Raw genomic sequence first — 144,179 nt, 5'->3', positions numbered from 1 at the left:
AACATGTTTACCACTGTGACTCAGCGTGTGGCCAGTAAAAATAAACACATAGCTCTCGACCAATCAGATCGCAGGATTCTCGCTACCCATTCTATAATTCCGACTGACGCACTCAGACCTGTGCGTCATTTGTATACTGACTGTCACTTGAGACTGAGTGTCAGTGTCACATATCGGAATCTAGTGACAGTGTTCTACTAGTACCAGTACTAGCTATACCAGTGTTGACCTGTATAGTTTTAGTGTTAGTGTTGTTGTTGTTGGTTTTTTTGTCTTTCGTCCCTCCCCCCCCCCCACTTGTACTACAGGAAAAAAAAAATACCCTTGACTCACCTTAAACAACTAGAGAAAAACCCTAACTCCTGCCTCAATTTTTGCGAGATGTTGTTTTTCATGAATTGACACCAACGCTATCAGTATGATGGACTATAGTATAACCTTGCGCATGGCAACATTTTCACGTGTTGTTAAATTCACGATCCAACTGTGAGTCATGAAATTAGTGAAAATTAAAACCGCAAAAATAACAGCTCATACAGGAGTATTTAATGGCATAAGGATTATTGTAAGGGGTGGGAGTTTCTACATATTCATGGAACATTCTTGCCAAAGTAGCATCAATGATGTACGTCTCTAATAGACTGGTCAATTTAAAAAAAAAAATGAATTGAATCAACATCTTTCAATGCTGATGTTATCACAAGTTATCTTTGAAAACAAATCTTTCCACAGGTTCCATACCCTTCAGTGCTGGAACGTTTGCAGCCTATGAGTTTCTGGACATGTTTTCTTCCAAACCCCGCTACATGCTGACTCCGCTGGAGAACTTTATCAATGGATGCCTTGCTGGTGCCATTGCACAGACACTGTCTTATCCATTTGACACAGTCAGGAAGAAGCTACAGGTAGAGATTCTCATCCATACAATGATATCATCAGCTGAGAACCAGAGGGGTGCTATAGCATTCTAAGATTTTAGCATTTAAATAAAAATTATGCAATCAATTTTCATGAAATAAAAAGTTTATGTAATCAAAAGTGGGTAGATTTATAAGCATTATTCAAAATACTGTAAAACGAGGAATTTTCGCGTGCATTTTAATTTCGCGAATTTCGCGAGTGCCAAGATTCGCGAAATTAAAATGCACGCGAAAGTTCTTGTCTACACTATATGCATTGAATGCCAGTGGCAGTTCGCGTAAAATTTCATGCCGCAAAAAAGGCCGTCGGCTCCAATTCGCGAAAAATTCATGCCGCGAATATATCATGTTTTACAGTATGAGGTAAAATAGCACCCTTGTGGTGATGATTTTAACATCTTACTAAACATTGAAAATAATTTGAAATTGACACCATGATGTAAAGGAGATTGAGCTCTACATCCAACCATTAAATCAGTACCCCCTTCTACCCCCCCCCCCCAAAAAAAAAAAAAAGAAAAGAAAAGAAAATAAATAAATAAATAAATGAAAAAATGTGATAACGCCCTTCTGGTTCTCAGCCAATGATATGTCAATTTCATTCTTCTATTTGAAAAATGAGAGTTGCTTGTTTTTATATGAGTTTGTGATATTTCAAAATGAGCTGTTTGAATTTAGTTTTGATGTGGGAGACAAAAGGAGCTTCTTACCAATACAATAGTATTCAACTTTCTTTCTTCAATGCCTTTGTAACAAAGCTTGCTTGTGAATTCCACTCTAAGGGTTTGATGTTACAAATGTTTTTTTCTTCCTTTTTTTCCCAGGCCCAGAGCAGAGTGATGAAGAATGGAGGTGGAGTGGATCTCAACTTCCACGGCATGGTGGGATGCTACAGAGCTATCAAGACAACATATGGCTGGCAGGGGTTCTGGCGAGGAAACACAGCAAATCTATGCAAGGTGGGAGGGGGACTGATTTTGCTACAACACGCATTTCCCATAGACACCTGCTCGAGTATACTCGGTACTCGTCCTCAACGGGTTAATATTATTTCTTTGTGAACACCATTACATAAAATGAAGGATGGAAAGAGGCAGAATGTGTAGAATTATGGATAAGTGTGGAAATAAAGTGACATTTCAAACAATGTGGTGAGAACATTCTCTTTATCCCCCCCCCCCCAAAAAAAAAAGAGGAAAAGATCATCATTATCTGTTACATAGGATAGTCAAAGTAGTTTGGCAATAGCACATATAGCCAATGTTAATTTCTAATTGTCAAAGCATCATCATTAAACCAAATGTAAGATGGTTGTAATAAATTCACAACTGATTTTACACGACTTCAGTGTCTCATGTTCACAACATATACCAAAATCACATCCCCCAACATCATTTTTGCTGCTTTTCTAATTTGCCATTATTTTGCGAACCCCGACACATGCACAATAATGTGTGCGTATTTTTTTTTGTTTTGTTTTCCATAAAAAGGATATGTCTAGTGATGTTGTGGTCTTGGAAGACCACTGCAAATGGTCCACTATCACATACAATTAGTTATCCATTTTAATACCAACTCAACTGGTATATGACCAACTTATGTAATATTAGGGATTATAAGAGGGTCCGTACTCAAATATGCAAATTTGAAATGAATTGATAAACATTTTGTGTATTGCTTTTTATCTATCCCCCCCCCCCCCCCTTCTCATGCTCTTTCTCTCTCTTTCTCCATCTTCCAGATAGCACCCTATGCTGGTTTCATGTTCATGACATTTGAGGCCTGCAAGAAGGTTTTCCTCTACGAGAATGGCTACACAATATCTCCCTACGATGCCACCCCCATCTGCGGAGTGGACCAGTCCATGAAGCCAGGGGAATTGAGGATGTGGAAAGACCGACACAGTTGATACCATTTTAGTGTTCTGGAGGTGTTCTCAGTGCCAATAGATGAGGGAATGTGCAGCAGAGAATAATGGTGATAGTTTATGCAGCTCAATATGCAGCTGTATTATGCAGATATTGCCTTTTTGGAGGTGCACTATAACACATGACATCCCTGCAGGAGTTATATCTTCCTAAATTTCCTGAAGAGATCATATCTGTGAGAAGCACTTCAAACTATCAGGGCAAGTATCTTTTTTTTTTGGGGGGGGGGGGGGAGGGGGCAGACAAAGTAATATTTGTCATATGGTCTACATAAATACACATAATACACATTGTCACAATACACATAATCTCCTTTTGCAGCCAGTCAAATTCTGGATTGTATTACCTGATGTGACATAATTGCAGGCAATATAACAATGTTGTTCCATGCTGTAGAAGTCGCTTAATTGTGTGTATGACCAAAAGCAGACCAATATTTATGTAGACCATCTTATCAGTTATATACACAGCTACTACCAAATATGTGAATCTTTTTCAGGTATTAATGCCTGTACTCCCCAGCAGATTTTAGAAGCATGGTGGTAATTTTGTGGGGAAAAAAAAAAGATTGATATTGTGCTTACATGACCTTTCAGTGCTTTTGTCAATGTACGTACTGCATATATGTGCACCTTGCTTTCCAAAAGCTACGTTACCGACAGGTGTATTGATATTTAGATACCTCAATACATATCTTAATGGGAACACTGAAGTGTTGGGTCTTTCTTTTGCCAGAAGAAAGTATTGTGCAAATGAAAGTTGGTCATGCTTCTGATATGGCCATTACATTTTCTCTCCAGTATATTGGATGTGCTGTATACACCACATACATCTTCACAGGGGTATTGTTTTTGTTTTTTTCTGTAATGATATACAGTGCACTCCCGTTACAACGAACACGGTCATAACGAAATTTCGTTATAACGAAGTAAATCTTCTGGTCTCAAAATTATCACCATTAAAGTCTATGGTACAAAATTCGCTTATAACGAACACGGTTATAGCGAAATTTCCATTATAACGAAGTCTTTTCCGAGCGCCACAGACAAAGAAAAACAAAAGAAATGTGCTCCGTTATAACGAAATGCGAATTGCTTTCGAAAATACGTAGCAGAACAAGCATTTATAGCGTCTCTGCATAGGTGAACGCTTCACACCACTGTGTGTTCGCTCCTTGTGTCACGCACAGTTTCTGAGGGGAACTTGCGTTTATTATTGTAATACAGTTATCCCACCACATTTCACATAGCTTTCCAGTGTATGATGAGTATTCAGCAAACAGAGTATGATATACATACGTTGTTTCCTTGTTTTCGTTATATATTGTATTTGTTCGGTTATAACGAAAGAAAACTGCCGGTCCCGAGTATTTCGTTATAACGGGAGTGCACTGTATACACACAAGCCTTGAAATTATCAAATGAAAAATAAGCCCTGTCATGCCCACAGTTCATGTGCACTTACCTGTGCATATTGGAGTGTATAGAATATTTATGCATATAAATGATTAATCACACAAAGAATTTTGTGTCGTTTGAGAGAACATTTTCTAGAAAGACAGCACAACAAACTGGGGGTTCTCTTGGTAATTGCTGTAACTGACACACATGTATAATTATCAGTGTTTTGTTTTGAATTACTGTCAGTCTGCAGAAAATTTTGTAACCATGTCAAATTCTTTGCAAATCCATGCAATCCAGTATGCATTCAGATCTACACTGCATACATAACTGTGTAAACCAACCTTGAGCATTCAGATATTCTTGAAATATGTTTATAATAATAAAGTAGCAGAATTAAATTGGTGCAGTATACTGGGATAGTAAATGAAATTAGATATGTTTTTAGGAGGGTGCAGGAATTCTGTTCGTTTTTACCATTGTCTTGACTGAATAAAATTGGTTTTATCCATTTGCTATGTGTCTTCCATGGATACTATGATAGGTACACATACACTGCAGAGTTGAGTAATTTATTCATTACATCATACAACCATACTCAACACGGATCAATCAGTCTTACTGTAGATTAAGCTCAAATTGAGTTGTGAATGTTTTGCAACTTGCTCTTCATCAAACTAGGTAAGAGTTGTTTATTGGTGCCCCGCCAGTTATTAGAATTCACTGCAGAGTTGATGCCTTAGAGGTGGTCAACAAGTGGCATAATATTGTACACTGTATACTTGAAGAGCTACAGTCATTTGGTATTATGAATGGAGATTCTACAACAAATTATCCACCAGATTGCATTGAAGAGTGTGTGACCAATAAAATTACAACCCTTACGTCAGCACTTGCACATTTACATTGTGGGTGTGTTTACTGGATCTGAGAGGGCTGTTCTGTCCAAAGTGCATGTACATGAATGTAGAAAAAGACCCATGATGAACACAGATCCAACTATTCATATAAAACCAATCTGTCAGTACTGTGGGCACTAACACACAAATACATAAAACAAGACAGAAAGAGCATATATCTCATTAAACCCTGTATTGACTGTAATCTAAAAATGTATTTCACATACTGTAGTAAAAACGCATTGCCATTTGGAATGACAAAGTTGAATTATACGTCTCTTGGGTGTGTGTGTGTGTGTGTGTGTGTGTGTGTGTGTGTGTGTGTGTGTGTGTGTGTGTGTGTGTGTGTGTGTGTGTGTGTGTGGTACAGATGCACAGCTCTGTTTGTAATGAAGTCCTTGGGACTTGCAGCTTTCTTTCATTATATCGAAATTTCATTATAGCCAAACAATAATTATACAGTACCAGTATATAAATAATAAAGGTATAGATGAGTGATAATCATAGGACTTTAATATTTACTTCCTTGCAACAAGAGTTTTGTTATACAATACATATTGCAACCGTGTTTATTATAATGGGAGTGCACTGTACATGTGAGTATGTGTACAAAATGTACTCTGTGAGCATGTGTGTGTGTGGCGTATGTGTAGGATGTGGTGTGTGGTCTGTGTGTGTGTGTGTGTGTGTGTGCGTGTGTGTGTGTGTTTTTCTATTCAGAGATTTGCAGTTGCCATGATATAAGCTACTACAGCAACATCTAACAAGCTCTTCTATCTCTGTTGCCTAGCTCTTATCATAGTAGCCACAGTTATCACTGCATGAACTTTTTCTGGATATTTACTGTAAAAGTGGAAATTTTCACAGTGTTAAAATTTTCACTCTTTTCATGCAAAAACAAACAAGCGTGAAAATAAGAGCACCCGAATATTTTTGCTTGCCATATGTTCAAGTAGTTTATATCTTGATTCTCCGCAATTAAAGACAAGCAGAACTCTTCTTACCCGGCCGGGTAGTCGCACGAAAATATCCATTCTTACAGTTATTCAAATGGGGTTAATTATGATAAGAAAGCAATCATTTTAGCAAATTCATACAAACATCAATGGGAAATAATTGACAACAGATGCAAATGCATAAAATGTGTGCTAATTTTATTACATGTATTGCCATAATTCCATGGAAATCACAAATAGTACTGTTAAAACTGTCATTTAAGAGCTGACATACATATATGCAATGTATAATTTTTTTTTTTTTCTTAGTAGTATTTTATTTAGAAAATGACCTCTGATATCTGAATGGAATAAGAAAGATTGGTAGGTTCACATATCTCAAATTGACACTTACAAAGAAACAGTTGTTTTGTTTTTGTTTTTTATGTATGCCTGTTAATGAAATTTGTATTTTTTATATTGTAAACTGACTGTTTTGAGTGCACCAGGTGGGTTGGGGAGGATGGCCTGAGGGCCTAAGTCATTTAGTTGGCTCTTTCCAGACCCGGGCTACCCAACCTGGTGCCCCCTTACCACTCCAATGTACAATTTTCTGATTTCGAAAAATGTATTTGTGATTGAAAGCCAAATAAAATAATAATAAAAATAATAATAATAAAAGTGATGCCTAAGTAGTAGTAGCCTACCCATACAGCATTATTTCAAACATGAAGAATGGCACACAACATAAAGTTCATTACACTCACCACAGCCAAATGCAAAACTAGCTTTGCTGTGTGATTCACACGGTTGATTTCAGTTTCATTTCAATGACCCGAGTGTAGAAGAATGTAATGAATAGTCTACATCACAGGAAAACCAAATTCTGGACCAATGATTTTAGCTTGTTATAAGTGGTACATGTACCTCATGAGCAAACTCATTATATCTGGTTTTCCCTGTACAGCAACTTAAATCAATCATTTATCAAATGTCTAACATTTAGCTAACACATTTAGCAGATAGCTAGGTAAGATTTTACATTTGCCCTTATTCCATCCATAAGCAATCAAACCAAATCAATCAATACTTCACTGTGCCAGGCATTGAAGTCTCTCGCATATTTTGAGACCAAATTTGCTATCTCCGGGTACACCGTTCCCGGGTCAAATTGACCCCCCCAGTAAAAACTTGGTCTCAAATAGCCCAGTTATAATAGGGTTAATGAAAACTGCAAGGCTCCATCAAAAAGTACCAGATTTTAGACTACAAAACCATGTGTACTGGTAGAAGTTTTTGATCTAGAGCAATACTTTGACACAGTTTCTATTCAATCGTTATCCTTATTTGTTTTAATGGGATGGAAGAAAAAACAAAGAGACACCAATCATGGATCTAGTGCTCACCCAACTATCACAAGTTCACCTTCCACACATTCTTGCAGACTCCAACTATCACAAGTTCACCTTCCACACATTCTTGCAGACTATGTTACATGGAGCCTCCAGGGAGGCATGGTGTCCATTTGTAAATTATATCACAATTGCCATAATACCTGCCAAGTGTGTAGGGAATTTGACCATGCACTAATTTTCAAAGAGCAGATGAAAGCCAGAAAATTTGATCCCAATTTGCCCCCCCGAACTTCCATGAACAAAATTTGAAAAAGACAGCCACCAATCCACTCACTCATAGCACTAACTTAGCTTATCACTTCTGGTTCAATAAGAAGATTTGCAAAGATTCTTGAATTTGGAGCTTCGTCTTTGACTCAGGTGAGTTGACAATCCTCAATTCAAAGCTTGAAGGTGCCCGTGGTATCCTACAATACAACATACAGCCAAAGTTAGTACACAAATTTTATGACTGCTACGTCAATCAAAACTCTTAGCATTGCCTCTATCAAAATGCAAAATATACAGCTTAAGCTTGAGCATGATTAATGCATATCATTTTAAAGATATGTACATCAAAATAGAATATGGAGCATGAATAGGCACCATTAAATAATTCTTCCCTCACAAAGTGCACTTTAATAAAGCCATTGCAATGTAGATGTATGTGTAGCAGCTTTGACTTGGAATCGTCCCTACACAAGTCCATTTGAGGTTCAACCTCAGAATTAAGAAACACATAATGTTGATACTTCTACCAGTATCATATCTAATGATTACACACTCCATATGTTGTATTCTGATTGCAACAATTAAGAAACAAAATATTTATTTGAGCTTAACGTTAATATTTTTGGTACTCGGGTTACACACTTCACTAACACAACACTAGGCACTATTTACAAATAGGTGTATGCAGTGCTCAAAACATACCTGGTAGTAAACTGATTGTCGATGTACATGTAGTAATGTTGCTCAGAAGGCCAACATCATCTGTATTATTGACTCCATGACTATTGTAAAACTAGGAATGTTTGCGTGCATTTTAATTTTGTGAATTTTGCAAGAGCCAAGATTTGCAAAATCAAAATGCACATGAAAGTTTTTGTCTACACTATACGCCCTGAATGTTAGAGGCAGCTCATAAAATTTCATGCTGCGAAAAAGGCCATCGGCTCCAATTCACAAAAATTTCATGCCTCGAAAATATTGTTTTACAGTATGTGCTAGGTTTTACAAAAAAACATTTCCCACTTTTGATCCCTAATAGCTAAAAAATTATATATCAGATATCACTGTCTGATATTAGTAATAGCTGAATAGTGTACAATTTAGTTGGAGGTGATCGACAATAAAAGCATGAAGTTTCAAAAAATCCATGATTAATTTTAAAGTTAAGTTCCAGATTTTGGTCAAATTTAAACCCTCTGTACAAAATTGAGCTTTACACAGGAGCCAATGATGTGTATGTCAATGTGTGCTTACAATGACCCTGAACAATGGACAAGAATACCATGAATACCACCTTTTCAGAGCTCTGCTGACTACATTTCTGGTCTCTTGCTCCAAGGCACTTGAATGCTTGATTAATAATTCATGACGAATTGCCCTGGGCACTGCTAGTCTGAATTAATGGTAAAGGGTAAACTGCATGCACATGAAAAAAGTATTAAAGCACATGTTTTTGTGTGCTTGCATACACTACATTTCAGGATGAATAAAGACTAGCTGTGATAGTGGAATTTCTTGTGAATATGTAATAGAGCATTCCAATCCTGGCCATTGTTCAGGACCATTGTCTGCATGTTAACCACACACAACCATACACACCAATTGACCCCTGTGCAAAGTTAAAGTTTTCTACAGAGGGTTGAAAATAGACCAAAATCTGAACCCTAATTCAAAAATAAATCTTGAATTTAATGAAACTGATTTATGCTGTCATTTTGAAATTACCTTCAACAAAATTGTACACTATTCAGCTATTGCTATTCAGCTATCCCAGGCCCCCCCCCCTCCAGATCTCAGCCGTCGACCGCGCGATCGCCATGCAAATTGGCACACACATTGCTTCAACATGACGTAGTCTAAAGTACCATGAAGTTAATTTCTAAACAAATTATCATTTATGCTAAATTATGCTAATTTATGCATAATGATGCATGAAATCAGACATTTTGGTATTATTATAAAATAAAGCTAAAAAAGGGCACATTTTTTGAGTAAATATTCTTTTTAGTGTCCTTAGCAAATGCAAGAGAAAAAAATTGTGCCATCAGAAAAAGTATTTTATTGTTTTTTGAATTTCTTATGTATTTGACAAATGTTCAAATAACATGTTAAAGTATAACATAATATATATGGTCTCAGGAAAGTCTTGCTAATTTCAGTTGGCCATGACAGGCTGGGAGTAGCGCCATCCATTTTGTAACTCTTGACTCAACTTCAGCACCAAGTCCTTATACTCGCTTTCATCTGCCACATTGTTGTCCTCCAGTGGGTCCACGCCTCTGATGTAAAGCTCCCTCGCTTTCACATCCGACCAATCAGCTTTGATCGTGGTGCCGTTGAATCCGACCCATTCTGTGTAGTGGTAGTCTTCAGTCAGCATGGAATAACCCATGACAGTGATGATCTCTAGGTTAGGCAGGTCTGTGTAGACGCTCGGGGTCGTCCCTGGCCGGGGATACTGGCTGAAGGTAGCATTCTTCCATCTGGAAAACTCTTGCTTGATCTCTTGTCTGCTGTGTGCCTTTACCAGGGGTGCAAAACTGTTCCCCTCTGCACAGAAGTCCACCTTGAATGGCTGTGGAGGGCAAACAGGTGGTACCTTCAGCCCAGCCAGCTCAGACAGACTTGGAAACAAGTCCACCAGTTCTACCAGCTCTTCAACTGCCACTCCAATATCACCCTTTAAGCGTCTCTTTGCACCAACTGGAAGTTTAGATGTTGGCTTTGATTTCTCCTTTATGTTCTTGGAAGCCTGTTGGAAAGGATCTCTGAGAGGAAATTTAGCCTTTAACTGTGGAAACTTTGTGTCGGTCATCCCAGGAACGTGCACTATTAGAGGCACTCTCGTTGCCACTTCAAAGTTGGAACACTTACTCCATTCTCCGTGCTCTCCTAGTTGGTACCCTGCAAAACAATTACATCACAAAATTCCAAGGACTTAAAAATGCACTGCAAACCTAAGAATCACTCTCTATCACAATGCAACATGCAATTTTTAATTCCACCTCATCTACCATTTATCAAATGAGCATTTCTGTTTACCCTGGATTTTAAATTTTGTTTTCTTTGACTTTTTGTTTCCTTGGAGTAAAATTTTTTTTTTTAATCCTTCATTTACTAAATTTTACAATCAGCAAATGTACAGATAATGTGATTCCCAGTTCTTGATTAAACTCTTGACATTTCAGTTTTACCTGAAGTTATAACATCAATATGACAAACTTGACGAAGTACATACCACTTTTGCCAACAGGTAGAAAGATCTGCATTAAGCTTCTCTAATAAAGCTATCGATTATGTTCTAGAATGTCATGAGAACAATCAGCATCCATATTTTCTTTTCATTCATCTGCTTGGAATTTCTTCCTGAGCTAGCTCTGTGCATATGATTCTGATCAAATCAAATAAAATTGAAAAAGGATAACCCAGAGAGGTAGCAGTCTACTGCTACACACTAGAAGTTTACAAACTACAGGCATAACTATTCAAGGATAAAAAAAAATTGTAGGGTATTAAATAGCTTTCTGTGGCTTTCCTATCTTTTTCTCTAACAAGGAAATTTTCAGTCACTAAACCTTACCATGGTCCCCTATAAATGAGATGATGGTGTTGTTGGCAAATCCAGCCTCTTCCAAACCTTGGAGGACTCGGCCCAACTCGTAGTCAACGAAGGTTGATGCAGAATAATAACTCTGTCTCATCAAAGCCTGGTGTGTAGCAAATATTTATGGCAGTGCAAAAGTGAGGCTCGTTTCCACATGTAGCACTGAAGATTTTGTATTTTTATATTGACATTGACACAGATTATCCAATGGAATTACAATCATGCACATACAGCCATAAATACAAAATCATTTTATTTCTGTGAGTGGAGTGAGACTTTTGAATCACAGAACATGATACAATATGTATGATGCCACAATAACAGAATGTTTTGAAGCATACACTTTGTCAAAATTGCATTAAATTCAGCGATCAATACCTATTCTTGCCACAAACTGAAGATCACATGTTTTAGAAGTTTGTGACTTTAAACTGTTACAATACACCACAAGGCTTGTGATTGGCAATTATTGATATTCCTTATTTTCTTTTCATTCCTTTTCATCTTGCGGTCTCCTCTGAATAATGTCTTCCGGCTGTTCTGGCTTAGACTACAGGTATGAGGACAATACAAGAATCATGTGGTAGGGAGAGTGACACAACATTTACTCCTGTGACGATAGCTCTGGTCTTATTTTCGACAAGGATTTAGGGTTAGTTTGGTGTGAGAATTGGAATTAGGGTTAGGGTTACATTTGTAGGTAGAATTTATGGTTGGCTTAGCGTGTAGATATTTCATGAGAGCAATTACATCGCAGGAGCAAATGTCATGGAACCGGTAGGGAGAAAGATTGAGGTTTTCATCTTAACTGGTATATACAGTCAAACCTGTCTTTAGTGGCCACCTGCTTCATGCAGTCACCTAAAATTCTCCCACAAGAAATACAGTGATTAAGTCCCTGCATATGGCGGCAACCTGTTTAACACAGCCAGCAGACACAAGATTTGTATCCCACAGTCACTATTTGATTGCATAATCAAACTGTTATAGCAACCAATGGAATAGTGGCCACCTGTCTCCAATAGCCACTTTTGCAGCTTCCCACAAGCAGCTGGTACAGATAGGTTGACTGCATTGACACAACAGCTTGCTGTTTTTACACAGCATTTTCCGTATCAGGGCAATTACCCCACGCTAAATACTGGTTAGTAATAAGGTTAGAGTAAAGATTAGGGTTAGGGTTAGGTTTAGGATCAGGATTTAGGATTAAGGTCAGGGTCAGGAGAAGAGTCCCAGGTAATTGCCCAGGGGGTAATTGCCATAGGCCCAAAAAAAGTGATCAGAGGCCAGTATTAGAGACGGCCCACTCACGTGGTAGTCATCTGGAATGAGACCGTAAGGAAAGCTGAGGTTCATGGCTTTGATATCATCTCTTAGTCTGGTTGTGAAGAAGTCTGCCCAAGCCACGCTGGGCAGTTTGGCCGGAATCTGCCTGTTTGGGGCGATCTCCACAGATTCCAGGGGGTACAGGTCACGGAACTCTTCGGGGTACTTCCAGTTCAGGTGTGGCTTCCTGAAGCCAACTGCCAGGAAGAAAGGCGAATCCCAGGTGGGTGATTCTGGTGAGGAATCTTTTCTGCAAAAGTCCACAAGATAAACAAATATATTTGAACACCGCTGTAACTACCATCATTTACACATGTGGCTCACAGTACAGTGCATCTTAATTTACTAAAGAGCAGATATATGACGAATTATTTTTCAGTCTTTTCCAACGATGCACAAAGCTCTTCAAATTTGTATATCTATCTCTTGTTGCACTCTTGTAAAAAGAAAAAAAGAAAAAAAAAGTTTACAATATGATTTGATGTTTGATTTATCTTAACAGCTCACAGTTTTTCTGGTTATGCAAACTGTCCGGGGTATTGCTGAGTGAATTATAAAAGTTTTTGGCTGTTAAAAAAAAAAAAGAAAAAAGAAAAAAAGAGAGAGACAAAGAGAAGGTTGAACCTCACCTGGCAGCAGACAAGTTAGCCAGGATCTCCAAGGCTCTCTCAGTGGTCTGAAGATCTGGGAGAGAGTGCTCGGGCATCTTGGACACGTTGACTGGACACACCACATTGTTGTGAAGTTTTCCATCTTCTGAGGGACACACCTGTTATTAGACAAATCAATGGGCAATGATGATCAGCCATGACACAAGATTATATAAGGTGTGTGAGCCTCTGTGTGTTGTGATAAACTGTATTCATATTTGGAGGTACAGTGTTGTAAAAGGGTGCAGGGACACAACTCAACAATGCTTTGCTTGTACTCTGTATGATAAAATGAAAAGAATGCCTTAGATTAAAGGACAAGTCCACCTTCATATACATAAGGATTGAGAGAATGCAGCAATATTAGTAGAATACTTCAGTGAAAGTTTGAGGAAAATTGGACAATCCGTTCAAAAGTTATAAATTTTTAAAGTATCTGTGCAGTCACTGCTGGAAGAGAAGACTACTACAGTGTATGATGTCACATGCGTACAACTATATAAGGAAAATAAAAGGAGAATTTCACAAAACTTTACTTTTTGAATAAAGTACACATTTCTTCGACTTGCTACTGACGTATGTTAAGGGTAATATTATTCCCCCTGCCTTCTGAAAGAGAGAAGTCGAGTGTTCTTTTGTTATGCGAGAAAAATGGAAATATGTTGAATTTTCTTTATTCTTTCTTTATATCTTTGTACTCACGTGACATCACAAGCTATAGTAGTCTTTTCATCCAGCTGTGACTGAGCAGAAACTTCAAAAATTCATAACTTTTGAACGGATTGTCCGATTTTCCTCAAACTCTCACTGATGTGTTCTACTAATATTACTGCATTCACTCAACCCACACGTCTATGAAGGTGAACTTGTCCTTTAAATGACTACAATGATACAGGCAATATAGATATGATAAAAAGGTATTCTTGACAAGGATTAAGACATGACTTAAGAACTTGCTGACAATGCATTAATATGGAACATGATGAGCATTATTCTATTTTGTTGAATTATATGATGTGGTATATATTTGGTACCCCTGCATACCAATGAAAAATGTGCCATTTTGTTAATTGATTTTTATTTTGTTCATCATTGTCTGCAGTATTACCCAACAATAGGTGAAAGTGATTTTTAGTGCTTTACACAAGAAGATTTTGTTGTGTTAGTAATCTTAACGCAACAACACAAGAATGCTACTACATCAAATATATCCTGTGAATTGATTTATTTTTCTTTCTCTTCCTGATTACAGTACCAAGCAGTAAAATGCTATGCAGTGCATGTATGTGCAACTCAGCAGCTGTGTCAGTTACTACCACTGCATGATGCATTATTATTGCACATACGAAAATAAGCCAAGGTGGTGGATTAAAATGGTCTCCAGCTGAATTACTGTCCAAAATCATGGTAATATGTTAGAAAAAAGTCTCCCACAAAATGTATTAAATACTTCAATTACATTGCACATGTCATAGCAGGGACAAATTGGACCGTTATCATTAAACTTTGGCTGCTATGGTAGCAATGTGTAACTTTGCGTCTTTAAAAAAGGTGACACTACACAAAAACGTTACTGCAGGCCTATTTATATGTTTATCACTCTGTCATTCTGAATTTGCTCATTACCTTGGCATAAATGTACTTCTCTGTAGAAGCATGGTAGGGAGGAATAGACCAGCTGTATGGGTAGTCATCTGTTTCATTAGAAGCTACACCTGAAACAATAACAGCAAACAAAAGGCTACCATTGGAATTCACTTTTGGTATTCTAATCACATACATGTCATACAGAATGATGTATTTCATCTACATTGAAACAATTGAATGAGTGGATGGATGGATGGATGGATGAATGAATGAATGAATGAACAAAGTATGATATGTCAATGTCTGGCAAGTACTCTTGCAAACTGACACATTCATCCAATTCAAATGTGCAATCATCCTTGTCATCTGGGTTATATTGATGTCAATTATAAAAAACTAATGGAAAATCATGTGTCGAATTATGTACCATTATCACAGGTTAGGTAAGCTTTTGTTTGGCACATGTTAATTAATCAAAAGAATAAATAGTGTTGAAGTAGAAGCTTTTTCCAAAATCTTATCACCAAACTTTTATTTGGTTTTCAAGGTTGAAATTCAAACTGTTAAGCAAAACTGATTTCACTACATGTATCATGGAGATTTGATTTATGTATCAGTGACGATCTGCTTTTGATTTGTATATAAAAGTGAAGAGTATGGAGTATGTGGACACTGAGATTTCATTTTATTTTTCAAAAAGACTTATATTTTCTTGTGTGTCAGTAATCATACCTGGATGAAAAACCTTGCCAACTGATGCAGTAAAGTAACCATTTTCCTTGAAGTGTTGAGGCAGAGTGGTGTAGTTTCCTGCGAAGGTTCTCCAGTAGAAGCCAAAGTCATAGAGTTTGGTTGTGTCTGGTCTGCGTCCTGTCAAGAATGAGATTCGGCTTGGGCCACAGACAGCTTGCTGAAAAACAAAAAGAAGATGGGAGAGTGGAGGGAGTATAAGATAGGGTGAAACATGTATAAATATGTGAATGTCTGTATTATACTATTCCCTGCAGGATTCCCTGCATGATTCTGATAACAGCATCTTTGTCATGCAAATAAACTGTCATATTAAGCAGTATTTTCTCTTTCCCATAATACATACAAAGACATCCCTAACAAAACAAAACAAAACAAAACAAAACAAAACAAAACAAAACAAAACACACCTGTACATAAAAGGAAGAATTTATCTGAAGACTTGTGAAGGATTGATTCCATTTACTATTATTTTTAGACGCTATTCAGTTGCTGAAATGGCTTGAAGCAAATTTTGATACAATAAAAAAGAAACTGAAAAATGGTAACATCTCATGTACCATACAAATTAATAAACAAGAAGTCCAATACAACTGATGTCACAGCTTGTGGGTAATCAAGAAAGCTCTTTTCTGTATCCTCATTGCTTGCCACAGTAACTGAATCATGGATGCAGATATGAATGCAGCTTTCTTAGTATAATCCTGGTGTTGCATGATGCAGCTGCATCTCCTTTTTATGATGCATGCCAGCTACATCTCCTTTGTATCTCATGTTTCAATATCATTGCATTCAATCATTTGTTACTCTTCTACAGGATCACATTTTGATAGAATATCATAATTACTTTACCTGCACAAAGGCATTGTTGAAGACTGCAGATTGGGAAGCCAGTTGGTCAAGGTTTGGGGATATAATCGGACCACCATAGCAATTCAGCGATGCTCGTAGATCATCAGCAACTATGAACAGCACATTTGGTTTTGATGCATCTCCTGTAAGATAGTGAATAAATCAGACCCTATTAATGAGAGAGAGGAAGAACTTTTGAATCCTTGCTCTACAGAAACTTTTCTCTACTTTGTCCTGTTTGGGTAAAACATCAGCACATTCAAAGTTTCTCAATTTTTTTTTTCCAGGGCTCTGCAAATCACCCCCGCAAATCTGCCAACCCTCTTTCAAAGCATACCTGAATCAACAGTCTTGATAAAGTCAAGAAAACTTTGTTATCAAATGATTCCATGCTTGCAGTTGCAGAATCATCCCCTGGATTGCAGTTCTTAATCATAGCACAGCACGAGACACCTGCCCAGTCACCACTTTGTACAGAAGTAGTGATTAACTGACCCACCACGCTACTGTGGCACCATGCTCTGCACCACTTTTGAGCCAGTGACACATTGTTCTTGTCTGTCCTGAGCACAGCATCATTGGGGTTTCAACTCATATTTTCACCCTGGCAAACCCACAAGGCAAACTAAAGCAGGAGGAATTGAGAGGTTGAACTAAGTTTCTATCCTTGCAGTCTAATCTCACTGACAATATGTCATTTCATTCTTGAGATCTGAGACATAAATTTATGTGTATAAATTTCTTACCCCTACTGATAGTGATGAGAAGCAGCACGAAAATGACAAGAAAATGTGACAGCTGCATACTGGGGCGGCTACATCTGTGTTCCACCAGCCTAGTAGTATCAAGGTGTTTCCTGGACTCAATTTCTTTTGACAGCAATCAGCATCAACTCATGACCATGGGTCCCATTTCCAGTTCACTTGATAGGCTCTGGGTATTAAAGTCTAGTGATCCCACCTTGGCTGTAAAACTCGTGAATCAGAGCTGCAAAAACACCAGAAGCACCATTTGTTAGCAATGCAAAGGTCAGGCCATGTAAAATCATGTTCCAACCAACATCTGTCATAGGGAATCTTGCATTCACTCGCAGTAACCAATGCATTAAGCTCTCTACACCCTCCATTTCATGTGGTTAAATGGCATGCTGTTTGGAAAATTTTTCCATATGATTTCATCCTCTTTAGTCACCTTTTCTGTATGCTCTTATTTCAATTACATAATAATTTACTGGATAGGTCATGATCATGTCACATGATGCATTGACTGCCATTAATTCTGCTGTGTCACATTGAAACATTAGTCTTCCTTATGTCTCCCCTCCCCCACCCTACCACTTTCCAATGGCGTGGGACTATGACTAGTATGAGTGCATGCATCTGTGAGTGAGCTACAGTTGTATTTAACAAGGATAGGTTAGTGGTATAGACAAGTGGAGGGACATAAGGAAACCAACTCTTTCTGATATATGATATCTTTGGGGACTTCATTATTTTGAACTTCTGTTAGAATTATATCATCAAATTTATAAGCAATGGTATTGATAATTAGATCTAATTAAATTCTCACTCCTTTAATCATTATCAATGCACTAACACTTCCCCTCCCTTCCCTCGCTTTTTTTGTTTGGTCTGGACAATACTGGCACTCTTCCTGGAAATCTGAGACTTCCTTATCCCCCCTCAGCCCTCCCAACTAATTTTAGTTACCATACTCTAAACTGCCCTACAAACAGTGTAACCTTCCATTTGTCAGCTACTGCTAACTTAATACACCGTTTAATTTTTGCGAATGACAAGGTCGCAGACATTTCGCGAGATGTTGTTTTCGCGAACTGACATCGATGCTTACGTTAATGCTCTATCAACAAAGTGCATGGAGGCATGTTCCCATGTTGTTAAATTCGCGATCCCACTGTGATTTGCAAAATTCGCAAAAATTAAACCCTCACGTAAATAATAGCTTATACAACTTCTTGTTTGCACTGATCATCAAAATGAAATGTTTTGCATTCATTGTAATTTGTAAGGTCAATTCACTGCCACTGCCCCCACTGGATTTCTGCATCATCAATGTGACAATTCAATGGCACAATGACAATGTAACATTACACAAATAATTTAATACTGAATATAAATCATGATAAATTTTGGAATGGTTAAAATTACTTTAAGTTAAGTGCTGCATACCTAATTTAGTAATGCACACGGCGGTCAACAATTGGTCAAGGGAGCTAGAAAATAACGAGATAACATAAAAAATTACATGAGGAATCATGCCTGGGAGTGGGAATTAAAACTTACTAGATTCTAGAAGTAGAACTTAACGGTTGGGCTGTGTAGAAACGCCAAACGTAAACGGATAGTTACTGACTGAAGTGACACCACTAGTGATATCATCCTTCAGATCGGATCCCTGTTGGTGGCTGGCTCACGAGCTGTGCCTTCTTTCAACCTTTTAAACACCAAGGAGTTATCAAACACGGACCGGACCGTCGCCTCTGTCTCTGTAGCTGCAGCCCGAACCTGGGAGTACGATCACGTGACAGTGTACTCAGATTCGTGTCACATGATGCATCTAGTGTCACGTGACACATCGTTGGCAACACGAACCAAGGTGCAACGACGTGCGTTTGCTGAGTGCTGAGCTTCTTGCTTCACTTCCTCTGGACAATGTCTTCTGCAACCAGGGACAGGATGATCCTTTCAAGATACCAGTACTTCGTCATTCCTTTCATACTGTTACTTACCAGGAGAGGTAACGATTTATTTATTCATTTACCCTCGGCAAAATGAGATAAAACTTAAAAGCCAAGGCAGTATAAAGGCAAAGCCAAATATTATGGAAGACACAAACTACAGGGAACAGGAAATGACCGTGCTGCCTACTATTTACCATGTTTACTACTCTAGTCTCTACTACCTAGTACTAGCTATGATTGATGGTTATTTATGAATTTATATACATATGCCGACCTCCTTTTAGTCCATGTTGACTGATTCGTCCGGCCCGTAGACATCCAATTCAACAATTTAAATTTGAAAGTGACATATATTGAAAATCTAGTTCTAATAATAGTAAACCATGAGTGACACAAACTAGATGGGGCTGAGATCTAGGCCTAGTTGTTTTGTGGTTGCTCACCACCAGGAAGAAGAGTATTTCCTTGGATTATTGGCACAAAGTTAAAAGAATGACGCTTGACAAAAAAGACACAAAAAAAAGTATGTGAGGCTTTTTCTTTTTTCTTTTTTCTTTTTTTTTTTTTTTGCTTGTCAGCTGATTAAACCTGGAAGTGGCACCAGAATTTTTTTTTTTTGCGCCCCTTCCCCCTTTACCACGAATTCCTGGATCCGCCCCCCTGCACATCTATCAACTACATGTACCAGTAAATTTTACCCTATTGTGGTCATGTCAGTGTGGCTGAGCTGTGGTGGTGTCCTGAACTTCTACAATTGGTGTAGACCCTAGTAAAATTGATGAAATTTGTTGTATATTAAAGCATCAGATGAGATATTGAAAGTGAGATTTGCTTTTTTTCCCCCTTGGTCTTTAAATAAAGTTGCAGTGCTCTAGAATGTCGAATTAGTTGCTCTGCTCAGATACGTTGTACTCCACCATATTTCATATGACAGAGACAGAGTGTTTTCTTTGACATGACATTGTGTAAGCTGCTGCAACCATGCTTCAATATACCAAGGGTGTTTTTTTTATTAAGGAAGTTAAAGTTTGTTAACCAATCTTGCAAAAATGGTTAAAACACGTTTCTCATTGCTTTTCCAGGAGAAGCGTCAAACTCAAAACCAAATGTGCTGTTCATAGTTGCTGATGATCTACGAGCATCGCTGAATTGCTATGGTGGTCCAATTATATCCCCAAACCTTGACCAACTGGCTTCCCAATCTGCAGTCTTCAACAATGCCTTTGTGCAGGTAATGTGTTGCATGTATAACTGGGGTGAAGATATTTATTCATTTCTATCAAAAATATTGTCTGCATTACAGCATCTCCATCATAGGCAGGTTAAAAAAAAAATGGCTTGATGAACTAAATCAGAAGGTCAAGAAGTGCATGCCCAAACACACACTCAATCAAATAAAGATCTTTGGAAGCTTCTCTAAATTAAAGTTCTCGGTACACAAAAAAAGAAAAGCTGACTTTCAATCCACTTGCATTGGTGGGTATATACAATGTACAATAAGTCTATCATGATTTTTGTGGATCATAGTTTTTGAATACAGTCTGTTGATCTGCATTTTTTTCTTTTATTGTCATTTTTCTTTTTATGGTGGTGAGGGAGGGGAGGTAGGATTATAGGCCTACAGTACACAGGAAATACATATTGCAACTGATATGCACAGTGATGAGATATCGGTTGTCAAACTGATTATTTTTCATTTGGGTGGTTTTTTTTTTTAAATTTCAGCAAGCTGTCTGTGGCCCAAGCCGAATCTCATTTTTGACAGGACGCAGACCAGACACAACCAAACTCTATGACTTTGGCTTCTACTGGAGAACCTTCGCAGGAAACTACACCACTCTCCCTCAACACTTCAAGGAAAATGGTTACTTTACTGCATCAGTTGGCAAGGTTTTTCATCCAGGTATATTTACTATTAAACTAGGAAGGGTTTTGTTGTTGTTTTTGTTTTCGAAACTCAGATTCAGCATGTGGACATAGTCAGCAGTCACAAATGGATTGTGACTACCTACATGTAAATCAAAGTCTCAATGTTTTGAAAATTGTCTTCTGTGCTTCTCTAAGTAGAGACATCCCAAACCAAATGAAACACAAAAGTTTTCTGCCAATTTATCGAATCAGTCTTTTTCTCTTGAACCGTTGAGGACGAGTCCCAAGTGTACTCAGACAGGTGTCTATGGGAAATCCCTGTTGTAGCAAAATCAGTCCGTCCTCAATGGGTTAAAATCTTTGTAGTGTGGAGAGATAAGGCTGGCCTGATTGAATCAGTCTTCTTTCGCTGCCATCTGGGGGGCGTTTCATGAAGGAACTTGTCGAATAAAATGTCCGACAAGTCATTTATATCCGACAAGTTCAGAGAAATCAGCCAATCAGACTAAAGAATTTCTCAAAACTTGTCGGATATAATTGACTTGTCTGATATTTTATCCGACAAGTTCCTTCATGAAATGCCCCCCTGAATATCTGTACATTAAAAAACCATGGCCATTGTCGGCCTGTTGGAATAGACTTGCCTGTTCATGAATATGTGCATGGAAGCATGCTCTCATTGGTGTTCTTTGGCTACTTGTGTAATTACATAGAGATCAGTGATAAAGTTATTCACAATTTATTCCTGGGATGCTTGAATATATTTGAGTCAGATTAGCTTTCCCATTGCATGGTATCCCCATACCAAGTCTGTAAGATATAATGCATCTTATCAAATTTAGCTTACTTTCTACAAGGGCGTTTCCAGGAATTCTGTAAAAGGGGGGAGGGGGACACCTTTAAAAAATTAAAGTGGAGGTGCATATGCCCCCCCATTTTTGTTTTGTTTTGTTTTGTTTTAACAAAAAATAAAAGGGGGCATCCGGTGCACTCCCCCATGATCCGTCACTGTTGTCTATGATGATACTAATAGCTCATGAATTACATATCGTATCAATAGACTTTCACATGTCATTTATTGCAGTGATTCTTTATAGATCTATCACTGTTAACAAATCATTCAAGTGATGTTTACTCAGCACATATGCTTCAAACTAGCATTTATGATTTCTGCTGAAAATTTAATTTCACATAGATACATGCTACTAATCCATTAAGTGCAATATAACTTTATAAGATGCATTGTCCAATGCAGTGTCTGTGTGTGGAATGTCAAGATATCCTTTGATTTCACTGGAAATACAGGTGTAGCTTCCAATGGAACAGATGACTTCCCATACAGCTGGTCTATTCCTCCCTACCATGCTTCTACAGAGAAGTATGTGTATGCCAAGGTAAGCAAATGTTTCCAATGAAGGCTATACATGTATATAATAAAGAACTTATGAAAACAAAGTAATGCAACCACACATAAAATGTATTCATTCTTGAACTCGGGATATGCACATATGTTTGTTTGTGTGTTTGTTTGTTTGTTTGTTTGTTTGTTTGTTTGTTTGTTTTATTTGAATTAGACTAAATCATTGTTTCATAATCATTCAAGGAAGAAGATGCAAACAAATGGTTGTAGGTTATATCTGAGGATACACTTGTGCTCTGTTCTATCTTTTGTCCCTATTAATCTGTAAATCCTTATGCACACACAGAGGCACGCACATGTACATAAATAATGCACAACAAACGCTCTGTAATTATTGCGGCCAAATATCATTGCCCTTTAATTTGTCTGATAATAGGTGTGTCCCTCAGAAGATGGAAAACTTCACAACAATGTGGTGTGTCCAGTCAACGTGTCTAGGATGCCTGAACATTCCCTTCCAGATCTTCAGACCACTGAGAGAGCCTTGGAGATCCTGGCTAACTTGTCTGCTGCCAGGTGAGGCTCAACATTCTCTTTATCACTCTCTATTTTACAGCTAAAAATGTTAATCACCTTCTCACTAATACTCAAGTATAACAGTGTTCATAAAGGCTGAAGTGGTATGATGCATTTATCCGGTAGAACTATTTTTGCTGTTGTGGTGAATCAAATATCTAGTCATTTACACTATATGTGAGATTGTGAAAAAAAAAAAGTTTTCATACAAATTTACATAGTTCCATTGTTTATGTGTAACAACAGACTGAGCAGTAGCATATCATGTAAACATTCTCATGCTAAGATGCACAATAAAACATTACATACATATGTACATGTATTTGTGTGCTCAGGTTTGAATGATGATTAATATTTGGACTCTTACAGGAAAAATTCTTCACCAGATTCACCCACCTGGGATTCGCCTTTCTTCCTGGCAGTTGGTTTCAGGAAGCCACACCTGAACTGGAAGTATCCCGAAGAGTTCCGCGACCTGTACCCCCTGGAATCTGTGGAGATCGCCCCAAACAGGCAGATTCCGGCCAAACTGCCCAGCGTGGCTTGGGAAGACTTCTTCACAGCCAGACAGAGAGATGATATGAAAGCCATGAACCTCAGCTTTCCGTACGGTCTCATTCCAGATGACCACCATGTGAGTGGTCCTCCCTAATGCCAGCCTCAGTTCTCTGCTGTCCATAAGCCATAGGCTGCATGTGGACACTACTTCATGTGAGCTACCAGGGTGATATATCACACAATACATGCTTCTCAACATGAACAAGAAAAATAGAAAAAAAAAACCAGTAATATTGTCACGATTTGATAGCGTAATCAATTCAGTGTTCTTTGAGAGTGCATTGTTGCTGTTGTTGTTGTTGTGCTGTTTGTTTGTTTGTTTGTTTGTTTTTTGTGTTTTTGTTTTTTTTGGGGGGGGGTATTTTCTAATATCTTAGGAGAGTTATAAAGGCATGCAAGTAGAGGACAGTTTCCGTTATGTCAAGTCTAATATGATGCATATTTGCATTATTGCTTCATACAGTTCACAATTCATACAGTTTACATTTCTAACTGCTCAGGAATGCCATTGCTGACAACACAAGAAAATCATAACTGTGTCCATCTTAACATCAATAACTTAATATTCTTTTCTGCCTCTGTGCAGGCTTTGATGAGACAGAGTTATTATGCTGCATCAACCTTCGTTGACTACGAGTTGGGCCGAGTTCTCCAAGGTCTGGAAGAGGCTGGATTTGCCAACAACACCATCATCTCTTTTGTGGGAGACCATGGTGAGACTATAATGCTTTGAAGAGATTATATGCATAAAATTAGCACTTAGATATTGTTGTTCTCAATTCTCACACTTACGGAAGCCATCAAGTTGAAGTTTTTCATATGCACAATATACTTGTGTGTATTACAAATTCATGTCTCATTGTTTGTGGGTGTATTTTTTGATACAGTACACTCCTGTCATAACGGAGTCCTCGGGACTGGCAGTTTTCTTTTGTTATATCGAAATTTCATTATAACCGAACAAATAAACAATTAAGAATACATAGTGTGTATACTGTTGCGGAGTGAATTTTCACTAACCGGAGTTTCATTGTAACCGTGTTCGTTATAATGGGAGTGTACTGTAAGTAGTGATGTTGTGTGGATCTGTAATAGCACAGAAAACTTGTTATGATGATCTTGATATTCTTATCTGTTTGAGAGAGAGTGGGTGGGTCATAGTTGAAGGTATAATTCTGCATTTCTGGGACTTCCTATCAACAAATTTGTAGAAATTGGCTATGACTGGCCAAATGAATAAACAATGACAAAATAAAAATTCTCAAAGAATTTGTGGCTTGAAATGTCAGAAAGTAAAATATGTGACAGTTAAGGCTTTGACAAAAGTTCACTGCCTATTGGTGAAAGGTGAGTGCATCTTCAGATAATAGCCAAAATCCAAGCTGTCGGTATGAGTGTACTTGTATTGATGAAATTATGTCAGTACCGAAATTTTTCAGCAGGTAAATAGCATTTCTTTTTCAAGCTAAGAGAAACAAAATGATCATCATTTTCATACTCATAAAAGCCATGGGCAAGAAATGTGCATTACAGATCTACACTTGGTGTCTACACATTACAGATCTACACAGATCTATATGCTCTACACTTGGTGTAGAGTGATCTGACACCCAATACAGGGGAAACTCGGTATAACGAACACTGCTATAACGAGATATCGGTTATAACGAGGAAATTTTCTCAGTCCCAAATTTCCTTCCACACAAGTCAATGTAAAATGCTACTCTTATAGCGAGATCGGCTATAACGAAATAACTGCTATAGCGAGATAAATTTTGTGACTTCCAAACAAAGAAAAACATAGTAAATCAAACCTGCTATAGCGAGGTAAAGCAAAATGCCTTCGGTAACGCTTTACTTCGCCTGTGCTATCATCTTCCGAGATTGTAAAGCTTGATGCGCCAAAAACTGTCTTGTATACACATAATCATTTTCTTCAGTGCACTCCAGCTAGCACTGCATATTGTACGTGTGAAGTGTGTGTGTGCACGCACACTGATACATGCAGAAAATGTGGTGGGACGGCCATATGTATACATGACATCATCATGACGCTAGCAGGTGTGAGGCAATCTGATGCTGTGATTGGCCTTCTACTTAGGGAATTCCCCGTCTTCACACACACGCAGTCATAATGTACATACAGAATGTGTCACAAACACACACAGCATTGTGCAGACCATATTCAAGCTTTCCACACAACACACACCCATACGATAACCACATACCAATCCACAGACAATCATGATACAATCGCAAGCTATATAAATTTACAAATTCAAACATCTACAATTAATAAGAAACACATTCTTGATATTGGATTTCCTTGGCGAAAAACATCTTCTTACCCATAAAGGTGAGTAATTCCCTCACACACAATATCAAGTTATCAGTATTGATTGAAATATGATGGGTAGTCCCACATGTGCAAATTAATGTCTTTATTTTATGCCTTCTTTTATGCCTACTGATATAACGAGATATCGGCTATAACGAGGAAAATGATTCTGTCCCGACCATCTCGTTATATCGAGTTTCCACTGTATAAATAACTCTCTACACGTTGGTTGGCTTTGGCTCATGATGCACAGAGATTTTCTCCCAAGTTTGATGGAAATATTAATTAACATGAGCAATGTATTCCTATATTTCAGCATTTATATGATTACATGCTGTCAACAATCTCACAGGTTGGCAACTAGGTGAGCATGGGGAATGGTGCAAGTATTCCAACTTTGAAGTGGCAACAAGAGTGCCTCTGATGGTTCACGTTCCTGGGATGACAGACACGAACTATCAGCGTTCAAAGAGGAAATTCCCTCTTAGAGACCCCTTTGAGCTTGCTACCAAGGAGAGAAGGGAGAAATCAAAGCTATCATCTAAAATTGCAACAAAACAAAAGAGACAATTAAAGGGTGATATTGGAGTGGCGGTCGAAGACCTGGTAGAACTGGTGGACATGTTTCCAAGTCTTTCTGAGCTAGCTGGGCTGAAGGTGCCACCTGTTTGCCCTCCACAGCCATTCAAGGTGGACTTCTGTGCAGAAGGGAACAGTTTTGCACCCCTTGTAAAGGCACACAGCAGACAAGAGATCAAGCAAGAGTTCTCCAGATGGAAGAATGCTACCTTCAGCCAGTATCCCCGGCCAGGGATGACCCCAAGCGTCTACACAGACCTGCCAAACCTAGAGATCATCACCGTCATGGGTTATTCCATGCTGACTGAAGACTACCACTACACAGAATGGGTCGGATTCAACGGCACCACGATCAAAGCTGATTGGTCGGATGTGAAAGCGAGGGAGCTTTACATCAGAGGTGTGGACCCACTGGAGGACAACAATGTGGCAGATGAAAGCGAGTATAAGGACTTGGTGAAGAAGTTGAGTCAAGAGTTACAAAATGGATGGCGCTACTCCCAACCGGTCCTGGCCAGCAGAAATTGATATTGGTATTCTGTGAGATGTTAGCCCGCAGGAAGTGATGTTACCATGGAGATAGAGTCCTGCCTCCCTGATATTACAGTACTACATGTTTATATAAAAAACTTATGTCTAGACAGTTTGCTTAAGTTTGTAACATCAACAGTACTCTAATAATAGTAGGTGATATATTTTACCAGGTATCAGTCCTGTCAAGTTCATTTGTTACATATCTTGCAATGAATAAACATTATGGTTGCCTTGCATCATGTAGCGTGTGCCAATTCAGTCAGTTTGAGTTCCTGGTTCCATTTCATTTGAGAATTTGAATTCAACACCTCATGAAAATTCAGCCATCATGCTAGAAAAACATTGATTAATGTGACTTTATATTTGTGTGTTATGGTTACGCATTGAACAATCAGTACTTTGGCAAATAAATGAAGATATTTTCAAGAATATTGGTATATCAGTCTTTCAAGTGATGCTAGTAGTACATGTATATCTTTTATCAGTTGTTAGTATGTATTCCTTGTCATTGAATTAAAGGTGTACAAACATTTCACAGCAGTCTTCAGTTTTTTGCTTTCCTATCGATATGGAGTTATGTTCTACATTCTACATGATGTAATGGTACAATATTACGTGGACTAAGCAAGCTGGGAAATAACAGGTTTTGAGTCATATCAGAAGTACAAAACAAAAGGAACAATGCTTCAAGTTGAGAGTACGCTAGCATATTGCACTCATTTGCAAGTATGTACAGAATGGGGTAGAGTTTTGAAGGCTCATACTATATTGGAAGGTTTTAGCTCACAAGTCGAGGGAAAAATCAACAACAAAGAAATCAGGGGAGGGAAAGTCTCAAAGATCTGTCGAATTATAATAATGCTAGTACTGCTACTGATGATAATACAGTATGTAGCATGATACCATTAATTATAATAATGACAGTAACTGGGAATTTTTGCATCCATTGTATTTACATTGGATGAAATATCTACTGCTGTCAGTTTTTTGTGGTAAAGTATTGCCTCATAATCTCTACAAATGGAAGATGAATTGAGAGTAGAGTGATTTACTTAATTGAATAGGGATGGAATATGGATAGCAATTTTCAGCCTAGTGCAATTCTGCACAGTATATTATATATATATAATATATATATATATATATACATATAAATATATATATATATATATATATATATATATATATATATATATATATATACATATATATATATTATGTATATATATATACGTATATATAGATATATATATATTTATAGATAGATTAATATAGGTATATGATTATGTACACTGTATATGTATATGTTTGCATGTATCTCATGTCATTATATTCTATAATACTACATACACGTACTTGTTATCTGCCCCCTGGCAGCCAAGATAGTAATACACTTGTACTAGTATGATTACCCTATTTAGAATCTATCATTTATGGAAAGTACTCGAGCAGAAGACTCAAATGTTTGTTTGTTTGTTTGTTCGTTCTTGTTTTGTTTTTATATGGGCAACCCTCATGATGGCATGGGGATATGCAGAAATATTGAATATAGCACATAAACAATCAAGTAATACACATATAGATAGAAACACGTACACGTACGTCAGGGGCGGATCCAGGAATTCCGTAAAGAGGGGGCACGTTTACAAAAATTAAAGGGGTGGCGCACGCACCCCTCCCCCATTTTTTTCTTTTTATTTCTTTTGTTTCAACAAAAAATAAAGGGGGGCGTGCGCCGGTTGCGGTCCTCCCTGGATCCGCCCCTGTACATGATTCCACTGCACATGCTCAGCTGAGACATTGCATGACCCTTCTCAGTATCATGAATAGGCGTGTCATTTTTTTATTTTCCTCTAGATTACTCTGCATACTGGGGAGTTTATCTAATGTTAGTCCACAACTCGAGTTATTCCTGGTTTTGAGATGGGTCCTAAATAATATTGCAATTTCTTTTGAATCCCATGTCAACAAGCCTCTTCCTCTTCGCTCATGGCCCCAACAATCATCAGTGGCGGATCCAGAGGGGGGCGCAACCGGCGCACGCCCCCCCCCCCTTATTTTTCGTTAAAAACAAAAGAAATAAAAAGAAAAAAATGAAATGAAACCCGGAAGTGGCACCAGAAATATTAGTCACGCCCCCCACCCCCCTTTAGAGAATTCCTGGATCCGCCCCTGATCATGTACATTATTTAGCATTGATCGTCGGTAGAATGTAGTTTGTAAGGCTTAGGAATACGAAACCAAAACACAAACAATATGACATTCGCTGTGCTATATAATTTTAATCTAACATTGGACAACAGTAGGCACCTACTGCTCTCACAGACAGGAGCCATAGCCCTCTCCCTTGATATACGACGCGTGCACACACACACACACACACACACACACGCACACACACACACACTCACACACACACGCACACACACACACCACATACATGCTTTTTCTAACTTTCATAAGAAATGGAAAGCAAAACTGACAAAAAAAAAACTGACAAAGGACAACAATCGGGGTTCTGCCCTCAAAATTTTCCGCTGGATCGAAGGGGGGGGGGGAATGATCGCCCTTTGACCCCATTGACAATAGTTTGTAGGCACAAACCCTGGATGTCTCTCCTAACAAGAGCACCTACAGAGGATCGAGGAAATATGAAAGAGATGCTTTGTACAGATTTATTTACGACCAACAAGGGTTTGTGCCTTCAAACTACATTGACCCCGTCAGGAGCTCACCCCTGCGATGAGGGGTGCACACATCGCATCTAAGACGGTTTCGTAAAGCACCTCACATGTGGCGTGGCGTATGGTCGCTATATTGGTCCATATATTGTGCGAGGCGCCACGCTGTTCACGTGATGATTGTGATTCATTCTTCCTCTGCTATATTGTAAATTTACGTCTCATGGTTGCTATCTGTCTTACTGCTACTATTACGTATACAGGTCCTGAAATTATGTTCTAATTCATGAATACATGTTTGTTTGTTTGTTTGTTTGTTTGTTTGTTTGTTTGTTTGTTTGTTTGTTTGTTTGTTTTCACACAAATGCAATTCATTCGAAGACATGCACTAATTAAAATTAAGATTGTATGCTCTATGGGCATCCTTGTACCCCGGTGTAGTTGCCACCTTAGTCTCTGTATAGGCGAACTGCAGTACAAGTATATTATTAGGACCCAGCTGAATCAATAACAACGTTCTGTATAACCTTGCTGGCTTGAGAACGGAGTCCCATTTTTACTATATTATAAGTCCAACTCTGGTAAATCGGAATACATTGAAAGGTGGCAGGGCTCGGACAGTTTTATTCTTGATATGTTTTTCCTCCAGAACTGTGTGTGTGTGTGTGTGTGTGTATACACCGACTTATTATTGTACACCGACCGGTTTCTCATCGCGTTGTAAGAACCTGGCGATTTTCCAAAACCTGATTCAACTAAATCGAATGTGAGTAGATAGATAGATAGATAGATAGATAGATAGATAGATAGATAGATAGATAAATAAATAAATAATTAAATAGATAAATAAATAAATAAATAGATAGACAGAGAGATAGGTAGATAGATAGATAGATAGATAGATAGATAGATAGATATATTATACACGGATATAATGGTCTTTACTCAATGCATGCATGGCAAGCAGAAGTTGAATAACACATGAGTGCACTTATTGCATGAGTGCACATGAGTTTTCATAACAATTAAAAGTTCATACATCGAACACTTATGAATATTTTTGTTCGAACTATAACGAGCTCACCAACTCGCATTTTCGAACGCACATACACACACACCACATGCACACACTATAGCTTATAAAAAAAGAATCCGCAATGTATACACACTCGACTTCTCACAAGCTTACATACACGCGTGCTCGCTCACCTTGCCCTCTCATAATTATATCATGATATGTAAAAAAAAAAAAGAAGATACCAATCACCGATGTAACATCTTAATGACTTGCATTATAGAACATATATAAATCACATGAAAATGGAATCATTGCACTTAAGAAAAAATGAGACCACAATATACTTGAACTATTATGGCATGGAGATATAGTACATTGTATGCATGTGTACTGTAATAAACATTAGTAAGATAGCTCTGCATGATAGTGCTATATTAACATAACAGTGAATAATAAAATATCCTGATTGTGGCGTTTGGAAACATTTATGCATACCAAGTTGAACAAAAAGAAAACATTCATTAGTGTGTACAAACGTGTGAAGCGTTGGTTAAAGATGATGAAAACATCTACATTGTTTTCGTCAAATTGAAGTTTATAGTCATATAATCACAGCATGTGGCTATCTACTGGATAAAAGGATTCTGGCTTACACCTGATCCGTATGATGGTTGCCATGTACAAATCATAACATAGTAATTATGCAAATCACTTTCAAACGATACAGAATATTGAGTTGTATTCAAAGGAATATCGTAAAAATATATCTGTGAAAATATATAACTTGAATATCAAACATATTAAAGTATAATTGCACAGAAAAATAAATAACGAAGTTATCTTAGCAGAATTCCCATTGCTATAGTTGCGCATAATTACGACAGAATAATTATGATCTCAATACAACGCCAAAACACTAAAATATTACATCAAGAAGATACCTTGAGCCATTCCGAGATATGTAATTATTATAAAAGTGAAATTCTAGCATTTTCACTTGACTTCAACCTTTGACCTAAAGCGGTGCCCTCAAGGCCTCGAGAAGAGGCCTATATTTGCGGATTCGTATTATACTGTCCGTTGACGCTGTACAGCGAGTGGAGGAAAGTAATAATGTTGGTCCATATCCACCTGATGTCCCGATCCAATTTTTCTGACGCTTGAGTGCATATATTAGGAAAGACGAATACCTGGATTAGTTCACAAACCCTTGATAGGACACAGAAGGCACTGGAAAGCTGAGACGGCGCTCGTCTGCGCCATTATTATAGGCTCTGCGACTCATCTGTCTTCTTCGCATGAAATCCACGAGCTGTAGAGTGTGCAAACATGCGAAAGCAGGGACTCTTCGTTTCGCTAATGTTGATTTTTTCCCAGCTTCTCATCACGGAATTGAACGGTACGTATAGCTAAACAATGTCATAGGTGTATACTCAGGAGTATAATAGGGTCTTCCATGGAATCATCTCCAAAGCCAAGAGTGTGGAATATAGGCCTTCAGATCGATCTAGCAACATATTCTTAATGGTGTCTACATGGACATAGAATTCTCTGTCTTGAAAATATTACCATATAATACTGATGGATATATGAAATATATCGTTGAATGTTTAAAGGGTATATTATAGGCCTAACCCGCATACTCACAAGAGTAAGGCCCTCTCTCACCAATGTCTTCCTACCGTATAATGGTAAAATTGTATTTTATCGACCCAAAATCAGGCTCGCGACAACCAATTTAGTTAGCTTCCTCAGGAAAACGTCACCGTTCGATCTTATCAGATTATTGTGTGTGATTCCATTATGCATGGAGTATATAGGCTTGATCAAAGTGACTAGTAGAGACGTAATCTCCTAAATGCTCGTCCCATTTTAGGAGCGTGATAAACTTTGTATATAATATGACATCAACACGTATCATTGTAGGCCAGCTGACATTTTGCAGGCTGCGTGCTATACACTCTTGCAAGCGAAACCTCAGCCGTAATTGTATCTGTCTAGTACGTTCTCTGTCTGTATGCACTGAGCGCACAGTGCAGGAAGGTGGGGAATAACCATGGATCTACAACCACACCATGATTAACAGAGGCATCCCGGGCATGGACCTATGTAAATACAACATGATGCCGCGACATCGACTATACCGGGTGTCCCAAAAAAAGGGGAACGGTGGATATTCAGTATCTTGCGGTCTAAAAGTTATATATCTTTTGACATCATTAGAAAGAGCATCTTCCGCAGAAGACTATGATACCAAAATCATCAAATTTGGTTCAGTACTTTTTATTCTACGCCAATTTCTGAAAATGCAGTAATTGCCAAATTTCGCCGGATTTTTGCGACTTATGAGATAATAATTAAAGTGCACTACGCGATCCATACGGTGAATATTGTGTAAGCTCGGTGATCCGTGTCAACGAAAGATACAGCTTTCACATTGGGAAACCCGTGTGTGTGTGTCTGTGTGTGTGTGTGTGTGTGTGCGCGCGCTCCCAATATGAAAGCGTTATCTTTTGTTGACATGGATCAACGAGCTTACACAATTCACCGTATGGAACGCGTGTCGCACCCAAATTATTATCTCATAAGTTGCAAAAAATTGAAAATGACTGCATTTACAAAAATTGGCGTAGAATAAAAAGTGCTAAACCAAATTTAATGATTTTGGTATCATGGTCTTCTGCGGAAGATGTTCTTTCTATTAATGTCAAAAAATGTATCACTTTTAGAACGCAAGGTACTGAAAATCCACCGTTCCGCTTTTTTTGGGACACCCGGTATATAAGTGGAGGGATGACATTTATATCGCATCAACGAATATGGCGTATATCCCTTTTCGATAAAAACTTGATACATTATTATTAGCATCACAAAACGTTATCAGTTGTTATTGTTGTTGTTATTCTTTTGATTATTATAATAATAATTATTATTATTATTATCATTATTATCATCATTATTATTAATTATTATTATTAGTTATTATCATTATTATTATCATTATCATTATCATTATTATTATTATTATCATCATCATCAACATCATCACCATCATCTACTTCTTTGTTTTGTTCATCGGAAGGTGAAAAACTCAACGTTCTCTTCATCGTGGTCGATGATCTCCGCCCATCTCTTGGTTGCTATGGAGGTCCAATCATCTCGCCAAACATCGACCAGCTCGCTGGGCAGTCGGCACTTTTCACCAACGCAATGGCTCAGGTATAGCTTGATTGTCGCGTCTTTGCTTGCTACTCATCATTCACGTGCTTGTTTGTATATTTGTTTGTTTCTCTGTTTGTTTTCCACTTCCATTGATCAAGGGTGTGTCAGCTTTTGAACAATGTCATTTCCAATGTGCGTACGAAGAAAGAAAGTCAACTAGTTTTACGCCAAAATCTGATTCACTTGATGAATTGAGTATTATATTATGATAATGAAGTTGTGCAAGGCTTCAGCGAAATCGAGTCTTCAGAAACTGATGGATTTCGGATCTCTTAGAATTTGTCAGCTGGTCGGTACATGTACTAATTATGACAATATTAATTTAACCCTAATCAAATTGGACTTTTTTTGGCTGTATGCCATAATGGGGGAGGGGGCTGATTCCCCCCTCCCCCACCCCATCGCAGCAATCAGGGGCGCGATCTGCGACAAAATTTGGCAAACACGACACCCGTATATATTGTAGTCTGCAAGATAGTGTCTTAGAAATTGTAGAAATTATCAATTTCTAATTTTGATTAATCAATTGATAATGCAAATTAATCCCTAGATCTTATTGTCGCCTTTTTAGAAATTATATCGTTTTGGATTGTGTTATGTATTTCTTTGTTTTTAAATTTTGTGCTTTTTTGTTTTTCAGTATGAATTGTAACTGACCAGTTTTCTACAATAAATACTTAGCAAGAAATTAATCATTCATACTTTAATTTAATGATCGGATGATTTTTTAAAGATTTTTTTCCGATTATTTTGATGAGCAGGGCCTACGAGTTCTCAAACGAAACGTATACTAGCAAAGCTAAACAAGTAGATCAAAATCATGGGTTTTAGTAATCAATTTACAATTTCTCGGCTTTGATCGCAAAAATACACCATTGTGTTTGTGTTGCATCAAATCATGGAGCTACTAAACAATGATCAAATTACAGAGTACTGTGTCCCTCATGTGTATGTCAGTGTCACTCTTCATTCTATATTTCTTTGCTTGATTATTTTTCCCTGCAAGCAAGCGGTGTGCGCCCCGAGCCGGGTCTCTTTCCTGACGAGTCGACGTCCAGACACCACCAGGCTGTATGACTTTGGGTCCTACTGGCGAACACATGCAGGGAATTATACCACACTCCCGCAGCATTTCAAAGACAACGGATATTTCACGGCTTCCGTTGGCAAGGTCTTTCATCCAGGTGCATCAATATTTATTTATACACCATCACATGTTTTTATGCCTCCGCCACGAAGTGGTGCCGGAGGCATTATGTTGTCGGGTTGTCCGTCCGTCCGTCCGTCCGTCTTTCCGTCCGTCTTTCCGTCCGTCCGTAATGAATTTTGTGGACAAGGTAACTATCAAAACCTGTTGAGGTATCCTAATGAAACTTGGTATGTATGTGTATTAGGGGGTGAAGTTGTGCCTATCAACTTTTGGGTGCACATGCTCAAGGTCAAAGGTCAAAAGGTCAAGGTCAAATACATAAAATTTCACTATTTCCACCATATCTATTGAATGCCTGAAGATATTTTCTTGAAACTTAGTGTATACATGTATTACCCAATTAAAATTCTCTGGTGAAAGTTTGGGTCATGAGGTCAAAGGTCAAAGGTCAAAAGGTCAGGGTCAAATACATAAAATTTCACTATTTCCACCATATCTATTGAATGCCTGAAGATATTTTCTTGAAACTTAGTGTATACATGTATTACCCAATTAAGATTCTCTGGTGAAAGTTTGGGTCATGTGGTCAAAGGTCAAAAGGTCAGGGTCAAATGCATAAAATTTCACTACTTGTATTTCCACCATATCTATTGAATGCCTGAAGATATTTTCTTGAAACTTAGTGTATACATGTATTACCCAATTAAGATTCTCTGGTGAAGGTTTGGGTCATGAGGTCAAAGGTTAAAGGTCAAAAGGTCAGGTCAAATACATAAAATTTCACTATTTCCACCATATCTATTGAATGCCTGAAGATATTTTCTTGAAACTTAGTGTATACATGTATTACCCAATTAAGATTCTCTGGTGAAAGTTTGGGTCATGAGGTCAAAGGTCAAAGGTCAAAAGGTCAAGTAAAAATATTAATACTTCTTTTTTTTTCCGTACCTTGGAAAATTGTTCAAGGTATCTTCATGGAACATAGTATATACATGTACTGACTGGAATTGATTATCTAGAGAATGTAGTGTTCATGGGGTCAAAGGTCAGGGGTCAAAGGTCAAGTGCAACACTTCAAAATTTTACTATTTCCCTCATATTTATGCAATGCCAGCAGGGTTATTATTATTTTTTTACACTTGGTGTATGCATGTGTAACCTAATAGAAATTCTGTGGAAAGTTTTTTTTCTTCTTTTTTTGCCTAAAAGGTCAAAAGGTCAAAGATCAAGCGAAAGTGCTGAACTAACTTTTTCCTCCATATCTCGGAAGTGGCTCAAGTTATCTTGAAACTTAGTACATATTATGCATGTTCTACCTGAAAGTGATTATCTTATGAATTTTAGGGTCAAGGCCAGATGAAAATGGTAACAATTTACTATTCAATTCAGAAATTCACACCAACTCTCCACACCTGTACCTTGAAAATTACTCAATGCCTAAATGTATGAATGGGTCAAAGTCAAGTTAAAGTCCTTAAATCCCTAGATACATGCTCTCCTATTCATCCAATTAAACCTAGGTCAAGAAAGGTGAACATTCAACACATTTGTGACAAATTTGTTATTTCAATATTTTGCCAATTTTGTGAAAATGTAATCACACATTGTCCACATGTACTATCTAGACCTATTGGGAAAATCATGCATTATGGCGGAGGCATACCAGTCGCCAAAGCGACATTTCTAGTTCTTTCTGGGTTTTTTTTCTTGCTAATGATTACCGGTATACCAGTTACGCTGGAATACATTTAATTCTCGCGACGCAAGTGGTTTCCATGGACCTATAAAGCAGAGGAAGCTTTGAAGCTTTGAAGGACTATCCAAAGCAGTATGGTTCTGTCAAGCGAAGTCAACAATATTATGGGCCTACAATCTGACACCATTTATCCCCAGGAAGCCGTGATCTCTTCAGTCTTCCTTTTTTTTTCATGTAATTCAGAGACGAGAGTAATTTGGTTAGGCGAAGGTGAAGCAATGTCCTGGCGTCTCTTTATGTGTTTATGCTCCAGGCACCAGGGTCGGAGGAACTGCATGCCTGTTGGCATGACGAAAACTAACCCGAATATTGTATTTTTTAAAAACAGTGTATAGACTCTTCACCCTCAGATTTCGCTTAAAGGGACATTCCAGACGATTTTCATAATTTCACATCATGTAGTACATAAATCGACAACTCCATGTAATTTGTGGAATTTATTGTGGTTCTTGAGCAGAGAAACAATAGTTTGAAAAACCTTAAACACATTACACTGAACAAGGATGATGACATAGGAGGTTCACATATTTCAGAAATGTAGCAGTGTAATTCCATTACAATACTGCTTGCTTGCGAGTTCACCTGTGTATAATCTATGCATGCCTTCTTCTTTTGGTCTGGTTCCTTTAGACCCAACTCATGCATTCAATTTTGTATGGTGACTCTGCCATGTCATCGTCCTTGTTCATTGCAATTTGTTCTAAATTTTGAAAATATTCTTATTCTTCATCCCAGTTATCACAAATTCTGAAACTCTGTCTTCAGCATAACTAATTTATAGTTGTTCAAACGTAAAAATCTGAAAATCATCCGGAGGTCTCCTTTAAGACAAGAAAAAATGCAATAATAATTATGCACAAATTACTTCTCGTCAAACCTCACATGTGAGATGAGGTGGGGATGGGGTTGCATAGGCCTATTAATATCTTGAGAGAGGGGGTTTGAATGATCGAGAGCTGCACCTGAAGTATGAAGGGGGGGGGGGGCATTGATCTATGATGAGCAGCGTTCCGGGTTTAATGTCTCCAAGACAGGAAAAGCCTGCGAAAGGGATTTAGAAACGTTGGCAGCCCGGAATAGGGGTGCTTTCAAAGAGCGGGAACAAGCATTATATATGCATACCCTATAGGCCTATTGAGTTTTTTTTTGTTTCATTTTTTTAGGGTGGGGGTATTATTGCGATATATTCTGAACATATTCATAGCGCGGATTTTACAATTCCAAATGTTGCCCTTTAGATATAGATTTACTCAGTACTGCAAGTGTCATTGCTAGAAATATTAGCGCATCCACAGGTACCGTCGCCCACTCTTCCTCTCGATATTTGTTCCACTCGGTTAGAAGAGATGAAGTCGATCGCAACATTTGCAGAATAGGGAGTGTCCATGATCGTTCTGGGATTATGTGATAGATTTCCCTGTAATACGTAATCTCTCCCATGTAATGAGACTGGGACAACAGAACACTAGAAAGTCACCGTGAACTCGTGACATGACCTCATGGGAACCTGATTGTTCCGACACAAATCATACTGCACGTGAACTTCAGAGTCTCTATTATGGACTGAGTTAAACCTTTCTGTGCAAGTGAGTCAAATATATGCACAAATTTCACATATAAAATTATTGACATGAAATACATATGGCACACAGAAGGTTAAAGGAAACTAACACCCACAGGGCAATGTGGATTGAGTGAAAGCAGCAACATTAGTAGAACACATCAGTGAAAGTAATGTGTTCTACTAATGTTGCTGCTTCCTCTCAATCCATATTTCTCTTTGGGTTTTGGTTTCTTTTAACGTATTGAGGGAGCAAAACGTTGTTAGTTTCTAGAGCTGATATCGCACCGCACTGATCTATCTCACATTTTTAGATTGATATTGAATCAATTATCTCCAGTATTTTTGGTATATACGTCAGAATTGACCTATAAGATCCTGGTTTTCTATTGGAAATGTTTTGTACACACGAGTCTGGTTTTTTGCAACTAACGCTTTTTTTCGCATTTGTTTTTATACCTTTTTGTTCAACTATTTTCAGGAAAAACGAGTAACAAAAGCGATGATTTCCCATATAGCTGGTCTGTTCCCGCCTTTCACCCATCCACTATTAAATACTCAGGTGCAAAAGTAAGTGCAAACTTCAGAATACACTACTCTTTGCATAAAGAAATTAAGATAAACTGTTTGTTTGGTTTTTTTGGAAAAGTTTCGAAATACATCTACTGAATCATTGCTCTGAGGAAGGATCTAGATTAGCATAGTAAATGCTCCAGTATTGTCCAGTTCAAGTCGATCTTACAGTCACGTAAAGGAGACTGAAACCCATGCAGATATGCAATAATGTGCACTGAGGGGATGCAACAATCAGTAGAACACATTGGCCAATCTGACAATCCGTTGAAACGTTATGAATTTTTAAAGTTCCTGTGCTGCCATCGCTGAGTGAGAAGACTACTAAACTTTGAGCCATCATATGGAAACCGATACAAAGAAAATAATTATGAAGTGAATTAAACATCACTTTTCTGATATAAATGAAAGATTGCTTGACTTACTTCCTCCTGAACGCAGGAGGAATAATGTTCCCATTAAACCTTTAACATATATCAGTACTTAGCAAGTAGAGGGAATTTGTACTTTTCGTAAAAGAATGAAATTTTGAGGAAGTTTTCCATGAATGACGTCACGAACTGCAGTAGTCTTCTCATTCAGCGACGGCTGCACCGAAACTTCAAAGATTCATGCACAACTACTTTTACGTCCGATTTTCCTCAAACGTATGATGTGTTCCACATAATATATATAATTTCATGGCTGTTACAGTCACTCAATCCAGGTGTATATTTGGGTTTCATTATCCTAAAATCTTTTGTTATGTCTCCTGTAGCTCTTTTTGTTGTTGTTTTGTTGTTGTTGTTTTGGGTGTGTGTGTGTGTGTGTGTGTGTGTGTGTGTGTGTGTGTTTGTGCGTGTGTGGATGCACAAATTCCGAAAAATGGCCTATCATTGGCGGCTGTACAAAATCAGATCAAGATATCCATTAACCCTCTCCAGAGTTCCCTTGTTAGCACGTCAACCACAACGTGAAATGAACCACGCACGTTTGTATTAAGTAAACAGATTGGGGATGCTGGGGAGAGGGGGGAAGGAGAACTAGCTAGCTTATAGCGAAATTCGAAGACTAATCAATATCGTTATTTGTCGATAAACAGATTTAAGCCTTGCAACCTCGTAGAGAACAAGAAGATAGTGGGTCTTGTTTTAAACTAAACAGACAAAACTCTTGTTACTGTTTGCACGATCATACTCTGAAATTGATGTTGTCCTTCTAGGTGTGTCCAAATGAAGATGGCACGCTTCACAATAACGTGATGTGTCCAGTCGACGTCTCGAAGATGCCAGAGAAGACTCTGCCCGACATCCAGTCTGTTGAGGAAGCGGTGAGGATCCTGAAGAACCTCTCGTTCGCCAGACGCCACCCGGCCAACACTCTCCATGATCACCGTTTGAGAAGTCACAGAGGACGCTCTGGAGAGTCAGATGACTCAAAACTCCACCAAAGTATCATGAAGCCGCCATTTTTCTTGGCAGTGGGTATCCACAAGCCACACATCCCCTGGAAGTACCCGGAGGAGTTCAAGTCACTGTATCCAATCGACTCCATTGCCATAGCAACAAATCCGCAGCGGTCACCGTCTCAACCAGAGGTAGCATACGAGGACTTTTCCAGGATTCGACTCCGAGACGACATAGCCGCACTGAATCTTAGCTTCCCCTACGGCACTATTCCAATCGATCTTCATGTAAGCGCGGGTTTGATCTGATGTTTGTCTTGCATGGTGTCGTAATTTTAAAACAACAAAATAATGACGATATATTCCTTCTGTCATGATAATGATAATTTCCTACCGTGGTATATTTTATAGCACAGAATAATTTTAGACCCAGAACTTTGTAGTACAAGAGATTCAAAAGAGACAAAACATGTGCGAAAAAATATGTATACATATTTTCAAAAGGTGTATTCAATACGCACATGCAGGAATATCATAGTTGCAATATGACTGGAAGTAGAAAACAAAAAAGACGGAAGCACAAAAGAAGACATAATCATGTACTTTTCACAAATCTTAATTGCGGATAATTTGCGAAAGGTAATTGCCATCGTTATCATCATCGTCATCTCTGTTGTTATCATGAACTCAGTCAGCGAGATACCATTAATGTTAGATAGTATCTAACTTTTTAGCGTCCAATAATCAGTATAATTTCTGCAGTTGTGCAATTTGGCTAGACTAAATTGCCCCCACGTATTGAAAATTATGTTTCCCCAATACAGACTGCACTGCGACAGGGTTATTACGCGGCTACGTCTTACACGGACTTCCTGATTGGAGGACTGCTGGACGCTCTCGAACAATCTGGCTTTGCGAATGACACCATCATTGTATTCGTTGGAGACCATGGTGAGTCCTCTCGAAGACACACCACGTCTCAATGCAGGAGCTGCTGTGTCCAAGTGGATAAGATCGCAGTCTGTCCATCATTTAGGTCCCTGTTAGAGTTCCCTAGCACCAGCGGTTTTTGCCCATGGGCATTTCACTATTAATTTCCTACTTACAAGCACTCATTGCTCCCCCTTATGGCCACGTATGGCAACTTATGATTTAAAAATCAAATCAGATTTCATTCTGAAGAGTGAAAGGAAAATACATAACATGTATAAAAAAAAAATTCTCAATGCATAAGTTGTACTTGCTATGTCACGAAGCTTCACTTTTCTTTTGCAAATTCAAATCTTATATCACAAAACAATGTTCCCTATCGTAACATTATGACAGCAAAGGCAAAGCTTCAAAATTTACAGTCATGAGGCCGTTTAATGAAAGAAGGTGCAAACATTGTGACGCAGTGAAATTCCATTCCAGTGTAACCTTGAGAGAATGTATACTCAATTACCTTTGTAAAGATATTTCCCCGAATAATATCATTCAATTTAATTGCTTTATTAGACAGAGATAGACAAGGCCTTAGTCCTACAAAATCCGTGTTGTGTTATTTTATCAATTTTTACAAGTTTAAAAGATGGTTCCTTCTTTGTCCTGTTTCCTTAGGTTGGCAGCTGGGTGAACACGCCGAATGGAGCAAATATTCCAACTACGAATTGTCAACTCGGGTCCCCCTTATCGTACACGTGCCTGGCGTTACCGCAGGAAATACATCGTCAAGGCTGAAGAAATTCCCGCAGAGAAACCCCCTGCTGGCGGAATCGGTGACAAAATCAAATAAAGATAGAGAGAAAAGCGTCAAAGACGGGATGATAGTAGAGCAGTTTGTAGAAATGGTAGACATTTTTCCCGCTCTGTCTGAATTGGCGGGTCTGACAGTTCCACCTCTTTGCCCACCGAAACCATTCAACCTCTCACTGTGCACGGAAGGTTACAGCTTCGCGCCATTGCTAAGCCAAGGGTCTCTCGTCACGAACAACAGGGTGAGCCTGCCGCCGACGTACAGGCGATGGAAGAACGCCACTTACAGTCAGTACCCGCGGCCCGGAGTGACGCCATGCGAACAAACTGATCTACCGAAACTGAAAAATATCACCATTATGGGTTACTCCATGAGGACAGCCGATTACCACTTCACCGAGTGGGTCAAGTTTGATCCCAACACGTTCGAGGGGGATTGGAGCGACGTTGAAGCCAGAGAGCTGTACATGAATGATTCGGACCCCGATCAAAATGACAATGTGGCCGATAAGACAGAGAACAAGGAATTGGTGCGGCTACTTAGTCAACAGTTACAGCGAGGATGGAGAGATAGTCTACCAGTTCAAACATTAAAAGTACCTTGAAGTTCGATCCTCTTCTCGATCGACAGAATAAATGGCCTTTTAGTAAATATGGCTGCATTTTCCATCGGAGACACAGAGTGCTGCAAGTTCTTGCCTTTTTTACAGCGTTTAACAAATTGAATGTCATCATAAGTTAAGATAATGATTAAAGTTGATCGTGCACCGTTTTGACTTTCCTAGTGAAAACTAATAATATCTACTCAGAATGTGCGCAAAAAGCATGATATTAATTATATTAATGGCAGGAAGTGGAGATTTTTGCATTGATTGTGTTTGCATTAGATAAAATATCTATTGCTGTCAGTATTCGTGGTAAAATACGTATTGCCTCATTATCTTTACTAATGGATGATGAATTAATAGTAGAGGAATTTAATTAATTGAATATGGATGGAATATGGATAGCAATTTTCAGCCAACTGTAATGCTGTGCACATGGAGAACCCTTAAATGGTGAAATAAAAAAGAGGGTAAAAGTGTTAATGCATGTAATTTTCTCACAATATATTTACAAATATGCCATAGTTATATTAATACAAAGCATTTAAAATTATCAAAGTTATCTCTGTATCTATCCATGTAGAGAAATATACATGTGCACATCTATGTATGCATGAATTGTATGTATAATCTATATTGAATGTGTGTATGATGTGCATTATTATACAATGTATACTGTATTTGTTTATTTTTTCATGTTTAGTTGTGTGTGTGTGTGTATATATATATATGATAAATATACATTTGTGTATATATTATATACATATATTTTTACTTATATACATACATGTATATAGATTATATATATATATATAGATAGATAGATAGATAGATATATGTACATATATATTATATGCTCTATATGTGTATGTATGTGTGTAATTCTGTATGTAGTGCATGTATGTTTGCATGTTTGCATGTACAAGTATCTCATGTAATTTTACTCAATACCACATACCTAGCTGTTATCTGTCCTTTGGAAGCCGAGATAGTAATACTGGAACAGTGTAATTACCTTATTCAGAATCTCATTCAGAGAAATCACTCGAGCAGAAAACCCAAGTTGTTTTTGTTTTGTTTTTATATGTGCACCCCTCATGATGGGGTGGGGGATATGGTGAAATACTGAATATAGCACATAAACAATCAAGTTACAAATAAAGATACAAACACATGATTCTGCTGCACATGTTCAGTTAACACATTGCATGACTCTTCTCAATATCATGAGTGTCATTTTTGTATTTTCTTCTAGATTATTCTGCATACTGAGGAGTTTATCTAATGTTAGTCCAGAACTCCAGTTATTCCTGGTTTTGAGATGGGCCCTAATGCTGTGATTGATTTCTTTTGAATCCCTTGCCAACAGCCCTCATCCTCTTCGCTCATGGCCCCAATAATCATGACATGATTTAGCACTGATCGTCGACATAATGTAGTGAATAGGGCTTAGAAATACAAAAAACTAAACGCAAACAATATTATGACATTTGCTGTGTTAATCTAAGAGACCTGTCTAATATAACATTGGATAACAGTAGGCACCTATACTACTCCCAGAGACAGGAGCAGTAGCCACAGCACGCTCGCGCGCGCGCACACCCACCCACACACACACACACACACATTGTCATATACACACACATTTTCCAGCTTTCATAAGAAATGTAAACTAAAATTGACAAAATTAAAAGCTCACAAAACAAAGGACAACAATCGGGCTTCCGCCCTCAGATTTTTCAGCTGGATCGAAGGGTGGTGTGGGGTGTGGGGGGGGGGGGGGGTAGTGACCGACCCTTGACCCATTGACCCTAGTTTGTAGGCACAAACCCTTGTTTGGTCGTAAAGGAGTCTGCGCCAAGACTACTGGCACTGCGTCATTTAGGCCCCGAATGCATGTCTCTCCTAACAAGAGCACAATTACAGTGGAGGAAATATGAAAGAGATGCTTTGGCACAGATTTATTTACGACCAACAAGGGTTTGTGCCTGCAAACTACATTGACCCCGTCAGGAGCTCACCCCTGAGATGAGGGGTGCACACATCGCACCTAGACGGTTTCGTAAAGCACCTCACATGTGGCGTGGTGTATGGTCGCTATATTGGTCCCTATATTGTGCGAGGCGCCACGCTGTTCATGTGATGAGAGTGATTCATTCTTCCTCTGCTATTGTAAATTTACGTCTCATACTTACTATCTGTCTTACTGCTACTACTACGTATTCAGGTCCTGAAATTATGTTCTAATTCATGTTTGTTTGTTTGTTTGTTTGTTTGTTTGTTTGTTTGTTTGTTTGTTTGTTTTACACAAATGCAATTCATTCGAAGACATGCACTAATTAAAATTAAGATTGTATGCTCGATGGGCATCCTTGTACCCCGGTGTAGTTGCCACCTTAGTCTCTAGGCGAACTGCAGTACAAGTATATTATTAGGACCCAGCTGAATGAATAACAACGTTCTATATAACCTTGCTGGCTTGAGAACGGAATCCCATTTTTATATTATAAGTCCAACTCTGGTAAATCGGAATACATTGAAAGGTGGCAGGGCTCGGACAGTTTTATTCTTGACATATTTTTCCTCCAGAACTGTGTGTGTGTGTACACCGACTTATTGGTTTCGCATCGCGTTATAAGAACGTGGCGATTTTCCAAAACCTGTGTTCAACTAAATCGGATGTGAGTATAGATAGATAGATAAATAGATAGATAGATAGAAAAATAAATAAATGAATAAATAGACAGACAGACAGATAGGTAGATAGATAGATAGATAGATAGATAGATAGATAGATAGATAGATAGATAGATAGATTGATAGATAGATATATTATACACGGATATAATGGTCTCTACTCAATGCATGCACGGCAAGCAGAAGTTGAATTGTACATGAGTGCACATATTGCATGAGTGCAGAGTTTTCATAACAATTAAAAGTTCATACATCGAACACTTATGAATAATTTTTGTTCGAACTATAAAGAGCTCACCAACTCGCATTTTCGAACGCACATACACACACACCACATGCACACACTACGGCTTATAAAAAAAGAATCCGCAATGTATTCACACTCGACTTCTCACAAGCTTACATACGCGCGTACTCGCGCACCTTGCCCTCTCATAATCATACATGTATCATAATAAATTATGTTAAAAAAAAACCAATCACCAATGTTGTAACATCGTAATGACTTGCATTATAGTACTATATGTAAATCACATGAAAGTGGAATCATTGCACTTAAGAAAAAATGAGACCACAATATACTTGAACATAATTATGGCATGGAGATATAGTACATTGTATACATAATAGTACTGTAATAAACATTAGTAAGATAGTTCTGCATGATAGTGCTATGTTAACATAACAGTGAATAATAAAATGTCCTGGTTGTGGCGTTTAGAAACATTTATGCATACCAAGTTGACCAAAAAGAAAACATTCATTAGTGTGTACAAACGTGTGAAGCGTTGGTTAAAGATGATGAAAACATCTACATTGTATTCGTCAAATTGAAGCTTATAGTCATAAAATCACAGCATGTGGCTATCTACTGATGAAAGGATTCTGGCTTACACCTGATCCGTATGATGGTTGCCATGTACAAATCATAACATAGTAATTATGCAAATGACTTTCAAACGATACAGAATATTGAGTTGTATTCAAAGGAATATCATAAAAACATATCTGTGAAAATATACAGCTTAAATATCAAACATAAATTGCACAGAAAAATAAATAACGAAGTTATCTTATCGAAAAAAATAGCAGAATTTCCATTGCTGTATAGTTGCGCACAATTACTACAGAATAATTATGATCTCAATACAACGCCAACTGACGCTAAAACATTAGACCAAGAAGATACCTTGAGCCATTCCGAGATTTAAATATGTAAAAATTATAAAGATGAAATTCTAGCATTTTCACTTAACTTTAAGATTTGACCTCATGATGCCAGTGACAAGGCCTCAAGAATATGTTTGCGGATTCGTATTATACACATACGGTCCGTTGACGCTGTACAGCGAATGGAGGAAATTATAATGTTGGTCCATATCCACGTATGTCTTGATCCAATTTACTTCAGACGCTTGGGTGCATAAGGTGAGACAAATACCTGGATTGGTAATTCGCAGAGTTAATCTTCACAAACCCTAGGATAAAGGCGCTGTAAATCTGAGACGGCTCGTCTGCGCCATTATTATAGGCTGTGCCATGCACTCATCTGTCTTCTTCGCATGAAATCCACGATCTGTACAGTGTGCAAACATGCGAAAGCAGGGACTCTTCGTTTCGCTAATGTTTATTTTCTCTCAGCTTCTCATCACGGAATTGAACGGTACGTATAGCTAAACAATGTCTCATAGGTGTAATCAGGAGTACGATGTACCGATGTCTTTGTCATGGTGTCTTTCATGGAATCATCTCCAAAGCCAAGAGTGTTGAATATAGGCCTTCAGATGATCTAGCAACATATTCTTAATGGTGTCTACATGGACATAAAATTCTCTGTCTTGAAAATATTACCATATGATACTGGTGGGTATATGAAATATATCGCTGAATGTATAGGGTATTATAGGCCTAACCCGCATACTCACAAGAGTATAAAGACCCTCTCTCACCAATGTCTCCTTACCGTATACGAATGGTCAAATTGTATTTTATCGACCCAAAATCAGGCTCTCGATAACCAATTTAGATAGCTTCCTCCGCTCAGAAAAAAACGTTATGATCACCGTTCGATCTTATCAGATTATTGTGGTGTGATTCCGTTATAATGGAGTATATAGACTTGATCAAACGCGATTAGTGGAGACGTACATGCTCGTCCCATTTTAGGAGGGTGATAAACTTTGTACATAATGACATCAACACGTATTATTGTAGGCCAGCTGACATTTGCAGGCTGCGTGCTATTCACTCTGGCAAGCGAAACCTCAGCCGTAATTGTATCTGTCTAGTGTACTTTCTCTGTCTGTATATGCACTGAGCGCACAATGCCCGCTTAATCATGCAGGGAGGTGGGGAATAACCATGGATCTACATGTAACCACACCATGTATAACAGAGGCGTCCCGGGCATGGAGCTATGTAAATACAACATGACGCCGCGACATCGACTACTATATATAGGAGGGATGACAATATCGCGTCAACGAATATGGCGTATCCCTTTTCGATAAAAGCTTGATACATTATCATTAGCATCACAAAACGTTATTATTTGTTATTGTTGTTGTCATTCTTATTATTTTTCTTATTGTTGTTATTATTAATATTGATATTATTAATTATTATTATTATTATTATTAATATTATTAATTATTGTTATATTATTATTATCATTATCATTATTATTATTATTATTATTATTATTATTATTATTATCATTATCATTATCATTAATATCATCATCGTCATCACCATCATCTATTTCTTTATTTTGTTCATCGGAAGGTGAAAAACTCAACGTTCTCTTCATCGTGGTCGATGATCTCCGCCCATCTCTTGGTTGCTATGGAGGTCCAATCATCTCGCCAAACATCGACCGGCTCGCTGGGCAGTCGGCACTTTTCACCAACGCAATGGCTCAGGTATATAGCTTGATTGTTGCGTCTTTGCTTGCTACTCATCATTCGCGTGCTTGTTTGTATATTTGTTTGTTTCTCTGTTTGTTTTCCACTTCCATTGATCGAGGGTGTGTCAGCTTTTGAACAATGTCATTTCCAATGTGCGTACGAAGAAAGAAAGTCAACTAGTTTTACGCCAAAATCTGATTCACATGTCTTGATGAATTGAGTATATTATTATGATAATGAAGTTGTGCAAGGCTTCAGCGAAATTGAGTCTTCAGAAACTGATGGATTTCGGATCTCTTAGAATTTGTCAGCTGGGCGGTACATGTACTAATGACAATATTAATTTAACCCTATCCTAATCAGATTGGGCTTTTTTGGATGTATGCCATATGGGGGAGGGGGCTGATTCCCCCCCCCCTCCCCTATCGCAGCAATCAGGGGCGCGATCTGCGACAAAATATTGGCAAACACGACGCCCGCATTGTAGTCTGCAAGATAGTGTCTTAGAAATTGTAGAAATTATCAATTTCTAATTTTGATTAATCAATTGATAATGCAAATTAATCCCTAGATCTTATTGTCGCCTTTTTAAGAATTATATCGTTTTGGATTGTGTTGTGTATTTCTTTGTTTTTAGATTTTGTGCTTTTTTGTTTTTCAATATGAATTGTAACTGACCAGTTTTCTACAATAAATGCTTAGTAAGAAATTAATCATTCATACTTTTTAGTGATCGGGTGATTTTTTAAAGATTTATCTTTTTTCGGTTATTTTGACAAGCAGGGCCTTCAAGTTCTCAAACGAAACGTATACTAGCAAAGCTAAACAAGTAGATCAAAATCATGGGTTTTAGTAATCAATTTACAATTTCTCGGCTTTGATCGCAAAAATACACCATAGTGCTTGTGTTGCACCAAATCATGGAGCTACTAAACAATGATCAAATTACAGAGTACTGTGTCCCTCATGTGTATGTCAGTGTCACTCTTCATTTTATATTTCTTTGCTTGATTATTTTTCCCTGCAAGCAAGCGGTGTGCGCCCCGAGCCGGGTCTCTTTCCTGACGAGTCGACGTCCAGACACCACCAGGCTGTATGACTTTGGGTCCTACTGGCGCACACATGCAGGGAATTACACCACACTCCCGCAGCATTTCAAAGACAACGGATATTTCACGGCTTCCGTTGGCAAGGTCTTTCATCCAGGTGCATCTATATTTATTTATTCACCTGCTTTTCTTTCTTTTCTTTTCTTTTTCTTGCTAACGATTATACTAGTTACGCAGGAATACATTTAATTCTAGCGACGCAAGTGGTTTCTATGGACCTATAAAGCAGAGGAAGCTTTGAAGCTTTGAAGGACTATCCAAAGCAGTATGGTTCCGTCAAGCGAAATCAACAATATTATAGGCCTACAATCTGACACCATTTATCCCCAGGAAGCCGTGATCTCTTCAGTCTTCCTTTTTTTTTTCATGTTATTCAGAGACGAGAGTAATTTGGTTAGGCGAAGGTGAAGCAATGTCCTGGCGTCCCTTTATGTGTTTATAATTATGCTCCAGGCGCCTGGGTCGGAGGAACTGCATGCCTGCGTGTTCCCTTAACCTCCAGTAAAAGGGTACTTTTGGCATGACGAAATCTAACCCTAATATTGTATCTAAAAAGTGTATCGACTCTTCACCATCAGATTTCGCTTAAGGCAAGAAAAAAATATATATAATGATATGTACATTACTTCTCGTCAAAGCTCACATGTGAGATGATGTGGGGATGGAGTTGTATAGGTCTATGTCTTGAGAGAAGGGGTTAGAATGATTGAGAGCTGCACATGAAGTTGGGGGTTATTATTGCAATGAAATAATCATATCGCGGATTTTACGATTCCAAATGTTGCCCTTTAGATATAGATTTACTCAGTTTACTATACAGGTGTCATTGCTAGAAATATCAGCACATCCACAGGTACCTTCGCCCACTCTTCATCTCAATCTTTGTCCCACTCTCATAGAAGCAATTAATGAAGTCGATCGCAACATTTGCAGAATAGAGATTGTCCATGATCGTTCTGGGATTATGTGATAGCTTTCCCTGTAATACGTATATCTCTTCCATGTTATGAGACTGGGACAACAAAACTCAGAAAGGCAGCGTGAACTTGTGACATGGCCTCCAGGGAAACCTGTTTGTTCCAATACACATACTGCACATGGGAATTTCAGAGTCTCGTAATGGACCGAGTTAACGTAGGCCTATACAGAGGGAGCAAAGCGTTGGTAGCTATACTATAGATGATACATGTATATTGCACCGCACTGACTTATCTCACATTCTTAGATTAATATTGGCTCAATCGCCTCCAGTATTTTAGGTATGCGACAGAGTTGACCTGTAAGTTCCTGGTTTTCCACTGGAAATGTTCTGCCCCACACGAGTGTACGTGGCTTTTTGCAACTAACGCTTGGTTTCGCATTTGCTTTTATACCTTTTTATTCCATTTTTTCCAGGACGACCTAGTAACAAAAGCGATGATTTCCCATACAGCTGGTCCGTTCCCGCCTTTCACCCATCCACTAGGAAATACTCAGGTGCAAAAGTAAGTGCAAACTTCAGAATACATTATTCTTTTCCAAAAAAAAAAAGATTAATTAATTGATTAAAAAAGAATAAGATAAGCTGCAGAATGAGACTCGGAAATGAGTGAAATAGTTTTGGAATATTATCATACACTGCTCTGAGGAAATATCTAGATTAGCGTAGTATAATCAATCAATCAATCAATCAATCAATCAATCAATCAATCAATCATAGTTTATTTCCAATCAACGAAAATCAAAACATAGTATAAAGTATACATGTCATGAAATAATGTAATAGTATAATGCTCCAGGATCGTTATTAAAATAGAAATTAATTCGATCTTATAAGAGTCACTTAAAGGAGAATGAGACCCACATAATGTAATACAATGTGATATGAATTGAGAGAATGCAACATCATATAGTATCGTAGGACATTACATCGGTGAAAGTTTGAGAAAAATCTGACAATTCGTTAAAACGTTATGAATTCTTAAAGTTCTGATGCTGTCATCGCGGGATCAGAAGACTGCAAAACTATGTGGTGTCATACCCGTTATATATGGAAACAATACTTGAAGTCCCAAGAGAACGAGAAGATGGCGGGTCTTGCTTTAAATTGAACAGACAAGGCCTCCATAGTTTATTTGCTCGATCATGTTCTGAAATTGATGTTGTCCTTCTAGGTGTGTCCAAATGAAGATGGCACGCTTCACAATAACGTGATGTGTCCAGTCGACGTCTCGAAGATGCCAGAGAAGACTCTTCCCGACATCCAGTCCGTCGAGGAAGCGGTCAGGATCCTTGAGAACCTCTCCCTCGCCAAACGACCTTCAGACGACTCAAAACTCCACCAAAGTATCATGAAGCCGCCATTTTTCTTGGCAGTGGGTATCCACAAGCCACACATCCCTTGGAAGTACCCGGAGGAGTTCAAGTCGCTGTATCCAATCGACTCCATTGCCATAGCAACAAATCCCAACCGGTCACTGTCTCAACCAGAGGTAGCATACGAGGACTATTACACGATTCGACTTCGAGACGATATAGCCGCACTGAATCTTAGCTTCCCCTACGGCACTATTCCAATCGATCTTCATGTAAGCATGGGTTTGATCTGATGTTTGTCTTGCATGATGTAGTAACTTTAAAACAGCAAAATAATGACTAAACGTTCCCACTGTCATGATAATGATAATTTCCTACTATGGTATATAGCACAGAATAATTTTTGACCAAGCACTTTGTAGTACAAGAGATTCAAAAGGGACAAAAAATGTGCAAAAAAATATACATGTATATTTTCAAAAGGTGTATTCAATACGCGCAGGAGCATCACAGTTGCAGTGTGAGTGAAGCCATTAAAAAAAGATGGGAAAGCAAAAGAAGTCACAATCATGTACCTGCCACAAACCTTGTGGATAATTTTCCAAAAGATCATCAACATATTATCAACGTCATCTCTGTTGTCGTCGTTAACTCAGTTAGCGAGCTACCCTTTCAGTTTATGATAGATAGTATCTAACTTTATAGCGTCCAATAGTCAGTGTTTCTTAATTGACTCGAGTAAATTGCTTCCCACGTATATTGAAACCATTTTCACCAATACAGGCTCCAATGCGACAGAGTTATTACGCGGCTACGTCTTACACGGACTTCCTAATTGGAGGACTGCTTGAGGCTCTCGAACAATCTGGCTTTGCGAATGACACCATCATTGTATTTGTGGGAGACCATGGTGAGTCCTCTTGAAGACGTACGTCTCGTCTCAATGCAGGAGTTGCTGTGTCCAAGTGGCTAAGTTCATGGTCTGTCGATCATTGAGGTCCTGGTTAGAGTTCCCTTTGGCACCAGCGGTTTTTGTCCATGGGCTTTTCACTATAATTTCCTACTTAAAATCACTCGAGCTCCCCCTTATAGGGCTACGTTTGACAACTTGGTTTAAACATCAAATCAGGTTTCATTTTGAAGAGTGAAAGAAAATATATTTACATAATTATTGTAATATCTCAGTTCATGAGTTGCACTTGTTATTGCACGAAGCTTCAATTTTCTTTTGCAGGTTGAAATCTATCACACAATAATGTTCTCTCACATTATGACAGCAAAGGCGAAGCTTTAAAGGTAGGGAATCCCATTTGCACGCCTTAAATGAAGAGTTGTATAAATACAGTGGTATGTTGAAGAGAGTATCATATTAGAAACTCCCATAAAGTATTGAAAGTGGAAGGTAACATTTAGTACATTTTTTTGACCGTTAGATTTTGAATTGAATTGTTTTCGGGGCTCACCGTAAATTCCAGTACATTACTAGGCTACCTTTGCAGACCCATGTACTGCATGTGTGTCCATCATGTATATTTTGTGAAGAAAGTTCATAAACACTTACTAACATTTCTATATACATTCTTGCCACGCACTCTATATGTTATTACATCAGCTCTTGTACTTTTAGATTTGTGTTTATAGATCGCAAATACAGACGAATGCAACAAAAAGGCTTAAGTGTGGCTGACACACAGAACTACTGAGAAGTTGAGTTTTGTGCATTATTCAAATTCTAGATAACTGTTGACTTCCAAATTTCTAAGCAGTGGCCTAAGCAAGTCCCCTGAGGTTCATATTTAATGTTTTGCTGCATTTTGGGAGGTCTGTAAAAGGTATCCCCTACCTTTAAGTTTGCCGTTCTGAGGTCGTTGAATGGAACGTAGTTATGAAATTTCATGCCATTGTAATCCTAGAGAATGAATACCTAGTTACCTTTTTAAAGATGTTTTTCCCGAATAATATCACTCAATATAATTACTTTACAGAGACAGAGAATTAAGGCCTTACAACATTGGTGTTGTGTGATTTCATTGTTGCCTGTTTAAACGTTTATTCCTTCATTGTTCTGTTTCCTTGATAGGTTGGCAGCTTGGTGAACACGCCGAATGGTGCAAATATTCCAACTACGAATTGTCTGCTCGGGTCCCCTTTATCGTACACGTGCCTGGCGTTACCACAGGAAATACATCGTCAAGGCTGAAGAAATTCCCGCAGATAAACCCCTTGCTGGCGGAATCAGTGACAAAATCAAATAAAGATAGAGAGAAAAGCGTCAAAGACGGGATGATAGTAGAGCAGTTTGTAGAAATGGTAGACATTTTTCCCACTCTCTCTGAATTGGCGGGTCTGACAGTTCCACCTCTTTGCCCACCGAAACCATTCAACACTTCACTGTGCACGGAAGGTTACAGCTTTGTGCCATTGCTAAGCCAAGGGTCTCTCGTCACGAACCACAGGGTGAGCCTGCCGCCGATGTACACTCGATGGAAGAACGCCACTTACAGTCAGTACCCGCGGCCCGGAGTGACGCCATGCGAACAAACTGATCTACCGAAACTGAAAAATATCACCATTATGGGTTACTCCATGAGGACAGCCGATTACCACTTCACCGAGTGGGTCAAGTTTGATCCCAACACGTTCGAGGGGGATTGGAGCGACGTTAAAGCCAGAGAGCTGTACATGAACGATTCGGACCCCGATCAAAATGACAATGTGGCCGATAAGACCGAGAACAAGGAATTGGTGCGGCTACTGAGTCAACAGTTACAGCGAGGATGGAGAGATAGTCTTCCAGTTCAAACATTAAAAGTACCTTGAAATTCGATCCTCTTCTCGATCGACAGAATAAATGGCCTTTTAGTAAATATGGCTGCATCTTCCATCGGAGACACAGAGTGCAGCAAGTTCTTGCCTTTTTTTACAGCTTTTAACAAATTGAATGTCATCATAAGTTAAGACATGATTAAAGTTGATCGTGCACCGTTTTGACTTTCCCAGTGAAAACTAGTAATATCTTCTCAGAATGTGCGCAAAAAGCTGCAAAAACATAATAATGATGATACTTCTGATAATGATAATGATGATAATGATAATGATGATAATGATATTAATAATGATACAAATGATGATGATGATAATAATAAGTATATTTGATTTTCCAATATTTCCATTGTAATATAATTATCAAGTATTAATAGTTATGTTAACAATGTTAATGAAGATCCTCAAGTATGGTAAACAGTGAAGATTATGAGACTGCGTGTTTTTCTAATGCACGGTGCTGATGTAAAACAAAATAAATTTAAAAAGGAGAAAAATAATAACAGCTCTATCCCCTTAATAACGATGTACAGGCTGCACCCATGTAAAAGCCGTTTTGTCGACCATTATGGCAGGGGGGATATTTGCCTGGGCGTGATATTATTTCTTCGTATTTTCTTAGATTGTGAACATTTTGATTCGATTTTCCATCGTGATGACGTCATCTTTTTGCAGGGTTGAACAAACATATCAGATACATAAAACGACTTATCATTGTTTTATTTGAGGCCGATTAAAAGAAAGAATAATGGAATCATAACGTTTGAAATCATGCATGTGGTCTCGACTTCAGCTGGCTTCGAAACATTCTTTCCCCGTTCATTACCTGGTAGTGATGCATAAGCGATTATTTGATACAGTCGATATAATTATGGGACTATGATTATCTATGCTCTAGTCAGGGTATGGAGTACGAAAAGGCATCGTTACAGCGGCACGATGTTTCCTCCGTTAGCTCCACGTATAGATGAACATGATCAAGGGCTTGCAAGGGATCCCTGTCAAGGAGTTTTCAAAGCACTACGTCAAGTCTTTGATGCGCCATTGAATTCAAATGATTAAAAGGTATCCGATGTGCCTTTTTGAACATTCAACTTCTCTAATCATTCACAGGTAGGCTGAGAAAGGAAGGTTGTACATGGGGTTCAGCCCTCTTTTTTTTTTAATTAGCTATTTCATTATATTGTTTTTCAATGACAAGGGACATTAAAGGGACTGTACAGTACTGGTTGAGGTACGGATTCAGGTTTATAACATTGTATCTGCACACTTTGTGCAGACATGCAGCAGTCATATAGATATTGGTTGTAACGATAAGCCTATTAAACCGCACCTTGAAATTTGACCGTTTCAGCGGTGAAAAGATGCATTTAATGCACACTTGTTTATAGTGAACAACAAGTGAGTGACTGTAAAAACAAGAGCGTAAACTTTCAGTCAAATCGTGGACATTCAGTATCAAAATTATTTACGGCTAACACATGCACACGCATATATTATACTCACACACATACACAGCACAACAAAGAGAAGCGACAAAAATCCTATAATTGGTGTAGTTGTATACAACTTGTATACTGGACTGGGAATGAATGATCGTGATGTCACTTTTGTGACTAGACCCATTGCTTCTCATACTGAGCCAGTTTCCTTCGAGTCCGTGTAATGGTGAAGCTTCATTTCTTGCGGGAGTTGCCATTACCAGACATTTTATCAAGCAGATGTAAATAAAATTCGTAGATGGAAAATTGCTAATAATCACCTTTAGAACAAAATATTGATAGATTCACTGATTATTTCAAATTGTGATTTATTACATTTCTATGCATTTTATATCCTGATGTCTATTTGTTTACCAACACTTATGTTTCCGAAATGTTTTCACACATTTACTGATCTCATGCGACTCATTCATACAGGCATTCATTCATCTATAATGTGAGAAGAACTATGCATAGCGAAAATCATTTGATATAATGGACTTGAATGCAGCAGCCTTAACGTCTTTGTGAAATTTACGCGCATTGTTTTACCTCTTAACAACATAGTTCATGTTCGCATTTCATTCTGGCAAAGTGAAGGATATACAATAATATTTTCATAAACAAGCAAGCTGACAAGACGTGTTGTTCTAAAAACAATCATGCTTGATTTTCTGCGGTGTAATAAATGATATCGAAAATTTACTAACCAGACGTGCCAGACAACAGATGTACCGATATGAATTATACTACTTTCACCTTTAAACAATATGAATGTTGTATATTTCGTGTACGTGTTTTCATTCTTGTATTAAAGGACGGGATATATTATACACTTTATATTTGTACACATACAGTCCAGGAAAACATAATCATGCTTGATTTTCAGCGGTGTATATACTTGTAATATCGAAAACCAGACAGCATATACAATGTATACGGATGTGAATATGAGGAAAACGAAAGCAGAGCTTATTGTAAGCCGTGTTACTCGTCCAAAAAAAAAAAAAAAAAAATATATATATATATATATATATATATACACACTAAAAAATAGGAGAGCAAATATGTACCCCTAGAGGTACAGATGCTTGTCGCTATACAAGGAACCCTAGCGGTACTTATATGTACCCCATACAGGGGTACATATAAGTACCCCTGCCTTGGGTACTTATATGTACCTCTAGGGTACAGATTGTGTACCCCTGTATGGGGTACAGATGAGTACCCCTGCATAGGGTACAGATGAGTACCTCTAGGGTTCCTTGTATAGCGACAAGCATCTGTACCCTTACCGGTACATATTTGCACTCCTTTTTTCGTGTGTATGTGACTGTCTAAGTAAACAATATGACACACACACACAAACACGTACACAAACACGCACACAAACACGCACACAAACACAGGCATGCAATCTATGAGAGTAAGTTTACAGCATACAACTGTATGTATAAGACATGCTAAGGTGTTTTTCCTTGATATATACAAATTACACGCTTTATTTCCTGGAAACTATAACAAAGCAAAAGCATCCACGTGTTGATATTGCACTACAAACACAGAGGACTATACATACGAATAAGGTTGTTGCATGAAAAAATAATACATGTACATGATGTAGTAGTGCACTGTACCAATATGTTGCCATTTTTGTGAATTTGTGAATCATTTTTGGTTTGCAAATTTGACAAGCAAAATTCTCACCAAGCGCTATACTGGGGTATAATATTTAGTGCATTTAAGAGGGTCTCAGTGTCAATTTACGAAAACATAATCTTGTGACAATACCTGTGACCTTCTCATTCACAAAAATATATATGTATGCAAAGACGAACAGCTTATGCAGTACATGTAGTTGAGACTGTTTATCTTTGGCACAATGTACAACAGTGTAGGTGCCTACAGGAATACATAGAATTGCACAACCAAAAAAATATGTCATAAATACACTCGAATACTAAGATTACACAGCCATGAATTCCATATAATGCTTTAAATTCACATTTTCATAATTTCTCATCAATCATAAAGTTGGCTTGAAGAACACCTTTCACTTGTCCACACATTGAACATCCTACATTATCATATCAAACGAAATATCACTTGATTTAATTTGTTGGTAAATCACTTCAGTTACTTAACTTATAGAAACAGCTGTTCATAATCTTCAAATCACAGGTAAATCTGTGACAGAAAAACACTGTAGCACTAATAGGTAAATATGGAACGAAATTTGGCATCAAAATAGCAAAATGAAATAAGTATATCAGAATTGCTCTGAATTAAGAAGGGTTTTGTTTTTGAATTTTGAAATGGCCTTTTTAATCCTTTACCTTTGAATTTCAAGAGATATGGAATAAAACTAGAAATGTTGCTATGGTAAGTGGTATGTATCCACCATAATGCATGCTTCTCCCAATAGGTCTATGTTACGTCTGGATGAGTGACGACAGTTTCACATAAGTGGCAAAATAGTAAAATGACAAATGTCACAAATGTGTTGAGTGTTTACTTTCCTTAAACTAATTTTAATTGGATAATAGCTAAGAGAGAGACTTATAGTCTAAGAAAGCAGGTATTTGGGGATTGAAGAAAGTTCTTTGCTTTCATAATGCACATGAACCGATTTTATGTCCCATGTGTATATCCACTTCTTCGCAGTAACAGATACCTACTGTCAATACACTGTAAATGTCTACCTTTGCTCATCAAATTTCCTCTTACTCTGTCACGATGAAAACTACGTTCAACTTGATGCATTATAACAAAATGTACAGTGAGTTTTGATTCAACCAAAGTGATACCCCTTGCTCTTCACACAAGAAACACATTTGTATCTCTGAAAAAGTAAACAGATTATGCACCATTGACAAATGGGTAGGCCATAGATATGAATTGGATGGTGGTAGTAGACATACTGCATGTACATGTATTATTATCGCACTGTTTGCACCATCAATTATATTTCAAAGTACAATATTTCTTCCTATAGAACACAATTTCATACACTTGTGCATTTAGTGAAAGAGATTATCTTCATCATGTAAAAGCACACTGGTCATATCATAATGCATCAAATCCATGTAGTGAGTGCTTGTTTTGCACGGTGCATAAATACAGCTTTATATCCAACTGGAGAGAAGATGTGTGAACCCGCTGAAAAGTCCCGAGTATACTGAGGCAAATGTCTATGGAAAATGCGTGTTGTATCAAACTCAAAACGTCCTCAATGGGTTAACATGGTCTTCTCTATCAGTTCACCACTGAAGAGTAACTTTTGGACGAGGATCACATAAATTAGTTTTGACCATCAGGCTAAATCTAATGGCAATCTCCTTATAGTACTCCCATCGGTTGAGGTAATCTCACTATGCACAACACCGCCCACTGGCACTGGTAAAACAGTCCAGGACTCAATCACCGTTGGACCAGTAATTTTTCAGGAATGGACCAGTAAAAATGGACAAACTGGGTTACCTACTGGTCAAACAGATGGATATGGCCAGTAAAACAAAAAATGGGTTAGTGTGCAGCCATGTCATGCAAACCATTCAATTGTCTACTCATGTCTTGCACACCACAGGTACTATGTATATCAATCTGTTCGAACATACATAACACACTGCTGAAATGTAATGAATGCTCTCAGGGAAATGAATAACTTACAATGTAGCTGAATATCGCTAGATCCACGCAAGGTCAACTAAAGCAAGGTTGGTTGCACTTCATATTCATTCTAAATAAGAAAATATAGATTTAGAAACAGCAGTGGCAATTACAGGAATATTAATGAAAGTAAAGCTCATGCTCGTGTATTTGATGTAGATTACTGGGAAACATGTAAGATCCTATTGTACATAGAAGCTATGTGGAAGTTTGTGTTTTGCTTTTGTGTGAGCTTGGAGATCTAACTTCAATATAAGTAAAGAGAGGGCAGGTGTAGAACCCAAAGTAACCAAATCCTCACCATGTTACTAGCAATGTAAAAACCTCAAGAGTGATTCAATTTTCCATTAACATCTGAACCTTTAGAATTTCTTGTCTCTCCTTTGGCTGTAACACATACACTGCAGTCAACCTATAATTTTGTATGGTAAGCACTCAGGATTAGTATCATTTTTAGTGAACTGCTTCAGTTGCCAATATTCCTGTATCAAGTTAGTAGGCTCTGCCTGCAAAGAATATGTACACTACAAACACATTATTGTCAAATTTTTCAATTGATACTGCATCTGGTGCATATGTACATGAGTACCTCAAACGGGCAAGGCAAACTATGATTTGCAATGAATTCAAGCAACATATTAAAAGATTTCCTTGCTCGTAACTATGATGGAAATCACATTTTAACCTTACAGTGTTAAGAGGCCAGAGACGTACAATCACTGTAAGCAGCAAAACAAGAACCGTATTTAAGGATATTCTTATAACTTCAAGTTAACACACATGAGACATTAAAGCTCTAAATGAGAATTTGTTGCCTAAATTCAGCTGAGGTAAAAGGTTTCTGTCCTATCAATGGGCCAGAAGAAGTAAAACCACTGTGAATTTATTGGGATATAACGTTATCAACTTTCTTATCTTAAGAACGAGATGCTGGAAATATTCAAAGCAATTTCCAGAATTGACCTGAATATATGGGATATTTAAGTTGATCAATCTTTGTACCTTGAATGGTAATTACTTGGAATATCCTAATCTTGTGAGAGAGGTTTGGATGAAATATTGGTGCGCTCTTCGTGTTGGGCTATTCCAGCCCAAATGTGCACTACACAGCCAAAGTTGAAGCAATCCCTGCAGAAATGTTGGTGCAGGTGCAGAGAACTGTTCCTTCCACCTCCACGAGAAGGCCATCTGGTGCAAAAGGAATCCCACATATTACTAATAGCGACTTTCTGATTTTGTGACACAGCCACCTTTCTTGTACAAGAGTGGTTCCAGATTGCTACAGTCCGTTTGTCACATCTGGGATGATATCGCCCATTTTGATTTTCAGTGCACGTCGTTCACTACGTACTGCTACGACGTCATGGCTCCCTTTCCTCCAACAGGCTGGCGAGTGGTTGCACTAAGCGATGACATCACTCATGTTCTGAATATAGGTGGCAATGAAATCCTTGGCAGACGCGTTTGCGATTCAGGCCTGGGATGTACTGGAGAACATGAAAGTATGCACAATTCCTCAAAACAACGTCATTACCTCGATGTCGACAGTCAGGAGGTGAAATGGATTTGGATTTGGTCCTGCAGGTTCCTGGACAAATAGTGAGAAATGAATTTACAACAAATTTGTTAATAACAACAAACAAACTTTTTCTTCACATTTTATCTAGTGCCATCAAAAGTGCAACATTCAAAAACATTATATTATCAGTTAGTTTCAAACCCCGGTTGACATTGAAAATATTACTACATGTATTATCTATGCTCAAAGTAACCATCACCTTTTATATTATTTGAAGTTGATGTGAAAAAAAGAAGAAGCAGCATAATTGCAAAACTTATCAAATTTGCTTCAATGATATCTATCAACCTTTCTTTTTTTCTTTTTTTTGTGGGGGGGGGGGGGCAAATAATTAACTTGCAACTCTATAAACATTTACTTTCCACAAAACATTTGGAATGTACCAAAAGCTCTTCTTATTTTGTGACAAAATATCCAATCAAATATGGACTCATTCCCTTTCAAATCATATTTCACTTTACACAAACCTGTGGTATTACAGCCAGGGTCTTCCATGATGGGTGCCCTTTTGATGAGAGTCCTTCCAGCTTCAGAGTATTGTAAGGGTGAAGAGAACCTAAGTGTGAATCTATGGACAGGAAAAAAAAAGAAAACAGGAAAAAAGGGGACAGTTTACCTTATTTGAGATAAAGGAATTGGTCACTTTATCTGATTGATAATTCATAGGAATTACCATCATGTCATGTACATCCTACTGTACATATACAGTGGACTCCCGTTAATAACGAAGTCCTCGGGACCGGCAGTTTTCTTTCTTTATATTGGAATTTCTTAATAACCGAACAAAGAAACAATATACATAGAGTGGATGAGATTGCAGCCCAAATTTTTACTTCGTTATAACCGGATAGCACTGTAATAGGAAAATCATTGCTTACGATACTTGTAAAGTCATTCTTTCTGCAAAGGTCTTGTAAGAATAACAGTAATTCACAGCCTGTCATGGACCGCACATACCACGTATCTTGCCACTTGTTCACTGATGCTACATCCAGCAGTCATGGGGCCATCATGTCACTGCCACACAATCAGTAGTAGCCCTACCCAAAAATGGACATGCATCTTCTGGTGTTACAAGTCACAATTTATCAAATGATAGTATGACCCAGGGCTGAAGTCATGTAACTACGTGTACATCATGTAGTATTGTGCTCTGCATGGTTCTTTCCCGTTTTAACTACAGTACTTATGTGTCATTAAAAGACTTACCATTACCAAGTATGCTTGATAAAGTCCTTGAAGAGTTCTTGAATAATCTTTGCTCTCCACTGACTTCCAGATGGTTAGAAGAGATGCATTCCTCTCCTTTGTCACATCCATTCACAAGTGACATGAAGTAATCCACAGCTTGGTAGTGAAACAACTGCATTAGGAGCTGCTTGTCTAAATAACAATAACAACAAAAAAAGAAATGTGTAAATGGTAGCACTAATGTGAGGTTTAGGTCTTACATCAGTTTATTGTACCGTGGTAAGTATTTATTGCCTTGTAAATTCAGAAAGGGAAAATGTTTGGGTCACACCTGCTTCCAATAAGAATAAAAGTTTGTGAAGGTAGGAATACACTGATGAATATTGCAAGTGACATCAACAATAGGTTCATAAATTTTACTGGAATGGGTAAACTGCCAAGTGTCTCGAGTATTGATGACATGATCTAAATAGCAGTAGCAACACAGCTAGACTGGGATGTTCTACACTGTCTTCTCAAAAAGGCGATCATAAATCCATAAAAAGAACATCTTTAAAACTACAGTGAATATTGGTAACTATACACAGCCCTGTCACTGTACAGAAGTCACAACAGGCATGCTTCACATGACGTCTGGTTGGGCTAGGGATGGGGAGACATTATGAGTACACTCTATGATTTTTAGGACAGTATCAGCTTTTAAGTCAATGAACTTATATTCCCTTTTACATGCCATGTTACAATTGTGTTGACTGTATCCATGGGAATGAAGGCCTATCAATGCATATGCAGAATGAAATTTCATTGAATGGAAGATCTTTACACTCTTGGCACAGTCAGCATTTGGATTCATATTTCAATTACAAATATATCATCCAGTCATCAGACTCTGTATATCTTAGAAGTTAGACTATCAATACATTGTATTAGAGATCTACCAGTCTATGTAGTTGACTAGACATCACTTAGTCTTGGTCTGCCTTGTGACCATCCGGCTTATTAATTCCGATTACAATAGAATCTATAGACCCTATTATAAAAGTTTGAACTCAATCGGCCATGGGAAAATGATAAGATAAGGTGATCAATAGACTAACTTGTTAAGACAGTGCAATTCACTTGATTCAGTGTGGTTCACTTGATTAAATCAGGGGTGGGTACAGGAATTCCGTAAAGGGGAGGGGTCTTTACAAAATCAAATGGGAGATGCAGGCTCCCCCCCCCCCCCCATATTTAACTTATTATTTCTTTGTTTTGGTTCAATCTAATAAAGAGGGAGCAGGTGCCCGGTGCACCCCCCTCTGGATCCGCCCTTTCAATGGTAAATTAAATTCAAATGGCCACGCATTGTATGTGTATGACGCGTAAACCAAAGGTATCCTGTAGTCTGTGGTCTATGTTGGATGTCACACACTGGGCTATCGAAACGCAATTTTATGAGGGTTACAAGGAACTCTTTCTGTAGAGGGATGCAACTGTCTAATCTTACCATCTAAAGCAGCCCAGTAACAGCACAAACCATTGCTGCCTTTCAAGATGCTCCCCTTCCACTCAAACCAGCGATTGGAAGAATAAATTTTAAAAAGCCTCCTGTTGGGAGACAGGATGCTGCAATTCATGAGTATTTTTTGACTCGCACATGGAACACATGTTTTGGTGCCCATGTTTTAATCGTATATCTTGCTTGGTATAACTTGCGCACCATCACATACAGTGACATACACTAGAGCTCTACTGCCACTGCACAACCCTAACCCCTGGGCGCTCCTTGTACGGTACACATTTATTCTCGCGTTGGGGCTGGTCGTAGTTAGCACTACTATTCAGTACAGTGCAGTGTGTACGCTATGCGTATGGGGCAGCTGGTCGCAGTTACGTGTAGGAAGTTAACAGTAACACTGCACCATTGTACTGTATACTAGTAGTTTGGCTGTAATGTAATTGTTGGGACTGTAGACAACATTTCGACAAACAGGCCTTAGAACTGTTAGTGGTCTAGACACTATATATACAAAGAACATTCTAGCTAACAATGTCTTTAGATCCTCAGACAGACTCTTTGTAAGTCCGTTGTGATCCGTCATGATCATGCACTCACTCACCGTGACATTACGAGAAGTGGTCAACACGTCTTGTCCAGTGTCGAAGTTGTGCATGCATCAGTTAATGGTCTTCTGTCGACTGCGTGCTTGAATTGAAGATCCTTGCAGTTGCACGTTTTGTACCAGCTGAAGCGCGATAATAAATGTTTAATCTCGCTAGTTAGCTTGATGATCGGCACATTTTGTTGCTCGCGGTTACATTCGGTTACGTGTAAGCTGTATGCAACGCGATCATCCTGCGTGAAAACCTACCGCTCGGCGACAAGTCGTCGCCGCTCCAGATATTTGAATGAGTGGCCAACTTAGCGAGTTGTACAGATGAGGAAAAAAAGAATAACTAAAATAATCATACGTAAATTCTTAAGTGAATATATCATGAAGGATTATTTTGTAAATATTTGTAGCAATTTTTTTATGTAATTACATTAATTAATTGAGTATATCATTTAGAAAATAATGCTGGTTTTTGATAATCGCAGGAATTGATTTCCTTCTTTTCGCTTATTGGTCAACTAGTTAGGCGGTAGGTATTCTCGTTATCAGAACGTGAATTTAACAACCGTAAAGCCCCCGAAAAAAACATTTCCAAGATTGCAGGTGTATTGACACTTTGTCTTAAAACACGGTACTTGCAAGTTTTAGGTATACCGAAATATGCAAAATGTGTACTTTGACATAACCGTTGTATCCACTACCAAGATGTAATGTAACATGTACATGCATAATTGGTCTTTGTGTCAAGACTATTCACTGTACCGACAAGTAGGAACACCTACCCTCAAGGATGCCTACCCGTTCGCGTACCGACGAGTACCCCTAGACGAACTTACTTGCTCACAAGCCCGATACGGGTACGCAGGCGGAAACGCCTACCCCAATTGTACCGCTAGTTTTTAGTGTGTATATATATATCGATTAAAAATAAAAATGCGTTTATTCTCAAGAGGAGAAGTAGAGCTAAGAGTGATAGGCCTTGGAAAATAAAGATAAAATTAAGAGGACATTTTACTGAAGAAAATATCTAGAGAGGAGATGGGGGGGGGGGGAACTTCCCTTCTCAAACGTGGGAGATCAACAAGATGTTACATTTTCAGACCTGAAATTCAGTAATCTGGCGCACACTTTTAGTCAAAATACATCAAGTTAATCTGTTTGATAAATAAAAGTGTTTTACAGTACTTAGTAGGCAATTTAAGGTGATGATGAGACCCCCTCAATCAAGAATAACTACAGTGTAGGGGAGAGCGGGGAGAAGTGGGACATTGTTTCAATTTCGCCGATTTTCTTCTTATATCTTTTTATTGAAGAGATGATTACATTTCCTTTCGGGCTTGCATGAAGGTTCATAAAAATATGGTAGGTTATATAAAGAGCTATAAACTGGGGGTGGCACTGTTCTCAATTTTCTGCAGTTAATGAAAAGAAAAAAACCTACCCGTGGGTAAATATGGGACAATTTAACGACAAGGGAGAAATGGGACGGTGGGAGGGGGGGGGGGGGGTAAAGTGGGACATCTATAGAAATGTCAAAGTTGGAAGGCGTAATGAAACATTAGTATTGAAAACAGTCAAACATGCTTTAAAACTATCTTTATTTCAACAAAACAAGTTTGAACAACATGTTTGAAAATCTTAACTGCTTTTGTTTCCTGAACAAATTATGCCCAGTAGTTAATAAATATAAACTTTATGCCTGCTGTATCTCCATTATCTTTATTGGTCTTTGCATTGTCTTTTCAGAGTACATCAACTGTGAATTTGGGTGTAATAAATATCGTTTGATTCAACTTTCATCTTAATATGTCTGTTTGTTTTGTATGAATTCCAAATACATGATTGTAATGGTATTATGATGAGGGATAAATGGGACACGTTGTCCCAACTGTCCCTCACCATGACATATACATAAATATGTAGGACTACTCAGTAACCATGCAGGAATTTGTCAAAAAACAAGTTATATTAGTTGCATATCAATAAGGCTCACCACCAGCTTAAATTGTGCTCTTGAAGTCATGAATACAAAGACAACAGGTTAATTAACCTGATTTAAAAAAATAATATATTTTGGGGAAATTTTTCAATAGCAATTTATACATACATGTGTACCTAGAATTTGCCGAACTGCATGGCTTTCTTAGTGTGATGTATGGTTGCTAGGGGCTTATTGTAGATATAAGCCAATCGCTGATTGGTCGAACAGTTTTTGATTCAGAGAACGTGTCCCACTAATTGACCCGCGTCCCAACTCGCCCCGCTCTCCCCTATATACCTGCATGTATTCATCTTATGAAAAACTAATCAAAACTGCAAGATTTATTTTTGAAAAAAAACACTCCAAAGGGCATCATTTTAAAAAGTGTTTCTTTGAGAAGCTTTAAAACCCTTAAATGTGCAATTTCACATAGGTATAGGGGCAAATATCATTAAAAACACATTTATGATGATGATAGGGCCTACACTGTATACGAAATATTATGACCTCCACATAGCGAGCTTTGCCCACTGTGCGATCTCACCGCAGCTTGCACTAGCTCGCAGGCGTGTTGCAACAGTGGGCACGAAACCTTGCACTTGCACTCGAAGGGTGTATAGGTAGGGTCCTATGTAGGAATTGCACGTGATCAATCTACAACTCTGTTTTGTTGTGGGGCCGTGTAAATTCGCATGGATGTTTACCGAGTGTAGACTGCAATGGTGGGAGCCGATACATTTCGTTCGCTTTCATTTTCGAAGCTGCGATACATTATCTCTGTGTTGACATGTCTAGCTCATGCTCCAGGTAAGATGACTTTGTGTGTATTATTATCCTCATTTCCAGTGGTTATATGGATATGCATATTGGTTGTGCGATGTGTGATAGACTTTGTTGACATGCCTTGCCCTCCACTGCACTAGCTGGCGCTGGCCTGGATGGACGGACAACAAGTGAAGTTGAACGGTGCAAGTTGTGCTAATCATGACCGTACTATCGAGTCCTCAATATGAATTGTCAGCTGTCGATAGATTTGTCAGAAGAATTTGTTCTTTCTCTGACCTTTCGCGGGTTTCAGGAATTAATCGACACTGCATATTCGAGCAGCAATCAAACGTTGAGCTTGTATGTGTATGCCCATTACCGTATGGGGGATGGCAAACCATATCCCCGGACCCATGCACGCACAACATCTAAATACGCGTTGTACAAAATCTTACAAAAGTGCTGCACTGCAGTGTGTATTTCTTTTATCCAGTGGCAGTTTAATGGGGAGCATCCGCTTTATGTTAAGTATGTTCATGTCATTGGTAATGCAATGTGGACATGCACTAGTATGATCCCAGCCAAGTATACACGCAGGCTGCAGTGTTATAACAGGCTATCCCATGACATGTATGATATTAATGCCTTGAATTAAACATTGGTTTCTGTCACATGCCTGCGTTCAACCCAATAACTGTAGTACAGTATCGATAAGCATATTCTTGCCTTGTATAATTATGATATCTGAAATAGTATAGCGTGTCAAGGCAGTGCATAATGATATCTGTTCAAAAGTAAGGATTACTTTCAGTTTCCATAGCGAAAGTACGCATACCCTCGCACAGTGTATACGATAAATGTGTTAATTATTTAATTAATGATGAAATCCAACACTCTAAAATCTGTAGGTCCTATCTATCGCGCGTGCACATTGAAAGATAAATATAGGCCTATTGCATGTTCTAATCTATTCAGTATTATAATTATGCTCTATGACTCACATCGTGTACGTGCAGCACCGGTTTTTTCAGCGCATTTTGCACTGATGTGCTTGTTGGTTCATATACTCGCTTTGTTTAATACATATTGTTTACACCTACACGAAATTATAAATGACTCACAAATCGATATAGACTTTAGCGATGACAATAACGGTATCTAAATGTAGGTTCCAAGAAACTGCATGCGTCCCTGTTAAAAGCGCAACTAATCTCTGGCAAAGGACAACTGAATGCTTAATATATCACATAATCATTGACCATCATCTTCGAATTCCGCGTTCCATCGTCCAAGAAAGTTATGTAGGTATTGTGTTTATGGAAACCTAATGCTTCACATAGCCGTATTATTTTGCTCACTGTTACACTACTTCATTGCGATTTACTTTTTTTCTTTTAGTCTTCTCACTATTTCTGCAACCAAAATGAGGCTACACCCTATATTGTTGCTCCAATCGTATTCAAGGACCGTAGTCAGCACTATAAATGCAGATAGAGCACATATACGCATCGGAATAGTTTCAGATTCTTAGTTCAGCCACTTCACCTGTTCGGATTGTTTTTACACTAAAAGAACGGTCGCAGTTGTTTCTTTGTCAGCGGAGTTTAATCTGTAGACACAAAGAAAAGAAGACTTTACCACGACCATCATACAAGACGATCCAAATAACAGTCATCATTGCCTTTGTTCATTTTGCTCATTTCTTTGCGACCAAGCAAAACCCGAAATGATGATTAACTTTTGAGAAATAACTTGTCCGAAGAGCGACAAAGACAGAATGAAATGTTGATTATTGTAATAATAGGAAAGCGGGCAAAGAATACATGGTACCACGGATGGAGCGATAGCATTATGTAACTCCATGAATGTAGGTTGAATCAGGGGGGTAGCCACCTCCCTGGTTGAATACTGAATTTGAATACACGTAAAACTGAATGATGACGTTCTTTGTAACAGGATAAAAAAAGAAATACAACAATTTGCTGTATTATGTTAATGAGTACGTTCCCTGGTTTAAATTGCACTGTATGAATATGTTACGTCAGCCATTAATATGACAGCTGTTCAATTTACTGTAATCGCCACTCACTGATCGTGAAAGGGTCATTAATTGAGAATACAGCAAATGAATGTTATCTACTGTCTTGATCATGCCCGCACAATTTATCAATTATACATGAACCTTACCTAACATTCATAATCGGGAAGATGCAAAGTTCGACGAACTTTGTCTCATCAGCTACACAATGCAAAGGATAGCACAATAGTGTTTATTCCCAGAGTAAGTAGGCCTACTATACTAAACAAATTCCGCCGGCAATGACATCATTATACCGATATGCCACGTAAGTTTAAAATTTTGCGTGTGCTTATGTGTGTGTGTATGTATCTGATGTCTTTATAATTATGTGTATTAGGGGAATGGAGGTATGCGCCATTTTCTGTCTCAAACTGATCGAATTTGTCTGACAACAGTACTGAAAAGTTATTTTCACTGACGATCAAGTGTCCCGGTCAGTCTTCTCATAGGCATATTTCTTGTCATTGGAAATCAAAGCGCAAAGTGCACGGGAGATTCCACAGTAAAGTTGATGCATCTGTGACCCCAGTGGGACGACTGAGAAAATCTGTGTTGTGAGGATAATTAATTTTCATTTTTTTTTGTCTGATTTACTCCGTTTATAATAATATGTTGTTATTCTTCACCGCAGATATTGCTATACCTTTCATTGTTACACAATATCAACGCTATACGAAAACACACAAAAAAAAAAAAACATGCAAATAAACAAACCACAAATTGAATTAAGTGAAAGCGTATATGTTTCTTCTGAACTAAAGAAAAAAGAATTATTAAAAGGTATGCAGATGCAGTGCATGTATACAAAAGAATGTACGAACGAGAATAGTCGATATTAAAGGTTTTCTTTGGGGTGTTTTGACAACAGTTTACTGACATAGAGCGTAATGACTTTGAATACTTAATCATAAAAGGGTCCGCTGCCGCGAAGCCCAACGTTCTCTTCATCGTGGTCGATGATCTCCGCCCATCTCTTGGTTGCTATGGAGGCCCCATCATCTCGCCAAACATCGACCAACTCGCCCGTCAGTCGGCAGTCTTCACTAACGCTATGGCTCAGGTAAGGGTGCCCATCACACCCCGTAATTATCTCCGCCAACTAAAGTAAATGTCTTTCTCCTGCTGGCTTTAGTTCATTAAGACTGTTTGTTTCTGTCTGTGAGCAGTCTAAAAAAAAAAAGGTGTTAGCGGATTTTTATGACAATTTAGGATATAGGCCTAGTATGTTCGTTAATTGTGGACTATAAGAAGCAGGTGGTTATTCTTTCGATTGTGATCGAGATCACGATCCGCACGAATAATATTGCTGTCAAGGATTTGTGCAGAGTTCAATAGCTTTAGTAATCCTTTTGCAGGAAGAAGTTTGCAGTAGTGTGTTAGTTCATCTGAGGTCACACTTAACACGCCAAACACATTTGGGTCCTATTATAGTGGCTGGGAAAACGAAGCATGTTGAGCAGAGACTCCCACTGAAGTCAAACATTCTTGCTTATGAAAGGCATGATTGAAAGATGGCGACATACATTATCGTGCATTTTCAAGTGGAAACCACAAATTGCTTCAGTTTTAAAATCGAAAATTTTGCGGAGGGGCTGATTCTATCATCAATCACATTTCTTTGGGTTAAAAAAGATATGGCCTATACGTTACATCGTTATGTCGTATAGCTTTATATTCCATCATACATTGCACTAATGAAGTCATGGGCCGTAGTTAGATGTGATACTATTTTTAAGTGTTATGCTTGCTGGTTTCAAAAGGTCATTAATGTACGGATGCAATTGTTATGGGAGTGTAGATGATATTATTAGAAAGTCCATGATGACTTCTCATCCCGTCCATTTGGTTGTATGGCATACAGCTTTTGTGTTGGTTATAAGTGGATTTTGAGCTGGTCTATAGACAAACTTGATTTTAAACGAAATTCATGACTCAGAAATGATAAGATCATGCCGTTGTAGAAATAGTAGTAAAGGTATACGTGGTATGAAGTTAACTGACTGTGACTGTGTTTAAAGGAATGGTATATGATCGAGATGCGAATTCACCTTATAACTTTTTATGCCTCCGCCACGAAGTGTCGCCGGAGGCATTATGTTTTCGGGTTGTCCGTCCGTCCGTCCTTCCGTCCGTAATCAATGTTGTGGACAGCGTATCTGAAAAACCGTTAGAGGTATCCTAATGAAACTTGGCATGTATATGTATGAGTAGGCGAAGTTGTGCCTATCAACTTTTGGGCACTCAAGGTCAAAGATCAAGGTCAAATGCTCCAAATTTTAAAATTTTTCCTATATCTATGCAATGCCTGGAGGTATTTTCTTGAAACTTGGTGTATACATGAACTAACAAATAAAGATTCCCCAGAGAGAGAGCTTTGGGTCATGAGGTCAAAGGTCAAGTGAAAATATGAAAATTTCACTTTTTCTCCATATGTCATAAATATTTCAAGGTATCTTCGTGGAACTACATGCATGTACTGACTGGCAGTGATCATGTAGGGAATTTAGGGGGTCATGGGTCAAAGGTCAAGGGTCAAAGGTCAAGGTCATTTCATCAAAATGTCATTATTTCTCTTTTATCCATGCAAAGCGTGCAGGATTTTTTTCTTGAAACTTAGTGTATGCATGTATTATCCAATACAGATTCTCTTGGAAGTTTGTTGCCAAAAGGTCAAAGGTCAAGTGAAAGTGTTAAATTTCACTTCTTCTTTAAACTTATAAAAGGGTCAAAAGTTGGGTACCAATCCTCAAATGCCCAAATACCTGCACTCTTAGACAGTATAGCCATTCATCCAAATAAACCTAGTTCAAGGAAAGTGAACACTCAATGCATTTGTGGCAAACCTGTCATTTCAATATTTTGTCAGTTATGTGAAACTGTCATCACACATTGTCGAGACATTGTGCTATAGACCTATTCGGAGAACCATGCATTATGGCTCTATATTTCTAGTTGTTAGATACTTTAGAACCACTTTATGAAATGTTACAAAGCATACAATTTTAGAGGAATTTAATGTTTATTTAATGAAAATTGGTTTTGAAATATCAAATAAAAAGCAAAGAAAGAATTCCATAAAAGGTGGATCTCATCTTTTATTAAAATCGCTTTGTATAAGAATTCTCTGCCATTTCAAAACCAATTTTCATCAATTAGACTTTCATATTTCATAAGTGGATTCTCAGTATCTAAAAAAGAAAAGAAAAGAAAAAAGGAAACCCCAAACCCCATCTCAATCAAAGTAGTATAATCCTTTAAGTCCAAAACGTTGTTTTCTTTTCCCTCTTTTTGAAGCAAGCGGTGTGCGCCCCGAGCCGGGTCTCATTCCTGACGAGTCGACGTCCAGACACCACAAGGCTGTATGACTTCGGGTCCTACTGGCGAACACATGCAGGGAATTACACCACACTGCCGCAGCATTTCAAGGACAACGGTTACATCACTTTATCCGTCGGAAAGGTCTTCCAAGGAGGTGTGTAGAACTATCCCCGAAGTTAGTGTGTACCACGCTGCTAACACCGAAGGCCATTATATTTACAAGTGATTCGTGATTCTTTGCTTTGTTATTTATGTATGTTATGACCAAACTTCGGTAGAAATGACTATCGTACTGAAATCTTATGGATGTCATTGTCTTCTTGTCAATGCTGTGATATAGGCCTATTCGTAATTACTGAGTAGCTTGGCTGATAAGCTAATTTTCTTTCCTCACTATACGATAGAAAGATTGTGTGACTTTTGTTTCAGCAATATTGATTGACACGTTCCTTGGTCAATGCATGCAGGTGCTCCGGGTGGAAAGACTTTGGACTACCCGTACAGCTGGTCTCTGCCTCCTTATGAGTCTTCAACAAATGCCTACAACAAAGCGAAGGTATACACAGCTAAGTTACATGTTCCGACCTGTAAGAGTCATGTCACGCCATTTGAGTAAGACCGAACAAATTATCAGAATACTGGACTTTTCATTAAAATTAAGTATTAAGTTACAGAAATTCTTGATATAAAAAAAAAAATCCTGTACTCGTGAGATATTGTAGTGTATTCATAGATTTCTTAGTATGGATACTCGCAAACCATGACGTGGTGTGCGTGCATAGTAATTTTTTGGTGATAGACATTCGTCATTTTGAACCCAAGATCTGTAACTGATCCAACTCCCTCATGTAATAACGATTCTGCTTAAGTTTAATCAGTGTCTGACTGTGTTCTGCGTTCTTTAGGTGTGTCCGGGGCTGGATGGCAAACTCTATAACAACGTCATGTGTCCCGTCAATGTGACGGAAATGCCGGGAAAGTCCCTTCCCGACATTCAAAGTTTGGAAACGGCGGAAAACCTCCTCAAGATAGTCTCGGCCGCGGAGACTCCAAACGATCATTTGTTCCCCGAGCTACGCTCCTTCCTCCAAGCAAAGGTCCAGTACAGGCCGGGGAAAACGTGGCCGTTTTTTCTGGCCGTGGGGTTTCGGAAACCGCACATACCCTGGAAATACCCGAAGGAATTCCGAGCGCTCTATCCCTTGGATTCGATTGAAATCGCTCCCAACCCGAATATACCCGAGAAGCTCCCGAGTGTAGCTTGGGAGAATTATTATCAGCTCAGGCTTCGAGACGACATCAAGGCACTGAATCTGAGTTTCCCTTACGGCACCATCCCACTAAAATATCATGTGAGTTTATATCATAAACTGATTTAAGTCAGACTTTTATGAGAAGATAGTTCAGTCCGCCTATAGAAACACATCGAGAATATAAATCGACGTTACACATTAATCAATCATATCGCATTATCTAGGTGTAATGAAAGATTCCTTATCATACTTTATACAAGAAGAATATGATTATTGTAAAGATATTCTACTAAAATACACTTAAAAATAAAGTTTGGCGGAAGAGGTCAGAAAGGGGGGGGGGGGGGAGAGAAAGGTAGCACATGTTCATCCCAAAGTAAATAAATGAATCATTGTTAAGTTAGGTGCTTTAGAAAAGCAGACAATGGCAAAATAGTTTTGTTTGAAGTTGTAAGCTCAGAAACACCATCAAGCCCGGCAACAGGAAAAGGAAAAACTCACATTATTATCTATATAAGAGAGATAGGGAGAGAGAAAGGGGGCGGAGATTAAGCGATCAGAAGTGACTTACCGGGGGTGTTTTCTACATACTACAGGCTGTGATGAGAAGGGGCTACTACTCAGCAGCGTCCTACACGGACTACCTTGTGGGACGTCTCCTCCAGGCGCTGGAAGAGACTGGACACGCCAACAACACCATCATTTCCCTCGTCGGTGACCACGGTAAGATTCCGGCCTTCCCACCACCTAACCCATCAACTGCATCACTACCAGCAGGTTTCATGTCATCAGTAATTGTGTCTCATGTCAGTGAAGATAGAAATGTTTGTTCACTGTCGCTGTGCTACGAATAAATCAGTGGCCAGAGCTAGATCTCGAAGGCTCAAGTTTAGATTTAATATCGTCACGGAGCAAAGCGTATGATGTGCTGGTATCTCCATGTGCCCTGTTTAAAACGTATTAGAAAGTGCAGCATCCTGACTTTGGTGATCGGTAATGACTTACTGACATACCTGTGTAATTCGATACGTGTACTATCTACTAAGGATGAGATATAGAATCCCGTGCATTCAAATGTAATAAGACTGTATTTATTGAGTATTATGCAAATTGAACGGGGACCTTTCGAACTAGAGTGTTATTGTTCAGTTCAATTAAAACTTAGTTTCGTTCATCGTTTATGTTTGTATTATCGATTGTGTGATTAATTCAAAATGATACATATTGATTTGCGTTGGACAGTGTCTTTTAACATAATGATAAAAGCAAGTTACAATACCTTTTATTGTATGAGTTTCGTGGTTATCATCTTTCCTTACACAGGTTGGTTTCTCGGTGAGCATGGAGAGTGGTGTAAATGTTCTAACTATGAACTAGCTACCAAAGTGCCTTTGCTCGTCCACGTGCCGAACTTGACCGATTCCCGGCAATCGTCCTCGCCGAAGTTCCCGCTCATTGACGTGCGCCAGTCCGTTCGCGACTTTCGACGACAGCATACAGGCAAAAGGACCTTGGCGGCGGTGACGGGAGGGGGAGAGAGATTTACGACGCAGAGAAACGGCTTACAGATCGAAGAGATGGTTGAGCTGGTTGATTTGTTTCCTACCTTGACGGAACTCGCCCGACTTCCCGCCCCGCCAATCTGCCCAGATAAATCGTTCAATATGACTCTCTGTACAGAGGGAGTAAGCTTCGCCCCGCTGATCAAGCCGACAAAGCGATTCGTGCGCTGGAAGAACGCGACGTTCAGCCAGTATCCGCGGCCGGGAGTCGATCCCGTGAGGCACACGGACCTTCCCGCTCTGGACAAGATCACCATCATGGGCTACTCCATGAGAACGCGGGACTACCACTACACGGAGTGGATCGGCTTCAACCACACCACTTTCGAGAGGGACTGGTCGGACGTGAAGGCAAGGGAGCTGTATCTCAACGAGAAGGACCCCGAGCAAAACGACAATGTTGCCGATGACGCTGGGAGCGAAGCTCTGGTGAAAGTTCTAAGCCAGCAGCTCCGGCGCGGTTGGAGGGATTGCCTCCCTGTGCACAAATGACCATTGTAACTTTCGGGACTCTCGGCAGACTGAAAGTACAACTATGCTTTCACGCAATAAATTGATCTCTTACGATTATATGCAAGTAAATAGATATTTCACGCACGAGAAGACGAAAATGCAGTCATATTTATATTCTACGGTCCATATTGCAGGAATACGGTCCCCAGTCGTCCGGTTTCGTTTGTCAACTCGGTACCCTTTCGTCACCATGTTATGCCAAAACAAGTCTTGCTATCTTAAAAGATACTTTGGAGGGGTCAGGCATCTGTCTTCCTTTTCATTCCTCTATAGAGCTTTTTAGGTCCGTTTTCCCGAGAGCTGGTAGGGAGAGTATCTTTACAAATAAATCTACGTCATGTTTCGGATGTGCTTTATTTCTGCCAACTACATTATATTTCTTTATCGTTATACTGATTTTTTTTTTCAATTTTGTGCATTATGAAAGGAGTCGTGTCAAGTTGGCACAGAAGGGCCAGTCGCACTCAGCATGTTTTTGTATTTCCCATTTCTCGCTTAATTGCTGCAAATAATTATTTAAAAGGAAAGTAGATAAGCTAAGTAATTATTGTATATCACTTGCAATATGGTATTGACGAAATTCCGGTGTAATACTTTTTTTTATATAAACGTGAGCTGATTGTCAATGTTCGTTGTTTGATCAATTTGTTTGATAGAGCCAACTTCGAATGTTCGGATCATATGAATACCCAGTGCAATATTTTATCTGAAGTGTTTCATATCCTGCAAAGCCCTACCTAAAAGAAAAAAAGACAGAGATTAATATTTTTACCAAATAAAAATAACCGAGATGCTTTTCGTTGACAACTCTTGCCTCTCTTGAATAGACCGGTGTACTATTCAAATTCTATGCATATAGCCTACTCTTTCCATAAGTGAGGTTTTACCTAACAACTATAGTGTCTGTTACGTTGCGTTATATGTTTTAGCTACCTCTACGTTGTGATTGTGGACTTGTATATTAACATGACTTATTTTCAGTGAGGTGCAACAAAATGTGATATGTTTTCCTATGCTGCTATAGTGACAAATTTGGGTCTGTGGTTTGTGTCAGTGACGAAGTTTTTTTTAATGTTAGCATTTGCGTTTTCATTTTGCTTTTCATGTTTGTTTACCAAGGATAAGTCAGGGTCTCCCTGAATTTATAATCGTCTTCTAAATGTACGAGCTTTTATCAAAGAACATTCATAAAACGAGTGTAAATGTGCCCCTGATTGTTTGTGTGTATGTAACTTAAATCACGGTTTTAAGTATGGATTCTAAAAGCATGTATTTTTCGTTATGCTGTACTTTGTCATGTATATTGGCTCTGAAATGAAGGCATCGTTTTGAATGCTAGGAGGAAATAAACGCACAAACTTAACAAAAGAAAGAGAGAACACGACAGAAATGTTCCTTTTGAATGACTGCTTGATTATGGACGGCCTTCAAAGTGTCGACATATCTCACGATACAAACCCTTACACTGCATGAAGGGAATTTTATAGTTTTCAACAATACTTGCGTGTTTGTGTGCATGTGTGTGTGTGTGTGTGTGTGTGTGTGTTGTGTGTGTGTGTGCGTGTGTGTGTGTGTGCGTGTGTGCGTGTGTGTGTGTGTGTGCGTGTGTGTGTGTGTGTGTGTGTGCGTGTGTGTGCGTGTGTGTGTGTGCGTGCGTGTGTGTGTGCGTGTGTGTGTGCGTGTGTGTGCGTGTGTGTGTGTGTGTGTGTGTGTGGTATGTGTATGTGTTAATGCAATATCTACATCCACAGGAATGTCCCTCCCCCCCCCCCCCCGTACCTGGTAGCTCTTATCGCATAAACACAGAACAAAGCGGAAGATATTCTAAAGAACGGAAACAGCTCAAATCCTCGTCAACTCATTTTTAATCGGCATTTTGTTCACACAGGACGATGGCCGTACCGCTGCTGATATACACTGTGGTTGCCTGTTTCCTTTCACAGTTCCAACTGGATTCAGGTAAGTTAATTTCTTCACAGTTTGACCTCTCGCTGTTTAACATCGACATTGCTCAACCCTTCGTATCATGTCATTGTAATCAGGCGTGATTCCAATATTTCTGGAGAATTTCCCGTCTTCCCACCTTATTTCCCATTCATATCTCTTCGTTATTTCTATAGGTTTCAAGCCAACCTGCATGCCAACAAACTTCATCAGTTTAAAGGGAATGGCTAGTAACTGATCAGTGGGAATCAGTGGGAAAGCTGGGGGATTGTTCCAATCCTTGTGGGATTCATTTAAGAGTACATTATATATCTATTGTTGTGTGAAAATTATATGCTTCAGAATGGTCTTATATTCAAGTAATGTGCAGTTCAATGTTTCCACGTGAACATGCCTGTGCAGTGACGGGGCAATCGTTAACGGCCCGTGAAAAAATCGGATTGGAACAATCATCCCCCAGCATTCCCACTGATTCCCACTGATCAGGTACTAGCCATCCCCTTTAAATTTGCCTCTAGGTTTACATGGTTTATGTAGACATGTGGAAACTGGTAACCGTATTAATGGCGGAACGTATTTCCGTTTGGGGAGGGAAAACAGAGAGAGAAAAAAAAAATACCAACCCTGTATGCACATATTGTACTCCACATAATTATAGTGTACTCGACACATTTCAGTATAGGAGTTCATCCAATTTAAAGCAACAGTTGTTGCTATGCCAGGCAAGGCGAGAGTGTCAGGAGGAACGTTTGTCTCATGCGTATGATTGCATACCTTTTGAGGAATTTTAGTTTTGTTTGTAGGCCCTACCAATCTATTTCATTTTCTCATTATCTCGTAAGGCGCTTTCACATCAGCCCGATGTTTCGAAATAGCGCGCTATTTTCTTACTTGGGAAGTTAAAAAATATCTCGAGCTTGGATTTTTTTCGGGCTGATGTGAAAACGCCTATTGAGTCGGGCGACGTCTTTGGAAGGCATGTTACATAAAATATTGTATTCCAGATATCTTGATAATTCACGAGTTGCAGGATGCATTCGTCAATGGGTGCAACGTAAAACCAACAATTATGCTTTACCACTTTCATGCAATGAAAATGCTTTCTCTATGTATTCATTTGATTGTACGTTTGCAATATAGTTGTAGATAAGGTAGGGTAAGCCTCCATGCACCAAGCTCTCGTGAGCTCTGATGGATACCTTTGTTCAGAAAATACGCGCGAAATTTGGTAACATGTTAAAGCTTATTTTTCTCAATGTAGCGATTGAGCATTCCCATTTTAGCGTGTAATTCAAATCTACTCTACTGTTTTGATTTTCTCCGAAGACCTAATATAGTAATGAACCAGTTCAGCCAGTTGTTCCTGCTGAATATAGTTTAATACTCGGAATCCAGTTTGAGTATATACGTATACATAGATATGTTTTGATACGGTGTCGGCGAAGACGTGGACGAACTTTCTGGTTCTGATATGATTACAGGAAAACACTGTGTGGCGTGTATAGGTATTTCTGGTGCTGAAATATAGGAAAACACTTTGAGGCATATAGGTCTGTCTGGTGCTGACATTAATAGGAAAACATTTTTTTTTTTTTTTGGCATAGGTATAATGCAATAGAAGACTTGCACTTTTCAGCAGACACATCTCCTTTCTCATCTTGGCGTGATGAACCAGATTGTGTATCATACTTGACGTATTCTCCTCATGATTCTTAATGATAGCCAGTAGGATCGACAAGCCCAATGTTCTTTTCATCGTGATCGATGATCTGCGGCCATCACTCGACTGCTATGGCGGCCCCATCATCTCGCCAAACATCGACCAACTCGCTGCGCAGTCGGCAGTCTTCACCAACGCCATGGTCCAGGTATGATTAATGGTGATAGGTCCTGTCTGGAGTTGAAATGTTTTGCAGTCGAAAATATTATTATCAATTAATGTTATATTAATTTGCATTATTTTTTTATTATCTAGGCATATCCGATTTGCTGATCTTCGCACAGCGTGAGCTATATGCGTTTAGGGAAAAGCTGTGCGTTGTTTGTTGTTGTTCTTTGCTCCTGGTGAAATTATGCAAAGATTGACATGAGAATGAATGTAATCATTGTGCATCAAGGTGCATCAAGGAGAATAATAATAATAATGTCTTAAGGATCTCATCGGATTACAGTCTCCACAATCCATGTCTAAATAAGATGTACAGTTGGAAATGATTACAACGTTATCATTATTTTTTCTCCTGACCCGTCGCTGCCTTCATCAGCAATCCTTGTGCGCTCCCAGCCGAACGTCCTTCCTGACCGGCCGGAGACCAGATACCACCAGGGTCTACAACTTCGACTCGTACTGGAGGGTTTCGGGCGGCAACTACACCACGCTGCCGCAGCATTTCAAGGAGAGTGGGTACTTCACAGCTTCGGTCGGCAAAGTCTTTCATCCGGGTAACTTAAAATCGAAACACAGTATAAAAAGTGTCAAAGTGTGTTATCATGAAGCCATTCATCGCCATGAAAACTGGTTCTAAACAACGTCATCTGGACCGAGTGTTTATGCCCTTACCTGGTCCCAACCCAAGCCAGAACAAAAGACTATGAAATTATCATTATGGTACTGTACTCTGAAAAGGTGTTGAGACCAGGGGTGGCGACTGTCAGCTATTGTACCTTACGCACACATCAAACAGTCAAAGCTTGTAATTTCTTTTTCTTATAGGCCAATCACTCATGTTGTATGGAGAAGACTTATTCGTTGTTATGATGTTGTTGCAAGATTACTATGAGATCAAAAGAAAATACATAATTTGAAAACTGATCAACACCTTCAACCAGTTGCATTTCCCTGAATACTTGGAGTCTCACTTGACTCTTCACTTACCGCAAGCAAGTTAATCATTTTGTGCGCAATGTTATTGACAGCATGGGTAGTGATCCTGCACGTGATCGAAAGCGTTCGGACTTGAAATTTATTTTTGTATGATTGCCTTTCAAACTTTCACATTCATTTCTTTTCTTCATCTTGTGATAATGGAGAAGAAGAAGAAAGAAAGAAAGGGAAAAAAAGAAACGCATTTTCGGCAGGTTTTTGTCAGACCATATTTAATCCAGCGGTAGTTAATGAACTACCCATTCGCCCCCTGAGAAGCAACATACACTTTTATCGGTGGCACGAAGAATAAAGTCTATATCAACACAATTCTTGGCTTATCATTGGTATACACAATTGTTATATAATAGATGAACTATGTACTGGAATATGAATCATATATATATATATATATATATATATATATATATATCATTTCACCAAACGAACTAAGTCAATTCGTGCTAATATGAGATATTTGCGATTTCAGCTGCTATCCCCTCCCCCCCCCAAAAAAAAAATAAAATAAAAAAATATATATATATAATATATATATATATGAAATATGGGAGGTTTTTATCACTTACTTCAAGAATGTTATCTCTGGAAAAGTTTTATTTTTATTCTTATTTTTTGCTCTGTTTATGATATACTTAATTTAAAATGTATAGAGATGGTGCTTAACTAGTTTTCTGATCAAGCTCTTTTGTAATAGACATCGTGGGTTACAGTTTATTCAGGTAGGAAATCTATTCATTGGTGTTAACAGGTGTTCCTAGTGGAGGCGATGACGACTACCGTTACAGTTGGTCAATTCCCGCTTACCATCCTTCAACCGAACAGTACATCAAGGCAAAGGTGAGAAATGGTATGCCATTCCCGCAGCATACTTCATACTTCAAACCCAGGGGAGTGAATTTGTCTATAACTTTCTCTGCAGCCTGGTACATTTCAGGGTTCCCCTGTGCCCAGCATTTCTTCAATAATATGCAAATTCGACATAGAGAAAAATAAGGATTCTGGCTACCCCTGTGATGACTATTTCTGAAGAACTGCTGTTCGTTTCCCATGTATAACTCTTCCAATTACTTCTTCTTCAGAACCAATCAAGATGGTAGTTATAATGGAATAACCGCAGTATGAAAACCCTCAGACTCAAAAGGGACGTAACACAGACCTGTACATTTTCATGAGCACTTTGTTATCATGGCGTATGAGTCTTTTTTCTTCCAAACTATGCAACTTTTTTTTTTATGGGTATCTGGTCAATGTCCATGTAGTGCGCGTCTCTATATTAGAAAATAAAAGCAATACAAAATGACCAATCTAGAATAAGGTGTGTTGTAATATTAACCCTTCGCTGGACATTGCCCTCAATTTAATCTATGCAATTATCTCCTGTTTCATGGGTCTGCCCAAAGACGAATATCCGTTTCCTTCCATCACTTTATCGATTTTCAAGGTCTGCCCAAATTTGGATGGAACATTACATAACAACATCATGTGTCCAGTAGATGTAGAGGAAATGCCTGAGCATACACTTCCAGATCTACAAGCCTTTGAAAGGGCAGCTGAAATCTTGCGGAATCTGTCGGTCTCCGCAAGAGGGCGCCCTGGCTCAGACGATTCGGCGGACGCTGGTTTTCGGGAGTCGATGAAGCCGCCGTTCTTCCTCGGCGTCGGGTACCGGAAACCGCACGTTCCGTGGAAATACCCGAAGGCGTACCAAGCCCTGTATCCACTTGAGTCGGTGGAAATCGCGTCGAATCCGAACATACCCGAGAAGATGCCGAGTGTGGCCTGGGATGACTTTCACTCGTTGCGACTTCGGGATGATCTCAAGGCGATGAACCTAAGTTTCCCGTTTGGCACAATACCACTGGACTTCCATGTAAGTTTTTTTCGTGAAAACAGCACCAACAAAATATAAAGGTCGGTGTCATTTATTTGTGCTTGCTCTCTTCAATTTAAAGGGGATGGCTAGGAACTGATCAGTGGGAATCAGTGGGAATGTTGGGGGGTGGGATTCATTTAAGAGTACATTATATATCTATTGTTGTGTGGAAATAATTGTTTGCTTCAGAATGGTCTCATATTCAAGTAATGTGCAGTTTAATGTTTCCAGGTTAGCATGCCTGTGCAGTGACGGGGCATTAAACTGCACATTACTTGAATATGAGACCGTTCTGAAGCAAAGAATTTTCACACAACAATAGATATGTATAATGTACTCTTAAATGAATCCCACAAGAATTGGAACAATCATCCCCCAGCATTCCCACTGATTCCCATTGATCAGTTGCTAGCCATCCCCTTTAAGTATTGTTTTCCTGCTTGGCCCTGTGTATATTACCCAGCATAATAGCATGACCAGGTACCCATGTAATCTCCTGGCTTACTCCGTGGACACAGGAAGTAAAATATCTTGTCTGAGTACACAGCAGTGATCTCTTGTGTTACCACCTTTGTCAGTTTTGTTTTGTTTTGATTTTTGTTTTGTTCTGTTTCATTTTAGTGCTTTTTTGGGGGGTGGGGTGGGGGTTAACTGTTTGTTTCTCTGTTGTTGTTTTGCTCTGGTTTTTTAGCTCACCTATAAAGCCGAAGGCTCAAATGAGCTATTGCGATCGCTCTTCGTCCGGCGTCCGTCGTGCGTTGTGCGTAAACTTTTTACGTTTTCATCTTCTTCTTCTTTTTTTCACTTTTGATATGCACTTAAATGGTCAAACCATCGAATAAACTTACACAGCGTAGTCGGAAGCTACATAATTATCATCCGTACAACAAACAGTATGAAGCTAAAACAACATGACATCTGAAGGAACTCTACTCTCTTAGCCTTTAGAGTAAGAATTTTGTTGCCATAAGCACCATTTTTAATGCCAAAGTGTATGGCATATTCGCTGAAGGGTTTGGAAAGTTTGCTCTCCTATTCGTAGTTTGAGCTTTCAATTGGCTAATCAAACCTATCTATCCTGTTTCAAAGTTAACTTTGAACCAACATCAAATCCTCTTGCTGAGATTCTTTCCTGTTTAAAAAACAAGAAGGAGAGACTGTTCTGAAAATATTCCCAGTTTTTAGGCACATCCATTCATGTATGTATGCTTGAGACATTTTAAAGAAAATTGCAAGATTTTGTGGTTTCAAAGGTTTTATCAGTCTGGTCTGCGTTCTCGATGTAGTTTTATACATTTCGTTCCGTCAAAAATGGCTTTTGGAATAGACTTAGGGAAACATGCGACAGAACCCCGTCAATGATTCTAAGTAGAATGTTATAAATGGGTCGGCATGACTGTAATTATTGGTTTGTGAAGATGTTAACGTGATGACGATAATTGCGATGGTAAAGAGAATGACCAAAATGCAAACAAAAATATAATTGTCCTTTTTCATCATGAATATTTGTTCCTGTACCTGGATAGAATCGTACGGAACAGCAGCAGCAACTATGATAGAGTGTTATCATACTTTAATGTTATTTCCTCCAGGGACCAATGCGTCAGAATTACTATGCGGCAGCAACGTACACCGACTACCAGGTTGGGCGTCTGCTTCAGGTTCTGGAAGCTTCCGGTTTCGCCGACAATACGATTATCCTGTTCGTTGGGGATCATGGTGAGCTTCAGCATCTTAATCAGTTAAAATCAAAGAAAAAGCTATATATTGTTATTGCAGTTCCGAAGATGTGGTGGTACTGTACAATATCTCTTTACTGGTCGTAGAAAGTAACTTTGGTGTCACTAGGATCAACTTTTATGTTCTGTATGGTGTCATCAACTGGGTTTGATCATACCGTTTATATCACAAGAGAGGGAAAGGAACGGAGGGGTATATAGGGGAATATAAAGAAAGATAAAGATAGAGAGAGAGAGACAGATAGACAAACAGAATGGAAGAGAGAGAAAAATATACCTACATCGTTCTGGCGTAACTAATGCACATCTCTATCAAAGTGCGTTTAAGATTTTCATCACAATCATGTGGTGCATTAATTTTAGTAGGTCTGTCGCTTCGAAACCTTAGAAACCTCATTCCTTGGTTTAAAGAGCAGCTAACTTTATTCCCTGGATAGTGATTGTGAAGCCTCTCTCAGTGAATGAGATACATTGTACGTAATAATGCTACCATATCTGAAGCTGAAGTGAAAAATCGAGCATTCGTGGTAAATACATGGTTATCGGGTAATTTCTGTCGGTTATTCTCCCTGCTTCCAAACTTTCGTCCCTCCAAACCTCCCAATAAAGAACCAAACGCCATTATGCTACTTCTATTTCCTACCTTTAGCAAACTTTATCTTCTCTCCACAGTCAGGTCTGTAACGATCTTATGCACTAGATGTAGTTTTTGTTTGTTTTTCAGATGGGTCTTTTCGAGTCTAAAGCAGATGTATGATCATTAATGCTTTCATTGTATATATTTTTTTCTGTTTGCAATTGAAATAGGTTTGAATGTTTCAGCAACATTCGATACCATCTTTGTATTTCACGGATTGAAATCTCTTGTCAGATTGAGTCAACTTTGACACCTGTCAGCTTTTCAAATACCAAGAAACCAATTTCATTTGGAATTTGTTGCAGCGGGAAATTTGTGGTGACAATTAAGTGCTCCTATTAATGGCAGACATCTTTGCAGAGTTGTTATGATGACCGTTGTTATTACTTTGGATGTCCTCAGGTTGGCAGCTTGGTGAACACGGTGAATGGTGCAAGTTCTCAAACTTCGAGCTGGCCACCCGCGTCCCACTCATGGTGCACGTTCCCGGTGTGACAGATACTAACTGGCTTTCCGCCCAAAAATTCACCCTGAAAGACCCGCTCAAGGTCCCCAACAGGGTTCTGGTAGATCACAAGGCTGATGGCAAACTGTCATGGAAGAAGTTTAGAGACGACAAGATAACATGGAAGAAAAGCACCGGCCTACCTGTTGGTTTACCCTTTCGCAGTCCCAAAAGCGAAGGCAATGACGTACTTGAACCTAAAGGTAATCAGCATGGTGTCAGTGTTGATGCCTTTGTAGAACTCGTGGACATATTTCCAAGCGTGTCAGAGCTTGCTGGCCTGACCGTCCCGCCAATATGTCCTCCGAATTCATTCGATGTCGACTTCTGCGCAGAAGGTGTCAGCTTCGCTCCGTTGATAATGGAGGACTACATTGCTGATCGCTGGACGACCAATGACAGCAGGAGCTTGCAAAAAATGAAACGATGGAAGAACGCAACCTTTAGCCAGTACCCCCGCCCAAGCGTGCATCCAGGGAAACTAACCGATGTTCCGCACCTTGCCAACATTACCATAATGGGATACTCGATGCGCACGATCGAGTACCACTATACAGAATGGATCGGCTTCAGCAACACCACTTTTGAAGGGGATTGGAACGACGTGAAGGCTCGGGAGCTTTACGTGAACGAACTCGACCCTGAGCAGAACAACAACGTGGCTGACGTCGAAAAGTACAAGGACATCGTTAAGATGCTTAGTGGACGCTTGCAGAGAGGTTGGAGGGACTGCCTCCCTGTCATTAGTGGAGTTTAGCTCATACTGAACAGGATTAAGGAGTAGATCGTCAATACAAACCGGTGCATGGTCGTTGATCAGGGACAGCAGCAATGATTCTATCTTTTTTTAGCGGTGACACACATTCGCTCCTGCGACAATTGTCCGGTCTAAACTTCTTCAAAGGGCTTAGGGTCAGGGTCAAGTAGCATTTTAGATTTAGTTTGATGTGAGGATTAGGATTAGGGTTACATGGTTATGTTTGTTGGTAGAATGTATGTTTGGCTTAACGTGTAGGTATTTCATGGGAGCAATAAATCTTGTCGCAGGAGCAAATGTCATGGAACCTTTGTTACCGGTACTATAGCAATAGCTAGACAACAACAACTCTGTCCGTTGCAACAATAACAATATTGCTCTGACTTCAACAAAACTATGCATGAAACAAGTCCAAAACAGTTTGTTTGTTTAATGTTTGTTTGTTTGTTTGTATGTTTGTTTGTGTTTTATGCTGATGAGAGAGGAAGGTATATGAATGAATGGAGGAGACGTAGACTCTCTACAGGGAAAGGTCTCGGCGTCATAGACATCGCTTCACATAACACAGACACAAACTCAAATCTTGCTGCCTGATAAAGGTTGCAATAATGTTCAAATGGATACCCCCCCCCAAAAAAAAAAAAAAACAACAACAACAACAACAACAAAAACAACAACAACAACAACAACGAACGAATAAGCAAACAAATTATAAGAAGAACAATAACAACACTAAAGCATTCAACTATTTTGACATTCCATATAATTATGTTATGTTGTCATCATTTCGCTCTGAATAAAAAGAAATCATATCACTCTAGCTCTGCTGTCAAACCGTTTCATTTACGTGCTGGTTTATTGTTCTTGTATAATTCTAGACAATCTGGTCAGTCACAGAGTATTAATTGTTCGTGTAAAGCATTCAACCATCCACTTTCACAGTTTTCTTCATTTTTACGTTTTCTACTTTACGTGGTTCTGCATCAGACAGATTATTTCACACACAAACCGATTTCTAATGTGTCAGTTTTTCTATATTCAGTGACAGCGTTTGAAAAATGCAACGTTCATGCTACAAGGTTTCTTTGCATTTCTTTCCTGTTTAAGAAAGGGCTGTATCACATCACATAGTCTACTTACAATGATGCTTATCATACGCCTTATCATTAAGAGTAGAAATGCGTAAGAAATAAATGAGGATTCGACCATAAGAGACAACACAAAATCTTTTTGAGGAGATACGCACTTGCTTCAAAGGGTGGGGGATATGATATACCCTAGGCTTCTTGTAACGATTCCAAATCCCATTCAAGATGAATTTGCCCATTTATACTACCGCCTTGATGATATTGACCAAGTCAAGGATTTCGGTTTCCATAATGACATACCATATAGATCAAAGGTGCGTATTCTTCAGTTTTGTCATCGCATCATAATTTTAGCTCTCAAGAAAGACAATTTTTCATCGTTCTTATTTTTCACTAACAGTAGTTCAATTCCATTATAACTGTCTCACTACTTTGTGTTGACATGCGTATTTTTTTCGTGTGCACGTATGATGTTCATTTTGATAAAACCCACACTGATCAGAGTGTGTTTCACCATAGAAGTGAAAAAGTAATAACATTGAATTGGATTGAAATACAGAATCCCTGGAACAGTTTTCTGAATGTCCTGTAGTTCTCCGCTAACGTCGACTGCAATGTCTTCTACAGTATGTTGGAATTGTCAAGCACACAAACAGCAGGGGATTCGAACTCTTTAACGTGTACAGTATTTATGTATCTAGTTTGTTGGTCAGTTATGCACATTTGTCTTCAATCTAATTCAATTATGACAGATTAATTGTCTTTTATCACTAGCTCACTGATCAAAAGAAAATCAGTCATTGATTAGGGCCTATGTAAAAACTGTAAATTTCCACTTGTATAGTACGATATTATTTTACATAACAAGAAACAAGAAGTAAATTAAATGAGGAAAAGAGGCAAATTCTAATTGTCTGACACTTGCGGTTTTCTTACCTCTACAATTCGTAATCAATTTTCTTCGATTCCACTTCTTTGTTTTTGTACGCATATACATATAAATATATATATATATATATATATATATATATATATATATATATATGGAGAGTTTTATTGCAAAATGACCTAAATAAGCGCCATTTTTAAACATTTCCAAGTACGGTTTATCGATCATCAGATAGAGCAAATTTAAACCTTTCCTGTAATACCTCACTTGTGACATAACAAGGAATATTCTAGAAGTTATGATTATGATATCCTGTATTTTCTTATGACTTTCACTTTATCATTTCAGTATGTCTTAAGTGACATAATTATGCACATAAATTGATTTAGTGCTCTACGTATTTCAGTACTAATTGTAATTATTTAATAATTACAATTAGTACTGAAATACGATATTTCGCGAAGGTTGAAGTCGCTAATTGATACATGCTTATTTGTATCTGTACTTCTATACCAAAAAAGTGAGCAGGATGGATCTGCTCCTCATAATTTATAGTATGAAAACAAGGTACATTGTACATGTACTAATATATCACTTACTATATAAGTACGTACACTAATATTGATTTTGCAGTACTTGTACAACCACTGACCTTGTTGTGGGGTCGTGGGCACCGAACTAGCTATTCTTTTAGTTCGGTGGTCGTGGGTTACGTTTGTAACGCGCTCAGAAACGTAGAGGGCGCAGGTCTTGACTTCGTAGAGATGCGCCACCTTGCTTGCTTTGATGGACACGACTAGACTTGGAGCTGCAGCAGCTGGCAGCTTACAGCGGGCATTTGCTGATTTCTACGCCTCAACCTTAGGCGCCGCGAAGGCGAAGACTCCGTTTCAGCACGACTACTAGTACAGTTGTATTGCAATTGCTATCGGCTTTCTCTTGGACACTCGCAATTTATACGCTGCAAAATTGTGCTTTCTCTCATCTCCGTGGCTGGCTTGGAATCGCCATACAAATACGAGAAGATACGAACCCAGTAAATTTACAAGCAAATCGTGGCCACCTATCCAACACAGAATCAGTCACTTGTGCTGTGGTACGTAGTCGCTAAAATACAATACTAGAGTCTATGTTGTCTATGAAATTGTGCCTCTTCATAAAATCATCACAGACACAGAATGGTAAGTTGTATGTAATTGAGATCTAACGTTAGTTCTATACACATATCCCTCTTTTCATGATTAATTCAGAGTCTAACAGGTGAAAGAGGGGAAGGGGCTCTCAAACTGCTCTAGAGTTAGCGACCCTTGCTCAATTGCTTGGCCCTTCAGCAACTCACTTGTCTTGGGTTCTAACAGTTACACTCAGATCTGAAAGATAATTCCGTGGCCTAATCAATCACCAGACATTTTTGTAAGAATATTATCAAAACTTAGAACGAAGTGGCCTGCATAAAGTGTATAGACTGTGCAGTAAAAGCGGCGCTGTGCAAGCTGTGTTCACCAACACCTAGTTTTACTCACTTTTAGTATCTGTAGTCTTTATGACCACATCACATACTCTACAGATCTACTTTTAGTCTCTGCACTGCATTTTTGCTACTTAGACATGTTAGATGAATGTCCTGAATCTCTCTCTGTATGAAGTGCGGACATCTGTGATCACTATTAAACCAATCACAGCACTATCGTCCATTGTTATGGTGTGCGTTTGTTGACATGCAATGTGTATGAACTTGAGTTTTGTTTTGTTTTTTTCCAGTTGTGTTATGAAAGCTAAATATGTGGTTATCATGTTTTTGGTTTCAGGGAGTAGGCAGAATGTCTAGTCTTTCATACTAGTTCCAGGGAGAAAATTGTTAAGGTTGGCTTTCATTTTTCATTGAAGGAGGGGGTATCGATCCAATCAAGCCTCCTCTCTAGTCTTGAAGACCAGGATGTGTGTTTTCACTTTCGGTGGGAAAATGTGAAAATGTCATCTCACATTGTCAAGAAGTACTCTAGACCTATTGAGAGACCCAGGCATTACTGCGGAGGCATTATGGCGGAGGCATACCAGTCACTGTAGTGACATTTCTAATTATTTATATTTTAGTAATATTTCAAATCTCCAAATTTCCAGTGAGCTTCCACTACTGCATTTATTGGTTTTATGCAAGGTTTCTCAATGTACCATGTTACCCAAACCAATGATGAATGATTAAGAATGTGAAAGCTTTAATCTCTTATTATCTTTCAATCATTTAATCCCATCCCGTTGAGTGAAATCTATATATTTCTATGAAAACATGTGATGCATTTTTCTTTTCTTACAGATTTAGAACAAAATCAAGAAAGAAGAATACTTCCAAAGACATCTCTGTACATATCTACCAATCTGCAACTACACTCTTTAGGAGTTTGATGATCTGGAGAGATTTGTTAGCACCATGAGTGCTTTCCTGCAGAATATGAGAGGAGCGAGAGGTTTGGCTGTGGTCTGTAGTCACTGCCATAGGAAGCTGAAGGACGGCATTGCCTCACTGTCATCGCTGGCAGCCAACTCCGGCCAGCGGACAATTTACCCTGGTCACGTGAGTTGGGTTAGGACGGCTGAAGGACCCCAGGTTGGACGCGGACGTGGCAAGAGCACTTGTCAAAATTGGCGTACGTATCTTGGAGCAGCAAGTCTTCATGGACAGTCATGTACTCCCAGTGCATCACCCACCAGGACATTCTCACTTCTCAGTGCACCACATTACCAACCACTCCCTCAGGGACACTTGCATTCACGCAGTGCTCAGCATCAAAACTACCTCAGAGCACTCCAACACGTGACTCAAAGTAATTGCAATCTACTGCTACATGGCAGATCCATATTGGTATCACCGGTCTGCCAGTTGAGCCGGACGGCGAGATGGAGTGCAGATGCAGCACCCAAGAGTGATGCAGAGCAGGTAGAGGATGCCTATGCAAAGGAGCTCAGTGAGGCCCTCCTAGCTGGCGAGAGATGGGCACTGGCTCGGGCGATAACCGTTGTGGAGTCCACAAACAAGAAGGGCAAGATGCAGGCCCAGGTCCTGCTCAGAGCGGTCCTGGAACATCTGAAGCAAGAGCAGATCCGGCACAGGGGGATTCCCCCGTCCTTCAGGATCGGTGAGTTGAATAGTAGGTAATTCCCCGAGTTGTGTGGCTTATTCATCAACGAATCTTAGCACAATATTTTTAGAATTGTGGAAAGAAACTGCTATGGGAAATAAGCGTATGTTCGTAAATACTGTTCAGTGATCCATTGTGATGACAAGTAGTAGATTGATATGAAGCTGTGGAGTTAAAGATAGACCTTCAGGATCCTGTCAGAGCTGGACCACAGGTATATTTACTTGTTACCAACTCAAAATTTTGAAAATGAAAAGTGAAAGTTGTTACTGTTTAGAAATATTTTTTTCTCTTTATGAAACTCTATGAATGAAATGTGCATGCCTCATGGCTGCTACAAATTGAATGCAATATAAATTGTCAATGTTTGAAGATCTCATGATTTCAAGGTTTCAAAACAGCATTTAAATGTGTCACAGTACACCTTGAAGTGTATTACATGCAACTTAGTAAATTGCCAGTGTCAGGAGGGTCATGTTGAATTGACTCTTGATTATTCCTCCCGGGGGTCATACAGGTTTGACGGGGCCACCAGGGGCTGGCAAGTCAACTTTCATAGAAGCCATGGGCAAGAAACTGACTGCACAGGGACATCGTGTTGCAGTGCTGGCTGTAGATCCATCATCATCAATCACAGGAGGTGAGTGATTTGGATTTTTTCTTTTCTTTTAGATGCAATCTTCCAGTTGTGCTCAAGAATCATGCTGAGACAAAGTGTTGTGGATTGTAGTCTCTTATATTTTCTTGCAGCTACTTACCAACCATTATTAAGCAGAAAAGAAGTCATAATTAACCCGGAAAAAAATCTCTCACTTGCCCAAATTGGCCTTAGGTTTACCTGTTGAGGATGGGCTTATTTTGATATAACACAAGTCACATATTTTCCATAGACACCTGCCTGAGTATTTCTGGGACTAGCCTTCAATGGGTTACCCCTATGGACTTGATACAACTGTATTTTGAACAGACAAATACCCATTCCTTTTACGTGCCATATAGCTGCTTACAGTAGCCCCAGGCAAGCAGGCAAGCACTGAATTCAGATTTATGTTTTGTAACGCCTAACTCACGATTATGAAAGCTTGACATGATTTGTGTCAACCTCTATTGCAAGCTGAAATAACCAGTGGGAGTCATGTGTTAAAGTTCCCTCTAAAGACCATTCATAATGAATTCAATAAAATCACATTGCTACCAACATGATAATCATTTTAACATATGTCCGACATTGTGTATAAAATTCTGGATCATTGCTGTAGCCGTTTTTTTCAAGAAATTCTGCAAATTTGAGACTGAATAGACAAGGTAACTCATTTGCTTCTTGTGCTGTCTTTAGCTGGATTGTAGTCTTCAATGAATTGGAATATTCCAACATATGACAGATTCTGTGCAAATACAATCACATTGTCACATCATGTCATTAATGAAGGCTCGCTTCTTGGCGACAAGACGCGTATGACTGAGCTGTCGCGTGATCCCAACGCCTACATCAGAGCTTCACCATCCTCAGGAACACTGGGCGGGGTCACCAGGAACACCAACGATGCCATCCTGCTCTGCGAAGCTGCTGGTTACGATGTCATCATAGTGGAAACAATTGGTAACTAATGCAAGCACTCGTCTGAACTCAACTTGGCAATATATAATGAGCATGATATACTGTATACACCAAATATTTTGGGAGGTATTTATTTTCACGAATTACGCAAGTCAGGTGCTATTCGTGTAAATAAGGACACATGAAAATATTGACTCTGATCACGCTATGAATGTGATGCTCACGTATACAATTCTCCATTCGGTACAGGACTCTATGATTGCGAATTTAACCACTCGCGAAATCATCAGGAAGTTCTGATTCGCAAAAATTTAGATTCGCTAAATATTTGACGTATACAGAAGATGAACATGTCACAGTCTATATGTCCTATATGTCACTGAGCAAGCACTCTGGGAGATTTGCTTGTTGTCCCCGCCGAACGAGTTCGAGCAGGGGACTATGAAACGGGCTCCGTACGTGTGTGTGTCCGTGTGTCCGTCCGTCCGTCCGTCCGTCCGTCCGTGTGTCCGTGTGTCCGTGTGTACGTCCGTGTGTGATCAAAATCTTCAATTTGCTACTTCTCTGTCATTTATGAGCCAATTTTGATTCTGTTTGCTTTATATGATAGCACTACATGGGAGCTTTGAAACTTCTACACAGAATTTCAGTCGTGACCTTTGACCTTGACCTTTGACCTATATTGTACATTTTGCTACAAAATGCTACTCCTTCGCCATTTCTAACCCGATTTCGATTCCGTTTGCTTTATGTGATGGCACTAGGTGAGGGCTTCAAAACTTCTACACAGAATTTTGACCTTTGACTTCTTTGACCTTTGACCTTGATTTTTTACCTATATTGTACATTTTGCTACAAAATGCTACTCCTTCGCCATTTCTAACCCGATTTCGATTCCGTTTGCTTTATGTGATGGCACTAGTTGAGGGCTTCAAAACTTCTACACAGAATTTTGACCTTTGACTTCTTTGACCTTTGACCTTGATTTTTGACCTATATTGTACATTTTGCTACGAAATGCTACTCCTTTGCCATTTTTAACCCGATTTCGATTCCGTTTGCTTTATATGAGGGCACTAGTTGAGGGCTTCAAAACTTCTACACAGAATTTTGACCTTTGACTTCTCTGACCTTTGACCTTGATTTTTGACCTATATTGTGCATTTTGCTACAAAATGCTACTCCTGCGCCATTTCTAACCCGATTTCGATTCCGTTTGCTTTATGTGATAGCACTAGGTGAGGGCTTCAAAACTTCTACACAGAATTTTGACCTTTGTCTTCGTTGACCTTTGACCTTGATTTTTGACCTATATTGTACATTGGCTACAAAATGCTACTCCTTCGCCATTTCTAACCCAATTTCGATTCCATTTGCTTTATGTGATGGCACTAGGTGAGGGCTTCAAAACTTCTACACAGAATTTTGACCTTTGACTTCTTTGACCTTTGACCTTGATTTTTTACCTATATTGCACATTTTGTTACAAAATGCTACTTCCGGCGGGGACATATGTTACGCACCGCGTAATTTCTACTTTTCCTTGTTTTCACTTAAGGACATACGCCAAATTCAGTTTACACATGACCCAGACATGAAACTTCCATTCTCTTGCCATAGATTATTTTTTTAAAAGACATCAGTTCAAGATCCATCTTGACTGTGAAAACTAAACGTTTGATAGGTAGGTTACTTAGGTTAAAAAAAAAAATGTGAGCATACTGGTATATGTAATGTGTAAAAAATAGTGCTGAGTAGTGCTGTTTTCTCCTACTCTTTGGTGAGCAACTTTACATTGAAAAAAAAAAAATTGTGTGAAACAGCTTTACTGTTGCACCTGTATCAGTGCAAAGTACAAGAACCTGTTCCAGGCTTGGCCTTATACACCACCCCATTTCACCTGAAACCTTATATGCTGCCTTCAAAAACAATGTAGTAAGAAAATACATCATTTTTGCTATTTGTAACTCCATGTTGCAACGGTCATCTATATTCAGGTGTTGGCCAGTCCGAGTATGCGGTGGCGGACATGGTGGACATGCTGGTTCTCCTGATCCCACCAGCAGGGGGCGACGAGCTGCAGGGCCTCAAGAAAGGCATCGTCGAGCGAGCCGACTTCATCCTCATCAACAAGGCGGATGGAGAGCTCCTCATTCCGGCCAGGAGGATACGCAGCGAGTACACCAGCGCCGTCAAACTCATGTACACACGCTCCCCCTTGTGGAAGCCACAGGTGTGGAACTTATTTTAGCTGATCCTTGTTTGTTCAAGATGTAATTCCTACTTTCCAGAGTGAGCGGAGACACATGTGTGAGAGATCTACACAGATATTATTTCTTGATGGATATGATATGGTCTCAAGAATTTTTGTTACCTAATAAGAATTATATTTATTATTTTTTCCTTATCCAACACGCAAGTACCTCATAAAAAAAAAAAAAAAGATTCTCCAAAAGATTTGCAAGTGTGACTCTCGGCATAGATGGAAGAACATATTCATAAGGTACCTTTTTGGTTTGATTTGTTTTGTAAACGTTCACACCAAAGCACACCCTTTGAAATGCTCATCCAAGCGTCTTTGTTCTTCATTTATGATAAATCAGATTAGTCGACTGATATGAAAGGCCTAATAAGGGCCTGTATTTGGCTATTCACATACCAGTATTAACCCACTCTGACAAAGCATAGGGCATGTACTTCACTATTATTTCTTATCATTTGTTTGGTATTCCTGTAAATCTTTTGTCATGTCCATCCTATGCCAGCAGGAATGGGGACATATTTTCCTGAGATCACTTTTTAAGGAAACGAGGAGGCTCCCGGCAAAATTGTATATTTATTAATATCCGATGAGAAAATATGAAATCTTCCAATATTATGGAATTATCACTTTCTGCATTACAACATGATTGTGGTGTTTGAATGTTGTCAGCCTTACAAATATCATTAAATCTTGTAGTGTGGGTTTGGTGTACTTGGTCGCCATTAAAAAAAAGAGAAAAAGTTATATTTGCCATATTTTCACCATGCCAATTCAAACCTTGTGTTGCTGGTATCTGCCACTTCATTAGTGCTTTTAAAATGACATGCAAAGTAGGTCTGGTGTGATTAATACGATTAATTACTAACATGTTAGGGGAATGCTCAAACAAAGAGCACAGCAGTATGTTTTTTGTCTTTTCCTGTGATGTATAGCATGATGTCATTTTCTAAACTTTGTAATATAAGTCACCTACTGAATTTTCAATGTTTACTGGGGTTTTGGATTTTGGAGGGTCTTGTGCTTTCCTGGGTTTTTTTAGTTTGTTCTACTTTTGCCAACAAATCTGAGAAGTATTTTAGGGTGCCTTTTTGCATTCAAATGCTGTCAATGTGAGTTATGAGCAATGAGGAGATACTAGACAAAACTTTTACTGCTGTGCAGAAATAGAAGAAGACAAAGGAATAGTTATGGCTTTGGTTTGTATTTCATGAATAACTTATATTCCAACTTGTTTCTTCCTGCCAAATATATCCTGTGACCCCTAATTATTACTGACATCTTCTTCTTTTCTTTTTTCAAACAAACTGAATCACTGAAGGTGAAACAGGTGTCCTCTAAGACGGGTGATGGGCTGGACAAGGCGTGGCAGACGATGGAGGAGTACCGTGGCATCATGAGCCGGGCGGGGGAGCTGGTGAGGAAGCGTCAGGTGCAGCGGCGGGTGTGGATGTGGCAACACATCAAAGACCGGATGATGGAGCAGTTCCGGGAGAGCAGGGAGCTGGGAGGGGACATCCAGCGGTGGGAGGAGGAGGTGATGGCGGGCAGGTGCACATCGGGGATGGCAGCCGACGAACTACTGAGGAAGTTTTCAGAAATATCTAGGAAGTCATAACACATGAAGGAATGATAAGTTGTTACATGTGACTTGAAGTAGAAAGGTGTGTATGGAATGAGCAATATTTTCTGTGGAGTGCTTAATGTGCTTGTGTTGCCATGGAAACACAGGGAGCCCACCCACAGTGACTTCCAGTGCAATGAGTTTACAACATGCACAGACACATGAAGACTTGCTCCAACTATAGCCATTTCCCAACGGTGATAGCTATGATAATGATGATGACTGTGATTACATGCTCATAAAGATGCCTAGAAATTGAATTTCTGGTATAACATGCCATGTATTTTCAGACTCTCTACTTTGTGATGGAATATTTTTTTGTAAGATTTCAAAGAGCAATTGCTCCATGTTTCAACACTGAACTTATGAGGTACTCTACTTCTTAACCTTAGAAAGACTGGGGAAGCTATGATGCCCCCCTAAACACCCCCCCCCCCCACACACACACACACTCACACTGAAATTTTTGTGATTATTTCAAACTGCAAGAAGATCTAACAATGCCCTGTTAACTCCCTTTTTGTGGCTCAAGCATCTTTTGTACCAAAAATTGGCTAATCTCATGCACAGTTGTGTCGGATTACAATTTAAGATTCCATGTTACTATGATTTTGTATATTTGCTTGTTTGTTTTTTTCTTTTTCCTTGGGGGCCTTCTCACCCCCCCCCCCCCATGAAGTGTTAAATAAAAAATAAAGCTCCAGTTCAAGATAGTTGTATGCCAGTATATGCTTTTAGTGAGACTGCTGAGGCCAGTACCTAAGGCATAAATATTCTCAACTAAAATAAATAAAAATCAGAATAAAAGCAAACAAATTTACTTCAACTAAGATTAACCAGCACTTATGTGTTTTTTTCTGTATGGTTTCAACCTTGTCCCCATCAAGATTATTATATTAGATGTTGCTATCGTCTTCCTATTCTTTTATATCTTTAATATTATACTAAAGGACCTACATGTAAGTAAGATATTGAAAACCTCGAAATTGGCTGTTAGTTTTGTGCTTTCCACATGAAACCACTACAGTTTACACAACCTGTACTACAATTCATACCTTTTTCATAATACTCTCAAAGGATATAGTCAGGAGTTGGTGTCATAACAGCAACAAGTCTCAGTCAAGTCTGTGCTCCTACTGTGTTACAGTCTGTGATAATCTATGTGTAAAATGTACTGAAATTTGACATCAAGGTTGATTGCATAAAATAATAATGGTTATCCTAATTCTCTTATTATGATTGTGTATATTGTTTTGTTGATGTTGTTGGGTCCAGTAAATTTATATTGTAATGCTTACTTGTGTGGCAATAGCTAGGAAGAAATTGATGTCAAAAGTACTATTTACAGATGCACAATTAAGTCAACCACATACACCCAGTGAACGTGAAACATACAATTAATGCATGCTCTATTATGTACTATACTAGATTATAGAACAACAAAATAAGGTTTTCACAAGTGCTGTTTTGATTCTCGGAGGCCACAGGCCAAGATTAAATAAAAGTGCACGAGGGATAACTTAGTATTTGGAGTTGTAAAGTCCAGGGCCCCGTTTTATCAAAAGATGAAATTAACTCTAAGTCAAGATAATCGATCATTAACTTCTCATATCGACTCCAAGTCCACTTAATCTATGATTGACTTCCAAATCAACTCCAAGTCCGTTTTATCAAGACACCATGAGTTGTAATCAAAGTTAACTTCCTTCCAAATCAACTGGTAAGTTTACAAAATACACTCTAACTTCCACAAATCATCTGTAACTTTAACCGTTGATCCACATCACCTAATAACTCTATCCAAGTGTAGTCAGAGAAGCAAGCAAGATGGCTGCTGTAGCAGTTGTTATGTTGCCTGACCAAGCGGCAAGAAGGGCCCTGAGAAGGGAAAGAGTCGTACGGGACCGCACAAATCCTTTGAACTGGAGTCCGGAAGATCTGTGGAGGAAATACAGATTTTCTCACGAGGGTTAAGCATGACATCAACCGCAGCCAGGCACTGTCACCTCTTCTGCAAGTTTGTACCACATAGAACTTCTACGCGACTGGAGGTGTGCTAGATGCAACTGCCACTATGCATGGGATATCGAAGGCAACGGCATCAACAACCGTGAGCCGGGTGACAGATGCAATCTGTCTAAAATTGAAAACACAAGTGAGAAGCTACAGCATTTTTGATATTTAACTAATATAACTATATCTAGGCCTACAGGCTATACGATAAATTAACCAGCCGTATGGTAGATTCTTGAAATATAAGAATAACGGTACACTTAACGACGATCACCTCTTGCAGCTGCTTACACATGTGACGGTGTCTCGCAGACTTTCTCTGCTTGCTAAAACCCCTAGTCCGTTGATCCCATACATGCTATTCGGCCGGGCCCACGTAGCCGTACGCGGTAATACGGTGTGCAATGTACATATGCGATCTGTGGCGCTGCATAGTTCTAACAAGGAGGTTTTATACATTGGAGTTTCAACTGGCTGTAATTATGCAAACAGTGGTCAGAATTCTTTTGATGTACAAAAGAATTCCACAGGTGCACTTGTGCCTTTTATGATCAATGTTCCAAGCCGCCGTCTTGCTGAGCAATCGGAAGATTCATTTTGAACGTTATCATAATGTTGGTCATATTTTGCTTATTTATTCATTAAATGAAATGAAATGAAATTTCACTTAATGATAAACCATGTAAAACAAAAGATAATCCTGTCCAGAAATTTGTGCAAAAGCGTAAATCAGAGCTGTATCATGTGAAAATGTTTAAAACTGTACCATCCTGGAAAGCTGGTTTTATCAATTTTCCGCTTAATTTCCACAAATGAATTAACTAATATGGAATGATCTTCAAGTATAATTCTTTATTGATAGTGTTACGACCAAAATCACACTGAGAATGATCGCACAAAAAAAAACAAACAAATAATGTTCAGGCGGTTGATTAACAGTGATATTGTGGGTACAGACTCGTAATCGGTTTTCACATCAGTACAATAATGATCATTAGAAACAAATATAAGTCAGTAATGGAATCACTTACATGTATTGCAGGCAAATCTTAAATCACGAAATCCCTACAGTTCCCTGGTAGTGTCCAAATACGATGCTTGATGCACGAATGAATGATTCGCGATGCACCGATGAATGATTCCTTCGACGTAAATCCAGAGGCACAGGTTACAATAGTCGGCGTTATAAATCCAGGGTATCATGTCCACAATAGATCCACGGTATAATGTTCACAGCGAAATGTGCAGACTCCAACGACCACGTCCAATCGATGCGTTGAATGATGATTCACTTTATATTGTCCAGCTAGGAATCCAGCCCGTCACAGCTTTTCCGTAGCAATGTCCATTGACACAAACATGGTGTCTATCTCCAATGAGGGCACATTAATTCTCTGCAGGCAAAATGTCTCCCAGGCCTTATCTCCACAAACATAACAGGTCAGCAGGTAACACAGGACTGACTACAACAAGTCGCTTCAGAGCCAGAAGTGACGTAACTCTCAGAGCAGAGGTGTTGGGTACTCTGCCTACTGCAGAATTTCTCTGGCTTATATACTATCCATTCACCCCCTTCTAGCACATTCTGTAACTCTCTCCAACCTGGGGCCACACACCTGAACATGCTAGCAAGTCCTAGTTCCAGGAATCCTGGATGACTCACTGCATAACATCATTGCCAAAATTAACTACATTGTGTACCAATCACATTGGGCTACAGGGACAGTGCCTCACTCAGATCAGCCAAACATGTAAGCACTTCCTAGAACATTCTGGAATGGGTGAAATCATTCTAGATTGAGTGAGCTATAATGTATTTCCTGTGACATGCATGTACTGTATGGCTACATTGTATACCACCTAGGAAATTCTCCACTGATCTGGTCAACCTGTATGTACTATATCTATACCACATAGAATGTTCTCCATTAATCTGGTCAACCTGTGTACATACACATTAAACAACCATGCATGCAGTACATCATACATGTACGTATAACTAATAGTGTGTACATTTGTGACACCATCCCCCATGGGAAAAAGAAAGCCTTGCTGTGGCAAGGGTTTCTTTTACCTTCACAATTTCTCTTTGTTCTCTTTCCCTCTCTCTTTTGAATCTCATCTTCTCTTTTTCCAGTTCTACTTCCCTTGCTCTTTCTCTCTCCTTCATTTCCAATCTAGCAAGCTCAAGCCGTGTTTGATCTGAAATTTGAGCTTGACCTGAAGTGTCAATTTCTTCTTTGAGCTCCATGTGACCAGCTACTAAGTCAAGAATCTCTGCCTTTCTTGCACCTTGTGGAACATCAACATTTAAATGCTGTGCAATAGCAGTCAAATCACATTTGCGTAACCTTTGCAAATCTTTGAGGGACAAATCTGTCCTCTGAACAAATGCCTGAACATCCATTGTACTGATTGATATTGTGACAATGTGTAACACACAATATACAATTAAACAACCAAGTCAGCCGTATTTTGTCTGTACCAATACTCTGGATTCCGGAACGCTCCAAATTCTATATTTTGGCTTTAAATTCACTTCCCGGACAAGCCCCCAATTTTGTTACGACCAAAATCACACTGAGAATGATCGCACAAAAGAAACAATCAACTAACGTTCAGGCGGTTTATTAACAGTGATATTGTGGGTACAGACTCGTAATCGGTTTTCACATCAGTACAATAATGATCATTAGAAACAAATATAAGTCAGTAATGGAATCACTTACATGTATTGCAGGTAAATCTTAAATCACGAAATCCCTACAGTTCCCTGGTAGTGTCCAAATACGATGCTTGATGCACGAATGAATGATTCGCGATGCACCGATGAATGATTCCTTCGACGTAAATCCAGAGGCACAGGTTACAATAGTCGGCGTTATAAATCCAGGGTATCATGTCCACAATAGATCCACGGTATAATGTTCACAGCGAAATGTGCAGACTCCAACGACCACGTCCAATCGATGCGTTAAATGATGATTCACTTTATATTGTCCAGCTAGGAATCCAGCCCGTCACAGCTTTTCCGTAGCAATGTCCATTGACACAAAAATGGTGTCTATCTCCAATGAGGGCACATTAATTCTCTGCAGGCAAAATGTCTCCCAGGCCTTATCTCCACAAACATAACAGGTCAGCAGGTAACACAGGACTGACTATAACAAGTCGCTTCAGAGCCAGAAGTGACGTAACTCTCAGAGCAGAGGTGTTTGGGTACTCTGCCTACTGCAGAATTTCTCCGGCTTATATACTATCCATTCACCCCCTTCTAGCACATTCTGTAACTCTCTCCAACCTGGGGCCACACACCTGAACATACTAGCAAGTCCTAGTTCCAGGAATCCTGGATGACTCACTGCATAACATCATTGCCAAAATTAACTACCAATCACATTGGGCTACAGGGACAGTGCCTCACTCAGCCAAACATGTAAGCACTTCCTAGAACATTTAGTAGAGGCTACTGTGTAATCCCGTGAGATTTTTGTGCCAAAATTGATTTTTTTGGCTAACTTTGTCAATTTTGGGGTGCTGAATCCAAAAAACTTTGGTTCCATTTTTTCCGACCACGTCTTCAGCCGCCATTTTGAATTTCAAAATGGCCGCCATAGCGAACTGTATTTCTATCCATATCTCATTAAGTGAGCATTGTAGAAGCTTCAAAATTTGGTGCAAAATGCATGGTTGTGATGTGAGACATTCTGGTTTATCTTTTTCTGATAGTGTGGATTGTTTTGATACAATTTGTAGGCTGCCATCTTGAATTTCAAAATGGCCGCCATAGCAAACAGTATTTTGAACCATATCTCATTCAGTGAGCATGGTAGAAGCTTCAAATTTGGTGCAGGATGCATGGATGTGATGTCAGACACTCTGATATATCATTTTCTGATATTGTGGATTGTTCTAATACAATTTATAGGCTGCCATCTTGAAATTCAAAATGGCCGCCAAAGCGTTTTTACCCATATCTCATGTTGGAATTATTGTAGGAGCATCAAATTTTCAGCAATGCACATGCTTGTGGTTTTCAACGGTCCAGTACAGCTGTTTCCTATTGTGGACCATTAGATAGGCCACCATCTTGAAATTCAAGATGGTGGCCATAGAAAAACATATAATACTTTGGTAAGCGCCTTAGATGAATTTGCCAAAATTGTCCTAGTTAGACCGAATTCATTTTCATGTCATGCAGAACAGCCATCTCTTAATTCAAAATGGCCGCCATAAATTCAGACTGTAAGGACGAGGTTCCAATGACGTCATCAAGCCATCCCGAGGGGCAAATACTGCGTGGGGGGGGGGGGGGGGGGGGGGGGGAGGGGTCCCATACCACTTCCCATAAGTGTGGGCAAGCGTGGAAGCGTTACATCCCACATCATAATTACAATAGCCAAGCGGGTATGTGGTTCGCGTACATGTGATTTGTTTTTGCCTCTCAGGCAAAACATTATTTGCTGTCGTGGAACTTCGTTAATAGTTATATTTAATCCCAGTTTTTGAATATATGTACAAAAGCAAGCATTGATACGATTAAAGGTGATCTCAAAACTTGATGCTGCCTCGAGACAATGAAAACAAACAAGGAAAAGACTCGCAATTGCAAGAAATGCCATGGTCACCCCATTCAAGCTTGTTTGTTGACCACAAAATGAAACAACTCATCAGGGAGCTCATAATGGATGTATTTCTGGAATAACACAGAATGAATAAGGAATGCCAATGAGTAAGTTTTCTTCTGATTGCCCTTTTGTGGGTCATCCTCAATTATCGAGACTTCCAAGATGCTTACTGCTGTACCGCCAATTATTCTAAACCTACAAAGGAACAAGAATAGCTCAGTTCTGTGGCACTTTGGATGCATCAGAATTCTTCAACAACTTAGAACACCATTACACGAGGGTAATCTCAAAAATTGTCACTGCAAACTGGTGAATGTGGTGTTTGGCAATCAGGTATCGGACACATTCAAGGAGGATATTCTAAAAAGAGATGAAAAGGGAAGTTTTCATGTTCTGTACGAAGAATTTGTATCTGAAAGAATTTCAAAATATATATTAACAAAAAAAAAATATCTGTCTATGATAATTATGAGAAAGGCCAGACATTCAGCTCTTGCAATTGAAATACACCGTGTAAAATTGGATCAAAAGTTATTAAGCTTAAGAGGACTACTATACCTTCTTATAGCACTTCTACCGGTACAACAGTCTGTAATAGATCTGTCATTATATCCAGTCATTACTGGACGATGCAATGATAGGAAGTTATAAGTTCTACTGTTGTAAGTAATTCCACAATCACTCTTCATCTCACATTTTTATGGCCTTCTCATTCTCTCAAACAGGTTCATGTTTCATACCCATGCCTTAGAAACCCACAAACCTGAGCCAAATAATCAGCCTGAAAGTTGAAATACTAATTAGTCCATACCATCTACAGAACGGGGAAAAAACGAAACAAAGGGTTCATTAAAGATGCCATGGGAGCTGTCACCCGTCACAACGAGGAAGCAGATATCCTCATTCAATTGCATGTATTGGATGCTACTTCAAAAGCAACAGGGAATTTCAGAGATATGGATGATTATTACGTATAGACACTGAGATTTTCATTCTCCGAATGGATCTTTGCTTTACTTTTGATACTGCATCGCATGTTGTCTGCTCCATCACTGGAAATAGACATGATAAAGTACAATCGATATTGTTGAGAGATTGTGTTCTGCAAGTTGTTGCGAAAAACAAAGGTCTGCTTGGTCATGCCTTTTATGGCGCTGGCTGAAGTTGACAATTTGAGGATGTCTCAAAGAGCAGATGGATGAAGAATTATCTAAGCCTTGAATCATGCAGAATGTGCAATGACACCGTCCATGCCTTCTAGAAGTTGGGCGTGGATGACTTCAACCTGGACAATCTCTCATTTGCTTTGACACCAGAATCACATGATTTCCCATTCACAAGTTTTACCCAAATACAATGCTCTTAAAGGAATGTTTCCCATGGCAGCCATTTTACATTTCAACTTGGCAGTGTACCTACGGGAAGCAGTCCCGCCTATGCAATAATAACACTGCTTATTGAAGTAATTGACTTACATATACATATAGGTCCTACATGAAAGTTCTCCAGCATGCTCGAGTTTGAAGGGTAACGATTCTACAGCACCAAATATGGGTCGAAATCCATCTTGAATTTCAAGAGTGTTTTTTTTTTTTTTTTTTTTTTTGGTAGATACTTTATTTTCTGGAAATCAAAATATACATAGATTGAATAATCGTGAACATGGGAAACATACAAAGTATATTTGAAACAGAGTCGTTTGACTTGCATAAACACCGATATAAAAGGAAATTATGCATGTCTATGCAGCTGGGATTACAATAACAATATCATATTTAAGAAGTGATAATGCAGAGGGCCGCCATTGTAAGCATTGCTTGAAAAGATGGCCGGCCCGAGGAAAAGGTAGGTATATAGGTAAATTGGTAACAATACAAAATTCTGCTGCGAAGATAGCAGGGGAAAATAAACTCTGATGTGTGATGGTGGTGAATGTGCGTGCGAGTGCTTGAAAGTGCACAGGGACAGATAGGCTGGGATTTAGAATAATAAAATTGGTTTGCTGGAAGAGGGAATGACTTACGATGTTTCTACTGTCGGGAGACCAACATGAGTCATATAAATTATTCGTGCTTAATTCGTATTTGAAGTATACTGTGATAAAATATGCTTCTTTAAGTTTGCTTTGAATGAAAACAAGGAGGCACACTGTTTCATCTCCTCAGGAAGAGTGTTCCATGTATCCGGACCGTGATGTCTAATCGACTTTTGAGCAAGTAAATGCTTTGGATTACTTAAATGAAAATCATGGGAACAACGGGTAGGGTATGAGTGAATATGATCATTAGTTACTAGGGCATTATGGGAAAATGGTAATAAATTTCGAATGTGTGGCAGCCAATGCGAATAATCCATTATTACAGAATGTATATAATTATGTGTACGTGTCTGTGTTTGTAAAAGAAAGTACAATGCACACCACAATAAACATTTATGTATCTGAAAGTTGCTTGTAACCACAGATATTAGCTGAAAAGCAGCCATCTTGAATGATAAAATGACAGCCTCAAAAGTGATCTGCAATTTTAGGGAGGAGATCAAAGTGCATCTGAATGTTCAACATCATGAGGTCAGTTTATGCCCGAAATGTGAACTTTTTGTATTGTTTACAACATGAAATATGGGTCAAAATATACATTCTGGTATGGTGGCCATTTTGAATTTGAAGATGGCCACCTATGATATCAAAAATGGACCATCATTTCAGAAAAATATGCTTCAGAAAGTCTGATAGCATACGCATGCTCTTTGCCCCAAGTTAGAACCTTACACACTGCATACGATATGAGATATAGGCCCAATTATATTTCTTATGGTGGCCATTTTGAATTTCAAGATGGCCGCCAACCAAATTGATCCATCATTCAAATCAAAAATGTATATATTAGCATGTCTGATATCATAGGCATGCTTTTTGCCCCAAATTTATACTTTCCATAATGCTTACAACCTGAGATACTGAGATACTGAGATACATTAAGCTATGGCGGCCATTTTGAATTTCAAGATGGCAGCCCTCAATTTGTATTAAAACGATCTACAATATCAGGAAATGGGGTATCAGAATGTCTGACATCATAAACATGCTTTTTGCATCAAATTTGAACCTTCTGTGATGCTCACATCATGAGAACTGAGTCAAAATACAGGTTGCTGTGGCGGCCATTTTGAAATTCAAAATGGCGGCTGAAGACGTGGTCGAAAAAAATGGAACCAAAGTTTTTTGGATTCAGCACCCCCAAATTGACCAAGTTAGCTAAAAAAATCCATTTTGGCACGAAAATCTCACGGGATCCAATATTTCAACATAGTAGCCCGTACTAATTCTGGAATGGGTGAAATCATTCTAGATTGAGTGAGCTATAATGTATTTCCTGTTACATGCATGTACTGTATGGCTACATTGTATACCACCTAGGAAATTCTCCACTGATCTGGTCAACCTGTATGTACTATATCTATACCACATAGAATGTTCTCCATTAATCTGGTCAACCTGTGTACATACACATTAAACAACCATGCATGCAGTACATCATACATGTACGTATAACTAATGTGTGTACATTTGTGACAATAGATATATCAGATTAGTGCCAGGGTATGCCCAATCGAGTAATTTTCATCTTTATTTCAGCATTTTTTGCTCTATTTCTATTCGCGCATCTTCGTGTGTGTACCACTTACCGTTTATAAGAAGGGATAGCGAAAAGTGATTACCATCACAAAGACATATCTTCCTTTGAAAGTGGTTGGTGATTATGCAATGAGACACGAGTCAATTGTCTTCGCATCTGCATGGCAGATTCTGCATGGCAGATCTTGTTTGGCACATGCTTCAAATATTTTTGAGCGGCGGCTTCGAACATCTGGCAAAGGAAATAAGACGGTTGTGACTCCATTCTCTAGAACCTCCTTGGTTCTAGTAAGGGGTCGATTCCCTCCCTCCCCCCCCCCCCCCACCACCTCCCCACTACAGTTTTTTAAAAAAGCGGGTGTATACATCCATAACTATATGCCATGACAGCCACTACTTGCACATGTATTACACGTCAACTGGAAATACACGTATAACCCATCACACCAATATTTAATGGTGCTAGTCCCCCATTCTGAATTTCAGTAGAGATAAGAGAAAATTTATCAAATCACAGTTTTCCTACAACACCGGTCCTATATATCTGCAACTTTCCCCTTCATTGCTTCCAATATTGTATGCATAGCATACACGCCTGTACATTAAAAAAAAAAAAAAAAAATCACTTTTGGTTACATTTGTTTTTCCCCTCCCCCCCCCCCCCCCCACTAACAACACTCAAAATTAAAAAAGGTAGAAAATGGACACAAAGAAACATGTAAACCCTCTACCCCCAGAGCTTGTCCTCACACTTCAGCTTTTCCTCACATTTATGACATAATAGTAAGCCTATATCTCCTGCTATTAAATTCAGGTCAAAAATATTAGGTCATTTCAAACGTGAAATATCTCACAAAGATGTCTGTTTTCACCTGAATTATAAACATTACATGGGGTAATTCATAACCATTAAACTTTTTCTAGAAAATTTTGCAGAACAACATGGAAGCACTACATTATAGTCCAGCTTTGAAACATATAACATATTTTGTACTCTAAATATAATGGGTCGTTTTACTCAGTTTATGCCCCATAGGTCTACCTATAATAACTATTTCTTTTTCTTTTTCAACTACTACATTAGTACATATCTCAAAGTTACTGCAGTACACATGTAATAGAAATGACATAATTTCTATCTCTTACCGTAGCTTGTGTTTCAATTTACTACCAAGTGATGGGGTATCATTACTAAGTTTGGTTATCTAATCGAATGTAGTGTATGAATGATATCCACTTGCATTATATTCATCATTAAAGACAGTCATTACAATCATAAGAAAAAATCCAACTGATTTTTCATTAAGAAAGCATACCTACATGTGTCAAGCAGTAAATGTACAATGTATTTGGACTATTCACGTTTATAACACATTCAAAGATGCAAAACAGTATGAATGCTTGTTTGATTATGAGAAGAGTAATAGAATGTATCTCTTTGATTAATCAAATGTTTAGGAAAATGTTGAAATTGATTAATAGTCCGGCAGCCGAGGGGGCTAAGTACTTTTTCTCTGATATAGTTTTTTTCTTTGTTGATTATTCATCTTTGGGGTCTCTACAATGATATTCAGGTGGGTGTGGAGCTCTCACCCTTGGGCAATTTTAATTATTCAAAATGGTGTCCAAAATGGCCGCCATGAAGCCTAAAAGCCAGAAAAATGTCACTGAAACACTAGTATTTCAATTAGAACACTCATCTAAAAGACCGGTAATATTAGTATAATGTCTTTAGTTGATAAGTAGAATCTGGTTGCCATGGTAACCATCAATACATCGAAACAAACCTCATAAAAAGTTAGAAAAGTATGCAAAATACACAAAAATGCTTGTTATTTGTGCGACATGCACAAAATACCAATTACCTGCATACCCCTTAGTCTTAATGAAGTAACCATTAATCTAGCCTTTATTTATATTTATAGTTACCATAGCAACCTAGACGTGAATTTAATTGTGAATACGTACCGAAGGGTTAAACTGCAGTAAAGCAATGATGTGAAAATGTGACATATCACATTTCAGGTCTTACATATGCCTATATTGGTTGCACATACCGGTACCTCCCTCTGTTATATGAAGTTGATATGTCCTGGTTGCCATAGTAACTGCTCAATGTCACTTTCAAGGACAGTCCCATAACATGCATACATATACATTGCAACAAAATTGTTTGACACTAAGTTAGATGGTAAGAGACCAACAACATCTTTGTGTAATACGTATTGGTGGATAAACCGACTGTTAGCTGCATGGTGATGTGCATGGTTTCATTTGTTTCCAAGTTATGATATAAATGAAATCATGCAGTGTGAAATAATTTCATGGTTTTGTCAGATTATTGGAACATACATTGCAATATTACAACCTGCATAAATGTCCTCAAAATCGTTCATTAGGTGTTATGTGAAAACAACATTTCAAGATGAGACTTCCTATGTGCAACAAGGTGAAGGCTATAATGAAATAACTTTCACATGTTTTCATGACATTGACATCAATACATACATTGTTTGTTATAAACTACAATCCTTGAGAATGAAATAATCCAGCTTGTTTCATGATTTTTGTTAATTATCTTACTGCACTTGCCTGAAGTTTTTATTCATGAGTCATGCATATTAATTTAACCGAAGTTGATATTATACAAGTGTAGAAGGCACAAACAATCTGAAAAAAAAAAGAAAATATGTGTTTGTAATAATTTTCTGTAACAAAAATAACATATTATTATGACTTACTTTTCTTGTTTCATTTCTGTAGTACATGTAGGTTTCTAAATTAGGTCTTGTTAGTTTTTAAGATTCAGGTTCCAGTTCTGATGAGTAGCTTATTTTTACTTTGCTTCATTATGCGAGGGATTATAGTATCTATAAGACATAGGGAGGGGATGAGTAAACTTAAAAAATCTTAAATATCTTACTTGATTCTCACTCTATTCTTCCTTACCACTCTCTCTGTTCCCTTCTCTACCGTCTCCACAAGTACTTGACTTCAACTTCCGACCCCTTACTATCCCCCACTCTTCACTTTTTGCCCTCCTTACAACCCTCACATGTCGCTTCCCTCTTTAATTCCCCTCTTTCTAGTCTCTTCTGCCAAACAAAGTGGTGCCACCGCAAACCTTTCTCAATCAAACTTGAAGAACTTCCATTGCAAAATATCATGACGCAAAATTGTACTTTTCACTGTAGTACACAGGGCCGACGCAAATAAGGGGTGAGGGCTCGCCTCAACTTTTTTTTTTTTTTGGGAGGGGGCATAATATATAGGAATATATAGGGTCTTACCACTAGGATCCCCACACTATTTTATACTTAAGAGGCACAAGAAAAGTGAGATAGGCCCCCCTCTCTTTTATTTTTCTTGTCAGCTGATTCAGCCGATTAACCCCGGAAGTGGCATCAGAAATTTATAGTTAAGCCCTCTCCCCCCCTTTTTTTTTTTGCTTATCAGTAAAACCCAGAAGTGGCACCAGAAATATAAACCGGGTCGCCTCACTTTTAAAACATAGCGCCAGCCCCAATATGAGTGGTTCTGTTTAAGAATAAAGACACTAGTGCATATTACGAGTGTTTGAACTTCTTAAATTTTCAGATGGTTCTATGCTTGAATTTAGGATAAAACCGATTTTGTTAGCTAAGATTTATTTCTGGCTACTTGTAAGCCGATCTTTTAATCTAATCTTTATGGTTTGACGTCGTGGTTTAACTCTCAAACAAGTGGCACATATCTTCTAAAGGTGGATCAACTCTCCTTAAAACATGGCTCAACTCTCCCTACACTGCAGAGTGTTGACATTTATTTTTCTAGAGAAAGTTTTTATTTTTTTTAATTAGGCAATGACCTAGAAGAAATTTTCATAGCTACAAGACAGGTTTATAGTTGTACTTCAGTTTGGTAACAGACACTTGTTGTGAGCAAGGATTGATTAGGAAACATATCCAAAACTAGAAAAAGTGGCTCAATTCTCCTGCATCTCCCCTACTTGATATCATAGGATTTTCTTTATGTACCAGTAAATGTATATAATTTTATGATGTTTCAACACATCGTAGGCATTTATCTCTTAAGATGATACTTTCATGGTAACATGTATAACACCAAGAAAAAGGCAAGTTCCCATGGCGACCATGTAGTCAGTTTCTTTTACAGATTGATGAGCTTCCTATATACACAGGTTACTCATATACATTCTAAGACATCCCGGGACTATACATTCGTATGTTAAATATCATGTCTGCAACCAGCCAAAGAGCAAGTATCCATGGCAACCATCTACTCAGGTCCTTTAAGTAAAATAGTTTCTATGATTTTCTGCCAAACATTCAGGTCAACATGTCCCTCCAGCAACAATCACACATCGCAAACCCGATTCCATATCATTTTGTATTTATCTTATGCATTTTAGGGATTTTAAGCTAATTATTCAATGTTTACCATAAAAACTGTCTTGCAACAAATGTCAAAAATATCTTATTCAACTTGTTGGACCTTTAGACAAATGCTCCAATTTAAACATTGGTATAGTAGCACTTGAAACACATGATTACATACATTTTCCTAATTTGAGGGCTGTGTGGCGGCCATGTTGGACGCCATTTTGAATAATTAAAATTGCCCAAGGGTGAGAGCTCCACACCCACCTGAATATCATTGAAGAGACCCCAAAGATGAATAATCAACAGAGAAAAAAACTATATCAGAGAAAAAGTACTTCGGCCAAAAAATGGCTTTTGGCTGCCGGACTATAATGCTTCATTCTGACAATCTTTCTTGTGAATTAATTCAATTTTAAGCCTAATTTTGGCAATACACTTCCTCTTCATTTACAGGTGATCAAATTCCCACGAACAAGAGAAGCGTGTGAGGAAACAGAGAGGCTTTCAGAGAGTAGCAGGTCTCCCTGATGTACTCGGCTGTGTTGATGGGACACATGTGGGACTACATGGAGCACATCTTGGCCCAGATGAGCACATATCAACCGAAAGGGCAGACATAGCATAAATGTGCAGTTGGTCTGCAACAGAAGATATCGCATCACAAGCGTAGTAGCCAAGTGGCCTGGATCAACGCTTGATAGTAGAATTCTCAGAGTCAGCTCCAAAAGATATACCGGTAGCCGTTGTCAACAAGAAATAATAAATTAGATGTTAGTGTAAATACAATATATAATGAACTAAAACAGATAGCCTTCTTACACACAACATGAATAAGCACTTGGGGACTAGTACTCTTTAAATGCTAACTTCAATGTTACTTGAGATGAAGTAATGATTTATTTTTTGAGGCACAGAAATATGATAATGAAATCAGGTTTTGTAATGTCTTCTGTCCTTTAACCATATGTGTTCTTACAGGCTTAGAATCTGTGTATTTAGTGTTGGCAAATTTTTAATTGTTATTATCATTTTTAAATTTTTTCCACATTTATTTTAAACAAACATTCTTTCTTAAGGGGGAAAATGTTTTAGTTATTTATGATAATGTTTACCTCTCATAAATTTTTAAACATTGATGTCATTTGAAAACAGACCAGTAAGCTAGCAGAGCTGTTTGGAAGAGGACAGCTGGAAGGAGTATGGTTGGGTGTTCATAATACCGGACACCTAACGTTTTTCTATCAATAGAAACGTGAAAAATCTCACAATTTGACTGAAATTTTACTCACGTGTGGAGAAAATACTCCGGATTCACAAGCGCGCACTGAAAATGCGATCTGAGGTACGCGCTCTTAGATGGCGGCTTCGAACGCGTGGGGTGTCATTTTTTCCGCACTCAGTTGCCCTGCTCATTTCAACCGACCACACTGACAATGCGTATAAAGGGCACTTAAATGCGTTTTTTCGACAGGCCGCTGTTTTTTTCTAGCCGTCATTTTTTCCCCAATAATATTTGAATATATTTCGAATCCTTCGATATTACTTTTGAAGGACTGTTTGATGAATTTGACTTGATTTTCATTAGGAAACGTTTCATCGTAATTGAAATAAATTAGATGAGTCGGTTTGTTGTTTCACATTCATTTCTCGTTTCTGCATCAACTCGTACGGTCGTAGCGGGCGACAAAATGTTTATGTCATGTACGCCATGTATATGTGTAACGTATGTGCACGATCGTACAAGCGGCGGTGACAATTTTGCGGTCAAAATCGTCAAATTTATTACGGAAGGATACTCTACATCTAACAACGAGTCAGCAAAGGTAGGCCTAGTTATATGTAGTTACACGATAAACCTTACTCGATTTTGCTAAATTTCGGTAATTTAGAGGGAATACTTAGTTGTTTTCGCCACATTTTACTCGGTAGCGTAGCCCAGTGAAGAATCGAACACCAACTGCGCGTAGTCCCATGCGTACATTTTCTTTCTGTACGCGCAATGCCATTATAATGCGCGGCCGGTCGTTATGGACCCGGTCGGTAGGTTGGACACCTACCATACTTCTAGGGGATTTGGGCTACCCTCTCCAACCATGGCTCCTGACTCTCTTCGAAAATTCACAAAACCAGCCGGAAGAAGCCTACAACAAGTGAGTGACCTTGCTGGGAGATACATAAAAACCAGTTTTAAAAAAATGATATGACAGCGTCTATGCTATTGAAATAAAATTAGATAAACTCAGAAAACAATACAAATCATCTTAATGTAGTATGTGACTTGTGTCAATGAAACTAACTCATTATCAAAGCTGTGTGTATAGGAAAGGTAAACCGTAACGTCATTAAAGCACTGTGCTTTCATCTTTTATCTACAGGTTCATAAAAGGGACGGTCTATTAAAAAAAATACTTGTAATTATGCGATTCAAACATTTATATAATATTGGATGCACTTGAGTGGTATATCTGATATACCACGAAAGAAATCCAGTATTATTATTGTAATGAAATGACGATTAAGTAGATTGCGTACAAGTATGTTGTGTATATAGCTTACGTGTACGTGTATTGGAAGGGCGTGCGCGCTCGGCAACTAATTATAGTACATGTGTAAAGGGCGGACGCGCTTAGCGCTCGTAGTATGCTATGCTATGGGTATATCTGCGAGCGCGTCCGCGTAGTTGGGAAGAGTTGCTGAGCGTTCACTACAGCGGACGGACGTGCTGTCTGAATTCTCTCCGGCAGACTAATCGTCACCTACGAGTTACCATAGGGTTACGTGTGTAGGTGTTAGGTGCTAGGCGTCGGCTTCACACCCACTTTGTGTCGACTGGATCGTCATTATACGGTAATAAAGTTCTTTATCTTCATGAACTCGTTATGATTCGCGTGATTTAGTGTGATCAATTCTGCGAATATGATGTGGCGTGGTGTGTTGGCGTGATTTTTAACGTAAAGGCCGTGACCGTAGAGCCTACATAGAATACATCGTATATAAGATACTGTCTACTGACTGTTCAGAGAGAGAGAAACTAGAAGATACTCACGGTTACGTTACATTTTGGTGGCAGCGGTGGGATGCAACAACGGTATACAGATACTCATTATCTATATTAGTCTACGATTACGGCCGAAGATGTCAGAAAGACGTCGGCAACATCGCCTACATCGACGCCTGTGTCGCCCGCAGTAACACTGACGCCTACCATATCTCAATGTACACAGAGTGCGCCTAGTAGCGCCTAACAACGGGAGAGTGCGAGTACAACACGGCGCCTGGCAGACGCGCCTAGATGACACGGCGCCTAGTTACGTGCGCCTGCCAGTATTGTGACGTGTTGGCATAGGTTATATTGCGCCTACCAAGCGGCTATTGTATCACTCTACAGCGCCTACAGAATAATAGTTGAGTTTAGTTTCTTACGACAATCTAAGTGGAAGAAAATGGCGACAGGAAAAGTTTCAGCTGAGGATGAGCTTGACGTTCTCACAACGGAGTTGAAGCAAAGTGAAGACAACCTACAACAGTCGAAGGAGGAAAACGATTTGTTGCTAGAACAGAACCGTTTGCTCAGACTGCAGATTGAACAATTGACACTAGGAGTGGCCGCAGATGGCAAAGTGACACCCCCAACCTCTTTGCCGCAATCGGCATTCTCCGTACCTGATTCTCAGAACAAGGTGAAAAGGGTAACAGACGATCTCGCTGATATTCAGCTTTCAGGATGGATGCCTAAAGCAACTTCAACGACAGATAATCGTTCACGGAGAAGGGTAAATGTAGATGGAGGAGTGCGAGTCGGTCAGGGAGGATTCCCAGAGCTTGGTAAAGCAACGGAAGAAATGAACCTCGATGTTGTCACAACCACTCGAAAAGATAATACTAGACATGGTTCCGAATCACCTCAATTCAGACAGAATTGCATGCCACTGAGGAATCTCTCCAAGCCAAATATTCTACCAGAGAAATTCGACGGGAAGACATCTTGGAGGGACTATTTCAAACATTTTGAGGCGTGCAAAGAAGCCAATAATTGGCAAGATGCGGAAGCTAAGGTGTTCTTGGCGGCGAGTCTTCGAGGTCAGGCAGTGAAGGTACTTGGGGATGATTCTTCCTTGCAGTACAAGGAGTTGGTGCGGCTTCTGGACAAACGATTTGGACCAGGGCAGTTAGCAGAAAATTATCTGCTCGAATTACGGTTCAAGCGTCAAGGACCTAAGGAATCACTGCAAGAACTCGGACAAGTGATACGGGAAATGTCAACTTTAGCTTACCCAGAGCTCTCTGAAGAAGCACAGGACCGTCTGGCTAGAACACATTTCACAGAGGCTATTGAGGACCAGGCGATCAGAGAAGGTGTGTTCCGGGCCAGGCCCGTGTCCATGGACGAAGCCATTCAAGCTGCATTAGCGACAGAAAACTTCTTGAGGTTAGAGGAGCAACGCAATGGCAGGGGTCGAAGTTATTTGAAGCATGCACGAGTTGCAGATGACAAGGAGAAGGATTCGATGTCCCTGATTTGGGAGGAAATGAAGAAGCTAAAAGACGCAATAGGAAAGCAAGCAAGAGAACACGCAGAGAAAAAATCGGAAGGTAGCAACCGTAGTGGACAGAAGAACTCAGGTCGAAGTCAAGAGTGTTACAACTGCCACGAGTTTGGACACTTTGCTAGAAACTGTCCTAAACGGGCTGCTGAGAAAACCTCCTCGGGAAACGACAACCAGCCAACTCTGGAACCCGAGAGGAGGCTGTAGGAGGTACAGGGTTCCAGCCAATCAGAACGGGACAAAGGAATACCACGACATCTAAAGGAGGTGATCACACAATATTTCTTCCAAGAGGGTGTGCGAAAGGTGGACTCTATGTCGACGTACAGGTACGAGGAGTTAAAGCATTACTCCTGGTCGATACTGGGGCAACTGACACAATTCTCTCCTCATCTATGTACTATAGGATACCACATGGACAGAGGCCGAATTTGAGCTCATTTGAAACTGATGTACGGAATGCCGATGGGAGTGAAATGGAAACCATGGGCAGTGCCATCATGGAAGTGAAAGTGGGGCACAGTGTTTGTATATCACGTGTTGTGTTTGGTGATACAGGGAATCTAGAAGGAATCCTTGGGATGGATTTCCTGTTGGAAACACAAGCCCGCGTAGACCTCCGAGATATGCATCTGGAACTTAATGGTGAGAAGATCCAGTGCAAGAGCAGGTATGGCGACAGAATTTGCAGGAGAGTGGTTGTTAGTTCTACGACAAGCATACCTCCTGGCCATGAAGCTTTGATTTCGGGGTTAGTGAGAGGGCGACCTGAGGAGCTTGGTCTCGGACTGGTGGAACCAAATGAGAAGAGTGAGATAGTAAGCAAGGGAGTAATTGTGGCACGGGTAGTAGCATCGGCACAAGGTAATATCGTACCTGTTAGAGTCTTCAACCCAGGAGAGAGAGTGTGTGTGGTCAGAAAGGGAACAGCTGCTGGGTACTTCACTCCTTTAGAAGCAAGTGATGTGGAGGAAGTCAACACAGACTGTTTTGAGAGACAACAGGAAGTCGAAGTCCCTGAACACTTGAGCGATTTGTTGAAACAAAGTTTGGAAGGGGTTGATCCACTATTTCACTCTAAGATCGCGAAGCTGTTGAGTGATTACCAAGACATTTTCTCCAAGTCTGACGAAGACATCGGGTACACAAACCTAATTCAGCACCACATTGAAACGGGCACCACATCACCTATTCGACAACGCCCAAGACGGTTTCCTCCCAAGGAGCAAGATGAGGTGGATCGACAAGTGCAGAATCTGCTAAAGACAGGTCGGATTGAACCATCAGATAGTCCCTGGGCATCGAACATTGTCCTAGTGCGGAAGAAAGATGGGACTAAGAGGTTTTGCGTGGATTATCGCAAACTTAACAATGTGACAATCAAAGATGCGTATCCTATCCCACGCATTGACGACTCCCTAGATTCTTTGGCAGGTTCAACATGGTTCTCAACCTTGGATCTTGCTTCAGGATACTGGCAAGTTGGTATGGACGATGACGCGAGGAAGAAATCTTCATTTGTTGTCAGAGGAGGGCTGTACTCTTGGCGAGTCATGCCGTTTGGTTTGTGTAATGCACCTTCAACCTTTGAACGCCTCATGGAACGTGTTCTCTCTGGACTCCATTGGAACATCTTACTAGTGTATCTAGATGACATCATAGTCTTTGCGAGAACAATTGATGAATTGGCCTTGCCTCGTACTATAGGAGATTCATCAAGGATTCTCGTCTATTGCACGCCCTCTACATCAGTTGACAGAGAAGGGACGAGATTTCATTTGGACAGATGACTGTGAGCAAGCCTTCAGGATCCTTCAAGACCACCTTGTGTCGGCTCCAATCTTGGCGTATCCAGACCCTGGAGAAGAGTACATCCTTGATACGGACGCAAGCAATGTCGGCATTGGTGCGGTCTTATCCCAAGAGGTGGATGGGAAGGAAAGGGTGATCGCATACGCGAGCAAGACTCTGACAAAAGCAGAAAGAAACTACTGTGTGACGAGGAGGGAGTTGCTTGCCATAGTTGTCTTTCTTAAGCAATTCCGCCAATATCTGTACGGCAGTAAGATCACAGTCAGGACTGATCACGGGGCACTGAAATGGCTTCTCAACTTCCGTGATCCACAAGGACAGATGGCCCGTTGGCTTCAGGTCATAGCTGAATACGATTTAACCATTGTCCATAGGGCAGGTCGCTCCCACGCGAATGCTGATAGTCTCTCCAGACGTCCATGTGGGACTTGCCGGCAATGTGATCGTAATCTCGAGGGCTCGACTGGACTAGTTTCACACTTGAGAGCACCCCCTTTACCGGAAAGTGACAAAGGACAAGCGGGTCATAGTTCTTCAGAACCTGAATCGAGCTTGAGAGCCGATGGTGTATCTGACAGCAACTACGTTCCTGCAGTAGAAGTAAAGGCTGTGACTGCTCAGCCGAATGTTACCACCGCAGACATAAAAGCTGCACAGTTGGAAGACTCATCCATGAAGTGGATCATAGAACGTAAGGAGAAATCTGACCCAAGACCAGACTGGTCAGAGATGATAGGCAAACCTGGAACTGAGAAGACATATTGGCGAATATGGGATCAGCTGGAGTTGAAGAGTGATGTATTGTGCAGAAGATGGGAATCAGACGATGGAGGCGAGGTGAGATGGCACAGAGTCCTACCGGAAAGTCACCGCAAAGCAGTTGTCAGAGAACTGCATGGTGGTGCCACAGGAGGCCATCTCGGTATGAATAAAACCATCGCAAAGGTGCGCATGAGATTCTACTGGCCCAGTATGGATGCGGACATCAGGTCAGTGGTTAGAACATGCAACATGTGTGCCAGCAAGAAAGCTCCCAATGCTCACAAGAAAGCACCGCTACAACAAAGGCCAGTAGGAATGCCAATGGAAAGAGTTGCTCTGGACATAGTCGGACCTCTCCCGCAGACGGAACGGGGGAATAGATACATCCTTGTCGTTGGGGATTACTTTAGTAAGTGGATGGAGGCTTACCCATTAGCAGACCAATCAGCAGAGACGGTAGCAAACAAGTTCGTGCAAGAGTTTGTGTGCCGATTTGGAGTTCCCTTGACGTTACACTCTGATCAGGGCCGAAATTTTGAGTCCCGAGTGTTCAAGGAGATGTGTCGGATTCTAGGCATCGAAAAGACCCGTACGACACCTTACAATCCGAAGTCTGACGGCTTGATTGAGAGATTCAATCGAACTCTAATAACCATGGTATCGTTGATGATCAATCCACTTCAGAGGCAGCGTGACTGGGATGAAAAATTGCCATTAGCTCTTCTTGCTTACAGGTCTGCCCCTCAGGACTCTACAGGCGAGACGCCTAACATGCTGATGCTTGGGCGTGAGACACGTCTGCCGATAGACCTCACGACAGAGGTACTTCAAGACGAGCAGACCGAGGACGAACTGCAGACGGACTATGCGGAAAATCTTCGAAGACGCATGGGCTTAGCTCATGCAAGGGCAAGGAAGAATCTGCAAAAGAGCGCTAGACACCAAAAGATGACTTACGATAAGACTGCTGGTAAGAGAGACCTAAAGGTGGGGACATTCGTCTGGTGTTTTAACGCAGCCAAAACTAAGGGCTTGTCACCAAAACTCCAGAGGAAATGGCAAGGACCTTACCTTATCATCCACAGGTTATCAGATGTCACTTACAGACTTCAAGCAAAACCCCAGGGGAAGATGATGGTTGTCCATGCAGATCGCCTGAAACCGTATCAGGGCGAGGAGTTAGAAACGTGGAACCAAGAACCAGGCACAATACCAAAGCAACAAGACGTCGATTCGTCAGAGGGCGAACTAGTAATTCCAACAGCAGCACCACTTATCGAGTCAGAAGTTCCTGGTATAAGCACCATGGATGTAAACACTGCTGTGGACCACCAACAGGAATACCATAATCAATCACCTATTGAGCGTCAGACTCCTGCATCAGCAGCTCGTAGGAATCCACAGAGACAGAGAAGAGAACCAAAGCGGTTGATTCAAGAAATATAATGCTCAGTCATTTGTATACTGAGCCACTAAGCCGATGTGAAGCATCTGTGGTAATTTGCTGTTTATATTGAATTACACTTGACTTGACCACAGGTCTTCAGGACAGTAAAGATGTGTCCTGTTTGTTTGTTTTTGTTCTTAATTGTACAGGTATTTCACTATGGTTCGGTACGAGAGCGCCACCTTGAAGTGCTACACTTGTCGACGCTTCTTTCGTCATCGACGAAGTTTAATGCGGCATATAGATGTGGAGCACCGCAGGCCAATGTCCTATCAATGCGACCAGTGTGAGTGTGCATTCAATCGAAGGGACAATCTTCAGGCCCACATTAGGCACCGTCACCAGGGAAGGGATCGTCGTGGGGAAGGAAGCAGGAGTCAGGGCGGCATGTTTCCAGAGCGCCCGTCAGCTAGACAGGGACGGGCTGAGCCTGTGGCGAGCAGGAAGGAAGAATCGGGTATTGAAATTCTTGTGTCGCCATCAACTAGGAAGGCTGTCGATGAAGAGCCGTCGGAAGCGCTGCCATCGAAGGAGGCAGCGAACGGCCCGGCAGAGATTTCTGATGGCGAGGAACGTGCAGTTCATCTGGATGAAACCGAGCCTGTTGGTGAAGAGGCTGAGCTGCATCAGGCCCAGGTACAGCCAGCTCGTCCATCTTCCGTAATTGTTCGTCCCCCTTTGAGTGGAAAGCCGAGGGGAATGATGGCTCTCATTCAGGATGGAGCAGCATTCACAGACTCATCTGAGGAAGAGGAAACGGAAGAGGCTGAGGGTGATGGGATTGGGAACGGAAATGCGCCAATTTTGAGAGCGACTCAGGTTGGCCGTCCACTGCAGGAGCTAAGCGTCCACAAGCTGACTCCCGGTCAATTGCTCAACGTCAGTGAGCAAACCTCCAGTACAAGCTACAGTGGTGACGATAAGGTGTTTGAGGAGCATAAGGAACGGCGCTACCAAGTGATAGTGCTGCGACGGGCTACGGTACATGCGTCGTCTCCTCCCACGAAGGTCCGCAAGCTGACACGGGGAGAGGTCGGATCTCCAATGAGCACCTCCCAACTTGAAGAGGCATGCGTCGGCCGAGTCTACCGCATCAAAGAGACAGCGAAACGCCAGACCTACAATGACGGAAATCTCGTCTTCCAGGAGGACATGACCACCGTGTATGACGTTAGTCTGGACGCAGGATTCCTTGGAGCTTGTTAATTGGCATTAAAGAAGGACATGTGAACTTTAAGGGACGCTGTACTCAGCTTTTTTGTTGCAAAGACTGTTGGTTTTCTTTCTTGTTGTGTAACAATTTATACACATCAAATTTTATCAGTTTCAGGTAAACATTCTTACCTTGAAAGTTCCTGCGAGAACTTGTATCCGAACATTTCGTAAGTAATTAAAAGTTGAAGTTGAGAAACGTTTCCGGCCTATAGAGGGCGGTGGTAGTCACGTGGCATGGAGATGTAATTAACACGGAGAATGACATGTTTACAAGGTGTTCTATGGAGTCAAAAGACATTTCATGATGTTGTACGAAGTGTGAGGTTATGAAGTCTTTAATGTTTTAGATTTTTTGATTGTCTTCCACAGTTGTCAAGGTGACAAAAAGATTTTATTGTTGAACTGTTGCACTATAGCGTTCTAACAATGATGCGTATTCGGAGGACTAGTGATACGGAACAGTGAAACATTTTAATACCTCATCAATTTTGCTTTTTGAGGGGCTGAAATCCGATACATGCTGGTAGCAAGTGCCTTGTTAGCAGAGGAGTTCATATAACGTTTGAAATGTTGAAACACTAGTTTGTGTAAATACGTGTATTCAGTAATTCCTTGAAGGAGAGAATTTGTTTTTGTAACATATTCATATGTACTTAATTGTCTGGCATGATTACAAGAATATAAGTGAAGAGGCTGCTAGGCTAATTGCCTGGAAGAAAAGAAAAAAAATTTGATGTCCGGAGTTGGTCGTTTTATTATTCAAACAAGCCATAGGATAGATAGTCAAGGGACTGACTATTCTAAGGGAGGGGCAATGTAATGAAATGACGATTAAGTAGATTGCGTACAAGTATGTTGTGTATATAGCTTACGTGTACGTGTATTGGAAGGGCGTGCGCGCTCGGCAACTAATTATAGTACATGTGTAAAGGGCGGACGCGCTTAGCGCTCGTAGTATGCTATGCTATGGGTATATCTGCGAGCGCGTCCGCGTAGTTGGGAAGAGTTGCTGAGCGTTCACTACAGCGGACGGACGTGCTGTCTGAATTCTCTCCGGCAGACTAATCGTCACCTACGAGTTACCATAGGGTTACGTGTGTAGGTGTTAGGTGCTAGGCGTCGGCTTCACACCCACTTTGTGTCGACTGGATCGTCATTATACGGTAATAAAGTTCTTTATCTTCATGAACTCGTTATGATTCGCGTGATTTAGTGTGATCAATTCTGCGAATATGATGTGGCGTGGTGTGTTGGCGTGATTTTTAACGTAAAGGCCGTGACCGTAGAGCCTACATAGAATACATCGTATATAAGATACTGTCTACTGACTGTTCAGAGAGAGAGAAACTAGAAGATACTCACGGTTACGTTACATTATTATTATACATACAAACCACTTTCCACGACAACACCACATTCAATTCCCCCCTAAAAAAAAAAAAAATGAAAAAGGGTTTCACTCACCATTATACTATTGTTTACAAAATCTAACTTTTCAACTTGTATACGGACGTGTATCTACGCACAGTACAGTACAGTACATGCATATCAGCGAGCGACTGCTGCAGACAGCACAGACGATGTACGTGTACTCCTATGGCATTTCTCAACCTCATCGCGCATTTCTCAACCTCATCGCGCAATACTGCGCACGCATGCGCGTATAAAGAAACATTTGAGTGCGATATTGACAGCAGAGTACAATATTGGAAACAATATTGTACTCTTTTTCTCCATTGATACGGGTACGGTAAAATGCATAGGACAGGTATTATGCTAACAATATTGTATGTCATTAAGCAAACCCCTTGCAGGAATATTGTATTGTATCGAAAAAGTGGCTTGTTTGTATAATAATCTTTAATATGTATATTTCATCAAACAGTGCTCAAATCTAAACAAGGGTCCTGATTGAGCAGGTGAATGCGCAACTGAAACAGAAATTCAGATGTCTTCTTGGACACGGAATGCAGAGGCCAGAAAAAGCCTGCAAGGTAATAATAAATTACTAATAATGGTAACATATATTCACTGTCCCCTGCAAAAAGAAGTTCAAATGATACAATGCAAAAACATGAGTAATACACTGTATTGATATCTTTTTTCCAATTAATTCTTCGACGATCATCACCCTTGCATTTTTTTCGGTGAACATGAAAAAAAAAAATCTCATTCATGTATATATTTGTCTATGCCAACTAATGTAAAGTTGTATTATACTAGCAATCTTTAGCCTCGTCAAGCAATGGCATCATCCAAATACATGTTAAACTTGTGACTTCTTCACAGATTATTTACAATCTTTCTTAACTTCTACATCATGTTTCTGTATGGTAACATCATTCCTCCAAAGATCATATATCCATATTTGATTCATCCATAAACATAAATGTGCTACAATTTTATTATCCCATTAGGTGATAATGGCACGCTGCATCCTGTTCAAGTTGAGCAAGGACTGTGGTGGACCTGATGAAGTCATGGATGACATGTTGATGGCAGAGCTGCAACATGATGCCATTCCACAGGATGCCATCCCAGAGCGTGACCTGTCTGGTGTTGCTGCCAGTGCAGAATATGTTCGATATCTTGCTGCACACAAGTGAGAAGTTACCCTAAGCAGCTTATGAATATGACCTATCTGTTAAGAGTTGAACCACCAAATCCAATGTTAGTGTAGAAATCAATATGACTGATAGACTAATTCATTCATATTATATACATTAAAATTTATTACTCCATATGTACATCAGTAATGAGAGGGGTAATTCCAATGCAAAAACTGACAGTAACATATTTAATTCCAATGCAAAAATGACAGTAACATTTAATTCCAATGCAAAAACTGACAGTAACATATTTAATTCCAATGCAAAAACTGACAGTAACATATTTAATTCCAATGCAAAAACTGACAGTAACATATTTAACAAGTTCCTCAATTTAACACATACTCGATGTAGTGTAATCACCAAATGAAATCATACATTTTCACTTGCTACATTTCTATTCATTTCACTAAAATCTCATGACATCCTTGACAGTGAAACAAAGACTAAATTAGCCATATTTTTGCCTTTATTTTCTTCATTGCCTCCGGCTACAAAGTAGGAGGTTAAGTGTTCATCAGCGTTGGTTTGTCTGTTTGCAAAATTGGTATAAGGTTTGAAAGGACAAACATGAAACTTGCATAGAAAGTCAATACTGATACAACGGACTCCTCATTCAATTTTGGTAAAGACCTGACACTTTATGTGCATTTTTGAAGAATTGTTAATCTTTTGACAAAAAATGTAAATTTATCTGAACATCAACACAGTAAGGTCTGCCCTTAAATGCAGCGTAAAATGACAAGCAAAAGGCTTTTACTAGTAATAGCATTTCTGGAAATTGCATGCGTGTAAGGGTGGAAATGAGTTCCTGGCTTGGTGGAGGCATGTGCTTTTCTATTTTTTCCATTTGCAGAGAGATATCTGGCTAGAGGTTTGGTTAAACACAATATATTTTATTGAAAGAACTGATTAAGTTAAACAACAATGCAATCAGGTTTTCTTCTATGGGTTTTAACACATAAATACAAATGCTGCCGTTGTGACTAGTATAACTCTGCAATATTACATATTTTCCAATTTGTCTGGTCTTCAAAATGAGAGACTTGAAAAATTGTTACCACAACCTCAAATGTATGACGTGCTCAAACATTCTTGAAATACTACAGATTTCATTCTGATGACTCATTTGTTGCAGAGGGCTTGTATTAGAGGATTTGATCATTTTCACTTGACAATTACCTCTTGCCCACATCTTCTTTCACAAGATCGCTTTACTGATAATTTCCAATATTTATAACAGACTTTCTGCAACTATACTTTTAAACCTAATCAGGCTGGGCTGTTTTGGCTATGCTATATCTGGGGGGGCGGATTCCGCCCCCCCTTCAGATCTTGCCTATGGAACGCATGATCGCGCCGAAAATCGGCACATGCAACGCCCGCGACATATACTATCAAAATGTATGGTTGCTTTCTCTGAAAAATTTTTCTTATATTTTATATTAATCAATTATTGTAATTTATGCATTAAATCAGTTCTGGGCACTAAATCACTTATTAATGCTCTAATTAAGCTAATTTCTTTTTAAAAATGTTTCTTGTATCATTCTCCAGAGACATAGGATAAAAAAAAATCTGTATCGAAATTAATTTCTTATGTATTTGATTGTTTTTTTGAATTTCTTATGTATTTCCTTGTTTTTCGACCTTTTGTTTTTGTTTGTTTTTTAGGCCAAAATTTGTCACAGACATTTTTCGAAGCTTTATTATGCTAAAATAAATTAATTTTGTCCATTCTAAGTCAAGATATGAATTTTTATGTGAATTAATTGAAAAAACACAATTTGCATTGGATTTGTACACAAAATCACGTTTTGGAGCAATTTTGGGGTTGACAAATTTTTTTCGAACGGGCGTCGCGTCAAAACGGTACACGCGGGCGCAACAATTTTGGTCTCAAAAGTTGCGCGATACTTGAAAGAAAAAAGTCATGAAACATCGCGGCGGGAGCTTATCGCGCTGCGAAGATATTGCGCGAAACGTCGAGGGGGGGCGGATTCCGCCCCCCCCCCCCAGCCTGATTAGGGTTAAGATACAGGAATAGATATATAATATACAGGATATAAATATACATTTATTATTTTGCACTAAATAATTTAAAGGTGTAGAGAACATCATTGAAGATATTAAAAACAATTATATTAATAAAAATAATATAACAATTAAGATACAAATAATAACATTCGATATAGAGTAATTGCAACTATCTGGCATTTCATTATGTATCTTTAACACACATTGATGCTATTTATACAAGACAAGGCTAGTGCCATAATGTGCCTCGCCCAATCGCGTAAAAGAAATTGTACGTGAATGGGATATAACAGATTTTTTAAAAAGAGATATAACAGATAAAAAGAGATATAACAGGGTAAAAATTTATGGCAAAAAAAAAAGAAGTCATAATGGGAAATGTGAGGATTGAATGACAAATTTTGACATTTTCACCTTAGGAATTTCTTTTTTTTTTACTTATGAACCCAATGACTCAAGAAATTACAATCAGAATCAGAATCAGTTTTACCCAATGACTCAAAACTTTCCCTCCAGTTTTTTTAACATGGTAATACATGCACACACTTTATTTTCTGAAATAAATGTATTTCAGAGATATGGGGTAATTTCTGGCATATTCAAAACGTGACCTTGAACCTAATAACTTCAGCAGGTATATCCAACAGTTGAAAGGCACAATTTCTTCCACCAATACATAATTACATACATAAGCCACATTTGAAAAGGGCATCTGAAACACTTATGGGCAATGCCGCGGTTAGTAACGTTACATTTAAAGAAATTTAGAAATGTATTTTTATTCCTAAATCACCATTTATTCATTTCAAGTCAAAATCATGTTAAGACATGTTCATCCTTCCCAGGTCTATGATATAGAAAAGAATGAGTACAATCCAATAAATATTAGAATTGCTACGGCAACTAGAAGGGCTGGTTAGTAACGTTACGAAAAAAGACATGACCAAAAAATCAATGTCTTGTAACAAAAAGTTCATACAAAGTGTTGCATTGATTTCAATTATTGCATCATGACAAATGTTCATGCAAATATTTTTAGCAGTTCGACCGATAATTTATTAGCTAGACCCCTAAATGCATGGTTAGTAATGTTACGGTTAGTAACGTTACATTTGTCCTGAGTAATTCCGCAGGTCATTTCACCCTTTTATAATTGACAAAATGTTGCATGACTTCTGGAGTACTTCAATGTATTCATCTTTTACCTTTTAGCAAAAATTTAAGGAAAAAATTTCAAAGCAACCCACTGTAATTGGCATTTAAGTGAATTTCAGCTCCCCAGTCCCACATGTACATTTTAAATGATGGTTTTAGATCTCGCAAAATCAATAAATACGAAAAATAAAACCTGAATTTGAAAGACCTTAGTGATTGGTGAACATCCACGGCATTAATTGATACCTAAATTAAAGAGTAAGATAAAGAGGCACATTTTTTTTATCCACGTCATGTTCACCTAACAGCAGAATTGCCCTTATGCTGTACATGAAGTCAATTCCTTTTAAAAGGATGGACAGAAAGGCAAACAGACAGACAACAATCAAATCAAACACCTCCATTGACACTTTTTGGTTGGGCGTAAATATTTATCCCTTACCATAAACGTGAACCATATCTTTATACTGAAATCGTCCAACCATCCAATGTGAAGTTACTTTTGTAAGGTTACAGGTTATTTGCATGTAAGTGAACATGCATTACAATAACCAGCTGGCAATATCAATAGAAAATTGCACCCCCTTGATCTTACATGACTCAGAAAAGGTGAAATTGAACAACAAAGTCAATCTTGAGTTTTTCATATTTTCTCAAAGAGCTTTTTCCTATGAGTCCTAAGCTTTCGATCATGAAATAAACTGAAAAGTTTGTTATCAGCAATTCTTTTTTTTAAATCTCCTTTTTTTGTACAGCAGTGTGATGAGGTACATCTTAGAGGTCCCTTTTTATTTTTTGAAATCCTTAGCACACTCTTCACTTTGAACTTTAACAATATTTGAAAGAATAATGATATTACCTTTAAAGGTTGCCAATAACTATGGAAATAATGTGTTAATTGAGTATGATCAATTTCAGCTTAATCAGAAAAACTCTTCAATGTTACTGCCCTGGTGGTATACATCCTGTTTTTGTTCCATTCATTAAATAGATAGCACAGCTTCGTGTAAATTAAGCACTTGAATGGATGCTGTATTTCAGAGCCTCTTTTCTCAGTTGACTATTCCACAGTAGGTTCGATATTTCCAAAAATTAAGTAGGTTGGAAGAGTCCATTTGAATTACTGTATACATCATCTTAAAGCTCAGAGTCAGCTCTTTTCAAAATGTTGTCTTAACTAGAGGTCAATGTCTTCATAAATTGTGTTGGTTTTATATTGAAGGGTAATCATCATGTCTGAATAATGATCTAATCAATAGTAATTTCTCTATTTCTGTCAAATTCTCTTCAGCCACTAACAACTTATGGAAACAAAGCAAGATTGGATGTGGACTGGACCACTGAATTCATCTACATCACAACGTGGACATCAACTTATATATGATTTGGGTCATATTTCAACTGCATATAACAACTTCTTTGCATATACCGTCATGTCATTTGATTGTACATTTGTATCAGTATAGCACATGACCAGTTCACCAGACCAACTTTATCCACATTGGTGGTATAAAACTGATTACCAAATTGATAGATGCGTTTGGCAAGTGTGAAGAAAAAAAAAAATATTTATTTTGGAAGGGGCATTATTTTGTATCCAGTGTAAAAAGGTGTTCTTCAAATATTTACTGTAATCATTATTTTACAAAACTTCTTGCTAAGGTGTTTATATTGGAGCTGCGTCATGCACTGTTTGTGATAATCACTACATGTACAATAGAAGACATCACTTGGTTATATTGTTAACAATGCAAGACACTCATGGAAGTACTGTAAAAGTGGAAATTTCAGCACACTTTTCACAATCAGACCCTAGTGCAAAAATGAAAGCAACCAAATATTCTTGCATGCCAAATGTTCCAGTAATTTACGCCCTGGTTCCTCAAAATTGAAAATATGCCAAATCCATCCTACTCAGCTGAGCGCGAAATCTTGCTTGTGGGAACTATCTCATTCTTCTTCACAACCACACATTGTTGAGCAGTTAACTCAATGCTCCTTATGAATTATTATCTCATCACTGCCAATGCATCTTCAGGGATATTTGCCACACACTTGATATGTTTATGTGAACAAAGTAAGAGATTTTGAGTAGTAAAATGTGCAACCATTTCAGGAAAGGTATGATACCTACATTATAACTTCAATCACTTCATGATGGGACACAGTCTCTATATCTGCTTACTGAGGAAACTCTTTTCCATTCATGCAGGAAGGCAACTGCTTTGGTGGACTTAAACTTGACTTTTACATGCTATGATACACCTTCATTAAATGTTGTTGCATTTACTCTGTACTAACCTGCTGACTTATAAAGAATGAAGGGTCGATCCCATTCACAATTTTCATCTGAAGGGTATGCTATTGAAATAGACGTTTTCAATCACCTCTTGCTTAACATAGTTTACTGAAATGTTGACTAGTAATGAGAGACTAACAACATCATTTCAGCTTAATGTTTCTTTAAATAAAATGGCAAACAGCTGAAAAGCTGTCTTTAGAAAATGAAGAACTCGTGGTATTGGTAGTTTTGTTTGTACTTGATGTTGATCACATGAATAGACTAAATTGTAAATCCAATTTTCGCAAGAGATGGAAAAGGTTATTTGTACCAACAATCTGTATGGTTTGTAAATTCGTTGAGGTACTCATCTGTGATGCGATGACTATTCATGTGATTCTTATCTAAATGGTTCTTGCCAGCACATCCATTTAACAGAAAAAATAGTATTTTGCAATATAACAGGAAATATGCTGTTATTACATTCTATAAAAACAATGACATGGATGCCGGTGAAATTGAAAACTACTGGAGTAATCTGATCACATGTTCTCAATGCAATTGCATTATTTGTTTCAACATGAATTCCATATATTGTTAAATCGGGCAAGCTTATGCATTATACTGCTTTGAAAACAAGTGAAGAGCCTAACTAAATGAGATAAAAGGAAAGGTCATTTGTACCAATGTTTACAAGAACTAAAATGGCTTATTAATACTGCCAAAAGAGGAGCACATCTGATTCAATCCTCCTGAGAAACAAGATTGTTAAGCAAGGTACGAATGTCTTTCAAAATGTTAAGTTCCTCCCTCCTAACCTCCAAATCCTGCTTCTCAACAGAGAGCAGCTCACGTTTGGTGTTCAGGAGCTCAACTTGAATTTCATGTAGGGTTGGTTCTGATGGTGATTTCCTGGTTGACGTCATTGATGTTGGTGGTTTATGTGTTGGTGTTGGTTGTGTTGGTGTTGTTGTTGATGACTGCAAAGGTTGTGATGACAGAACTTGCTGCTGACATGATGATGTTGCCTGGCATGGTTTAGGATGCACCGGTGGAGTTGCCTCAACTTTGCAGAAAGAGAATACGAATGATTCAAGTCAGGGAGTGTCATTTATGAAAATATTACACACATATTGCATCCCAATTATATTTCACATTAAAGGGACTGTACAGTACTGGCTGAGGTGGGGATTCATGTTTTTAACATTCTTAATTAAGTGAGAAAATGAGAAACCTCTTATGAAATATGAAAGAGCGTGTAATCTTAAGGATTCAACGTTTATTTGATGAAAATTGGTTTTCAAATGGCTGAGATATCCAAAAAAGTGATACAGGTGTAATGATAAAAGACTACAGGCCACAACTTTATCAGGATCTCTTCGTTTCACCTTTTGGATATCTCAGCCATTTCAAAACCGATTTTCATCAAATAAACTTTTGATACTGTAAGAGTGGAAATTTTCGTGGTGTTGAAATTTTCGCGCAACCAGAAACTAGCGCGAAAATAAAAGCACGCAAATATTTTTGCTTGCCGTAATATGTTCCTGTGCGTGATGTCTTTATTCCGCGGAATTATAAACATGCGAAACTCTTCTTACCCAGCCAAGCGCGAAAAATTAGTCGCGCGAAAATATCCACTTTTACAGCACACCTAAGAATTGCATGCTCTTTGACATCTCATAGAGTGTTGTCTGAATATCTCGCAAAACGTTAAAAGCTAAATCCTCACTTCAACCAGAACTGTACACACCCTTTAAAGCTTAAGATAAAACACTAACAATGAATGAATGCTAATGTGATGGAAAGAGATCTTTTTATTAAAAAATGTAATCAAAAGAGGTGTCCAATTTAATGGAACGGTTTAAATGGGTCTACTTGTTTTCAACTATTTGGATGAACCTTTTACGAGATGTAATAGAGTATTGAAACTCTGAGAATAAAGAGCATTTTAAGCAATACAAATTGTTTTTGATAACAACTTGCTACGAAATGTCAAAAATTATCCAAAACAAATTAATGCTAATGAAAAGTGGGTCAAAACCCCCATTAGCATGCTTTTGTTGCACTTTGTTTTTGGATATCTAAGTAATTTGAGAAGCGATCTTCATTAATCAAAGATTAAATTCCTCTTTACGACCTGTAGACTTTTTAACACATCACAGTGTTTTCTAAGCATCTTGCAATAAGTTAACGGCAGATTCCTCATCTCAGCCAAAGATATAAAATCTCTTTACGGAGCTCCAGCTGACTTGAGTTGTGTGTCCTATATTTCACTATACAGTGCGTAATTTTGGTCCATTGCACTAGGTAACTTAAAAAAAAAAAATATTTGCATCAAATTGGTTCCTTGACATCAGCGTAATTGATATGGTCATTAAAGTTTCTGACTTCAGTATAGAAAGGTATCCACTTTAATGATAATGAGCGTCATAAAAACAGTCAAACACACAGAATTCATTGGTTGAAGTTGTTGACATTAAACTAGTGGCTGAATGCATAATTTTATCTTATTAAGTTCGCATGGTAAAGGTTTTTTCTTTAATATTTCTTGTGACATCTGAGGTATTCAATGGGACAGGGAAAAAAATTAATATGAACAATATTTTTGTAATTGCAGAGAACTGAAATAAATATTCTATCAATTATCATACTCACAAAAGTATGTTTACATTTTGTCGAATTTCAAGAAAATGTTCCTTTGAAATAACAAAATTTTCCATGCTAATAATTGTTGTTGTTTTTTTAATTATGTGCAAATGAAAGACAAGCAGGTCTGGCACTCACATTCATCTAGTACAGGCACTGCTATTGTTGGGATAACTGAAACAAGTTGATCCATCAGCTCTGCACTGTTAGTTGCCTGAATGAAAGACAAATAAAAAGATATTAACGGCATATCACTGGAATAGGCCTTAACATTGTTATGAAGTTAAGCTTTTTTAACCGTTAACAGGCTGGAATTTTTTTGGTGATGCTAGATTTGGCTGACTTCAGTCCCCCTCCCCCCAAACACACACACACACACTGTTTCTCACAAGAATGTAAACAAAATCACCAACTTGTGAATGTTTTGGGATAACATGCCGTTATAAAAATCTATGTGAGTTCATCACAGTATACAGAGACATTACAATTTGGTCTCAAAATGTGTTGAAAGAAAGAGGTAAAGAAGGTGGGGGATGAGGTCTTCCTGCGTTGCCAAGTTATTACAAGAAATGCAGGGGGGGGGGGGAGGGGGGAGAGGGCAGATTCCACAGCCCCCTCCCCCCTCCACTACCCCACACTATCCTAATTGGTGTTAATTGTAATTCGTGATCCACTTGTCCCCTCTACAAGTTACTATAGTGTAGAGTAGTTAATGCAATAAATATTTCTTTATCATTCACATTTCTTCTGTTTTTGACACACTAAAAAACCTAGAGCACTCGCAATTGAGCACATGTACATGTACCCCCCTAACCTGTCTCCTATACCCAATCTTACTTTTTAGGCAAGAATGCTGTAAAATATGTTAACTGTCACAGGATACAATAAAATCCGGCAAGAAATGTATGTATATAATAACATACAAGGGATATGACATGTCATCCTATAAAAGGTTGAACAATGAGAGCGCTGGCAATGAAAGCTTTTGATTCCTAGATTAACTCCCCAAAAACCTACATAGCAAGTTTGAATAAATCCGACAAGAAATGTGGCTTAAAGAGCATATTTACACACAAGAATTGTTTGAAAATGCACAAGGCAATATAGCCAGACCAGACGCAGTATTCAATCATCTCACTTGTATGCAAAGGCAACATGGAAAGCAAATATACGATTTACCTGTTCATAAAATGGTATACATTCAATTAGTAGGAAAAGAATTGATGACGGACGGACAGTTTATATTCACAACCATGACCCATGCTGGCAAAAATTAGATTGGACAAACTACAGTATAGTTGCTCCAGAATTGCCAAAGTCACATCAATAAAAACTTCTTGCACATATCAATAACCTACATATCACAAAACTAAGTAGGCCTATTATTTCAAGAGGTCATGGCATTTTTCCTATCATCCCAGAGGCCAGCACATCACTATTGAGGTGGACAGTCTTCCTTGATATGATCCATCTGTTGTATTCCTTGAAAAAGTGCCATCAGCTCACTGTAAGTAAACAGTTTCAAGAGAACACAAGTGATGTTTAACTGGCCAACTACTTATTTTAGCTTCAATAAAAGCTTTCCATCATTTGGATAAACTTAACAAAAAAAAAGTCATTGTATTAAGAGAAGATTTGAGAAAAATGAATATGAAACACATAAGTACTTAAAGTAGATTGTTTATTGAAAAAAAAATTGCTTATCTATTTGGGATGAAAGATCCTTAAAACTGCTTACCTTGGCATCATCAGTCAATCCACATCCTGTATTCTTTGATTTCGGCATGTCTGTAAGCCTTTGAATTAAAAAAAAAGCCATATGTACTTGATGCAGTTATTTCATAACAAAAACAAAAATAATGATTTCCTGGTTTTTACATTAATTTCATCTTTTGATGAAATGGGGCCCAATCTTAGGACATTGGATTGGGCCAACAAAAACAAACAAACAGCTCCACTAGAATAGTGGAGATGTATTAAACCCTAGTTTATGGGTATAGACACATAGATTAACATGCCCAAGATTGGTACACTTTAGGGTTTTTGTGCTATAGTTTCGAAATAGATTAAGTCTTGAGTGTATGTTTGGAAAACTGTGTGGCATTATAACGACAGTATAAATGCATACAATTTATTTCATCAACGCGAAGAAATTTTGCCCCCCAAAAAAATAGTTTTTTATGTTGACTTCTTTAGTGACAAGTTTGGTACAGCCTGTCCTAGCCCGACCAGAAGTCGTGCTAGCGCACGGCGTCTGACGGTGTGTGGTACACATATCTACTAAACCTCTCGAACACGGCCACACACTAACAAAACTGTTGAAAATTTATACATTCTTATCACTAATTTTACGAATCACTCATATGAATTGAGATGCTTAGACTACGAGCATGGTATTTCAGTCCATAGAAAGCCTTCACGCAACATACACTGAGCAAAAAGTATAATCTTAACCCGGAATGCTGTGATCTTCGCTGGGCGATTCAAAATAAATCTTTACCAGCTTTGAAAGATGCAAATTGTGCTGCTAGAGTTTGTACGCCCACGCGGTCGACAATGCCCCCTTTGCCAAGTGCTGCGCCGACATTTCGACTCACTTCTACGATTTCTGCGGCGTACAGGATTAAAAGATGTGTCATCTTTGTTAAGTTTTAAATATCTATGTCAATATCAACAGCTGAAAACGGTAGCTAAATACAGTGCACTCCCGTTATAACGAACACGGTTATAACGAAATTCCGGTTACAACGAAGAAAAAATTCAGGCCGCAACATTATCCACTCTATGTATTTTTATTGTTGATTTGCTCCCTTATAACGAAATTTCGATATAACGAAAGAAAACTGCCGGTCCCGAGGACTTCGTTGTAATGGGAGTTCACTGTAGTAAAGTTTTCATCTTATGTAGTCTTTGTAACAAATGTGGTGCAGTAAATTCAAAACAAGAGTTGGCGCCAAAGAATTATAATATTACGTAGTGTCCACACGGTACAGCCCTGTTGCGACTTTACACTTGTGTACAGCGACAGGGCTGTGTATCATAGTTAAGCCTGTCCATGACTCGTACACACTTTCAATTTGTATGCACTGATATTAAAACTTCATTAATTTGCAAGCTTCAAACACGCTGTCACCACTAAAAATTCATGGAGCTGTTCCAATCATGTCACAGTCTGTCTGGAGGAAAGGCTGATTTTATCAAAGGACAAGTTCACCTTCATAAACATAAGGGTTAAGGGAATGCAACAATATTAGTAGAACACATCAGTGAAAGTTTGAGGAAAATTGGACAATCGATGCAAAAGTTATGAATTTTTAAAATTTGTGTGTTGGAACTGCTGGACAAGGAGACTACTACAGCTTGTGATGTCATGAGTACAACAGTATAAAGAAAATGTAAAGAAAATTCAACATATTTTCACTTTTTTCGCATAATAAAAGAGCATTTGACTTGCCTCTTTCTAAAGGCAGGGGGAATAATATTACCTACAACATATGTCGGTAACTAGTCAAGGGAATGTGTACTTTTTTCAGAAGATGAAATTTTGTGAAATTTTCTTTATATTTTCCTTGTATTGTTGTACGCATGTGACATCGTAAACTGCAGTAGTCTTCTCATCCAGCAGCTGCTGCACAAAAACTTCAAAAATTCATAACTTTTGAACGGATTGTTCAATTTTCCTCAAACTTTCAATGATTGTTCCACTATTATTGCTACATTTTCTCAACCCTTATGTTTATGAAGGTGAACTTGTCCTTTAAGTAAACATTTTTGTGAGCTCACTAGTCAATTGTAATCTGACTGCTGTTGACTATCTGTATGGTTTAGTCAGCAAAATGTCCAGGAAGACACATCCACGCTAACTTGTAGAGGAGCACTACATGTGGATAGAGTGCGACTATTGAAATTGCATCAAATTGTCACTTGATAAGTCTGACTGAAAAAACACACTTCACTTGCGCAAATGACTATTCACCATTCCGTGCCCAACAACTGCATAACTGGGAAACAGTGGTCTACAAATAAATGACGAGGACCGCATCTTAACTTGCCTGCAAATTTCTAGTTTGAAATTCTAGTTCGGGAAGGTCACAAAGAACAAGAACTTTTGGTGAAGCTTTTTCATGGCCTCTGCTGGCGCCTTGTTTAAATTTAGGCCTGTGAAATTTTAAGAGGTAACAGGCTGCATCTTTCAAACATGATACAAATTACACACAAGGTTATGAATTATCTAATCTAGACTAGCACTTGGCTAAAGGCCTATGTCAGCTTCAGTGTGTAAAAGAATTATAACGTTAGGTTTTATTTTGCACCAGGGAGGTCACCTCCCACTCCCTGTGCTGGGTGTACCAATATTATGGCGCTGTACCAGTCATATGGGCCTGTATACTCTAACTAATCTAGTAATTAGGTGCCTACCGTCGGAAAGTAAAAACAAAGCTATAAATTTATAGGTCCTACAGCACTGTACAGACACAGCCGAGTACCCGAGTAGGCCTTGGCCTTTCGTTAGTCTAACGTTATAGACTCTACTAGCTAGCTCGCACATCGTCGCTCAACGGTCCCGCCCGGTCAGGCTAAGTAAAAAAATCGAGGATCGAGTAAGAAATGTAGCTCCCTAAAACCCAGGATTTCCGGGGAATCCATGTATATATATATTCTGTATTATTAGACAGTGGCTTCTAAATTGCATCATGTCTAATACATTTGTCAACGAATGTAACGTTAAACTTCCCAGCTTCAATGTCTCTGTGTGCAGCATTCCATATGAAAGTAACCTTAATTAACCCGCATGAACGGCATTACACGTACATAGTAATGTGGGACTACGGCTGACAACGCGATGCGATGACGCGGTACGCGCAAACGTTGAAAGTAATTTTAGTCTACACACCATCGGAGCCTAAACGCACATGTAATCCATAAAATTAACATTTGTGTTCAACTCTGAAAACTTTGGTCGTAACCATATGACGCATTTAACGCATATTCTATACTCACGTTCTGTTGCGTTGGTTACCAAAATTTCCTCTCCTCTCCGCGCAGACGACATGTGAACATAAAATACTCAGTAGTGAAAATTGCGCAATTTCGGATAATGAGGAGGCGCAAGGCTCGTCCACAAATTGTTATATCGATTAAGATAATATAAGTCATGGCCATGGTGATCAGCAATAACTATAATAACTATAATAGTCTCTTCGTAAAACGGAAACTTACAGTACAGTAGATTTAAAGTTAGAGCGGGCCTGTCTTATAAAGACTTGTGATAGAAATTAATCACAAGTTTCTTGTTATGTGTGCTGCAATGCAAATTGCGATTGATTTGGGGACTTGTGATTGATTTCAAGGCTTTATAAGACGGGGCCCAAGTTGGATAAAGTTAGCGTTGATTTCACAATCAACTTTATCTTGATAAAACAGGGCCCAGCAAGTCCTGATGCATCAATAAAACATGGACTAATTGCTATAGTAAAAAACCCCTAGATCTACATGTATTTTCTGTAGGTCTAGGCCCTACAAGATCTACTACCGGTACTGATTTTGTGTGTGTAGAGTATAAAGTGAAATCTTGTTTATTAGTCCATGGGCCAAGACCCGAAAAATGGGTTATTGGTACCAGGGAGAATAGACTAAGTGCACCGTGTTTACAACAGAACACCTGTGGACATACAGAAGCAACGGCGTAAATCCGTACTGAGGAGTGGGGGGGGGGGGGGGGGGGGGGGGGGGGGGGGGAAGAAGCTTGGTGCCCCCCCCCCCCCCCCAGCACACTTTACAGGGATCGGATGTCCCACTCTTTTGCATGAAATATATAAAGTGGGAGGAAAGTGGCAGCAAAAATGTGAAGATTTTTTGTTGTTGATTTTTTTTTTTTGCTTGTCAGATGACTTTCGGCGGAAAATCAGACCTTAAAAGTATGAAGACATTTTTGTTTTGTTTTTTAAATATCTGTGAGAGGGAGCGGAGCGACCGAACGGGGGGGGGGGGGGTGGTGTAGGGGGGTATCCCTCTCCCACACGAGGAAGATTTTGCATTTTCAGACCTGAAATTCAGCGATCCGGTGCACACTTTTGGTGAAAATTTTCTTTTCTTTTCTTAAAAGAAAAATAAGAAAATGAAATAGTCACAATATATTCGACGCCCCTAATCTTCCCTGGGAATGCCCATAGATATATCCTGACTGAGTAATCAGTCACTGTCGTTTCTCAGGAATGATTCAGGAAATGGAGGGGGTTCAAATATGACGACATAGTTTTTGTTATTGTTTGTTTGTTTGTTTGTTTGTTTGTTTTCGTACATATTTTGCAGATGGTCCCCAGTTACTCGCGTCATAGCATGTTTACATGTAGGCCTATACTATTTGACGTTGTCAACGTCTGAGCCATACCTTACAGTGACTGTATGTCGATGTTACTTTCTTCGCGAGCGAGTGAAGCGAGCGAGCGCTTGAGAATATTATGCATTTTCCTACAAGATTTAGAATACTGTTCAGCTATGTTACCTGTCTGAAGGCCGGCGTACAAGCGTCATGCAATAATTATGTCAAAATTGTTACAATGACATTTCTGCTTCCTCCATTTTTTCCCTCAAAATTCAGGGGGGGGATGATTGTACAGGCCACCCCCCCCCCCTCCTCCATTTCAGGGGGGATATATCCCCATCCCCCCCCCCCGATTTACGCCACAGAAGACAGTGCTCTTCTTTGTGTAGCGGTTAGTTTCGATTCAGAAGTATAGGGATATAAAAACAGACCAAATTGGTTAAAAATTCATTTATTATGACTAAGCTACTCATTTGGAAATGCTATCATAGCTTGATAAGCATATCTATGTCCGACAAACAAAATGACACCAAAAAGGTTTTGCCACCTCAGGTGAGGTGGTACCAACATCTGGCCTGGCCCATGGACTACGGGATTGTACAGCCACGTAGTGCTGAGCAGACTTGTGAATTACCATATCTTCATACTTTTCTGCATCCTGTGCTGTACGTATAAAGCTGAAAGAACTAAAGAAGGCCTTGCCCAAATTTCGTCTCCCTCCCCTTGCATATCGCTGCACAGACAATAAAAAGCGTTGGCGTGAAGTATACAGGTGCTAGTGTTTAGGTATAGGGCATGGTTGAGCACTATACACTGAAATTTTCACATGGTCACATGGTGCTGTCTAACCGATCAGAACACAAATTTTACTTGACCTATTTACTACAAAGACATAGTATAGCAATTCCATTGTCTTAGAAATTTCAAGTAAGGCAGCTTCACAAGGAGAAATTTCAAGTAAGGCAGCTTCACAAGGAGAAATTAAAAGAAGGTTGAAATGCCTCTGGTTTCAATTGCCAACATAGTTGAACACAGAATGAGGTAACTGAACACATATAAATGAAGGTGAAATGCAGTCACTTTTTAACATGGTCTTTGCTTTGCTGAGTGATGTAATGGAATTGTTAATGCTTCATATTTACGTAATACCCAGTTTTAGCGCTCTCTTTGTGCTGGTTTTATATTTTGATCAATAATGGAGGGTATGTAACCTCCTCTTGTACCCCCTTCCACTTCTTAACTTGACACATTAGGCGTTTTCACATCAGCCCGATGTTTCGAAATAGCGCGCTATTTTTCTGACTTGGGAAATTGGAAAATATCTCGAGCCTGGATTTTTATCGGGCTGATGTGAAAACGCCTATTGCTCTTTCTATACATAATGTGCATAATTTAGGAGCGAATCTTCTGAGTCAACACCTCAAAACACTTCATTGCTTTCAAAAGAAAACATTTAGGTTTAACATTTATATTGTCAATGCAAGCTGGCTATTTAAAGAAAACAACAATAAAAAAAAACAAAACAAACACTTAAAACTGCCAAAATAGGCGTTTACACATCAGCCCGATGTTTCGAAATAGCGCGCTATTTTTCTGACTTGGGACATTAAAAAATATCTCGAGCTTGGATTTTTATCGTTCTGATGTGAAAACGCCTAATAAAAAAATATCTCGAGCTTGGATTTTTATCGGGCTGATGTGAAAACGCCTAATGTTGATGCGGTGTACTAGCTGTTTTACATTTCTCGTCAATTTTGCAGGTGAAAATTGGAAGAGTTCAACAGTTTCTAGAAAAGCTCTGACTGTCAGTGTACTAGTGGTGTTTGACAATGTCCTCCCTCAGGTTCTCTGTAACGTATGTGAAGTCAAATACATCATTGTATGTATCCAAGATTCTGGTTATATCTGACCAAGGAGGTTGAAGAGATGGAGTAACAACAGAGTTATTCCCTTTGATCTATGTTCGATGCCGCCGCTCAAAAATATTTGAATCATGTGCCAAACAATTAGATCCGCGCTGATACGAAGACAATTGACTCGTGCCTCATTACATAATCACCAGCCACTTTCAAAGGAAGATATGTCTTTGTGATGGTAATTACTTTTCGCTATCCCTTCTTATAAAAGCTAGGTGGTACAGACACCAGGATGCGAGAACAGAAATTGAGGAAAAAGTGCTGAAATGAAAATGAAAATTACTCGACTGGGCATACGCGGGCACTAATCTGATATATCTATCAATAAAGTATCATACTTGAAGATCATTAACATGTTAGTTTCATTTGGGGAAATTAAGTCGAAAAGTGATAAAACCAGCTTTCCAGGATGGTACAGTTTTAAACATTTTCACATAATACAGCTCTGAATTACACTTTTGCGCAAATTTTTGAACGGATTGACTTTTGTTTTACATGCTTTATTATTAAGTGAAATTTCATTTCATTTAATGAATAGGTAAGCAAATTATGGCCAACATTATGATAACGTTCAAAATGAATCTTCAGATTGCTCAGCAAGACGGCGGCTTGGAACATCGATCATCAAAGGCAAAAGTGCACCTGTGGAATTCTTTTGTACATCAATAGAAATCAGACAACTGTTTGAATAAATTACAGCCAGTTGGAACTCCATGTATAAAAACCTCCTTGATCTGACAGATATGATAGCCTGGTGGCAGCAAACACTTGATACATTGTATTGCTAGTCTGTCTTGTCTTACGCATAGAATTTCATGAAAATCTGAGAGATAATGAGATGGTGAAGAGAATGTATTCTATATTGAATGAAATTGCTATAAAATGTGTTTTTTTTTTCGTTAAAAAGAAAGTGAGATTAAACAATGTGACTGCTTTCTGTGACATTGGAATAAAGATGACTTTTGAAATGGTACCGGGAAAAAATATCAACAAATTGCACCAAGACCTGGTCAGTAATCTCAACTGCTCCCTCTCTCCCTTCATCTCTGTCTGTCTGTCTGTCTCTCTCTCTCTCTCTCTCTCTCTCTCTCCACACACACACACACACACACACACACACATACACACACAGTAATTTTTGTGTGTTTCCTCTTTTTTTTTTTTGCTGAATTTCTGCCGACGTGTTACATGTTTTATCATATTCTATTTCCCCAAATATTTTACGTGGTATACTCCCATCTATCAATTACAAATTCATACTGTAGACTGTTGCATGTGTTTCTATATTGTTAAGTTTGTGTGTTATATTGTGTTCATTGCCATGATGCTCATAAAACTGATAATCATGGGGCTCCACCCCCCCCCCACACACACAAATATATATATATATATATATATATATATATATATATATATATGTATATATATACATATATTTACACGTATTACTTTTCTGCCTGCATGAGTATTAATAAGAGGGGGGGGGGGAATCAAACAACAAATGCCCAATATACATGCATACTAGTATATATAATTATGATACATATAGTGGGATGATGCTGGTACTCGTACCGTTCGCCTCTGTCATCTTAGGAAGATTATAATCGAGACAATGTAATGATGACAGAAGATGCCGGCTGGTGGAAGCTTTCGGAAGAAGTAGAGTGGTAATGCATTTTGACAGTCCAACAGTGCTATTTATTCACACCAAATTTTCGACGACATTCGTCTTCCTCAGGGTCGACAATGACAATTCTGAAAGTAAACAAGGTGACTCTATTCTCTCAAGAGTGTATTATCTTGTATTATTAGATAGAGAATAGAGTCACCTTGTTTACTTTCAGAATTGTCATTGTCGACCCTGAGGAAGACGAATGTATTCGTCGAAAATTTGGTCTGAATAAATAGCACTGTTGGACTGTCAAAATGCATTACCACTCTACTTCTTCATCTTATATATGAATATATATATATATGAATGACAAAGGATCAGAGAGTTTTGCAGAGATGAATTGTGAAAGCCTTTAGGATTGTGTTACGAAAAACTAACTTGAAGACTGCTCAAATAGATAAAAATACCTTCACAATCGCTGACATTGACATGTCTATGTCGTATACCCTCCAAACATGCACAAGAAACTCACAAACACAGTCACACACTTCCATGTTCCACACATACCCATTCATCATACATGACATGAGTTCAACACATCAATGATCATATTACGATTGCCTGTTATGTTTTATAATTATCCAAACATTTTAATATATTTTGACTCACTATAACAGCCGTCCCAGACGGTTAAGTTATAAATATATAAATTAATGTGCAATCGTAAATTTCATTACACAATGTTTCATAAATACAATCACAAATTCCAACATACAAAGTATTATAAATACAATCAATGCATAGATGAGATACCTGGAATATAATTCTTTAAACGAAACAAGTTAGCCAGCCGTACCAGACGGATATCAAGACACAGTTCGAATATACATGCAAATTTTTAGAACAATACTCTTGGCTTTTCACATTTCAGTATTTCTATAGCACTAACAGTAATAGTCTATGGCAAAGGTTCAGCCCTGCAGAATGAACACAAAATCCTATTCTTATCATCACTTCGACAAAATTGGTTAGATTTCTTCTTAAAGCAATTTAAGGCTTCTAAAAGAAATATTCCATTTCCGTTATACTCGGGTTCATTTTTTTCCACTATTATCTCGAATGCTCAGGAGTGGACAGAAACAATTAATCTTGCTGTAAAATCATAATAACGAAATTTCCAAAATAAAAGACAAACATACAAACAAACAAGCAAAATAAGAAGGAAATGTGATAATTTCCTGACTCATAATATTTCTTTCTTTCTACGTGTAAGCAATACGTTTTCGCGGACTTCAACGGAAGGCTTATTTCGAGTTTATGGAATTCGAGGTGTCTTCGGTGATGCTTCTTACAGGTCGATTGCACGGTAGATTGCAGCAAAGCCCCTATCTGTCACGCTTCCGTCGGTCCTTAGAATCAGCTCCATTTTGTTACCAATAGAAACCAGAGAATCAATCGGATAGTCGGACCCACACAACCTGAGAAAGTAATATAAAATAGCGAAACAGTCGGTTAGTATCGTACTTTTTAATAACGGGCAATATTGTGAAATGGCAACTCTTAACTTTGTCTAATTCAGTCTACTTATTAACTGAAAAATCATGATAACTATAGTGATCAACTTTCTTAACTGATAAGGAATTCTCGAATTCTCCACCATACCAAATTTTCAATATCATAGGTCCATGCTATCAAACACTCCATTATGTGCCTAAATCAGAGAAGAGTGGATGAATTATGACGTTCAGTTAAAGTGTGTGGATATGATTAATGACATGATAGCAATGCTTACTTCATTGGCACCTTGACTCCTTCTCCGAGGTCCACCTCAAGGTAGTCCCAGCTGCACCTCCTTTGATCCTCAATCAGCAAATCGTGGAAGCTGAGTTCGACTCGACGACCAGAATCAACCTCGATGGTGTAGACGCACTGCAAGCCGTTGTCGTAGTTGTCTGGGTAGTTTGGAGAGGCCATCGTCCCACTGTTCCCCAAGAAATCTCCTCCACAAGTACCGACGAATTCTCCAAGACCGTTGGTCGTACTCGGGAGTGTAGTTGGAGGTTCAGGATTATTGATGACATAGGTAGCCTTGAAGCCACGCCTTGTCACGCTGTAGTCTGATGTGAAGGCCACCAGTAGCTGGTTTCCGGTCGACACCTGCTCCCCAGGTAGAGCGGTGCCGCAAAACTTCAGTCCCGGCGAGCTAACATTTCCAGTGCGGACCTCAACAGAGTCGTAGGCGCAGGTAGTGTGGGACTCGATGTCCA

The 144,179-nt window shown here is 38.9% G+C and overlaps 8 protein-coding genes across 8 annotated transcripts in view; 6 read left to right on the top strand and 2 right to left on the bottom strand.

Annotated features, from left to right (window-relative positions):
* Window positions 1–3,029, top strand: part of LOC139709851 (solute carrier family 25 member 43-like) — a 4,496-nt gene extending 1,467 nt beyond the window's left edge. Inside the window, exons 2-4 of the mRNA XM_071621812.1 lie at window positions 733–905; window positions 1,745–1,879; window positions 2,662–3,029. Of these exons, the coding sequence (XP_071477913.1) occupies window positions 733–905; window positions 1,745–1,879; window positions 2,662–2,829 (476 nt within the window). The 3' untranslated portion in view covers window positions 2,830–3,029. The remainder of the gene's footprint in view (window positions 1–732; window positions 906–1,744; window positions 1,880–2,661) is intronic.
* Window positions 3,030–9,726: 6,697 nt separating this feature from the next.
* Window positions 9,727–19,072, bottom strand: LOC139709839 (iduronate 2-sulfatase-like). Its single transcript, XM_071621800.1, has 8 exons — window positions 18,964–19,072; window positions 16,477–16,619; window positions 15,607–15,784; window positions 14,914–15,002; window positions 13,267–13,406; window positions 12,623–12,887; window positions 11,288–11,414; window positions 9,727–10,611 (listed from the first exon to the last, which is right to left on the bottom strand). Exons 1-8 carry the CDS (start codon window positions 19,070–19,072, stop codon window positions 9,863–9,865), a joined length of 1,800 nt encoding a protein of 599 aa, XP_071477901.1. The 3' UTR covers window positions 9,727–9,862.
* A 76-nt stretch (window positions 19,073–19,148) lies between these two features.
* Window positions 19,149–26,985, top strand: LOC139709838 (iduronate 2-sulfatase-like). The gene is made up of 8 exons (XM_071621799.1): window positions 19,149–19,233; window positions 20,260–20,408; window positions 20,903–21,080; window positions 22,352–22,440; window positions 22,843–22,982; window positions 23,352–23,616; window positions 24,127–24,253; window positions 26,231–26,985. The coding sequence occupies exons 1-8, from the start codon at window positions 19,149–19,151 to the stop codon at window positions 26,983–26,985; spliced, it is 1,788 nt and encodes a 595-aa protein (XP_071477900.1).
* A 5,033-nt stretch (window positions 26,986–32,018) lies between these two features.
* On the top strand, window positions 32,019–42,675 carry LOC139709837 (iduronate 2-sulfatase-like). Its single transcript, XM_071621797.1, has 7 exons — window positions 32,019–32,089; window positions 33,773–33,909; window positions 34,919–35,096; window positions 38,861–38,949; window positions 40,154–40,624; window positions 41,161–41,287; window positions 41,936–42,675. The coding sequence occupies exons 1-7, from the start codon at window positions 32,020–32,022 to the stop codon at window positions 42,673–42,675; spliced, it is 1,812 nt and encodes a 603-aa protein (XP_071477898.1). The 5' UTR covers window position 32,019.
* A 5,561-nt stretch (window positions 42,676–48,236) lies between these two features.
* Window positions 48,237–54,566, top strand: LOC139709850 (iduronate 2-sulfatase-like). The gene is made up of 6 exons (XM_071621811.1): window positions 48,237–48,293; window positions 49,307–49,484; window positions 50,783–50,871; window positions 51,541–51,954; window positions 52,466–52,592; window positions 53,763–54,566. Exons 1-6 carry the CDS (start codon window positions 48,285–48,287, stop codon window positions 54,500–54,502), a joined length of 1,557 nt encoding a protein of 518 aa, XP_071477912.1. The 5' UTR covers window positions 48,237–48,284; the 3' UTR covers window positions 54,503–54,566.
* Window positions 54,567–67,241: 12,675 nt separating this feature from the next.
* On the top strand, window positions 67,242–86,894 carry LOC139709849 (iduronate 2-sulfatase-like). Its single transcript, XM_071621810.1, has 8 exons — window positions 67,242–67,309; window positions 77,882–77,952; window positions 79,660–79,805; window positions 80,202–80,379; window positions 81,570–81,658; window positions 82,263–82,691; window positions 84,287–84,413; window positions 85,473–86,894. Exons 1-8 carry the CDS (start codon window positions 67,290–67,292, stop codon window positions 86,330–86,332), a joined length of 1,920 nt encoding a protein of 639 aa, XP_071477911.1. The 5' UTR covers window positions 67,242–67,289; the 3' UTR covers window positions 86,333–86,894.
* Window positions 86,895–90,629: 3,735 nt separating this feature from the next.
* Window positions 90,630–96,882, top strand: LOC139709836 (methylmalonic aciduria type A homolog, mitochondrial-like). The gene is made up of 5 exons (XM_071621796.1): window positions 90,630–91,443; window positions 91,964–92,086; window positions 92,876–93,046; window positions 95,002–95,237; window positions 96,586–96,882. The coding sequence occupies exons 1-5, from the start codon at window positions 90,738–90,740 to the stop codon at window positions 96,880–96,882; spliced, it is 1,533 nt and encodes a 510-aa protein (XP_071477897.1). The 5' UTR covers window positions 90,630–90,737.
* Window positions 96,883–143,260: 46,378 nt separating this feature from the next.
* Window positions 143,261–144,179, bottom strand: part of LOC139709848 (protein SpAN-like) — a 3,573-nt gene continuing 2,654 nt past the window's right edge. Inside the window, exons 6-7 of the mRNA XM_071621808.1 lie at window positions 143,705–144,179; window positions 143,261–143,390 (exon numbers count right to left, since the gene is read on the bottom strand). The exon at window positions 143,705–144,179 is cut by the window's right edge and continues 40 nt beyond it. Of these exons, the coding sequence (XP_071477909.1) occupies window positions 143,261–143,390; window positions 143,705–144,179 (605 nt within the window). The remainder of the gene's footprint in view (window positions 143,391–143,704) is intronic.

The sequence above is a fragment of the Diadema antillarum genome, unplaced genomic scaffold, assembly GCF_040938485.1.
Source record: "Diadema antillarum isolate AM-2024a unplaced genomic scaffold, OU_Dant_1.0 seq00001474_RagTag, whole genome shotgun sequence".
In the NCBI taxonomy this organism is placed as follows: domain Eukaryota; kingdom Metazoa; phylum Echinodermata; class Echinoidea; order Diadematoida; family Diadematidae; genus Diadema; species Diadema antillarum.
Note: the sequence above shows the minus strand (reverse complement) of the source record. Positions and strands in the feature narration are given on the sequence as shown.

Coding starts and splice junctions, on each gene's coding strand:
- LOC139709849 (XM_071621810.1), top strand. CDS start 67,290: ATGTCTAGCTCATGCTCCAG. Junction 67,310..77,881: donor ATGTCTAGCTCATGCTCCAG/GTAAGATGACTT, acceptor TTGTTCACACAG/GACGATGGCCGTACCGCTGC. Junction 79,806..80,201: donor TCACCAACGCCATGGTCCAG/GTATGATTAATG, acceptor TGCCTTCATCAG/CAATCCTTGTGCGCTCCCAG.
- LOC139709837 (XM_071621797.1), top strand. CDS start 32,020: ATGCGAAAGCAGGGACTCTTCGTTTCGCTAATGTTGATTTTTTCCCAG. Junction 35,097..38,860: donor TGGCAAGGTCTTTCATCCAG/GTGCATCAATAT, acceptor AACTATTTTCAG/GAAAAACGAGTAACAAAAGC. Junction 41,288..41,935: donor TGTATTCGTTGGAGACCATG/GTGAGTCCTCTC, acceptor CTGTTTCCTTAG/GTTGGCAGCTGGGTGAACAC.
- LOC139709836 (XM_071621796.1), top strand. CDS start 90,738: ATGAGTGCTTTCCTGCAGAATATGAGAGGAGCGAGAGGTTTGGCTGTG. Junction 91,444..91,963: donor TCCCCCGTCCTTCAGGATCG/GTGAGTTGAATA, acceptor GGGGTCATACAG/GTTTGACGGGGCCACCAGGG. Junction 93,047..95,001: donor CATCATAGTGGAAACAATTG/GTAACTAATGCA, acceptor ATCTATATTCAG/GTGTTGGCCAGTCCGAGTAT.
- LOC139709838 (XM_071621799.1), top strand. CDS start 19,149: ATGTCTTCTGCAACCAGGGACAGGATGATCCTTTCAAGATACCAGTAC. Junction 19,234..20,259: donor ACTGTTACTTACCAGGAGAG/GTAACGATTTAT, acceptor TTGCTTTTCCAG/GAGAAGCGTCAAACTCAAAA. Junction 20,409..20,902: donor TCAACAATGCCTTTGTGCAG/GTAATGTGTTGC, acceptor TTTAAATTTCAG/CAAGCTGTCTGTGGCCCAAG.
- LOC139709839 (XM_071621800.1), bottom strand. CDS start 19,072: ATGTGTCACGTGACACTAGATGCATCATGTGACACGAATCTGAGTACA. Junction 16,620..18,963: donor GAGACAGAGGCGACGGTCCG/GTCCGTGTTTGA, acceptor ACTATCTTACAG/GAGATGCATCAAAACCAAAT. Junction 13,407..14,913: donor AGAAGTACATTTATGCCAAG/GTAATGAGCAAA, acceptor GTCTAATAACAG/GTGTGTCCCTCAGAAGATGG.
- LOC139709850 (XM_071621811.1), top strand. Junction 50,872..51,540: donor GGAAATACTCAGGTGCAAAA/GTAAGTGCAAAC, acceptor TTGTCCTTCTAG/GTGTGTCCAAATGAAGATGG. Junction 51,955..52,465: donor CTATTCCAATCGATCTTCAT/GTAAGCATGGGT, acceptor TCACCAATACAG/GCTCCAATGCGACAGAGTTA.